Source organism: Urocampus carinirostris, chromosome 9 (genome assembly GCF_059441175.1).
Source record: "Urocampus carinirostris isolate Australia breed hairy pipefish chromosome 9, RoL_Ucar_1.0, whole genome shotgun sequence".
Lineage (NCBI taxonomy): Eukaryota > Metazoa > Chordata > Actinopteri > Syngnathiformes > Syngnathidae > Urocampus > Urocampus carinirostris.
The window spans coordinates 6,375,156-6,519,334 of NC_142357.1; the positions used below are offsets into that span (position 1 = coordinate 6,375,156).

A 144,179-nucleotide genomic window follows, 5' to 3' on the forward strand; every position below is an offset into this window, starting at 1 on the left:
TTCAAATTTTTTTTGTCTATGTGTCGTCCAAAACACATGTTCAGGCAATTTCAGAAAATCACACTGGTGTGTTTCCCAAATTTTTACGATTCAAAATAAGTAAATGAGTAGATGAAAGTTACCCTTCCCTAAACAAAAATAAAGTCATAATCTGACGGTAGATTATTCAGCACATTTTAAGTACAATCATCTTATTTTTCAGTTTTTTTTTTAATGTACCTTATATAAAACACTTTTGTCAATTTTTACGAGACACTCTTTCATGCAAGTAGCAAAATTATTATTGAAAAAAATAGCAAACAGAACATAAACATATAGCATGGAAAATTAATTATTAATTTAATTTGTCTTTAAAGGGCAGTCTCTATTATTTAGCACCTCTTAGTGGTAATAAAAAGTAATTTTAAAAAATCTTGATGTAGCAAAAATACATAAACTATGATATAAACAAAAACATGCATTCCACAAATTGTCCCTAGGTATGAATGAGCGAGCGTGTTGTCTGTCCCTGTGTGCCCTGCGATTGGCTGGCAACCAGTTCAGGGTGTCCCTGCCCACTGCCCGAAGATGGCTGGGATGGGCTCCAGCGCCCCCGTGACCCTACTGAGGATAAGCGGTGCAGATAATGGATGGAGAAAAAAAAAATGGATGGATGGATGATATAAGCAATCATTTCTTTGGAAATACTCGTATGTCCAGAAATTCGTATTTATCTTACATACCATGAGGCTCACCTAATTAGGGGGGCTGCCTGGATTGTCTGCAATCTTTCTTTTACGTGTACCCCTAAGAACCAAAAACCTCATAAAAGGCTGGGCAAAAAAAAGAGCAGAAAAATTGTGATTTTTGGTTACTTTAAGTCTCTGTAGTTGGTATTTTTTCTTGTGCTTTTTAACACTTGGTTTTTTTTTTGTAGCATGACACAATACAGCGACATCTGGTGGTGAACTAAGACACACTGCCCTTTTAATTCTTCGATTTAAGTTGATTTGCCTCACACACTATAATGTGTTTTATTGGCTTTTCATTACTTGCTTGTTCTACTCTTTGTTTATTGTTGTGTCCTACTCATATGTACAGCGACCTTGGGTGTCCCAAAACACGCTTCAAATACAATGTATCATCATTGTTATTATTGTTATTATTATTATTATTATTTTTATTATTATTACTTTTATTATAACTATTATTACTATTATTTGACTTATTTTACTATTTTTATGACACCCCAGTCATCGGCAAATTCACTGAGTTTTACTGTGATATTGAATACTTTTAAAAAATATTTCAGAATCTTCTAATTGACGACTACCTTGAAAACACTTCCACTCAGTAGAATACCCAACCCGTCAAAAAAATAAAAGAGCGGCATTAGAAATGATTTAGCACAGAAAAACATTACCATCTAGCGATACAATTAAAGTAGTACCACAGGCTCTTTAAAGTGCCTTTTTCCAAGTATTTTATTTTCGATACTTTAAACCTTCGTCTGTATTTTGCATTCTTGAGCAATTAAATATTAACATTCAGACATAAAATACTGGGATTGTAAAATGTGTTGATTGAACACAATTTAAACAAAAAGACAGGGTGGGCAGAAAAATATTGCATTGTTTGCATGCAGGAGGGCCTGCTTTTTAAGCAATGGCAATAGATAAGACATAAAAAACACCAATATATATTTTTTGTTGTTGAAACTTTTAGGCTATCCATATGAGTGGGGAAAAAAACAGATTCCCAATTTCACTGTTAATGTAATAGGGCAGGGGTCTGCAACATGGTGCCCACTGAGTACCAAGGAACCCCTAAGGACTACTAAGGTGCCCGCAACCCTGTTCTGAACATAGCTCACCAATCAGGGGCGTTAGCAAAGGGGGGCAAGGGTGGGCGGTGCCTACCCACAGATATCCTCTGCCCACCCACAGAAAAGTGGATGTAGGAAAAATAAAACTGTCACGAGGTGGAAGGGGTGACCGGACCAGAACGGAGGCAGGAGGCAGGAAGGGAGAACTTAATTGCGTACGATCAAAGCTTTTATTTACCAGAATAAAAGTTGTCCAAAAACTCCGAAACAAAACAGAACAAAAAACATTCTAACACTCGGAATGGTCAGGTACAGGTTTCCTCCAACTTAAACTAAACAGGACAAGGTATAACAGAACAGAAAAGGTATAATGAGCCAACCCCCGCAATACCCACAACCCAACCTTAAGTAGCAGCCATGCAATTAGCTGATCTGCTTCAGCTGGTGACCAGGGGGCGGGGCAGACCAGTCGCCACGGCGACCATGACAAAAACAAAAGAATAAAAAAAGACGAATGAATAACGAAAGAAGAAAAAAGCAGATACAAATAAGTAAAAAGCTGGGGAAAAGGGGAACAAAAAAGAAAGAAGAAATAAAAAAATTAAAAAGCAGTAGAAAAAGAAAAAAACAGATTTCTGGGGGTCCCTTGATTACTTTATTACCAACAATGATGTAATATTATGTACAAATTGAAATAATTATGTTTTTGTTTAAATAATATAATTCCATTGTTCTACTAGATTATAATAGCATTTGTTTTTTTACTCTCCATTGAAATTTTAAACAATTTAAACTTTGAACTTTTTTAACTAAGCAACTTTAAATTCACACAACTGAAATCATTGCGTGAAACTTCCACATGTAAATTTAAATAAGGATTAACTTTCAGTGCAGCAACAAATAAACTACAAAATAAAAGAAAAAAACTAGAGTTTTTTTTAAGCTAATCGTAAAACACATCCCAGAAACACACTTGAAACATTAAAAAATTGAAAAATTGCTCATTGACCAATCACAAGGGGGAAAAGCTTATTGAATGGACCTGCTTGTCTCATATTTTAAATAATGAAATCTGATGTAAGCTGCTGCTGAATGTGCTGTTGGATATGTTTATTCTGCATTAGTGCTGTGTAATGTCTTTGAGGGGGTAATAATAAATGAGAAATACAATGTTCCTGTGTTACCTAATGACTTTGCATAAGTCTTTGGAGCAATCTCGCCCTTGCATTTGCATTTTTTTAAAAATATCAGATTGGTGAGATAGCTCGACACATTTGTAGTACATCTGTGAATAGCACTATGATTAGGAAAATCTTTATCAAAGCAGAGGTCTTATCAGTTCTGTGATTAAAAAGGAAACAGTGACAGTTCCATTTTTGATGTCTTTCTAGGATAAATGTGTTCATTCAATTGAACGGAAAAAAATCTGGTTAGCTAACTATTGATTAATAATTCAAAGATATATCCCTCCAGTGTGCATAATGAAAAAAAGTTTCATAAATTCAATTTCAATTTTTTTATTCAATTTCTCTCTCAACATTGACAGCTCCTTAGTGTCCCCCTCCCCCCAGGTCAAGAGTCTGGGTGTCATCCTGGATAGCATGCCTACCTTCCACACACATATCAACACCATCACCCGCACTGCTTATTTCCACCTCCGCAATATTACTATACTCCTCCCTTCCCTCACCCCCCGCACCACTGCTATTCTCGTCCACAGTCTTGTCACATCCCGCCTTGACTACTGCAATGCTCTCCTCTCCGGCCTTCCTCAAAAGTCCCTCCATAAAATTTAGCTGGTTCAAAACGCCTCTGCTCGCATCATCACAAAAACATCTTCCCAGCAGCACATCACCCCTGTTCTCCAACAGCTACACTGGCTTCCTGTTCAACATCGCATCAGCTACAAACTGATCCTATATACATATATGGCCATTCACAACCTGGCCCCTCCTTACCTGTCCGACCTTCTCCAGGTGCACGTCCCCACTCGCTCCCTCAGATCCTCGTCCTCCCTCCGACTGTCAGTGCCCCCTGCCCACCTGAGCACCATGAGAGCCAGAGCCTTCAGTCGCACTGCTCCAAAGCTTTGGAACAATCTACCTCCGGACCTCCAAAACTGCACACCTCTCTCCACTTTTAAGTCCCGTCTAAAAACACACCTGTTCAGGACTGCCTACAACACATAGCTTCTCCATTTCCTATGTTTTTTATGATTTTATGTCTTGTTTTTATTTAATATTTCGCTTACAATTTTTTACATTGTATTTTCTAATTGTCTGTACAGTGTCCTTGGGTGGCTTGAAAGGCGCTTTTAAATAATAATAATAATAATAATAATAATTTCCTTGTATTGTCATTCTGTGTAACAATGTACACAGAACGAAATGTCGATTGCACCTGACCCGTTGTAGCGAGCCGATGCAGCCGCAGCCAACAGAGGGCGCCGCCGACCACTTTTTAAGTCTTAGGAATGACTCGGCCGGGGCGCGAACCACCGACCTCCCAGTCTCAAAGCGGGCGCCTTACCAAAAATGCATTATTATTATTATTATTAAATATATTATTGTCACATGTGCATTTTGTTCTCCTGATGTTGAAACTGGAACACAATTATTTTGGCACTATCCCTTGGTGAAAAAAAGTTGGTCTGAAATGTGTAAATTTTTTTGTTGGTAAGATTGAAAATGGTTTTGAATTATTTTGAAAGAAATATTATGTTTGGAATATATAATCCTAAAAAATCAATCCAATCCAAAATAAACTTTTGTTGTAAATCTCATCATTTTATCTAAATTTTACATCCATTAATTTCACATAAGTGCAAATTCACGGACAGATTTTTTTTAACCACTTTTCAGTGCAAAATAAAACAATACATTTTGTCCATCAAGCTCCTCCACCAAAAAATGTCATTAGAACTACAGTAATAATATTTGTAAACATGTTGGTTTTTTTTTGTAACTTATGTTCAACCCTGATACGTTTATTTATTTTTCTCTGTATTTGGCTTGTTCTTGGTTATAATGTTACACAACATGTCATTTTTTTTGCAATGCAATTTTTTTGTATGTGTGATGCCTTAAATATTTATTTATGGTTCCAAGTTTGAATGTATTATTTTTTTGTTGCAAACCTGACCACTAGAAGAAGCGGGGCGCCTATGAGTGATATGCTGTGTAACGACTTCTTCAGACAATTATAAGATGCTATCGAATTAACAAGACAGGACTCTTGTCTTTTCTTCACCCTAAAATAGAAACAGGTTCGTAAAATGTTTAACACTACTACAATTTAATCACAAAGACTGTGGGACATTTTTGGCATGTGTAAATTGGGTTTTTGTTTGGAAAATCGCGAGGCGAACTGTTCGAGGGGTAAAACAAGGGTACAGTGTTTACGGCTTTTTTTGCGAAAACCTTAAAATGGCGGTCTGGTGACCATTTCGTGACGTTTTGTGTGGCTTCTCGGCATTTATTTTGATTTTTTTTAAAAAAGCGAATTTAGCTTAAAGTGTAATATAAGTTCTGCTTATGTGTTTTGACCTATGTTTATGCCGTTTACTGAAGGTACAAGAATATTTGACACGGTTTTTGTCAATTGATTTTGTGCGTAAAATCTGTAATGATTTCTTGAGAATATAATAAGATGCCATCACACAAGCAAGGCACGACTCTTGTCTTTTCCTCACCCTACAATAAAAACAGATGAAACTATCTTCTGGATACCGGCTATTCCGTGTGAGGCCTGTAACTAACATATGTATGCGTATTGTTCAATCAAGCATTAAAGTTGGAGACGTCAACCCAGTATAAGAGAATACTGTATACCGTAGTAAATTAAGCCATACAGTTCTGTTCAAAATAATAGCAGTGCAATGTGACCAACCAGAATATCTTTCCACCAGAGAACTTGTGGGATGAAATAAAAAATGCTGTTTGTGAGGCAAAACCAAGAAATGTAAATGAATTGTGGAATGTAGTTGAGCAATCGTGGGGTGAAATAACTGATAATAATAACTGAAAGGTGCCACAGGTTGGTTTGCCTCTATGCCACTCAGGTGTGAAGCAGTTATAAAAAACCGTGGTCATGCAACTAACTATTATGATTGCTAAATCCTACCTTTTTTAGGGAAATACAAAATAGTTTTGAGTTCGTACAGTTCACAGCAAACACTGCTATTTTTTTAATCCACTCCTTTGAACTATTTGCCCGATTGCACAGTCTCTGGAGCGTGCCTATTATAATTGCCTGGTCTGTTTTATGAGAATCTACTGCACCTACTAGTAACTTGTTTGTCATGTAACAATAAAAGATCAAGTTACATTGCACCGTTATTATTTTGAACAGCCCTGTATGTGGTGCACACTATTGGCCAGCAGATAGCAGCAATAAGCCCTTACCGATCCAAGAAACCCAAGGGAGGAAACCTAAATTCCCTAAGTTTTGTCCTACTTTTTCTTCCCTCTTACTCTCAAGAAGGGATGAAGTTTAAAAGCTGAAGAGTGCAGCTGCAGTCTGCAAAGTACAGGGAAACCGCCTAAATTTACCTCAAATCCGCCCCTGAAGCACCCCCCTGAGAAGTCTGTTGCTTTGCACATCTTTTGGGACCCAAAACACGAACAACATGAAGTTTTACGTTCTGTTTTGCCTGGCGCTTTTTTGGATGACGCTCCAAAACGGTAAGTCTGTTGCAACTGTTGCCCTTACCGTATATGCGTTTGACTTTTCCTAATGTGGAAAAACGGCTGGATTCTTTTTGGGATTGCCATGTGTGCGCACAGTTTACAGTAAGTTTTAAGTTTCAGTCACACACAAACTTAAGTTTGTAGATTTAGTTACATGATTCTAATAAGCTATTGATTGTATTACACGATCTCAAGATTGTTTTTTACTCTCGGTGCTAATACAATTTCAGTAACACACAAAATTAAGTCTGTAGATTTAGTTACATGATTATAATAAGCTATTGATTGTATTACACGATCTCAAGATTGTTTTTTTTTCTCGGTGCTGAAGGAAAATACCAATGTTGATTTTAAAAAAAGGTTGAAAAATTAGTATTTCTTTTATAGGTTTGTCTGACGCCTTGCTTCTTGTTGTGGCACTGGTTTTCGTTTGCATTAAACAACAGTGCCATCTAGTGATCTATTATTACACATGCTCAGACCCTCTTTGTATAGAAAAAAAATCAGACTATGTTTAGCTGAATCGACTTTAAATATTTTCAACGTTTTAAAATGATTATTCCAAATAACAAACACAGTTAATATGGTTTCCATCGTTATCTTGTGCTCCGGCCAGTGACCCCTCCCATCTCGCGCACAGCCCTGCGCACCCTTTACCCTAAGTATATTTAGTCAGGAATGCACGCAGTTTTTGGATATTTTTTGCGTTTATTAAGTGAAGTTCATTTGAAAAATACAGCTTTTAAAAGGAAACTAATATTTGTACACTAGATGTAACTTTAGTATGTAGTGCGACTGAATAAAAAGCCATTGCCATTTGGACTGTATTTTCACCATTGCCCTGCTATAATTAATGAAAACAACCAGCGCGTGCATGAAATCACTATAAAAAATTGTCTAATATTAGCAATTGATTGTTCTACTTGAAAGTTTCCATGCTTTGATTTAAATACTCATAATCATCTGAGGGGAGAGAATGTTACTATAACCGGAAACAAATTCAGAGTTACCCAAAATCCCTAATTAGTGGTCCATAAATCTAGTGAAGTTTTACAAGTTTGTGATTGACTTGTTTCGTAAATCATGTTCTCCTCAGGCCCTTGTAGCCTGCTTATTTGGTTCAATCACATCTGAACCCGTTTCAGTGTTTTTTAATAGAAAATGCCTATTTGTCCAAAGTTTTACACATTGTGTTGTTGTCAGAGTGTAAGTGGGAGAAGGGTCGGTTAAAAATCCCCCAGAAACTGAAAAATGCTTGTTGTAATTCAAGCGTTTACTCGCATAGAAACTGATTTCCTAAATCAATTTTAAAATAGCCACAAAATAAATTAAATAGAAGAAAATGTGTGCACCAACCTGTGGAAGCAGTGAACCCTTAATATTTTTTGGCTTGTTTAATTTTGACAGCAGGCGGACACTACATACATTTTATCTCTGGGCTTCAAAAGCCCTTGCAGATCTCTTTATCCATTTCTGGGTACCGTCCAAGAAGTTATATTTCCTTCTCCAAGCATGGTGTATCTTAAAAAAATATATATATAATTATAAAACCAAAATGCAGAACACTTTTACCATAAATTCTGTGCTCATGTTTGCCCCATTGATTTCCAGTTGGTTTGTTGTTCCTGTATAAGCAACGCCGCCCTTCCACACTGCCTATCATTTGCTACTGTAGACACACAACCATAAATGCACATATAAGCTGACCCCCTTATTTCAGTACTTCATTTTATAGTGGCAAGTTTGGCTGAGATGTGAGTATACATGGTTGGAAGAACATCTCTGAGACGGTGCAGCCATAACTCTATTTAGTTGTACTTTGTAGGTAAAAAAACATGCCCACCTATTAAGTAATACGGGTGGCTGATCTTAAGTTGTATGTGACAACAAGAGTGACAGAGGAGTACCCTACATCATGATCTCAGGGTTCCCGCAGATCATTGAAACGTCTTAAAAGGCATTTAATTCATTATTCTAAAAATAAGGCCTTAATTGGCATTAAAATGTCTTAGAACCAAATTTCGAAAGTCTTAAATATGTGAACGCATTGATAAGATTTAGATATAAATGAACTGAAAAGATTTTGTAACATTTAACAATTGTCTTATTTGGCGATTTACCAATTTACTTTTGTGGCAACATTGTGTGACCACAATAACGGAACTATCAAAACAGTGATGTGGTTTCGGTCGGCCTTGCAGAGCATACACATGTCTTAGGTCTACCCCAAATACACATAGCACCTTCGGACTAAGACCTTTACTTTAAAGACCATTGGAAAGTATCAATTTAATTAAAAGGGGCTGACTGACGAACATTATTTACCTTGGCTTAAAGCTGTGACATGTAATGCGTACAAGGCTCGATGTATTGTGTGGAAGACATATTTGTGTTTTTTTTTTAAGTTTGGTTTGGTTTGATTGTGTTTTTTGTCAACTTGGTCTCAAATTTGATTTCAAAAGGCATAAAAAAGACTTAAAAAGTCTTCAACTGAACTTGCTTTAACCTGTTGGAACCCAGGATCTAATAGGTTGCAAAATAATGCAGTAACACAACATATCGTATCAACAGTGAAGTTACAAAATGTTATTATTAATGAGGTACTAAGAAAAGTAATTGTGTTCCAGAAACGCGTTCCTTTGTAATGCCTTAGTCCTAACGCTGCTTACAAGCCTTTGACTTTTGACGTTTTTTTCTTTTCAGGTTTTATATTCATTTTGTAATGTTATTTGATATTTGTCATAACATGATTGAAAATAATGAATAAAAATGAAAAGTACCAATACAAAATTCATAATAATAATATCAGTTGTTTGAAACAAACAAAAGTGATACCCCTTAGAAGAGTCTTCTGACCACTATTTCCCCTTTTAAGGCTCTTGCCAGCAAGCCAAGAGAAGAAAAGAACCTGGGGAAAACCGCATCAGAGCAGGAGGGAAACGGGGAAAGATGCGCCACCCCAAACTGAAGGAGGGAGGTGGCAGGGGCCACAGTCTGCTGACACAAGTATTGGAAAAGGGTCGTTTCTTGCGCCTGGGCCCTAGCACCATTTTGGCCCCTGGCAATAATCTGGAACTTCGCTGCAAGGGCAACAACATAGGATGGTCCTACCCTACCTACCTTGACACCTTCAATGACTCTCGTCTCAGGTGATTGCCAGCATCTTTGACTCTGGGGTGATCTTTTTCAATTACTTTCTTTAATAAAGCTAATAATACAATAACACACATGTGTCAAACTCCTGGCCCGCGGGCCACGTCCGGCCCGCCGTGTAATTATATCCGGCACGCAAGACCATTTTCCATTATTGTTATTAATGGCCCGTCAATATGAACAACAGCGTCTCATCCCTGAACATCATATTCTGACGTTTTAGTCACAGGACCTATTCCTTCATATATGACTTATACTATACAGTGGAACCTCGGTTCTCGACCATAATCCGTTCCAGAACCCTGTTCGAAAACCCATTTGGTCGATCACCGAAAATCGTTTTTTTCCATTAAAAGTAATTTTGTTAATCGGTTCCAACACCCTAAATGCCCTACTCCGTCTGCGCACATCAGGCTCCCTGTTCTCAGAATGTTGACGTTTTTACAAAATAATTTGTGTAGCATTTTCATATTTCTACTTTTGACAGGAGATATATTAAGGAGAGCAAAATCTTTTGGGATATATTTTTTTTAATATATACATTGACATAGGAGCAAAGGAATTTGAATGTTATTTAAATGTTAAGTTGTTTAAGTTAAGTTCTAAGTTGTATAATTTAACAAGATATTTTTATTTAAAGCAAAATAAATACTGTATAAGTGATTTAAGGTTTAAATGTAATATTATTGTCTGTTTTTATTCATATGTATGTTCCAAAAACATTCAGTTTAAGTGTGTTCAATAAATGTTTATCCTGGTTGGCCTGCGACCTTAAGTGTGTTTTGAATTTTGGCCCCTTGTGCAATTGAGTTTGACATCCCTGCAATTACACCTCATTTTTTGCAAGAGTTGTTTTCCAAAAAGGAACCCGATAGTCATAATCCCCAAAGTCAACCTTTACTTATTTATTAATGGAATACACTATTGTACTGTTCATTTGAATAAAAGTGCAAACTTAATTTACAGGCTTAAAAATTTGTTCAAGTATAGAAACTTTTTTTTAACAAATAACTTCTGCATCCTCAAATTACAATTTTAAAAATGATCTTGTTGTTGTATTGCAATATTCAATTCCAATCTGCTTTAAAAAAAATGATTTATTTACTTATTTATTCAGATGAAATGTTGTTGCCATCACATGGAGGTTGTTGGGGAAAAAAAAGTGGCGTCAAATGTTAACATGAAAGAACATTTTAAATAGCAAATAAAAGTACAGTACACAAACATGCCAAAACTGTTAACAAAGATAAGTCATGACACATGCACTTATTGGGGCTTTATTATAAGTTATTATTTTGGAAAAGGAACATTTCCACCTTAACGATGGTAATTTAATTGCTTTAGTTTCAAGAATGTTATTTAACATTTTAACATCTTGAACTAACCAGTGGCCTATTATGAAATAATATTACATTTTAGAATGCAGGTTTTGAAATAAAAAGAGGTCAAGCTTTTTCGAACATTTTTCAAAATAATCGCCAGATTAATCTAAAAATAATCATGTTTTGCTTCCATAAATATCAATAATGTGGTGCACTCACTACTTAGGTCTTTGTCTAAAAACTGTCTGAACACCTGAAGCAGGATATGAATGAATGAATAAATGGCCTTTATAATCATTACACAAGTCTGACAATATTGAAGGGCTTCTTCTTTAGTCGAAAGTAAAACAAATAGAAAAGGTAAACATGTGCAAAAGGATAAAACGTCAAAAACAACATATGATGTATAATAAATATGTGAATGTTCAGAGTGGCAGTTTACAAAACATTATGTTCATGACCGCTGTATATGAGAGTTCAGGGTAGGCTCTGGTAAGGCATCGAGTGGAGTAGATGTCCATCAGGGAGGGGAGAGGAAAGGCAATGATGTGCTTTGCTGCTTTCACTGTGCTACTCATATATTCATGTTATAAAACGAAATACTTAATCATTTATACCTTACAGCATCGTTCAGAGTGACAAGTACAGTCAGCTTATCCTGACGTCGCCCTCAGCTGCAGACACCGGAAAATACAGTTGCTGGGTCATCGTGTGCGACGGTGGAGAGTGCCATAAGGATCACGAACGTGTATACACCTCCCATATCTATTTTGCAGGTGAATGTACTTGCATATTTGAAACGCTGCAGTTCACTAAATCACCACAAACACCTTAATACAGTGGCCCCTCAGGATACGAGATTATTTACCGGATCGAGCCTGTATGTAGAATTTCTAGTATCTCAACCAAATCTAACAAAAAAGTCATTTGTCTATCCCCGGCCTCCCAACATCTTCTAAGTTAACTAAGTAGCGATGAAACACCTGTTCCTGATCACTAGAGAGAAATTCAAATAGTAAAATAACAGAAATACAGTACCAAGTTAAAAAACGTTAACATTAATAAAATAAAATGCGAGTTTATTCCGTGCATTTATCATGGACGAAATTAGCTGTTGCTAACAGAGGTATATTTTTGGTAGTGGATGAGTGAGGAAGTGCGAGAGACTGGTGATCACATGTACAGTATGTAGTTACTGTACACTTACACTCATGTATGTTTATTATTTCCTGCTTTATTTCAATTGACATCATTCTCCTTTTTGTCATAAAATACTCTTGCTTTTACTTTTCCAGAATTGATGGCTAGGGTCACAAAAAGGTGATGCAATGCAAGGTAAAAACAAGTGGGAAGGAACAGGAATGAGCTGGCGGTGGGCGGTCTTGAGCATTTAGTTGAAGCGTCTGGAAAATTCTTGTAACTATTGTCATATGTCCGGCAAGTTTTTTTTTCTCAAAAGACATCTGGTATCTCAAACTTCTTGCAGTTAGAGTAGCTCGTATGTCGGGGGACAACTGTGCAATGATTGTTCCATATCCGACTTGATGGAAGTGTGGGGAAATACCCTTGAAACACGCACTTATTTAATATTTGCATGCAAGAATATTTGCATGCAAGAATAGTTACGAAAAAAACATTTAGATATCCAACTAACTAATCATGTCTTCAACTAAACATTACGTTTTTTTGAATGGAAATGTTTTTTCAAGTTATGTTAAAAAAACAAAATAGAATTCATGGTTAATATTCAGAAATGATTTGAATAAAGAGAAAGCAAATATAACTCTTTTAAAAAAAAAAAAAAAAAAAAAACAGAACTAAGTCAAAGGAACATGTGGAAAAATCAAATTATGGAAACCTTAAAAATTAGAGTCAAACAGCTCATTTAAGAAAATAACCAAATATAAAGAACATAGGTTCCTTATGTCTATTACATTAATCAGCGTTAGTAATACTTAATAAACTTTGATTACAGCCTTGAATAATGCATATTAGTTTACCTAAGTATTCATAGTGGCATTGTTAATAATTGAGACATAGATACAGTAAAAACTTAGTTCTTAGCTTATAGGCTGCTTGTAAAACTTTATTAGCTGTCGGTTAGATGTGCATAAAACTAAAAAAAAAAAATCATTATTTTACAAACCCAAATTTTCATATGTTATTTTGTAGGAATTGGGAGAAGGAGGGGTGATCTGGGCCAACTCTGCCGCCCCTGCCGTATCCCTGCTTCTCTGGGTCTGACAATGCAGCCACTGAGTGTGGCGAAGGGGGCTGCACTGCCCAAGAGGGGGACTGAATCCATCGTGTAGGTCCTCCACCGCATAACACGGAAAAAAAGAAACAAAGTGCAATGATGGGTGGATAATTTAAAAAAAAAAAAAAAAAAAAGAAGAAGCGATGAAAGGGATTAGATATTGTATGCCCGACTGGGCTTGAATTTTTAGTTTTTTCTCGGACTCAGGCTTAAGATCTTACCAAACCCTGCTGACACATCCAACCAGTCTGCCCGCATTGTCCCACTGTCTTAGGTTTGTGATTCTGATGTTTTACTAATGTAAAACCTGTTGTTGTCCCCCAGTACAATCGGTGGAAGTGATGAAGGCCAGTTAATTAAATCCAAATCTAGTTTGAAGCCTTAAGATTTGGAAAGAGTGCCCGAATACTTTTGCAAGACACTGAAAATAAACCTACACACATTTTCATCAGTTCCATACATTTCTTACAGATAAGGACAACCTTTTCGTCCCATCCAACATCCACTTCCAGATTGTTTACCTACGGCCAGACAAGCCGGCGGTGGTGCCGTGTGGTGTGACCACCCCGCAGGCCAAAGTGTCTCTGCACCGAGAAGTCCCGCCTGAGGAGATCGCAGCCAATGAAACCACGGTGAACTATGACCCCACGAAGGGGTTTGTCCTGCAGACACCCGGTATCGAGTACCAGGGTGTGTTCTACTGTAAGGCTGTAACCAAAGGCACACCGCAAATCTCCAATAAATATCAGCTGCTCTACGTAGAGGGTAAAACTTGTTTATTGACTGTCTGTGTGTTGGTTCACATGGACCTAAATATTCTTGCGCATTTTCTGCTGTTCACAGTCCCTACTAGTCCACCATTTGTAAGTCTGAAGGCTTCGTCTGAGCTTGCAAGTGGAGGCGACAACATCAACGTGACCTGCTCTGTGATTGGGGAGCCCGACGAGGACGTGAGCTTCACCTGGTTCTATCCCGGACTGGTGAGATCCTTACCTGAATGAACAAATGAAATGGTCATGTAAGATTTTGCAGGCTGGACCCAAGTGCAAGACACATACGTTTTAACAGTTTGTTGGGGACAACAAGGATGAACCAAAAGCGATCCGCACACGGGAGGAGAGGAAAAACAGTAAAAAAAAAAAAAAAAAAAAAACGCAGTCCGAATAAAACTCTGGGCTGGAAAGCTACAGGAAGTCTGGTTAATTCTGGGGAGCCGTCAGATGGCAGCGACAGGCATGATGTACACATTAAAAGTACAATTCGACGACTGGTGCTGTCAGTGAAGTCCTCAAATACTTTGGTGGTAATGTGTGGGTGATCAAGGCGATTATCCAGTGACTGGCGACTTCTGGAGAACAGTGGCGCACTGGATCTTTGCAAGTTAATTCCCTCTTGAGAATATCTATATTTTTATTCCAAAAATCACTTTGTAGTCTGACAATATTTTAACAAGATATCTTGACTATAACTAAGCAACAATGAAAGCATCAAAAACACATTTGAAGAAAATAAATAAATAATCCTATTTGGGGAAATTCCCCATGCAGCATGAACAAACTGCAATGAATTCCAAGTAATGACATTTAGAGGTTTTCGAGAAAAACTGCTTCTTCCTAGGTGTAGATGGATGTACTCCAGGGGGTATGTGAAAATTCGACCTGTATACATTTTAGTCACTCTGGGTTGACAGGTATGCCTTGTTGATTTGCACCATTTAAGGTTAGACCTTTATTTCTAAAATTATTTAATAAATTCCCCAAATGAATAAAACAGGGTTTTGGAGGGGAAATTAGATATTTTTTTAGCTTTACTTGTCACTCAGGGCTGACAAGAATGTAAGCACCTCAATGAAACACCATTTAAAACGTGGTGCTTCCTTCTGATTTTCAATTTTTTTCCTGGAGTTCAAAGTTGACTCAGGTAATACATAAAAAAAAAGAACCTTAGAATCTTCAGGTCATGTAGGCCAGATTAATTGGGCCATATACTGTCTTTCCCAGTTTTCAATAAGGAATACTGACCTCAACTATTGTCTACAATGCTAGAAGTTCTTGTTCTGGGCTGTTAAAAACTCTGGCTACACACATTTTGTTAATAACTGTTAAATATTCCATAGGATGTGAAAGTCACCCTTGTTTTAGGACATAAAGGTATGATGAGTCTCCAACCACACATTTAAGTCATGACATGATAAAAGACAGAACTATCCAGCCCCACTAAATGTAATGTCTTTCGAACTGTTGTTTGGATTGGGTGTAGAGTACTAGTAGAGGCTTGTTTTTAAACCCTTGAGCTATGGAAATTAGTTTCATCTTTATCTCTATTCCCTGGCCTAATTTGATGTGGAGTTGTGTCAACACCATAGCAATACATGGTGATACAAAACCTATGGATGACGTGGCAAAGGAGGCCGGAGTGCATGATGAACTTAGTGGGTACTGGCATGGATGTAAGGGGTGTGATCATGTGGATCTTTGATATGGAGCTACCTGGCTAAATAAACGATTGAATTGCTGAGATAGGATGCAAGTCATTTGTGTTGAAAGCAGGCGACAAGTAACAGATAGCAAAATAGGACGTTTCAGCATGGTCAGATTGTTGTTGACTGAAAACTTCTCCTTTGGCTTCCGCTTGGTCCACTATGCTGAAGCAGTACAGTACTGGTCAAATAGGTTGATTTGTTTGAGTTTGTCTTAGAGAAAAGCTCTCTGCAACAAAAAGCATGTCTTCTTTGCTCTTACATTCCTTGGAATTATTTTTTTAGATTACTTGACAAACATGTGTTCTTTAGATGATTTCCTGATTGAATTGGTCTAGAGGTTATTGGGTATAGGCATGATCAACTGGAAAATAGACTAAAATGTGAGGCAAGTACTTTTGTGACTTGACATTATAGAATTAATACTTTAAACAATTTTAGAATTACACAGGTTCAGTGACGTGCAGTGAGGTTCGTGTCTGGTGAGGCAGTCAGGTTTACAAATAATTGAACCTAAAGCAATACATAAACTTTAGCCCAAAAGAATGTTTTATTTTCCTAAATTAAATTAACATTGTGGAGTATTTCACCACTACATGGCACTTTATTCTATAATGTGGACTAAAACCAGTGCCAAATGAGGATAGCGAGATTCCAAATAAAACATGGTGGTGACGACTAGGCAGACATGGGGACTTGAGACTTAGTGACTTGGACTCGAGTCGACTCGAGTCGCTGTTTTTATGACTTGTGACTTGACTTGGACTTGGCAATCTAAGACTCGGGACTTGACTTGTGACTTGACTTGCCCAAGAAAAAAATACTTGGGACTTACTTGGGACTTGAAGGTGAAGACTTGAGACTTACTTGAGACTTGCACATGTGTGACTTGGTCCCATGTCTGCGACTAGGTATGGATTCCGCTGTGTAAAAGAAATGAACATTTCTAAAGATTAACATTGGTATCATAGTTCATGTGTATCTGCTTATTATTCAAATCAATGTTTTTTTACCTAATGAAGGTTTTTTGCGCCATTGGAAGGCACTAAATATTACACAATGTCCCTTTAACTCATATACCAAGTCTATGCGTTGCTACTATTTAATAAAAGCATCAATGGATCAGTATTTCTCTATTATGGGTAACAAGTGAGTGCAACAAGAAGCAAATTACTGCATGTTTTGACTTGTTGTTAGCTTGCTAATACTATTCCTAATTCTATTGTTTGGGGCTGAGGTGTGGGACATTAAAGGTCAAAGCCGACTTTACTTCCTCAGTAGGCTGGCCTCCTTCAACATCTGCAAAAAGCTCCTGAAAATATTCTATGAGACAGTTGTGGCAAGCGCCCTCTTCTATGCGGCAGCATGTTGGGGAGGCAGCGTCAAGAAGAAGGATGCCTCTCGTCTCAACAAACTGGTGAGGAAAGCGAGCTCTGTTGTGGGCACAGAGCTCGACAGCCTGACAACAGTAGCAGAGAGACGGGCACTGAAAAAGCTGCGGTCAATCATGGACAATTCATCACATCCACTACACAGCATTATATCAAGACAGAAGAGCAGCTTCAGCGACAGACTGCTGTCACTGACTTGTACCACGGACAGATTGAAGAGATCTTTTCTTCCTCATGCCATGAGGCTCTTTAACTCCACCGGGCGGAGTAAAGGCCCACATTAAACCACACCCTCAACATTGCATATTACCGTACTTTTATTGCAGTGTGTATTTTATGTAGCACTATTTAAATACTCTATACAACACGCTACAGTAGGTATTATCATGTCACACTGGGTATTTGTATATTGTATTCCTTTTGCTTTATTATTGTATTGTTCTCAGCAAAGGGATGCTGCTGGAAAAGTGAATTTCCCTGCGGGGATGAATAAAGTATCTATCTATAATCCTTGGTCAGTATTGCCCTCTGCCATGACAAATACTTGCATCACTTTGCATTTGTAGATGCTTCGCACAGTAGTATGTTACATATTAATTGTATTAATAATGTTCATAATATAGGGTGACTATTCTGAGATTTTGACAAAGGAAATCCCCAAAATTGTCATTTTAAATGAGAAAGAACTTTAACACAGAAAAAATGTCTCAATTCATTTTAAATTTCAAATGTGATATATCCATGACGAAGGCTAAAGCACAGGGTCACCTGCCTCCAATGACTGCCCGTCACCTCACTTGTTATCAAGATTGATCCTAATAATAGTGAATCGAAATGAAGTTATAAATACCTCCATTGTAATGGGATTCATTTGTCGATTTCAGAGCCGACGCCCTGTTCACATTCAAACTTCATGGAGGCTGGTCACTCGAGGGCGAGGTCAAACCACGCGCATTACACAAAGTATCCTCAGTGTTCAGGACATGGAGACCATCGATTTTGGAAAGTACACCTGCAAAGCAAAGAACCAGCATGGTGAGACACTTGTAATGACAAGCATCAAGCCCAAATAGTCTTTACCCCTATTAAGTTTATTGATGACAATCATTAAAGCAAACCATCCAGTATATTTTCTGCAACCCTAATAAAATGGAATATTTGAGTGTACAATGAGTTGACTCAAGACAACGTATTAGTATAAGTATCCACACTGATAGTCCGGCGCAAAATGTCAGTTATTGCCTTTTTGGGGAAAGGTGTGTTTTTTGTGATCGCATTGTACTTCTTGGAGAAAATCTTCTAAAAATTATTGTGGAGAAAAGTTGCTTCAAAAGTAAGGTTGGATCTAATGGCTGCTTTTGATACCGTAGATCAGAGTTCTTATACCAGTGTGCTGCAGGGAATTGCCCATTTTATACACATTCTTCATCTTTTTCTTCCATTGATCAGCCTAGTGAGTTACATTCATCCATATCAGTAGGTGGCAGCAGATAACTAGTTCTTTTTGCATACCACTTACCTGCTTATGAAGAACTACAGGGGAGAAAAAAAAAATTGTGAGGGCTTAAAATTGTCATTTAAGAGATTTGCTAGGATTTTAAAGCTTGTCAGAAGAATCTGGTCGCAAGATGAAAACCATGCCGACGTTCAAATGTTCTCCATATGTGGAATGTGATACACATGCCCAGAAAGTGTTGTGTGCTACTTTCCACGATTTTCTCAACAGTAATGTTGCTCTATTAAGCTTAAAACTTTACTCAAAAAAAAACTTCCTTGACTGTCCTATTTTTCCCTTTAAAGATTCCTCACAGAGCTTAAGTCTCAAATCGCAAAAACAATCTCAAATGAAAGCAAAATCTGATGACATCTTAAAGTCAGAGATTTTTGTAGGCCACTGTGCATTGCAAGTTTGATTTTGCAAATGTATGAATTTGAACCAGAAAATAACCTGTAGTTTATCAGTTAATAGAGCCCTTAACCAAAAGAATCATAGGAACACCACTTCCATTATATCCAGACAGAAGAGCAGCTTTAGCGACAGACTGCTGTCACTGTCTTGTACCACAGACAGACTGAAGAGATCTTTTCTTCTTCATGCCATAAGGCTCTTTTTACTCCACCCGGCAGAGTAAAGGCCCACATTAAACCACACCCCCTACATTGCATTTTACCGAATTTTATTGCAATGCTGTGTAGCACTTTTTACTCTATATAACACGCTACAGTGGGTATTTGTATATTGTATTATTTTTGCTTTATTATTGTATTGTTCTCAGCGCAGGGATGAATAAAGTATCGATCTACCCATCTTCCGCAGCAATATCCATCCCTCTCTAGGATGTTAGTTTGGATGAAATGGTTCCTCCACATGAAACTCATTTCCATGTTTTTTTTTTTTTTTTACCAGTAACAGAAAAAGCCTCGTAATCCAACCAATACAGCACCTTCATCTGGTCACTGTTGTTCAGTGCAAAACAGCATCCAACCTCTTAGATATTAGCCAAACCTCTGCATTGACTGGCGGCGACATGACATTAATATCAAATCCGATATCACTGAGGAAAAACTTGAATATCATATACAATATATTTTGACACTTTATTGGGTGATATAGCAGTTTGGGACCTTCATTGCCAATAAACCACAATCACAAGATTGTTTCACATCCGTGCAGAAGTTCAGAAATGTGAAACGCTTAGGCAGTTTGAATTGTATACACCGCTTATTGTTCTGGCAGTTCATGAACAGCAATGTGGCTAAATAGGCTCAGTGTTAGACGGTTTGTTTACCAAAAATGGACTTAGGGGTTTAAAATACAATACAAATTCTTTCGAAATAAAAAAACGTTTATTAAATACATATTACAACCAGCGTGAAAAAAACATTTAGATCCCAAATTCCCACAATATGTTAAAACATTACCTTACAACAACAAATTTTAAAATTGTTTAACCTGTGAAGATGGACCCCAGTGCACAAACAGTTGTACTTGGTCCTATAGTCAAAAACAAAAAATGAGCTACACATTCAAGCCCACCACAGTATAACACAGAAACATACAAAGGCATTTGGAGGGCTACAGATTCACATTTGGTGACAAAAGGTGCAGGATTCCCAACTTATTACAGTAAGGCTTTACATGTGCATCAACGACCATGTGTTTCGTGAGTGCCGAGCTTCAAAATGGACAAACATCCAGTGGATACAAAAAGAAAGACTCAATCACAAATACAAAACCTGATATTCATCATCTCCTACCTCACCTGAGATCAACATGGTCTAGGTTCTTGGTGCTTGTTTGCATTCTATTCATTTAATCTCAAAGTCTTAATATGATGCAGCCCACACATACATTTTGTTATGCCTAAATGTCACCATGGTGCCCTTTAAGACAGATGGCATGAATACAGTAGTTTGTTAGCTTCCTGGAAGCACAATCCAGTCATCTGTGTGAGATTAGAAAAGCCGGACAAGGTTCAGCGCTTTGATGTGACTGCAATCTCTAGTAAGATGGAGTAATTGAAGTAGGGGACATCTTGGGAGGGCTGACCGGTTCTCCGTTTTGGAGCTTCCACAGTAATTCTTCATTCTCCCTTGACAAACGCTTGTTCAAGATAGACTCCTTCTGGAGAGATTCTTGCAGCGCTGCTTGTTCTGTAGACAGTTGCCTGCAGGCCACAAACACAGCAGGTGAGAACATATCCACACTTCTGAACATCAACGGGTGCATGCTGTTCCAAGATCAGGGGTCGATAACGTACGGCTCTTTTCAGGAGTACAGTACCTGTAAATTGGCTCTGAGCCAAAACAAGACCCACGCTAATCTCCATTTCCCCCCACTCTTAGTAGCTGCACAATTTCCCAGTAGATGCTAGATTCAGTCCAGAATAGATGACACAGGGTCCCAACTAGTTTACAGTCAGTGTTACACCAACAGACCCCATTTTAGCTGTACAGCCCAATAGAAATAAATATATGGAAGCTCATTGGACACATGATCACTTTTGAGATTTAATAACCGCACTGTAAGAGTAAAATAGACAGATCCCAATTACAAACTTGACTACAAGCCAAGTCCCAGACTGTAAATGTTAAAAATGAAAGAAGCTGCATTAGCTAGTTGGAAATTAGACAATACTCAAGCTAACCGCTGAAGCTGATTATATGCAGAGTTCAAGCAAACAACAACCTAATATAAAAAGAAATACTTAAAATGTATTTCTTTGCAGTGCATTCAATTATTGGCTAAAGTTTTAACTGAGCAAGCTATTTGCCAATGTTAGTTGCAAATTCTATTGCAGTAAGTTTCCAATGTCTGCTTCTTAATGGTGTCCGAAACTTCTGGCTAAAATCGTCATTGCAGCCCCTGCCGTGACCTTATTGCAAGAGCAGATACGGTGACTTTCCAAAACATGCTCGAATACACTTGTTTCTAATCTTTATTGGGGTTGGGATTTGGACTGTATTAGAAACGTCATACCTCTAGCATGCAATGTCCAGCAATTTTAAGTTGTATATTTTTTTATATTGGACAAAGGCTCTGGCATCATTTTATAGATTCTATCAGTGTAAAATAAAACACATTGCAAAATTATCTTTTGTCTGGAGATAGTGTGGCAGAATGTTTAACAGTCCGAGAGAGAGAAGGAACAAATGTAGCTAGTTGTATTCACTTACCTTGAAAGAGAAGCATATCGCTCCATGCGCGCTTTGAGGTCCTCATTCTCCTGCTGGATCTTCTTAAGGCTTTCGTCCAGTTTAACATTTTTCTCAAGCTAGCGAAGAGAGGGAAGTGGACAATGAAAGACTTTATAACAGCTCAATTGAAGGTTATTTCAGCTCTTACCAGTTTATCAATTTCAATTAGCTTGGTCTCTTGTTGATGAAGTTGTTTGTTTTTGATGTCCAGGACAACCTTCAAACTTTCCAGCTCTTGCTCCAGGTACACAGTGTGGGAGTCCTTCTAAGAAAAAAAAAATACATTTATAGTATCATAAAAACAAAAACTTTAGAGTACGCAACATTGCCACATCAAAGACTAGTTGAACAAGAATACCCCAAATTTGAAACCAATATTGAATAGATGTCCTTCAAATAGGCCAGCTATTTTTTTTTACATTTTGCTACAGCGTACAAAAACAGTGCTATGGTGTATGGGGTGTTATGAAATCCCTTCAATAACATGGCAGAATGCTGAGTGGGTTCTGAATCAACACACTGACTGGTGTAAATTGGGAATCCATTTAACATGGCACTCAAGACAAGGATGCATTTTGGGAGCATCAGTCTCTCTTTTTGCCACGCAACAGCATCGAACTACTCAAAACAAGTACCGGAATTTGCTCCAATTCTCTCTTGTTCTCCTCTGTCGTTAGCTTTTCGATCAGGTTTGCATTTTCTTTAGTCAGAACTTGAATCTGCGCCTATAGAAAAAAAAGCTGATTTTGTTGAACGCACAACACTGAAGTGTTTAGTGCTGGAGACAAACCACCCAACTTACCGAAAGTGCCTCTTCCGAATCCTTCATACTTGCATCCAAAGACTCCAGTTGCTGAGTGTGGATGATCGCCAGCTCTGAATAGAGCATTATTGTAAAAACAAAGACCACAATTACTTCAATGAAACTAAAATGAATATACGTGGCAGGACAAAAGTTTCATGTAACATGTAAAGTTTGGCACGGCAGTGGGGAGGTTAGCACGCAGCCCCACAGTGCTGAGATTCAGGGTTAAAGTCCAGCTACCGCAGTCTCCCTATGTGGAGTTAGCGTGCTGTCCCCGTGCCTGCATGGGTTTCCTCCCACATTCCAAAAACATGCATGTCAGGTTAATTGGCACTAGGTGTGAATGAGCGAGTGAGTTGTCTGTCTGTGTGCCCTGCAACTGGCTGGCAACCAGTTAAGGGTGTTCCCTGCCCACTGCCTGGAGACAGCTGGGATGGGATCCAGCACCCGCACGACCCTACTGAAGGTAAGCGGTGCAGATAATGGATGGATGCACATTTTGGAGGTCTAAGATGTCAAAAAAAATTGAACTACCGTAAATTCCGGACTATAAGCCGCTACTTTTTTCCTAAACTTTGAACTCTGCGGCTTATTCAGTGATGCGGCCAATTTATGTAATTTTTCTACCGGCCGCCAGCAGCGCTTGAGTACAAAAGGTAGGATTTAGACCGGTGGAATATAAGTGCCGAGGAAGACTGCAACTTCTTGGCTTGTGCATAAATTAAATTAGCGTAAACATACCCTCATCATGCAAAATGCAAAAAGAAAGGCACATCAAAAAATCCACCATCACCAACGGGTTCCGAAAAGCCGGTCTGCTGCGTGACGGAGAGGAGGGCACAGAATCAGGAGTGGATGAGAGTTGCAGCGACAGCGCGAGTGAGGCTGCGGGAGGGTGGGACGACATCTATATGACAAAGTTTCTTTCAGACAATGAGGAAGACGACTTTGATGGCTTCAGTTCTAAGGAGGAAGATGAGGACGGTTTACCGCGATTTTTACAAGTACGGTATGTTTTTTTAACAGACCCGTTTACTGTGTTGCTACCATTAACTGCCCTGTCACAGGCACCGTTTGGGATGAAAGTTATACTATTATTAACGCTTTGAAAACTCTCAGTGTACCATCTTTCTTTGTAAATATGTGTAACCATGTATAATATGTATTTGCAACTATATTTTTGTAATGTATTTATTTAAGATAGATAGATACTTTTTTCATCCCCGCAGGGAAATTCACATTTAGGACACTTTTTCTGATGTTTTGCACGGGCGAATGAGAAAGAAGGGGCGCAACGGGAAGTGGGGTAAATGTGAGAACTGTTTGTAGACGCGGCGGAAAATAGTGGATATAAATTTTTCCCAACCTTACCTTTGGAAATATACACTTTTTTCCTTGGATTACTTTCAACGGGACCCGGACTCTGCATCAAACCTTAAGTACCGGTATCATTTTCTGTTCATCTGTGACTTTTGGACTGTATACTTTAATGAAGGACATTCAGTTTCAATCGCGGGACTTAAAGTCAGGTTTGGGTTAATTTGTGTTTGTTACATTCTCTAAATGTGGGCGCATGCGGCTTATATACAGGTGCAGCTTGTGTAAGTACAAAATCGGGTTTTCCTCTTAAAAATCAGGTGCGCTCTATAGTCCGGAATGTACGGTATTCAACCTGTGAATTACCTTTCAGCGACTGTTCATGCTGTTTTTGAACACATTGCAACTCTTCAGCATGGCTGCGCTCCAATTCCAGCTTCACGTCTCCATGGCTGACTTCAAGTTGTTCAACCTTGTATAGAAACATTACGAGGTCATACAAGTGTTAAGCGGACAGCATAAAAAATTAGAATCTTTGCTAGTAGCTCAAGACTCAAAACCTGTGTTTGGAGCTGAGCTTTGTACTTGTCTGACTCCTCCTGGTAGCCATGTTGGACTTTGTCCCACTCAGCCTGGTAGTAGGCTTGCAGTCTCTGCTCCATCTCCTTCAGGTCATTTTGGTGCTGGTTTTGCAGTTTCTGTACTGCGCACTCCAGAGCTTCCTTCAACTCCTGTTTTTCCTTTTCTAATCTTTCTGATGAATTGACAGAAAACTCTGCAAAATGGTATGCATTATTTTTAGACCAACAAATCTGAATATCTGTGATGCCACAAAGCTGTAAAATGAGTGCTGGTTTTCTTTCCTAAGTTATAAGTATGCTGTTCAAGGACTCAGGAGAGAGCCTTGGAATTTTGTTGCCCATATGACTAAATCAATGGCATTGAAACTAATGGTGTGCAAAAGAGAATATTTTGGATCCAGGCCCGAACTTTCACTCATTAAGTCGGGCTTCTTTCACAGTTTTTTTTCCCTTCTTTGTGGAGGATATGTACAGCATGCACATTTAATCATTTGGATGACTACTTTTTACTTCTGCTTAAATGATATTCTTCTAAAATGACTTTTACTTGAGTGACAACTTCTGCGCTGCACCTAAGCCGCGAAGCGCCCACACTTTGAGGGACCAAGTCCAAAAGTTGCACTTCGGCGCCACACACACTTCAGCAAAAGTGCAGCTCAAGTTATTCGGTCATGTTGGCTTGGTTGCGGCTTTTATTCCCATGGGCCAGGGTCAGGCTGTTTTTTTTAGGCCCGATCCTACCTCTAGCATGCTATGTCCAGACACCAGACTGCCAACTGTTTATGGCTACAAGTTTCAGATTTTAATATTGTTAAAAGCAGATAAAGGTTAAACGCTGTCATATCAGAGATTGCAATGATGGTTTTAGCGCCCAAGACAAATGTTAGATTCCATCCATCAGTCCTTACCGATTCAATGTCTGATTGGCTCCATATTAAGACGATGGGTAACATAAAAAACGTGTCAGCAAAAATGAGAAACACCACCTTTGGCAGAGTGTAGTAACACAGATCCAGCAATCCTAAAATACTGGGACTAGCCATCAGACTCTGGAATGCAAAGAGTGCATTTCGCTGCCATGTGCAACTGTGATCCAAACATGAACCGCAAGTCCAATCCCTCCCCTTGAAACTAACACCATTTAGTTTATATAGAGACTGCGGGTCTTTTTATACCACACCCAAAGTTGAATGCTCTGGCCCACAGTTAGATATGGGCTGGCCCCATTGACTATGTGCAGATTTATTATGAGTCGGTGGGTGGGTTTCTTTAATGACCAACAGTGCTGGCTGAAGACAGCAATGGGTTCTTTTGAAAAGGAACATTAAGCTTGCAATCGGATGCAAACAAACATTCAAAAATGTGTTGTTACTAGAATACATGTAACAAGAGCAGTTGAGTTCAGTGTCAACTGGACCATTCAACAAAATTATGTGTTAGATCAGAGCTGAGTAATAGTCACAAGAAAGTCTCAAGGTCCTTTTAGTAAAAAGGTGCGCGTGTGACTGCATAACAAAATTAATCGTAATAGAAAACGGAGTCAAGTGTATGGAACATTTTGGAAGACTTCAGCTAAATATAATTTCGCCCTTTGTTGTGGTCCGAAGTCTTCGCTCTGAAAATGCTGGTCTACTAGTAATCCCAAGAGCCAAGAAGAGATCCACAGGTTTGAGAGTTCTCCATTCAGACCACAGTGTTGAGGAATGCTCTGCCCTCTGAGAGTCGATTTGCAACCTCAGTGGAACTGTTTAAATCTAGGTTTAAAACGCACTTCTGTTCTATAGCTTATGAATGTTGACAATATCGGTGTACTTGTTATTGCAACATCCATTGCAGCCTGGTAATCCTGGAAGGGGGGTTACCTTATGTGCGGTCTCTTCAAGGTTTCTTAATTTTTCTAACGTTGGGGTTTTTGAGTTTTTCCTTGCGCTTATGAAGGTTTTAAATCAGGAGATGGTGTGTTATAGTCTGTAGTTGGCAATAATCTGGTCTGTGCTGCCCTTTGAGGCTCCTTGTGATTAAGGGCTATACAAATTAACACTACTTGACAAATTCAAACAGCTGATGGCAAATTACTTTTACTGCAATGATAGCACTTTCGGATCACTTGGATTAAATTGTTCCAAACTCTTCATTTAATGCCCAACCCCACAAAATAAATTTTGTATATTAATCCAGTTGCGGTTGCTGTAATTTACTTGTGTTCTGGATTTTGTAGTTTATAGCCAATCAAACTCAATATATAATGTCATTTTTACCAAATTCTCAACATGTTTTACTTTAGTTGGGTATTGCTTTAACGTGCTGTTTGAATGCTTGGTTTCTTTATTAAAAAAATAAATTAAAAAATTTAAAGTGGGTGGCATGCCAATTGACTTCACCCTCGGTAGCTTGCAGAGGTATGAAATGTATTTTTCTAGGCCAAATACGGATGACTGCAAACAAGAGTAAAATTCTTTAAGAAAAACGATCAATTCTGGACAGACTAGTTCAGACATCAGGGAAGACTTAACCACCACTGAAGTTTATGGGTTAAGATAGCAGTCCAATTTAAATGGATTGATATAAGTAAACAATTAGTAATATGCAAATTGTAACCTTGTACGGAAAACACCGGCCAAGTAGTCATCTGCCCCGACTGTCATACATACATCCATACCCAGTGCAGTTGACCTTTTACCAACCTTTGATATGATCTAAGAACCGTTACAAGATCTTATGTCTCTCACTGTCAAACAATTAAGTACAAGAGATTAATTAAAATATTAGTTTAGAAGAATTCAGTGACAATTACTTCAGCAAAGCCTTGTGACATTAAGGAACTTAAAAAGCACCAAATCTGTGACTGATCTGTTCATTTCTAGTAAGTACAATGAAATGGTTTTTAACACAATTTGTAAATAGATATTCCTACTTCTAACATTTTTTTAATGAAGCAGTGTACGTAAAAAAAAAAAATTGTGCTATGATAATCGATGTGCTAAATAACTTTAGTCATCAAACACCTGCTTTTACACAGGACACATGTTATGCCCAGCAAACGGTTTAATTATAAGCGCTTGACTGCTTTTACATTTGACTTTATGACCTCACTACTGCAATGGCCTTGAAGTCATTTTATTAAGCACACAAATGAGCTTTATGATGATAATGGAGTTAACAGTAAAACTTAATATACTATGAAGGAATTGTATTTACAGTCATTACCGGCCTAAGATGTTTCACCTTACCAAGTTCTCTTCGAAGATGGGTTAACTGCTGGGAGAGTTCTCTGCATTGCCCTGTGGCTTCATCACACTGAAGAAAAATAACATTAAAGTTATCAACTACAGCTGAAATTTGAAACAAAAAAATAATTTAAACTATTTTTTTATTATTAAAATAAACAAATTTAGCATTTGATGATAACAATAAATTAGCCAATACAAACCGAAGCTCTAAAGGTTGCTGAAAAATGTAATCAGTGGGGTACAACTCATGTAAACGTTTGTTATTTTTTCGATGTAAATCAAAGGGCTATATAAATGCAGATCATTTACCACTAGTCTTTCATGATGTCACTAATACCAGACACTTTGCTACATGTGATGTCATTAATAGGCATGCATGCCTAGGGAAATAAAGCCAATGGTATTTGTGAGCACATGATGAGAATCATAGCTGGCTGAGTGTTAGGGCAACACTTCACTCTTCAAAATAAAACAAGCACAAAAGCCTTTTTTTCCACCATTTACAACAGTGCCTACCAATTAAGTGTCAATAGACATTACCTGCTTTGTTGAACAGGGGGCAGGCTTAAGGCACATTCTGCTGCCTGAACAGCCCATAATCCTTTAGTACACCAGGCCACACTAGGGTTTTAACAAATAAACTAGGACAAATGCTGGTCCAGGTGGACCTACCACCTCCAATTACATCCTTCCAGATTAGCTGATGCTCCAGCTGAGCCAAATGAAGGCTAAGTGCACGGCTGTATTTTAAAACACACTCAAAAGGGCAAGCCTCCAAATGAAGTACAGGCTCCTCCCTACTGAGATGAGGTAACAAAGACTGCACATGCAAGTCAACAGAATGGAACAACCAGATCATTTGTAGGGACGATTGAGTGGACCTTAAAATGAAAAGTGACCTTCCCAGAGTATACCTTAAGACTGCCATACCACTTTCTCATACATTGCAGGAAACAGTCATCAAAACATCGAGACCCAAGAATTCCAGTGAAGTTTCCAATTGTCCCACCAGTTTGTCTGGGTGTAGCTGCTGATAAAAATTGTAATATTGCCAAATCTCGCTTTTGTTGCTACACAAAAACCTCACATTGTTTATTTGCTGTTAATAGTGTCAATAAAATTTGTTCAAACTAAGTACTTGTATTGAAAAGTCGAATAGTTACCAAGATTTTAAGCAGGTTCAGACACCATTCTACCAGGACCCCTGAATTAAACAGTACTAGAAATTACTCTCTATATTACATTGTTGAACACCTACCACTTTTAAAGTGGTTACCATATATTCCAGACTATAAGGGGCGGCAGTAGTTCAGGAGGTAGAGCGCTCGTCTTGGGATCAAGGGATCCCAGTTCAAATCCCGGCTCAGGTTAGCGCCTTACATGGCTGCAAGGCCGCTATTGGGAAATGTGGAGCACATTGTAAAGTGCTTTGGGAAGTCATTGACTTGAAATGCGCTATATAAATGCAGATCATTTCATTTCATTTGTATTCCCATTTTTCAAAATGAAAGACTCCAGAACAGCAGGATTTCCCATAATGCTTGATGGAACAGTTTTGTTTTTTTTAAATACTGTGTACAGCAACCTTTAGTGTCTTGAAATGCGCTTTGAAGTGAAATATAATATTTTATCCCATCAGTCTCTACTGAAAGATCTTTACCCGGATGAAATTTTGTTCCCTGATAACCAGGTCTGTGGTGGAAACCCTAAAAAGACTCCATTACATAAGACATTTTCTGTTGTTAAATATAATCAGGTTGCTCTTTAGACCATTGAACTCAACATATTGTTCCTTGTAAATGGGAAAAGAGCCACCAATAAGATAGGTGATTCTTTAGATACCGTTACAATTTCTGGGAAATATTTTGAATAACTTACCAAGTGCAGTTAAGTTATTTGTGCAAGTGTGTCTGCTGGCTTAACAGGCAGTTGTCCACTACATTATCACACAACCCAAACACATGATAAGAAACATGGGTGGCTGAAAGGTATGGCCACAAGCTCATTTTACCATATCAAGCCAACAGCTGGGATTCTCACACACTGATGGCAAGAGTCTTCTATTCTTGGGCCTTTGCGTGCATGACTAGTTATTTCCACTGTGCATGACTGGGACACAATGTTTGATAAGCATCCTTGGCTTTAGACTAGTGTGGATGTGATGCCAATTAGTGCCACGTATGGAGCTGATGCAAACAGTAGGAAATTAAAGTGTATGATGCTGAGGGGAAAGCACCATTTTGAATTGAGATTTAGTTAAAAAAAAAAAAAAAAAAAAAAAGTATTTGAGATGTGGTCCATTTTAAAAACATGATAAAAGGTCTATGATACAAGAGGGGGGGGTTTGGGGTTTTTAAGGGTTATTGATCTATCTTCGTTATTCATTATCCATTATCCGTTATCGGTCAGTTCATAATACGCTACAAAGCCTAGGAGCCGGGACACTTAATTTCAGCCAAAAGGCCAAGCTAAGGTCCTAGCCCTAAAGCCTTGCTGCGATCATTGCGAATGCACCGTTCCCGGAGGTACTGCAATACCAGGCCGATGCGTGGAGTGGACAGAGCAAGCTCATATTCCATCTCCGAAATGCAAAAATCAAAGAGGCCAAGCTAAGGACCTAGCATCAAAAGGCCAAGCTAAGGACCTAGCATCAAAAGTCCAAGCAAGGCCAAGAAGGCCAAGCGAAGGACCTAGCATCAAGGCCAAGCTAAGGACTTGGCATCAAAGCCGTAACCCAGAAAAGGCCAAGCCGGGACACTTAATCGCGGCACAGCTTTTATTTAACAGCTACAAGAGACCTTTGTTCTGTAACCAATTCAAATCCCACATGTATCAAACTCAAAAAGTAGAAAGACTTTGATCATTGAAACAATCATTTAAATTCATGTTTGCATGTCTTGAAGTTACTGTGTACATGAGCTTCTGAGTTAACTAAACTGTAGTGGAAATGAATGGATTCTCCTTCAAAAAAATGCAGCGGTGATACACAATTTGTGTATTCCTTAACCATTAGGGTTGTTGGGACACCATTTCCTGTGGTGTGTCTTGGGCAAGTACATCCTGGTGGCACCCATCCCTTTTAAGACCAATAAATGTTTCCATACATGAAATTAATTGAATCTTTGTAAATGGGAACAAAACCTTCCATCCCTGAATCAGTTTAATTGTGAGCCTTCGAAAAGACCCTCTCCCCTCCCTCTAATGCACACCTATTATGCCATTAATTTACTAGTCTACCCCCTGTGAGAACGTTTTACCGCATGGCCCCCAAGCTAAAATGACACACATGGTCTCTGGTGGATATTGCTGCATCACCAAATCATTACCTCCAAAGCTAGAATCACTTAACAATTACAATTAAACCCAACTTCAGAGAGCACCGCAAAAGTTATACCTACATTTAATAAAAATGAAGGAACCTCCATTGATTTCCGTATCTAGGACCTAAAGTCTAGGTGATATAAAACTGCAATGATGCAAAACCCTTTTCTTCACATTCAAATGAAAAGGTACAAGAGCCTAGTTTCCAATTTGAGCAGACATGTGGCGTCATTACAATATACACAAAGGGATAAGCAAAAAGCATTCCACAGTTGCTTCTCATGTATCAGTATTACAGTTTCCAGAACAGTCTAAATCAATAAAGAAGCTTATTTGAATGAAGATTTACGCCTGAATTTCAATTACCTAATCCTTACTCAGCATCAGTCGTAACATGATGCGCTGAACAATATGTCACTCTAGTCTACCCTAATTATATATTTCCCCTTCAGTATGTATGGATCAAGTAGGAATTTGAACAATTCAGATTTATACCACTTCTACAATAGAAAATATTAGGGGAAACTAAAACTGTCCACATGAGATTCTCATTGCATTCAGAATCAGCCAAATGTACTTTTGTAAAATAGTAGGGGGAAAAAATGTTTCCTTTTACCCAGTGTTGCACAATTAAGTACTTTGTTACCTATTGGCTTGTGTTTTTATTTCCAAGAAAAATGAGTCTTTTAAAATCCATTCTTTTGTTCAACAGAAAACCAATAAAGGTTTCAGCTCAGTCCACAGTGCTGAAGCTTGGCCTTCTTAATATTAGATCACTAGCCTCCAAAGCTTTACTTGTTAATGACCTTATTAATGAACACAATCTTAACCTTATTGGCCTTTGTGAGACCTGGTTGAAACCAAATGAGTTTGTAGTGTTAAATGAGGCTTCTCCCCCTAACTTTGTGAGTGCGCACTTGGCACGACCATGCAAAAAAGGTGGAGGTGTTGCTCTTATATCGGAAAATAGGTTGAAATTTACTTCCAATACCCCTACTAGTTTTAAAACGTTTGAAGCACTTGTTATGAGGTCCTTAATGTCAACACCAATTTATGTAGTTGTTGTGTATCGCCCACCTGGACCATACTCATTTTTTGGAAGAATTTTCTGATTTGTTAACAGACTTAGTTACGTATGCGGATAATGTTGTAATTATTGGTGATTTTAATGTTCACATAAACTCCCCATCAAATTCACTTGCAATTGCATTTAAGTCACTGATGGATACATTTGGTTTCAATCAAATAGTTGATGTGCCAACTCATAAAGATGGGAACACTCTAGATCTTGTCCTGACCCGTGGCGTAGTAGCCTCAAATGTTACAGTGTTACCGTATCCTAATGCCATCTCTGATCACCATTTTGTTAAATGTGAGGTGTTGTTTAATGTTTACTGTGATAAGGAAAATATAGGCTTTAGCAGTCGCAATATCCGCCCTAAAACGGTGTTAGCCTTAAAAGAATTATTACCTACGGTAACTGCAGCCTTCCCTTCGTACACTGGGTTTGTTGACTCGCTTACAAACAACTTCAATACTGCTTTGGTAAATGTTCTTGATTCTGTGGCGCCCCTAAAGTATAAATTCCGACCCAAGAAGAATACACCTTGGTTTACTGAAGAAACTAGGTTACTCAAACAAAGTTGCAGAAAAATTGAACGAAAATGGCGCACTACTAAGCTGGAGGTTTTTCAACTGGCCTGGTGTGACAGTTTGCTGAAATATAAAGTAGCTCTTGCCTCAGCTAAAGCTTCGTATTTCTCTAAGATTATTGTTGAACATAAGAATAATCCAAAATTTTTATTTGACACAGTGGCGAAACTTACCAGACAACAACTTAACCCAAATGGTTGCACTCATTCTGCTAATGACATTATGGAATTTTTTAATAAAAAGATTCAACTAATCAGGAATGAAATTTTAAAAGAACGCTCTGTTTCCTCCTCCTATATCAAAGATGTGGAGGTGCTAGGTATGGACTGTGTCAGCGGTTGTTTAGAAACATTCTCCAGTTTCAATGAATTGTCCCTTGATAATCTAACACAGATGGTCAGTAGGGCCAAACAAACTACGTGCCTGCTTGATCCGTTTCCAGCTTCACTGGTGAAGGATCTGTTTGAGATCTTAGGACCATCAGTTTTAAATATTATTAATATATCGCTATCCTCGGGTATTGTTCCTGTAGCCTTCAAGTCTGCCGTCATTAAACCCACGCTTAAGCGACCTAACCTTGACCCAGAAAGCCTAGGTAATTATAGGCCAGTGTCAAATCTGCCATTTCTTGCGAAATTACTTGAAAAGGTTGTTGCACAGCAGCTAAATGACTTCATGTCAGAAAATAACCTTTTTGAAACTGTCCAGTCAGCATTTAGAGCAAATCATTCTACTGAGACAGCCCTTGCAAAAGTAACCAATGATCTCCTTTTAACAATAGATTCTGGTGCCTCATCAATGTTACTGCTGCTGAATCTTAGCGCTGCTTTTGATACGGTCGACCGCAACATATTATTGATTCGTCTAGAACGCATTGGTATCTCAGGAACTGTACTCTCGTGGTTTAGGTCCTACCTGTCAGACAGGATGCAATGTGTTAACTATGGCAATATGACCTCTAAACAATCTAATGTCCCTTGTGGTGTTCCTCAAGGCTCTGTACTTGGCCCCCTTCTTTTTAGTATTTATATGATCCCGCTTGGTGACATTATCCGCAAGTATAATATTAGTTTCCATTGCTATGCAGATGACACTCAACTGTATGTGCCACTGGAAAAAACTGGACATTTAAGTTTTAGAAATCTGGAGGATTGTCTTACTGAGATTCAAAGATGGATGTCAAATAATTTTTTACGCCTTAACCCAGAAAAAACTGAAATGTTGATTATTATTCCAGCTCACTGTCGTCATTTGTTTTCAAACATTACCCTGAACCTAGACAAATGTAATATCACCCATAGTGACTCGGTCAAAAATCTAGGTGTTATATTTGATCCTAATCTGTCGTTTCAGTTACATGTGAAAAATATTACTAGAATAGCTTTCTACCACCTCCGTAATATTGCGAAGATCCGTTCAATGCTGTCCCAATCAGATGCAGAGATTTTAATTCATGCGTTTATTAATTCTCGGCTTGATTACTGTAATGTATTGCTTTCTGGTCTCCCGATGTCTAGCATTAAAAGTTTGCAGCTGGTTCAGAATGCGGCAGCTACACTTTTGACTAAGACTAGAAAGTTTGAGCATATTACACCTGTATTGGCCAACTTGCACTGGCTCCCAGTCCACTTAAGATGTGACTTTAAGGTTCTCTTATTAACATATAAATGTTTGCATGGGCTTGCACCCTCTAATCTCTCTGATTTGATTTCCCCCTATGTTCCTGCACGGAGTCTGCGCTCGGAAAATGCCGGTCTACTTGTGATTTCAAGAGCCAAGAAGTCTGCGGGCTCGAGAGCGTTCTCCATCCGGGCCCCGGTGTTGTGGAATGCCCTGCCTCTGGAGATAAGATCTGCAACCTCAACGGAAGGGGAATTGAGGCTTAAGACACTTCTATTCCAAAGCATATGATTGATGCCCACCTCGTATTCTGTTTTGTCCTGTCTTTTTCTGAGGCCTGCCTGGCTGATACGAAGGAGAAGGATGATTTGGGATGGGTCAGCGGACCGGGGTCTGACCTGCAGCATGTCAACCCCTGCATTTACCAGCTGGCGTCGTCGTTGATGTCATGCTCTTTCCGGACATTTTCAACATCTTACCTAGTGTTTACTATTCTGTGTACAGTAATGGTAATTGTAATTCACCCTGTTCAATCCTGGAAGGGGGATTACCACATGTGAGGTCCTTTCTCAAGGTTTCTCTTTTCTCCTCACACTGAGGTTTTTGAGTTTTTCCTTGCCCGCATGCTGGTTTGCTAGTTTAAGATCAGGTAATTGTGTAATTTTGTAACTGTAATCCTGTGCAGTCCTTTGAGACATTTTTGTGATTAAGGGCTATACAAATAAATTTGACTTGACAATACATTTTAATAAAAACTATAGTGGCGTAATAAGGTACATGGATCCTGGAAACCAATCGATACCAAGGAATAAGGAAAAGTGGTTAATGACATAAATGAAAAAGATATTTGGTTGATGCCGTTTTTGGCATTGACTCATACCACATTTTGGTTGCAACACCAACATTTTACTATAGATGCTAATAATCGATTACTTAACGTTTACTACCGTGTAGATTTTATTGGTATTCTCAACATAACAGTGAATATAATTATTTCCAAAAAGCACAAGATAGCTTACCTCAGCCAGCACATTCTGCAAGACAATAGTCACAGCTTCAAATCTGCAGTTTGACAATGCAAGAAGTCTCCCATGGTGCTGGATCTTCTGGACATCTCCGTCAGCTTTTGAGAGAGAAGGTAGCACCACATGTGAAGGACCGATATTAGGTTTTGCTTTAGAGGTGGATGCTTGTTGCCCGGAGAAAGTCTTCTGCTTGTTGTTTACTGTAACAGAAAATAATAGTTGTAACAACGTTCATCATCAATTTCCCTTCCACATTGGTGCCTAGCACTTTAAAGTGCAACAATACCACCCATAACACAATGCAGCCTTAAAGATGCTACGTTCTGTCCAATCAAATGCCCTGACATATCCCAGCAGTGATTCACAGATTGCGAGGCAATAAGCATACAAACGGATGCTGTAAATGCATTTAGTTTTCCATTTGCCAATTCAATCCAGAGCTCTATAGAACTTGTGACCTAAGGCAGAGTATTTTGATCATATAATTTAGATTTATATATATTAAAAAAAAAAATCATTACCCACAAAACAAGCACACGCAAATTGACTATACAACTCATTTGTTCAATATTAGTGAGAATGGAAGCAAAAAGCTTATATAAGCCCATTAAAAAATAAATGGTTATAAAAATAGCAAGAAGTTTACACGTCATACATAAAGCACAGGGGAAAAAAACTAAAAAGGTGTCAATACTGAAACCAGACCAAAAAAAACTGCTAAAATATTTAAAAATAAAAACAATGAAAATGCAACGGTCAACTAGAAAACTTTGTAACAGAGTAATTCTGCTACTTTAAAATAAAAGTTTGTAATATTAAAGTGTTCAGTCATTTTTAAAACATTTCAAATCTATTACTGACAGTATTTAAAAAAAAATCTGATTAAAGATGGATGGAATGACATGGCCCCCTGCTGTCTAGATAAGGAACCACCACTTTCAAAACAAACAATTCCCTGTTCTTATGTGACAGTCATTGAAAACATGTTTTTTTTTAAAAACAATTGCAAAACAAGAAGATTTCTTTTAAAATACTAAAAAGATGTGCAACATCGGTGTCAAGTCTGCTGCTCCATTCAGCCCATCTATTGTCCTTGTTTCCAAGATAATGGATCGGTGAAAGGGTTGCTATTTAGCACTCATCCATTCAACCCTAAAGTTGTGTTAGAAATAGGCACCGGTTAACTGTTAGTAGGTCAATTTTGACCAAAGATCCAACTCAGTTCTGACCACCAAAAATAAGTATTGGTCAATATGGTAATAAAACATCGCAACATACATATTTATCAGTAACCATCTATACCTATAGTGATTTGATTGCATGGCCTTTGAGACACATCAGTTGTTACATTTTGTAACCTTGAAACCGGTCACTGGAGACCACCACCACATAAAAGTATACGGGAAATTTCTGGGTGGATGAATACAGATTTACTGTAAATGGTACCCTTTCATACTAAATTGAATCTTATTTTATTTTATTTTTTTTAAAACATTAATATATGTTTTGTAAGGACATTATGAAAGTAGTTTGTGAAATCTCACAGGTGGGGTACATTCTTGTGTCAAGAATTGTTTTCAGTGTAGTGTGGCCTCGAGAGGGCTGGGCGCCAACAGGCTGTAATTGTCCAAGACGCACCACAGGAAATGGTGCTCCCATGACCCCGGTGGTTAAGGGATCCAACAAACCAACGGATCTTGAATGCAAATAGTTGCCACAAGAGAGTAACTTTATGGAATTACAGCTAGTTTGTACTTTATCAAATGATAATGGACCAAAATGATTTCGTAGTCGTTTTACAAGAGTTACTTTTTCCGGTGGCATATTTAGAGCGATTATATCAAGTCAGTTTTGAAGTGTTGTGTCAGACATAAAAAAAATGTGTTCGCTAATTTGTTAGCTCAATGGAAGAAACTTCAGTTCAACCTTAGTCCAATACATTCCAAGGGAAACTGCATTTGTTAGAAATCCAACAACTCTCAGGGTCAGGCATAATATAGTTGTATTACAAATTTGTAATACAGTCGTGACCAAAATTCCTTAAGAATTTTAGAAAATACAAATAGCATTATCTGAAACCAACATTGTCTACAGTAATGGTTTTAATTTACTGCGAGTTAACCATAGAGTCCAAACAACCTTGGTTCAACTCAGGCTGACACAAGTGAGTGTCTGGCTGACTGGCCGGTGAAAAAACACACACTTATTTCGTAAAATGATGCATCTGTAAGCAAGTTAAACACGCAACCAGATATTTTTGTATCTATAATTACATTGCCCTGCAAGAAATTGCAGTGACTCCTGTAGATAATTGAAAGATTACAGCCCTTAATAGGAGGCAGAGTTTAATTGCAAGAAAACGTAATTTGATGACTGTTGATCTTAGCAGTTACTACAAAACAATGAGGACTCCCTAAAATAAGTTAACATAGCAAAATATATCCTAATTCAAAAGGGTAACACATCACTGAACACACTGGGTCAAACAAGAAGCTTGGAAACCTGGTTGTAATAAGTTATTGCACAGATCATCATCAAAGACAAAACACTCACCCAATTGACTTGGTGTTAAACTAACTGTTCGAGAGGCTTGAGTGCTTTTTGATGGACCAAGAGTAAGAGTAGAAGCTCCTTTGTTGATTCTTGTAGGTGTGTTTGTTGGGGATTCAACTGTTATGGAGAGAGAAACTGGTTTAAGATACAAAGATGTTTGATTACATGACCATAACTTTGATGTTGATCATGTAACAAATTCCTGACTACTGCACTGTGAAATTTTGAAATGTATATTTTATGCGGGGAGCAAACCCCAAACCAAAAACAGCTTGGAAAGGGATGGGCATCACCAAGCTGTACTTGCCTAAAACACAACACAAGGAGTGGTGCCCTGACGGGCCAGGTGGTGAAGGGGTCCGCGAACAATGATGTTAACAAATTGGGTATAAAAGTCAAGCATTTGTGAGTGATTGCGCAATGGTACCATTAAACAAATTGGAATGTTAATTTTACTATCAAATGCCATGATCTTACTTTTTCCAGGAGTTGGTATGACTCTTGCCTTTGTTTTGACCATGGTCTGTTTATGGGAAAGAGCGGATACTGTGAAGAAAGCATAGGTCAGAGAATTCAGAACTGTAACTGAACAATTGACAAAAAAAATCTTCAAATAGTACAGCAAATTCACCAACTGACAGTGAATGAATTGCAAGGTTGTTTAAATTATTTAAGATGTGCTCATGCAATGTCATCCATACTTTAGTATAAGCTCAAAAAGACTGTAAATTACTGTATTTTGATCATTACCTGCTTGTGTAAAACAAAGAATTGAAAACAATTTGAAAAAGTGACCCTTTATCACTCAGACCCAAACATCAATTTAACGCTTCAGTAGGTTCACCTTGTGTTCTTAAAGCCGCATCACCATCACCCAGTTCTCTTTTGAGGCTCCTGGATGGCAGTGGGATCTTGTGAGGTAGTCGAGAGATAGGAGTAGAAGGATGAAATCTACAAGTTGAAGGTGGTCGGGATAAATTGGGCTGAGACTTTGTGCGTGCCGCTGACGTTTGTGAAGAGGATTCACTCGTTGCCAAATTCCTCTGATTTCCTATTAAATAGAATTAGGGAAATTCTAGTTAGGATAGACACCAACTGCTCAATGGTGCCTTTCTCAGGACTGAAACATCATCATCGAACAGTTAATTGAGATTTTTAAGAATAGAATCAAATTTAATAAGCTCCTTAGGGATCATGGAAGACAATTACAAAAATAGAAAATATACATACAAAAACTAACAGAACATGTCAATTATGGTCACTAAACTAAGTTTCTACATGATAAATGTGAAATTTTAAGACCCCCATTTCTTCAAAATGACTTAAATAAAGCCAAAAAATGATTTCCTCATTCATTGTCAAATCACAAATCAGCAGGAAAGTGGGTATACTGGAGCCCATCCCAATTCATTTAAGACCTAAAGGCATGATTGTTGCAGAATCAAAATAATTTTCATTGATAAACGTTACCCTCTAGTGGAGAAGCTGCAATGGAATGGCCATGACATTGAGTTTTAGCAACATAACCAATCGCTTACCCACGATCCTATTTTGCCTGGCGTGTGGAGTGGCAGGCCTGGGACTGGCAACATGTGGTTGCAAAAGATTTTTTCTTTGGCCTTGGGTTCTGCACCTTTCAAGAGAGGCAGGTCTTGCACTGTCTGGTTCTTTCTTCAAAAGAGGTTATTAGAGGATTTATATTAAAAACTTAAAACATGTAAAAATCAAATAAATACCTTTGTTAACCAATACATGAACTATATAATAATATTCATAGATCTACTTACGAGGCTGCTCTTATTAAGCATTCTAGCACTAGATATTCCAGCATTTTTAATAGAGGCATTGGCTTGTAAGACCGTCTTCTTCAGAGGTTGGTAGAGGGGCACAGATTTACTTTGCATTTCAGGTCTCAATATGTTTGATGAGGACTTTGAGGTCGTTTTCCTTTCCATCGGTGACCGAAGAGAGGAGCGCGATGTCTCTGATGAACAACGGGGCCTCATTTTAACATGTCGCACAGCTTGGCTTGACTTGATCCAGATTCGATCCGATGAGTTTTTCTGACTTTTCTGAAAAGTTGTGTCAGGGGATATCAAACAGAAAGTTTTGTTGCCAGCGGACCTAACTGGTAAGTGTTCTACCTGTCCGGTTACAGTTTTGATGGCCTTAGTGCACTGGACTCCTGGAGCAGGGTTGATTGTGGGTATGCTATAATCGGATGTTGCATTTTTCAGAGTCTTCTTGGACGGCTGGTTGTTCATTATTTGCAAGTGAGCATTCCTTGGAATTACTTTAGATGGAAGAAGAGAAATTGCATTGCCATTCCCTCCTTTCGATAATCTGTTCCAAATAGTACAGGGATGTTCAGTGCATTTCCTGAGCACAATTTTACATAGTGGCGATGACCCTGAGACATTTTTTTCACTCACATGATTTGTCGCAAATTTAGTGTTTGTAATAACCAAATCCGACATTAGGTTATTTATTTTGGGGGTAGATGAAGATAGTCCTGGAGCACAATGCTCGATAAACTCTGGTGGCTGTCTGGTTGGGAATTCACTTGGAGTGCATTCCACGCTAGGTGATTCTAAAAGAGAAGCAAGGTTTTGCTTTCCAAGATTAGACACAGGTGTAGATGTTTGATTAGCCTGATCTATATCCTGTAGTGATGATACAGATGGCACAGAAGCAATACATTTATGATCGGGAGATTCTTCGCACAAAATTGTCTTCTGAAGACACCCGCCGTTTTCATTAGGCATAACCATTGGATATTCAGGCAAACTATGATCATCTTCCTCAAAAGTAAGATCACAACTTTTAGACAGTGTGAAAGTCCTGCCAAGATATGGATTCCCTGAATTTACACATTTTTTCTCACACACATTTGGCAGGGCTGATGTGGTCAGTACGTTGGATTTATTATGCAAACCTCCATCCCCAGCAGATAGTGAGGTGGATGATTCGTCAAAGGAAGACAATACCAAAAGAGACTCTTCTACCAGACAAACACTGTTGCTTCTTAACACCATTTCACCAGAGCTCATAGAGAAGCTATCATTTTCAGTTGATCCAGTTTGAAGTGTATCACATGGACTCCGTTTACTTTGTTTAGGAGAGTTAAGATTTGTGATAATGTAACTTCCATTGCTTTCGGTGTCATTAAGTGCATGGGATTCCTTTGGTTCTTGAAAACCTTGTGTCCTCAATTTTATATTACAGGAATCAGTATGGTCATTGAAATTGATGGGGGAGCAGGATTGCCACAGGGTCGTTGTGGTAGAGAACATCTCGACCCCTACTGAAGGAGTGCTTTGAAACTTAATTACAGACGAGCTTTCATTTTGGAATTGATCTAGCATTTTTCCGTCAGGTGAAGCGCTGGCTTTTCTGTCATTGTGACTAGATATACTCAAGTCTGGTGAAGAACTTAATAGGATGTTCTTGTATGGAGTTTCAGCAGGACGACACAGATGCAGGTCATGTGGTACAACAAATTCCGAGTAGGACAAGTTAATCGTTGAACTAGACATGGAGGGGCTGTGGCAAGGTTGTCATATCACGTTTGAAAAAGACATCCTTTCATAGCAGGATTATTCAAATGTGCTGGTCTTCCATGAACATCTGTAGATGAGGGAGAAAACAATATTAGGCCAAGAAGTAAAAGTGGTAAAACAAAAACATTTTCCCCTTGTTCCATTTAGATGGATACTTTATTAACTATACTTTATTTGAGTGCTTATGTGCATTTGTCCCCGCAACCCTACTGAGGAAAGCGGTGCAGCAAATGGATGGATGGATGGATAGATGTGTATTTGTACTAATAAAAGGAAGCCAGTCCATTCGCAGGCCAACAACGAAGCAGCTACACCACATTGTTGGAAGCTGTGTAAGGTCAAAGAGTGCCATCTTTTGGATTGTGGCTGCAATCAAAACAAAACCAGAAAGTATTCTGACTTTGCAGATGATGTTTGTTTGATTTAACTGCAAACCCAGGAGGGGGACAAAGAAAACTGAGTAAGGGATTTAACCACATGTGGAGATTCCACCATTAGGATTCATGTAAACGTATGAACAGATTAGGCTACTACCCTACAACTGTTTAATAACAGATAACTATAGTCAAACTTGGCAAGCATACTTCATCATTTGTGATCGGGTCAAAGGTTCAGCAACTTCTTTTGGGGATGAAAAGGCAGCAAAGTGCTGGAATGACTATCCAGTAGGAGTAGCCAAACATTTTACTCAAGTAAAACTACTGTTACTTCAGAATAATATTACTCAAGTAGAAGTAAAAGTAGTCATCCAAATTCTCGAGTAAAAATAAAAGTTTTTGTGGAAAAAAAACTACTCACGTACTGAGGAACTGTAGCAATGTCGTATTTATTGATTTTTCTAAAACAATCAGATCAAATGATCAAAGTCGATCCAGCGAAAAAAAAAAACATTTAATTAAAAAATTTGTTAAAATAATCGCCAAATCAAGTCTTTTAATATAGTAAAAGATGCAAGTAACGAAGTAATGACTTCACTGTTTCCTAATGTAGCGGTGTAAAAGTACCGTTATTTCTTTATAAATTTACTCAAGTGAAAGCAAAAGTATAGGGATTTAAAAATACTGGAAGTATAAAATTTCCCAAAAGAATTCAAGTAAATGTAACAGTAAATGTACTCTGTGGCTACCCACCTGATTTCAGATGCCCCTACTATTATAAATGACATATTTTTAACGCGTTCCAGCATGTTTCATTCAAGTTTCAATTGAAACACTTGCCATCTTTTGTAATTTTAAATTTCTGTAACAGTTCTGAAATAGTTTATGATACGCAGCAACGTAGATAATAAAGGGAAAAGCTATGGGTTTCTCACTCATTGGTAATTTTGAAGCACAAAGTAGGATTCAATCTTCTACACTGTGTTACAACTCTAGCTCAAATTTGAATGTAAAAGGTCAAGACTGTTTAGCAACTTTATGGTGGAAATTAAAACATTTCAGTTATTCATCTGAGTTCATAAACATCCATTTGGAAAATAAAATGTTGCTTTAAAAAAAAAAAAGCCATCAATCTCAGCTTTCAACAATTAGGAAGATTTGAAATATGCCGAAAATTCTTGAACAACTTATGACCTTTATTATGGGTGGACAATTAATCCAATTGATGCATTTGCAAAATTAAAAAGAAAATTAAATGGACCTAACAGATGAGGGAATTGTTTAATTCACTCCAAACTGGTGCTGATAAGTCTAGTCCTCAAATCTCAAAGGGCATAATTATTAAACACTCCCCGATGTAAAACCTACAAGGAAAACCATGTGGCAGAATAATGGATGGTTTAGAATTAGTATTTAAAGTACAATATTGTGGTTAGGCAGAAGCTATGAGTAGCAATTTTGCACTAGCGGTGAATAAGTTTGAATTAAGATAGATTTTAAAAATCATTTTTGTCTGAACCTTTTGCAATAATAAAAATGCTTTTATTGATTTGTTAACCCTATCGCTTTGTTCAAATGTTTGTTTGTTTATTAAAGTTAGTTGCCGAATTTGACAACTAAAAAAGTAGATAAGGATTTGTGGCAATATAGCCCAGCCCTAACCCAATTTATGATCGGGAATAGTTTGGCCGAATAAACATGTAAACATCTTACGACCAACTCTCACCAACTGAGCAAGCAGTGATATTGTCCAAATGGCCCCTCATCGAAAAACCATCCAGGGTGATGCTTAAGAGCCAGGTTTGAACTAGGAAGTTCACACATTATCTTTAACCCTGAAGGAATCTGTGCGAGGAGGGAGAGTGGTTGCCGAATTTCAGACTCAGATGGTATTCTCTGTTGCTAAGCAGCCAAAGTATTAAAGGGGAAAGGATCAGGCAGGTTTTAAGAAATTCAAGTAAATGGAACTCTGTACTTCAATACTATACAAGAGTAGAAACGAAGACTGCATTGCACCCCCCGAAAAAAAATAGATGCAATGCTACAGGAAACTAAGCATCAGAGGCGTGTTCAGGAGAGTGAGTGATTGCTATCGCGAGCTATCGCTAGCTTCTGAACGGCCAGTGATTATTGAGCGCTCGCGTGCCCGAGTAATCACGGGAGAAAGACCGCTTACTTAGATTTCCAACATGGCGTCGACAGTGCAGAAGATTGAGGATCTCACCCTGACGAGTGCTGTTGGCGATGTAATATATCGTCTTACATTGCCTGGTAATGTTTGTGAACAATGCAAGACAGGTATGACCCTTCCACTGCGTTTAGGATAACCTTAACTGCGTCAATATGCGAACTGTCGCTCATATCAGCCAACTCGCTCAAAGCAAGCTGTAGAACGAAATCCAATGTACTGTCGTCGGCCATTTTGGATCAGTAAGGCAATCACAGTGAGCGATTACAACCGTTCAGCAGTGCGCGGCAAGCGATTTACAAGAGACTACATGTCTGATCACTCTCCTGAACACGCCTCAGGTAATTAATTAACCCATGTGACAAAACAGTGCGCAACACCATCAGAGGAACTTGTCAACTGTGCACAGACTGAAACTTCAGTGGCATGGTCATGTAACAAGATCATCAGGACTGACCAGAAAAATCCTCCAGCGCACAGTCAAAGGGGGCAGGAGGAGAGGAACGCCGAAAAGGAACTGGGCCGACAAAATTAAGGAACAGACTGGTGCCAACTTTGCCACGACCCTAGAACAGGCCAGGGACCGTCAACAGTGGAGAAGGCAGTCCAGGGTTTCATCCTCATTGGTGCCCCGACAACCCATGTGGTTAAGCGATCAGTGATCAATTGAAATACAATAAAAGAATGGACAAAAACAAACCACCAATACATATTGTGTATGATACAATAGTAAAACAAGATCATTTCATGGGCCATAGAAAACCGTGCCAGCTGGATAAGGCCTACAGGCCTTGACTTTAACATATTAGTTAAAAAAAAAATAATAATTTAGCAACCCTAGTGGTCAAACTCCACAAATAGAATATTGATTCAGATAAAAAGCAGAAATACATTAAGTTTCATATAAAAAGTTTTTAAAACTTGGAGGCCGAGCCATTTGCTTTTGTTTTACATAAAGAGCCTCACCAAGAGGTAACAGACAACTGTCGGCATTCTTAAGGGTACGGGTACCTAAAAAAAAAAAAAAAAAAAAAAAAAAAAAAAAAAAAAACTTGGCAAAGGGCTGGGCAAATAGAATAGAAAATGCGGTTTTGTCACAGATTCTCCGCAGTTTTTATTCTTTATATTTTGTAGCGATCGTTTTGTGTTGCACTACACGATAGGCTATAGAGACTTTCAAAAAGTTAAATATTACAGTGTCCCTTAAGGGTCTGATTTACCAAAGAATTGCATGTGCAAAAATCGGCATATTTAAAATTTAGAACATAATGATCAGACGCACAAAAGAGTCGTTGAGAATGACAAAAAAGCATTTCTTGTTTACGGTTTTTATGGCTTGTATTCTTTGAGCTTTTTATCACTTGCACTCATCGTACAGGGAACTCGAAACCATCTACTTGCCTGGTTTTGGGCAGTTCATTCGAGTTGAATGTAGTGCTGTGTTGCTCTCTGCTGGTTTCCCGCAATAATCCAATGAATTATGCTTAAATCTTTGGGATTGTCACAATAAATGAGCGGAGTATATCACCTCGGTTTGCGTTATTCGCAGATACTCTAGTTTAAATTACCTGTTTACACACAAGACCAATGCCAAACATAAATGACGGCTGGATTATCCTCCAACAAATTGTCTCAATGTATAGATGAGGATTTAAGTGGTGACAAATCTCGCAAAAGCTCTTCCTCGAGTTATGCCTTAACGCACAAACGTCTATTACTGCCAACCGGTGAATTTAAATATGACGAAAAGCCCTATTGCTAAACATTAAGTGGTAATATAGTTTTAAATTGACCACATATACTATTTTAATAACTGTACTTTGACGGGACAAACACTGCACTTAACGGTTAAAACTATCGACACCTATGAAATAAGAGTAAAGCAAACTAGTGGTAACATCGATCACTAAACAATTGCGAGAATTTTCTGTTCTTCACATTTGAACGACGGACACCTGTCGAATGAGCGCACTCTTTCGACTGAGTGACGATTAAAGGAGTAAAATATAATTGAGGAGTTTGTACAAAACGTCTTGAAAGAAAGCGTGTATAAGTGTGTACCTGTCATCGGGAGAAGGCCGTGTCGCTGATGGTGTGTAAGGGGTTCCCCTCAGTTTTTCAACGAGCTTCTTTTAGAACAGGAATGACAAGTGCGTGAGTAAATTTAACTCAAATTTCGGTCCTGAAGGTAATGGAGCTCACGGTTTTATAGCACACGTGCAACTCTTGTTTTTAATTGCGTGAACTTTGACCCTCCTTCACGACAATTATATTACAGCTAAACAAATGCTTATCTCCCAATTATTAACTGTATTGTTGCAATGACAGGGGCGTTGTGAATTATTTAGTGCCTAGCAGTGTTTAAAAATCTCGATTAATAAAAAAATGACAACATTGATTTGAATCATGGGCGTAAGTGAACCTTTTTTTCGGGGTGTTTACCCCTTAATTCAACCCGAACACCCCTCAAAATCAAAGAATTTAACAAAACGTTTTCCATAATAAAGCACAGGTTACGCTTAAATATGATGAAAAATGCTAGATTAAAAACTAAAACATAAAAATGTGGACAATGGAGCGTGAGAAGTACAGTACTCCAATACCTTGAAATGATTCAGTCAATTTAATTCAGAGCACTGCTCTTGTCCCCCTCCTCGCTCGGAGTGTCCGGTGTATTAAGGTGAGAGTATGTTGAACAGTCTCATCTCATCTCATTAGCTACACCGCTTATTCTCAGTAGGGTCGCGAGGGTGCTGGAGCCCATCCCAGCAATCATCGGGCAGTGGGCAGGGGACATCCCGAACTGGTTGCCAGCCAATCGCAGGGCACACAGGGACAGAACACTCACTCGCTCAGTCACACCTAGGGACAATTTGGACTGGCCAATTCACCTGAAATGCATGTCTTTGGAATGTGGGAGGAAACCGGAGTGCCCGGAGGAAATCCACGCAAGCACGGGGAGAACATACAAACTCATGTTGAACAGTGCTTATGTTAAAAAACTATTTTACTACTAAATATAATGACTTTATCATCATCAGTTTTGTTCTGTGAAAATTTACCATGTTCAGCTGAGAGTCTATTACCCTCAATAAATATAAAGGAAATACACAATACCAGCTAATTTTTATATATATATATATCTATATATATATATATATACACTTGCTGGTTATATGTATATTTCTTAATTGTATTCACATTTTGAAAACAAATTCCATAATCATATTCAGCAAATTTATACCAAACTACTTTATTAATGCAAATCTGAAAGTGTACTATTGCAGAAATGAATATCTTAAGAGCATGTATCATGTTTTATTTATTTGAAATACGGGTGTACTGTTACTATTTGTTTACAAATAATACAAACACACAAAGACTATTTGTTACAAGTGAAACAAAAATGTGCACGGTTATGAAAGACCTTCATACATATGTAGACATCAGAACTGTGTCAGAAGGAAAAACTTTTCAAATCACATTTTAAATTAGTGGACAATGTTCATCAATCATACATAACATGCTGGATATTTACATAATGAATCATTCTGATTAACAGATATTTATATATATTTCTGTATGTTATAGTAATTTACACTTACTGAATACACTATATTTACATTTCTTTGATATTCCCCGATTACTACAGACGGTTTTTTTGGGCTAGTTTTTTTTTTTTTTTCGTCTGTTTACTGGGTGAAGTGTCTCACCCAAGGTAGCGTGTGGTAGACTGTGTTGTTTTCATATCTCAAGACGCATCCTAGCACATTAACAAACAAGCATGTATATAACAGAGTTATCTTTCAGCACAATTTTTCATTTTGAATTGAAGGAATACATAGATGCAGTGAAAGTGCTACAAATCAGACAAAATAATTTAAGCACTACTGTGCCACATCAGTTGTAGGCTAGTTGCTAGCTGCTGATCATTTTGTCTGTATGGGGGACAACTCTGCTGAAGGCAAGTGGACACTATTAATGCAGCATTGGGAGAAAGTGTCTTTCAGGCAAACTGAGGCTAAAGTCAAGCAAGGACATAGTATCCTTTTTCCTTTCCATTGGCAACATCAGAACAGGCGCTTTGATCCTTTTCCAAATCAGCCCTCTTCTTATTTGACACAAGATGGCCAAGAAAGGCCTCCACAAGAAGCAGAGACAATAATGTAAATGACCACCTGAAAGAAGCAGAAATAACGTTTAAAAAGTAGATTCCCTATGTTATATAACATTATTGCAAGTCAATCCTTTAAGTAAATTAAATCAAGGTTTGTAATTCCGTGGGCTCGGATAAATTAAGTGACTTTGTTTTCCTTTTTTATGTTAAATTAATCAGCACTCCTTGTATTCCACTTGGGAGTCTGCTGCATGCTTACAACGAGGAGAGTGTGGTTGGCTGCAGTGACACCAAAGCACTCATTAAAGCAATAGCACAAGTCTAAGAAAAGCATTCTGGACAATGTAATTAATCAATACATAGTGAGACGAAGAAGAGCTGAAAAGGACCCGGAGAAAGAGGTGAATTAAAATTGCTTTTAATCATCTTTGTGTGTGATTATGAATTACACGATGGATCAGATAAACTGATGAGAAATTACAATCAGTACATTTATGCTCATATTTCATATAAAGCTTTGCGTTTGATTTTTTTTTTTAATCTTTTATACGCTGTCATGTGACTGTTAAGGTAAATCCAATATGAGTAAAGTTAACAAGAATTATATGACATGATTCATTTAATACTTTGTTATTATAATTTTGTTTTCTAAATACGTATATTATTTTGAATAGTGCTTAGACAGTCAAGGGGACGGGACTAAGATAAGCTGTGCCTTTTGCCCCAATCGCCCCTTTTTTCTTTCAATTTTTTTAATTGTATTACAAATTGGCTGATTTTGAATTCATTGAAACTTTGTACTTGGATGGAGAACATAAAATGTCAATCAATCATCAAATAATATTCAGTGTATGGACTTAAAAACCACTTGCACAATATAGGGGGTTTTCAGAATTATTTTTTTGCTTTCAATTAATACGCTTTCTCACTTTGTGCTTTAAAATATTTTCCATAATTTTGCATGTATTTAGTGGAAATTAATTATTACATTGGTTTCCGGTTTTTAATTGTCAAACGGCCACCTAACAATAATCTATACAGGTATTGGCCACCATCATGGGCACCAATACCTTAAAAAGGGTTGGTATCAGAACTATAAACTAAAATACCAGAAAGTATCAGTGTTAAATATATGAATGGCTTTTAACCTGATCTGTTTTATTAGTAGAATCACTAAAAAGGATTCCATTTTTTCAATGTGTACTTTTTTATAGTGCCACTGATGTAATATTCAAACGTTTTTGCATGGAGTGGTCATATATCGAATTGTGAATTTTCAATGCACATTTATTTTGGATTATTACCCAGCTTTATTGGTTTCAATAAAAAAATGAAGTAAAACACAAAGATAACCACATGAGCTACAATTACTTACCAGGCACACCAGCACAACAACAAACGTCAACTTGAGGTTTTTCATACACATGGCTCTAGCCAAATTACGACTTGTGGTCTTGAACGTGACAGACTACATCGAGAAAAGAAAAAAAAGAGTTTCCATCACTTTCCATGCAAAGACAATCATTACAAACTACAATACACCAGGACAAAATACTTACAGAATCAACCAGATTTTCTGTCTTGTCAATCAAAAGCTCCAGTTTCTCCCCTCTCTGTGCAACCAAGTCTGTAAAGTGTATGCAGATATACTTGTATTAAATTAGCAAACTAAAATTGCATATCCAATTGTTTGCATTACATTGGGTTAAACCTTTGAACTTTGTTCGAGAAAAGTAAGGAGATATTCATTTCTCTCGATTCAGGTCATTTTTTTAGGGTTCAGCATATTTCCCAGCTGATCAGTGCTAAATTCAACAAACAGATTCTGAATTCTTCTGACAAAATGTTTTCAATACTTTGGACCACATACTTTGATCAGAACTAATGTACTAATATAAAATATGTAAGCCAATAAAAAATTTCTTCTAACTTTAATATGATATGAAAAGTCTCATAGTCATATCAACAGATGAAGACTGACATTTTCAAAGCAAACAGGAGAGAAATGAGCTTGCTGGGTCATTCTATTTTATAAGAGATTGGCAGATGAATTAGATGACCAATATATCTGTACAAACCTATAATTCACAAAAAAAACACCCAATAATGTATTGGGTTTTTTTAACATCTAAAGTGGAATAGTACATATTGTGAAAATGTCAAAACAAGACCCTCTACAAAAATAAAACACAGACCTATGTTGCGGACCATTATGCCCTTCAGGTCATCGACTTGTGTCTGTGTTTCAGTAAGTCGATCTGATCCCCGAGGATCTGAGTGGTGTTTCTGCAGAAGAAAAGCGCAAAAAAACGAGACTTACAGTGAGGCTGGACAACAAATATAATTTTTAATTGGTCATATTAAAATTGACGATTTAGAAACTTGCTACATTGTGAAATTGTGCAATGGAATTGTGTAGTTTAGTTTGAATCACTCAAAAATAGAGGTGAATATTTAAATATGTTAGTATGTTAAATCCAAATAACTACTCGCATAATGTTTAAATTGTCAGACCTTCATCATTACATATCCAGGAGTGTTCAATGTTTTTTGTGGAACTTTGTTCTCCGGTTTTAGATCCCATTCTATTCAGCCTTTAGATTAATAGGCTGCCCATCATCTGCTTTGGTGTTGATTATATTATGCATGCTAATTTAAGCAAAGTTGTGTGTCAATATATGGTTTCAACAGTGTTGTCTGCAACTAGATGTATCACAAACCAATACTATAATTGTGTAATACCTGATGACTTTAATACTTTCAAACTATTTGATCTGTTGTTTTTATTGCTGTGGAATGTTGTTTAGTTTATCTTACATCATGGCAAAGTGACTACAGATGAATGACAATCTTCTGGATAATTCCAGCTTTATTGAACCATTATTTGTGTTGTCCACATTTATAAAGAAAAGCACCAAATCAAATCATGCAAAAAGAGGCAAAAAAAGAAGCTCCGACAATGGCTCATCACATATCATCAAGCTAAAACTTCAACAAAAAAGTGTGAGTCTGAAGACAAAAGTATAGCTATTAAAATAAAATGTAGGTCCAACTCAATGCATCAGTGTGGATCCCAGGAAATTAGAGTCTATAGGGTTCATGCACCTATTTAACAGCCAAATTCTGGCACTTTTTAAAGACCTTTAAGGTCCATTTTTCACATACCATTAAAAGAACAAATCCAGTGTGAATCATGTATTTTACAGATGCACAAATATACCTGCGATTTACATATGTGATTTTAATGTTGCGTGTGCATTTATCAAGTCATGTAATTTGTTAGATTTGGAGTAAATTGCAAAAATATTTGTGGATCTGTAAATATTTTGGAGACAAATCCCTAGCCATATAGGTGTGAAATTACGGTAACATGTAGCCCACATTTTCAGTTGAAGGAAGTTCTTCCCAATACATTTTACCACTAGGAAACACTACTTTAATATTTTGAATGGTCCATAATAAATGTCCATAATTGATACGTAATGCTTGCATTAATACATATTTCATAGAACCTTGTTTTGATGCAACATGCAACTGTCCTCTTGGACGAGACTGGTAGGGGAGGTGAAGCTCCATTGGACAATGTCATACAAACTATTGTCAGCTGCTGTTAATCGAGAGGGAGGAAATGCGATGGCAAAGCGAAGCCACTACAGAGCAGTGTTGGCGTCATTTTTATGCAGATTCATTGAGAAACATGGCAAGCATTTACAGGAACTTCACCCAAAATGCAAGCACTTTTCAATCCTTGAAAACAATAGTATTCAAGTTTCTTCGAGGATGTCAAGCACTTGTACGAGTCCTGAACATTGCAATAACTTTAGGAAAGTGGTTTCTTACAACAGAAGCAAAATATGATTATACTAATAAAATAGATATGTTAATAATTACCATCTGAGCAGCAAGTGTAGATGAAAACTCGCTGTTCATTGCGTAGGGCAGGGCTGTTTGTGCTCGTGATCCATATGTTGTCTGGAAGCGCCTCTTAACCTCGCTGAGAAAGTTGAACGCACGGGACCTTTCAAAGTCCTTTAGCACACACACGCGCACACAAACATGTGATGAAACAACAAATAAAATGTTATATGAAAGGAGAAACATACACATGTGTTTGGCTGCATTTTTGACAAGTTGGCAGGAGTGGCAAAAAAGCTAAGTATAACAGTGCCGACAAACATTGAAAATCATATTTCAGAACGGTAAAAGAGAATTTTTGAATTTAACAATTACAGGGAGTGCAGAATTATTAGGCAAGTTGTATTTTTGAGGATTAATTTTATTATTGAACAACAACCATGTTCTTAATGAACCCAAAAGTCTCATTAATATCAAAGCTGAATATTTTGGAAGTTGGAGTGGGGCTTTTTTAGTTTTAGCTATTTTAGGAGGATATCTGTGTGTGCAGGTGACTATTACTGTGCATAATTATTAGGCAACTTAACAAAAAACAAATGTATACCCATTTCAATTATTTATTTTTATCAGGGAAACCAATATAACAGCTCAACATTCACAAATATACATTTCTGACATTCAAAAACAAATCAGTGACCAATATAGCCACCTTTCTTTGCAAGGACACTCAAAAGCCTGCCATCCATGGATTCTGTCAGTGCTTTGATCTGTTCACGATCAACATTGCGTGAAGCAGCAACCACAGCCTCCCAGACACTGTTCAGAGAGGTGTACTGTTTTCCCTCCTTGTAAATCTCACATTTGATGAGGGACCACAGGTTCTCTATGGGGTTCAGATCAGGTGAACAAGGAGGCCATGTCATTAGTTTTTCTTCTTTTAGACCCTTTCTTGCCAGCCACGCTGTGGAGTACTTGGATGCATGTGATGGAGCGTTGTCCTGCATGAAAATCATGTTTTTCTTGAAGGATGCGGACTTCTTCCTGTACCACTGCTTGAAGAAGGTGTCTTCCAGAAACTGGCAGTAGGACTGGGAGTTGAGCTTGAGTCCATCCTCAACCCGAAAAGGCCCCACAAGCTCATCTTTGATGATACCAGCCCATACCAGTACCCCACCTCCACCTTGCTGGCGTCTGAGGCGGACTGGAGCTCTCTGCCCTTTACCGATCCAGCCACGGGCCCATCCATCAAGACTCACTCTCATTTCATCAGTCCATAAAACCTTAGAAAAATCCGTCTTGAGATTTTTCTTGGCCCAGTCTTGACGTTTCAGCTTGTGTGTCTTGTTCAGTGGTGGTCGTTTTTCAGCCTTTCTTACCTTGGCCATGTCTCTGAGTATTGCACACCTTGTGCTTTTGGGCACTCCAGTGATGTTGCAGCTCTGAAATATGGCAAAACTGGTGGCAAGTGGCATCTTGGCAGCTGTACGCTTGACTTTTCTCAGTTCACGGGCAGTTATTTTGCGCCTTGGTTTTTCTACACGCTTCTTGCGACCCTGTTGACTATTTTGAATGTAACGCTTGATTGTTCGATGATCACGCTTCAGAAGCTTGGCAATTTTAAGAGTGCTGCATCCCTCTGCAAGATATCTCACTATTTTTGACTTTTCAGAGCCTGTCAAGTCCCTCTTCTGACCCATTTTGCCAAAGGAAAGGAAGTTGCCTAATAATTATGCACACCTGATATAGGGTGTTGATGTCATTAGACCACACCCCTTCTCATTACAGAGATGCACATCACCTGATATGCTTAACTGGTAGTAGGCTTTCGAGCCTATACAGCTTGGAGTAAGACAACATGCATAAAGAGGATGATGTGGTCAAAATACTCATTTGCCTAATAATTCTGCACTCCCTGTACATTTTTAGGTTTTTAGTGAGGTGCTTAACTTGTTTAGGTGTTTGGGCATTTCGGTTGACCATGGTCAAATCTCTTTATGTTTTTTGTTGGTTTTTCCTTTTTTCTTTTCTTTGTTTTTGTATATGTGTTTGTCTTGCTGTCGGCCACCCCTCTCGAGGAATATGACTAAGGTAGATAGATACATAGGTGGGTTCTTATGGAAAACAAATAAAAAGGATGTTTACAGAACTTCATGGATCCTTAGTCAAAACTGTCATAACTACTAATACCAAAGAACTCGTCTGTTACATTCATAAAACATTTTTATCATGATGCCTGAAAAATTACTATAGTGTAAAACTTTTTCAAAAAACAAAACACTATCTTCACTATAGTGTTTAGTGAGTGTAAGGATCGAAAAATTACATGCTTGGAAAAAAAAAACTAACAACTGTGTACTCCCTGGATGTGGACAATTGATACATGTCACTAAATCCCTTAACCCTAAATAATTGCGTTCACCTTTTTAAGACTTTTGAAAATTGCATTAAAGAAATTGTAACGTTAATTAAGGCCTTTTTTTTAGAATAATGAATTCATTGCGTTTCAAAACTTTTCAAAGATCCGCGGGAAATCCTAAAATAACTGCAAACAACAAAGTAGTGATCATTCATACCTTTGCTGTGGAAATTTGGTATGAATAAAGTGTTTAATATTTTAACAATCAACACATTTGTAAAATTTAACATTTTCAATACAAAAATTTGACGTTGCTTGATTTGTTTTCGATTATCGTACTTCTTATGTAAAATTCGTACAGGGATCCCTCTGGTTGTGCGGTTAATTGGACGGACGGACAAACGAAAGAGCGACAGACAGAGCGTACAAATTGAAGTAAGTATTTTATTTAATCGATGTTTTTTTTTTCCGCAGCTTGATCAAAGCTCTGCTGACTGAGAGAGACAGAGACAGAGACGCAGAGCAGTTGTCTCATCACAGTGGGCAAACAGTATGAAAGACGCTATGCTAGGAATTGGCCAATCAGCATTGGAGATCTCGAGTCAAGAGGTGCTAAGCAATTGGTCTGAATTTGGCTGTTAGAAACGTTTCTCCTTGCTGCTGGAAGATCTAGTTTTTTTTGTCTTAGTTGAATGGCAAATGTTCCTAAATGGTGCGGCAAGCTTTCTTTTACAGTGGAACCTCGGTTTTCGAACGCCTCTCAGTTCGAACAAATCGGTTCTCGACCAAAATTTCAAGAAATTCTTGCTTCGCTTTTTGTTCAAAAAAATCGGATTTCGCACGCCGGTACGCTAGGGTGCGATGCTGAGCAGCGTACGGGTGTAGATCGTGTAGATTGCCCCCACCCCCCATGACCAACTGTTATCACGTGCGCACTTGCTTCTTTTCGCTTTCGCTTTTAATATCGGTGAACGGAGTGTTTTAGCCCCTTATTATGCCTCCGAAGAAAGTCGGTGCAAGCAGCAAAGTTGCTACAGGTGAAAAAAGAAGAGTAGTGCGTACAACTATTGCATTTAAGAAAGAAATAATAGCAAAATATGAAGAAGGTGTGCGAGTTTCCTTCTTTCGAGGGAATAGAGCATGGCTTCTGCAGACCACCACAAAGGTAAGAAATCCTATTAATAATTATTTTATTTATCCTTTAACCGCTCACCACTTTTTGTGGAGACTTGGGTGCTAAATGACGTGTAAACGACCTGATTTTTGTATTTTTACACGTTCGTGTTAGCGTAATCTTTCGTACGGAAGATTACGCTAACGCGAACGTACGATTAGCCTGGGTTAGCTACATGTTTACGTTCATGGTAAACATTCAGGGTGTTGGAACGGATTAAAACGATTTTACATTACTTTTAATGGAAAAAACGATTTTGGTGATTGAACAAATCGGTTTTCGAACAGGGTTCTAGAATGGATTATGGTCGAGAACAGAGGTTCCACTGAATTTCAATTTTAATTATTTATTTATTTTTTACATGTTTTTTCTTTCGAAGGAGTGAACCAGCAATACCTGAAGCAGGTAGTAGCAAGGGGTCTCTGTATTCCATAATTTATAAACTGGCGTAGTAGACTTCGGATGATCCTTAGTATTTGAGAGCTCATAATTATATATATTTTGGTATTTATTTTACTCTCAAAATGTTGGACACCATATTTAGTTACAATCAGACATGAGTGTAAGATAAAATCTTGTACTTACATCATCAGTGATACACAGGTATATGATGCGGTCATGGCAGATGTAATGAAAGAGATAACTGAAAAAGAAGATTCATATTGAATTAACCAGACCAATTTGGCTGATTTGGTTTGGAACAATACAAACATTTATAACAAAACATAGACATACTATATTTGGTACAATTCGAGTTATATGCTGGGTGCTGAAAACACACACCCAAAAAATTAATAAAAGTTAAACCTAAAAAAGGGTGACGTTTTTTTTTCTTCTTTCAATTCCCATTGGAAATAAATTAAAATCCCACTTTTCATATAATATTTTATTTGCTTGAGGGAAAATGTGAGGTTAAAATAGTCAATACATGTTTATTTAATCACAAGGAGTCTCACATCATTTAAATACCTTCCAAAGTGCTTTTACAACAAAAGTGAGTAAAATTGTGACGTTATGTGCTTAACATAAGAACATTACCCATAATGCTGTATTGCATTCCTAATCATATCGTTTAGCTCCTCAGTGGCTTTGCTTTGCCATTGCATTTTTGCTTGCATTAGTTTGGTCTAGATCAGGGGATGGTGTCATAAGAGACGGCTCAGCTAAAAAGTCTCTGTAGTGCGAAGTGGAAGGAGAAGAGGACGACGAGGTGAGCGGAGAAGATGAGGTAAAATTTTGGACTATTTGATAAAGTTTCAGGAGCGAGCAGAGAGAGTGGGAAAGGTGAGATGGCACAACATTCATTTGGACAGGTAACTTAAAATTAGTTTTACCTGGTTATATCAGTATCAGAAATTATTTTCCCCCCATTTTATTAACACTCCACTTATTGAAACATAAATATTTTGTTTGTTTGTTGTACATGATTCAATTGTTTGTTTGTTTGTACATGATTCAGATTGAATCGTTTCTTGTACATGATTCAATTGTTTGTTTGTTTGTACATGATTCAAATTGAATCGTTTCTCCGGCGCCGTCACGAATGGCAGCCACTCCAGCAGCTCCCGTGTTATTTTCGATTGTTCTCAGTTATTTTCGATTGTTCTCAGCTTAGGGATGCTGCTGGAAAAGTGAATTTCCCTTCGGGGATGAATAAAGTATCTATCTATCTATCTATTATTCTGACTACAAATTGGTTTATGGTGAAATAATCATATATCATCAATCAGTTAACAGTTAAGGACCACATGAATCCTGTCAATTATTGGATGGACTTAACTATACTGAAAAAAATGTTAATGTCCATCCCATTAGTAAAAAATGACATATTGATGACTTATTTTATGGATGTGACTTAAAATGTTTTATAATTGGATTGAAAAAGTAACTTTGATAGATTTTTCAAAAATTGCTTTTTCTTTTGTTAAAATGTTGAGTGCATACAATGAACTGACCAGAGTATAGTGTGGATTGTGTTTGAACTCTTTTGGTGTTGTTTCAACAATGGACAGAGTAAAAGAGAACACAGTAACCTTTAGTGTTAGAACTTCCTGTATCCAACGAATTAGTTTGTGTAGGCAACCCGAAATGGCGAGTAGTCTTAGTGAAATAGTGTGGTAGGATTAGCAAGATTTGGGGAAATAGGAATGGGCAGTAAACCCTTCAAAAGAGATGACGAAGTCTAATCGTCATTGTCTGCCCAGAGAGGGAATGCGATCGCCATGGTGACCGAACTTGTGTGAAAGTTCTTGCTAAGTGCATGAATAGTTCATGCGTCAGTCCAGTGTTCTAGCAATAAAAAGTTTTTTGCAAGAATAGTGCCCTTGTATTTATGGAAAGCATTGGAGGTATCACAAATGCAAAATAATAACACCGACGTGAAAGTTCTGCTTGAAATGCATCCCTTCACGCAAAGCTGTTTTCCTCAAAACTTTTATTGAAAACGAGTATTTTCGAGAAACTTAGCAATGTTTAACTGTTGATCACTAATCAATGATAAAAGCAGGAAACATACTTTTTTAATGAAAGATGAGTGTTCAAGCTCTCTGATATGTTTAATGTCTATATAGCTTGGCTGGATCTCTTAACCTCTAGGGTAGTAGGGGCACCATTTACTGTGGTGTGTCATGGGCAAGTGCAGCCTGTGGCATCCATCCTTCTCCAGGCCACAATATGTTTACACTCAGTCTCAAACCGGGGACCTTTCGCGTGTCAGGTGAACGCGCCAACCACCGCATTACGGAAACACGGTATCTTCAGATCTAGAATTTTTTAAGGCCTTCAAAAATGAGTCAAAATTGGAAAAAAAAATGGCAAGCATCAGCTCTCCCCATTTGAGAAAAACGTCTGGCAGTTAAACAAGGTCTCTAAACAACGAACATGATCAAATAATGGAATTAGCTCAGGAGGTAGAGGGCTCGTCTTGGGAACAAGCGATTGCAGGTTCACCTATATGTCGAAGTGTCCTTGGGCAAGACACTGAATCCCTAATGTCCCTAATAAGCAGGTAGGCGCCTTGCATGGCTGCTACTGGTGTGTGGGTGTACGAGTGTGTGTGTGAATGGGTAAGTGTGTAGCACATTGTGAAGCTCTTTGACTTGGAAAGCGCTATATAAATGCAGACCATTTACCAATATTGAACTTCTTGTTTGGCTAATGATACTTTGCTTGCATGTGGTAAATAAAAATAATTGCAAGATGACGTTTTTCCCCGCTCTGTTTCAAAGATTGTTGACACTGCTCTTTCTAAACATCTAAGGCTAGTGCACACGCGCATCTGCGCGAAACCGAAAATGCGGTTTACACAACTTAAATGTTCACTTACCTCCCATGACTATATGTCAATTTATTATTCTCGGATGGAATTTTGGCCAAGATCTGTTCAGTCACCTCGAGGAAGTTGCCACCGCACCATGCATGCTTAGCAAGAATGGTAGTTCCTCGAGCCACCACGGCAAAGAGAATTGCCATGGTTGCAGTAGGCTACTGATCTGTCAACACAAATAGAGGCAAATCTCTTTATCAATAAAAACTGCAAAGTAAATAAATGTCAGCGTCAACGTTAAAACACGACGTTACACCACGATGACGCACTCGATAGACAAGGTTCCTTGCATTGGCTAATGTTGACTAAAAGTTGATCCAAAGATTCAATGATAGCACATAAAAATAACAATTTCAACACTTACTGGAAAACCTTACTTATAAACGGGGCTTACAGAAGCACATTTCCACAAAAACCCGTCATCTCACAAGTCTTCCGCAACAAGCAAATCCATTTCGTATGACTTCTTCTTTGTACACAACCACCCCTTCAGTCTGTGCTGAAATGTATTCACTACGTTTCTGGGTAATGTAGTCGGTATTACATTTTATCAAATGACGTTTCAACCAAAATGTAAAACTGCTTGACTACATCAAATCTTTTCCTGTATGGCGTTGTAACCACGTGACTTAACCGCGACAATTGAAAGTAAATTTACCCTTTTATTGGTCTTACAGGTTGTTTGGGTTATTTATTAGTTTTTACTCAATCGTTATCGTGACATAGTATTCACGAAATCATACTTTTATACAATTTAGTTTAATTTAAGTATTTTTTTTGCATTTTTCCTATAAAAATAATTTTTGAGTGAAGCCTGTCAGACAAAATATGTAACTGGAGGGTGTTTTGGCGTTGTGATAAGACAGCATGGCTGAAGAAGGCGAGAAGAAACGAGTTCTTGAAATGGTAAGCGGATTTAAGATCCCAAAAGCAGATACAAATGCCACCGTGTGAACGTGGTACTCAATATGTCCTTACTGCTCTTTTGGAAACTGATTACGTTCAACAATAAAGTACACGGCAAGATACTATACATATTAGCTAGGGACTTGTGATGCGGCTAGCAAAACAACTTGTAACGCATCACGTGGAACCATCGTGAAAATACTTTTTTAACCACTCAAGTGGATTCTTATAAATGCCTGCCTATTTTCATGTTACCTAAACTATTTGAACATCTGTGCTTTTTTATATACATTTCACTGCATTCACATTTTAGTTCAACATGATATGTGCTTTTCTGTTTCCACAAGGTAGCGCCATTTAGAAGCCTTTAATAAGTTCAACCGTATTCTTTTCTGGAATGTGTTTTAGGTCCAAGCTGATGGCGCAGATGAGGGCAGTGTGACATTCGTGATGCATGATGAAGACCACACTTTAGGGAACTCTCTACGATATATGATCATGAAAGAGTTAGTATTTTTGACCTATATGAGCAGTATGTCACACTTTTTAAATGAAAAAATATATATTAATTTTCGTTATCACAGCGAGTCTGTCGAATTCTGCGGCTACACCATCACCCACCCATCAGAAAGCAAGATTAACTTTCGTATTCAGACACGAGGTAAAGAACAGTAAAGAATTTCATGAAGTGATTCTGTTCTTAAACAAGATATGTATCTTATTTGTGTTTTGTTCTTTTTATCTGAGCCTACAGCAAGAGCATTGCCATTCTCTTTGGCTTGTTTAACTAGTGTCATGTATTCACTTATGCCACAAGGACCTATTCCAATTCGTCTACAAAACATGGGTTACCTAACTGCGCATAGCACTCAGTAAGCATATACAGTAACTACCAGGTTAGTCCTTTTCTGTACCAGAGACCTGATCTAATGTGTGACAATATTCGTGCGTCCCGGCCTAATAATATCAGTAATAATAATTATAATAACCCTAAGTCCACTGTGTAATAGACAACTAGGAATGTAGATGACATAGGAAAGGGCATTTGGGTTTTATCTTATTATCACGCTATTTTTAGTCACTGTACCGTCCTGAAAGATATCAATTAATGCATAAAAGCACAAGGAGGGGAAAATTCAGTTTATCTGGGAAGGACTTTAAATGGATATATTCCAAATTTTATTTTGGTATTGTGTTCATTGTTACTGTCAATATATTATTTTAATCACAGCCCCAAATATTCAACAATGTGTTACTTAGAGTAAAAATTGTGTGTTGATGAGATCCAATCTAAAGACTTCCTGTGTCATCTACATCCCTTGTGGTCACGTGGCAAAATTTGGCGCTCCCACCAGCACAATTTTGGTCAGCTTCCCGTTGCATCCAATGTTGTGTAAATGTTGTCAGCGAAATTTTTTGACTGTATTATCATTGCTCAAATACGGTAACATTAAAATCTTGTGTATTACAAACATCCAAACGAAAAGATCTTTTTGGGAATTTAAACAAAAATTAACCAGCTTGGTAGGGGCGCCTGCCCCGATTCTGGAAGGTCACTGGTTCGAGGCTCAGTCGAGTCCACACTTAAAACATTGCGTCCTGGGTTGGCATTAGGCATTGGAATTGGGGGTTTTAGTCACCTAATGACTACCAACAACAGGTGTTGTGAAACTTCGGTTGGGCTAAGTGAGGGGGCTTGGAATCCCCTCCTCTATATCAATCTCCCAAAAAGAGTTAAGAACGCAAGTGAGCGTGTTCTTGACTCTAGCTACACCCCAGTAGTAGGATACGGCTCCGGTATAAACATACACATAAAATACCCATTGTAAGGCCTAGTACAAAATGACCCACGGCTTGCTCATTGCAGACAACTGGATAAAGACATAAATAGGTAGGTCTAAAGAAAACAGTTGAACATACATTTGCGTTAATGAAAGCAATCAACGGTATCTCATCCAAACACAAATATCTGTCAAATATGTGTCTAGAGAAAGCTTCTTCCCCAAGGCCATCACCACCCTAAAAACACAACATTGTAAAACATATCTTGTGGCAGTTTTGGGTGTTTTCTCTTTTTGTTGTTGCTAAAAGAAACAAACAAAATATACTATGGCACGAAACTGTAAGATATATATATATAATCTATTACACATACATACATAGAGTGGTACCTCTGTTTACAAATTGAATTTGTTATGGAATTAGCTTTTTAACCTGAAAACTTCGTAACAAGAGACGCATTTTGAATGTAAATGCGCTAATATTTTCCAAGCCCTGCAAAAGTACAGAATGAAAATGTTTAAATAACTCATAAAAAAACCATCAGAAGATGAAACAAATACATGTTAAGATTACATTGCCGCACAATAAGCAAAAAACAAGATGAACATACTGTATTGTGTAAAAAAAAAAAAAAAACAATAAATGAAATTATAAAAATATTAATTTACCTTTTTGCCTTCCGTTTCTTGAAAAAAGTGATCCAATGACGTCTGCTTTTGGCAATCCGTTGAAAATGTGCAAGGTAGACAACATAATGAGCGGTAGTCCGACTTGTCAACACTTTTTCCGGGTGATTCATTTTCACAAATTTCAAAATTTCTTGGAATTTTGCTGAAATGTCTTTTATTTGAGCTGATTGATAGCCGGGTCCTCCCCCCACCAACTTGTTGGAACCCCTCCTCGTCGTTTCTGAACTGTGCCGATGTCATGAAGAGCACACAACCAGTTTGTTTATGTCCGGGAAATTCTGGCAGCAACTAATAGCAGCGCGGACTTTACTGTATTATTGACTTCGTATCCTGAAACGCCTTTGTAATTAGAGGCAATACTTTCCTGTTCAGGTACTTCGTACCCTGAAACTTTCGTATACAGAGACATTCGTATGTACATGTTATCACTATGTGTGTGTATAATATATCTCTCTCGCTCTCCCTATCTCTCTATCTCACCTACCTACCGACCGACCGTGAAGAAAATAAGTATTAGAACACCCTGCTAATTTGCTATTTTTCCCACTTCATCGAGGGGTCTCAAATTTTCATCGTAGGTGCATGTCCACTGTGAGAGAAACTAAAAAGAAAAATCCAGAAATCGCAATGCAAGATTTTCAACAAATTATTTGTGTGTTACAGCTTCAAATACATATTTGAACACCTAAGAAAATTAATGTTAATATTTGCTACAGTACCCTTTGTGTGCTATTACAGAGGTCAATTGTTTCCTGTAGTTTTTCACCAGGTTTGCAGACACTGCAGGAGGGATCTTGGACCCTCTCCTCCACACAGATCAGTCAGGTTTCTGGGCTGTCACTGAGAAACACTGAGTCAGAGCTCCCTCTAAACATTTTCGATTAGGTTCAGGTTTGGAGACTGACTGGGCCATGCTAGAACGTTGATATGCTTCTTACAGAGCCACTCCTTGGTTTTCCAGGCTGTGTGCTTTGGGTCGTTGTCGTATTGGAAGACCCAGCCACAACCCATCTTCAATGCTCTGACTGAGGGAAGGAGGTTGTTCCCCAAAATCTCACAATACACAGCCCCCAGTCATCCTCTCTTTAATGCAATGCACTCATCCTGTCCCATGTGCAGAAAAACACGCCCAAAGAACCCCCATGCTTTATAGTAGAGATGGTGTTCTTCGGATTTTACTCTTCATTGTTCTTGCTCCAAACATGCATAATGGAATTATGACCAAAAAGTTCTATTTTTGTCTCATCCGACCACAAAACCTTCTTACATGACTCCTCCTTATCATCCAAATGGTCATATGCAAACTTAAGACAGGCCTTCACATGTGCTGATTTAAGCAGGGGAACCTTTTGTGCCATACATGATTTCAAACCATGACGTCTTAGTGTATTACTTACAGTAACCTTGGAAACGGTGGTCCCAGCTATTTTCAGGTCATTTACCAACTCCTGTCGTGTAGCCCCTGGCTGATACCTCACCTTTCTTAGAATCATTGAGACCCCATGAGGCGATACCTTGCATGGGGCTCCACTTCGATTGAGATTGACAGTCATGTTTAGCTTTTTCCAATTTCTTATGATTGCTCCAACAGTGGACCCTTTTTCACCAAGCTGCTTGGCAATTGCTCCGTAGCCCTTTCCAGCCTTGTGGAGGTGTACAATTTTGTCTATGGTGTCTTTGGACAGCTCTTAGGTCTTCGCCATGTTACAAGTTAAAGTCTAACTGATTCTGTGGTGTGGACAGGTGTCTTTATGCCGCTTACGACCCAAACAGGTGTATCTGATTCAGGATGATGCATGTGCAGGTGGGGTTCTAATTGGTGGACTAACAGGTCTTTCAGAATTTTAAATGATACACATGTGTTCAAATACTTATTTGCAGCTATATCACATAAATAAATGGTTAAAAAATCATGCATTGTGTTTTCTGGATTTTTCTTTTTAGTTTTATCTTTCCCACAGTGGTCATGCACCTAGGATGAAAATTTCAGACCCCTCCATGATTTCTTAGTAGAAGTAGAAGAAAGTAGAAAATACAATAAAAAAGAGGTCCCAGAGCAACAGTTTGTTTCCTTCATCAAATATAAGACGAGTACCTTATCTTCTTTTGAATAAAGAAGAACACATTTTTGCTTCCTGTCTTGGAGAAAAGGTGCAGCTGCTCCTGAAATCTTTCTGAGTTTGCTGTTGAACAGCCAAGGTTAAGGCACACAATTGTCCAATAATTTGCTGGTTTTGTCAGACAGGCTGCAGGCTTGACATTTTCATGAGCTTCTGGCGACTGGTCATCCAGTTAGGGAAATAGCAAAATAGCAGGGTGTTCAAATACTTATTTTCCTCACTGAGATTATATACATATATCAACTTTGAATTATATATATATTTTTTTAATTGCTGCTGCTAAATGATCTTGCGCTTATTTTCATTGCACCAATATTACAAAGTACTATTCTTTTTCATTGCATCATTAGAACTTGGGCAAGGTTTTCAAAACACCACGTTACAAATACTTTTTTTATGCCCATTTATCCTGATAGTCTTTTATCTTTTTTTCTCTTCAAAGTCTTTGTTTCATGTTTTACCCTCGAGTGCAATGTCAATATCAATGACGTTATTAAGACAATTTATTTATTATTCTAATCTAAATCTTGTTTCATCACATGAATCATCTTCTCAGAACTCAGACTGTTTTGTCTTTGGTCTAAGGAAGTGATTTTTGAAGAATCCTAGGCCTGGAGCTTGTGACTTTATAAACAATGACCTCTCCAGGAGCAGGAAACATGTGCCTTGTTTCGTGCGCATGACTTTTGTCCACTTGTGTGACTGAAAGTAGGTCACTCTGTGAATATTTTTTCCAATTGTTTATTTAATACACAAATTGTGTTTCCGATCAAATAAATGCTTTTTATATTTTGATATCCACAATGTTGACATTTCCTTTAGTTTGCTGTGTGTATTTTTTTGCCGGAGCAAAATTTTTTAACAAAGGTGTTAGAAGGTTTCAAACAACTGTTCTGCGATATTGCTGATGTCATTGGTAAAATTGATCTTAACTCTTACCTCATGTTGGGCAACTGATTACCACGCATGCCCAACTGTGCCTGTTTAGTTTTTTTTCCCCCGATTACTCTTTATTTATTTATTTGTTTTTTCTTCAGATGCTCCAAACATGTTTGGTAGGTAAATTTACCACACATAAATTCCTTGTGTGTGAGTACAGTATAAACATTTGTCAACCAGTTCCCTGTGAAATGCTGGCTTACCATTTCAGTGTGCAAATTTAAATCATTCAATCTCTTGCTGCTAATTGCACTTTTGATTGCAGGCTTAGAATTTATATTTTAGCGTTCAAACAATAGCCTGCTATAAATGGTCGTCGTTTCTTTTTTTTGCTTTAGTAAGACATATCCTCACCATTATTTTGATACTTATTATTTTTATCATTTAATTATGTCTTTTTCTTCTTTTTTCTTTGTTTTTTTTCTTTGTTTTTTTTACAGACGGAACTCCAGCCGTAGAGCCTCTTAGAAGAGGCCTAACTCAACTTCGGGATGTTTGTCAACATGTTCTCAACACTTTTGAGGTAAGCCGGCACATATCAAAACAAAATTAAGGCAACATTGGCTGAACAAATTAGATCAGGAAACTGGAGACAGCAGGGATGGTGGTGGATGGGAGTCATTGATTTTTTTTTTCCGTCTTGAACTTTATCTAACTTGTCATCTATTCCAGCAGTGTGTTTTAAATTATTTTTATCAAAGTGTGGATCTAATATAAAAAATACATTTTTTAGTCCATGCTAGGGATGTGATGATCATTTTTGCAAGTAACGCCGTTATAAACAATGCAGTTACGTCCACGGTGTTGTTATTTTATTAGCGGTGTAATATAATTATTTTTTCAGCTGTTACAACGCCATTACCGTTACTGAGGGTCAAACTTTGGCCGTAAAACGCCGACAGCAGCGTGCTCCCGCAAACCTGACGCTAGTTTTAGCGGCACGGTTTTCTGCTATCCTTCCGAGTTGTTTACGTGACGTCTTTTTGAAACATTTAACCATTCTAAATAGTGAATATGAGCCAGTGTTGTTTTTAAAGTAACGAAAATCGTTCATTTCTCTGGTAACTAGTTACTTTTACTATTAGTATTTCAGTTTCTAAGTTAAGTTTTGGATGAAATAATAACTATAACCAATTCCTTTTTTTTAAAGTAACATGCCCAAAACTAGTGATGATATTGCAATGTTGAAATTGCTTTAATACAGCGTGTTTCAATATTTGAAGCACCACGTTAGTTAAATTGGCAAAATTGTAATCTTTGTGGGGAGTTATAAGACCCTCTGCTAATTACTTTTCTGGTGCAATTTTAATTCTCTTTGCTTCCTAACAAATTGGAGCGCTCTGTCATCACAGAATTCAGCAGTTTTTTGGCACTGTTGGTTCAATATTTCAAAAGTATTTTTACCCCTGGATTTTTTTAACAGAATATTATGCCTTCAATTTTTTTTGCCCCAGGAAAAAAATGCAACAGTTGTATCCATCCATATATAGTGTAAGCCCCTGCTTTTATTACGCCACATACGAGCACAACATGTAAACAGACTGAACATGTAGCTCACTTTTGGAGCACAAAGAAAACAAGCATGTAATTTTTTGAATTTTGATGAGTGACATGAACGAAACCTTCATTTGTTTTATTGAATGTTAACAAACAAACTCTATTTTTGTAATGACAGCTAGTGTTTTGTCACATATTTTGAGGTTTGTTCAATTATCAAGGTAAAACCCCAACTAAAAGGTGGCACGATAAAAAAACTATTGTTTTCATCATTTTGTCAGTTACCCCAATAAATGGCTTCGAGTTTGATCCTTTTGTTCCAAAACAAAATATTTCAAAATGACACCAAATGTTTTTTGTGTCAAAAATGTGCAAAATTTAAAAATATTTTCCAAAGTTCAAGAATCTTACTGGCATCAGGCTGGAAATGGCTTTTGAGACACTCAAAATGGCATGTCGATTCAATCATTAACATGTTATTTTCACACAATAGGCCAATAATGTATGAAAATAAGTCTGCTGTGATCAGTATTATATCTATATACCAAAGCCACACTTGCCTCTAGTGGGAGGTGGCAAGTGACACCTGTCAAGAACACACTCACATTCACCAAACATGAATTTCGTTTTGTTCTACCCAACCTGACATCGTACATTTGGCCCCACAGCACAACAAGGGGGTAAGTTGCTGAGCCATGCAACCCTTCAAAAGCAAAGAGGCTCGAAAGCAGCCACTGGTTTACCCCTTTTGCATCATATGCGTCAATGTCATTCTTAACTATCCTTTGCCATTCATATCTATCCCTTGCACACACACTTGCATCCATTGAATTGACCAAACTCACATTGAGAAAACGTTTCACCCCATCCATTCAACCATATTTAATCTTTCCTCTCATTCTATTTCCCATCACTTCTCCACTGCATGCTGTTTTATTCAAACTGCCTTCATCCATTTATTCCATATGTCAAAACCGTCTCAGAACATTTTAACCAACCCTCTCATTTAGTGCTCTTACTACACCAGTTCTTCTCCTTACTTTTTGATTCCTTAACTTATCCAGTCGTGTCACTCCACACATACTTAGCAAACATCTCATTTCACAGACATTTAACCTATTACGCTCATAATCTTCAACACCCACACCTCTGAGCTATACATCCGTTTTGGTACCACCAGACGTTTATACAATCCTTGCTTTCCATCTATTTGCAGATCTTTTCATTTGAGCAATCCGTTCAGTGCACCCATTGCCTTGCACCCTTCACAGACCCTCTTCTTCACATCCTTCAGACCCACCACCACCTGCTGCCATATACAAACCCAAATACTTAAAACCATCTACCCCCTGCAACTTTAAACCGTTCAATGAAATCTATAGTCCAGCTACTTCTCCACCTCTTGAACACCTCATTACCTTACTCTCATCTGCATTCACCTTAAGCCCCCTTCTCTTACAAACTCGATCAAACTCCACTACCAAAGCACTCAGTTCTGCTGCAGTCAGAAACCAAAGCAGTGAAATTGCTACAGTATTTTAAAGAATGGGACCATTGAGCTTTTTTTTCCCAATGTCAAAATTTTTTTTGTTTCAATTCCTTAGAAATAAAATTTGTGACCGGATAAACAAATGCTCTATCCAATCCGCAGCTGGCCAGATGACACGCTCTTTCTTTTGAAACATTGTGAGTCTGAACCAAAAATATGAGGGAATCGTCAGATCTGAGAGGGATTCGAGGCAGCTTGGTGGAAATGTCTCCTCATATATTTGATGTATGCAAAGACCTGCTTTGATGTTGTCCAGTTTATCATAGGAGCACTTTGATGAAGTTCGGATTTTCACAAAATTCTATTATCTTTCTTAGTGACCACAGATATCAACCATTGTTCTTGGGAAAATTGTTCTTAGTTCAATTTAGCCCAGCTATGCTAGACTGTGGAGGAATTTTCATAGAAAAACAAACAAATATGTTTTGAAATTAAACCAAATCGAAAACCGTAGTTACTGTATATACCGTATTTTTACGCCCATATGGCGGACCGTGTGAAAGGGGCGGAGTCTCCGTAGTTCTATTTCAGAATTTAACACTACTGGATGTGCACACTCCCGATAGGGCGGGAGTGCCCTCGGCTTGGATGAAAGGTCCTCTCTCACTTATACAAGGTGCAAATGCTTCGTACTTTACTGTTCTATTACATTCCCCTCAAAAGTAGATATTAAGACATTTTAGTAAAGTTTGTGCCGCAAAGGAGGACATTTACTTGCAGAGGGCATGATTGGGTAATTTTTTTGATTACTAAGTAAAAGACAGATAAAAACTTCGTTGTCAGCTTCCTCCAATTTGAGAACCATCGATTTATTAATCTTCAATTCTCTCGCAGCTGCTCTGTTTCCATGTTCTTGTGCGTAGCGTAGAAATCACCACATCACGGCGGATGAAATCACGGAAGGTATTCGATGGAGGGAAAGTGAGGTTTTGTATTCTATTCATATTTTGGGGCTCAACCCTCTTCATCCTCCGGTAGCACAATATCTTTCAAATTGCTAGATATGCTACGAAGTAAGCATCCATGATCACTTCCACCAACAATGCATTGTGTGTGACGTCACACTTCCTCTTCCGCGCGAGCGGGATATTATGGCAACAGACGTTTCAAAGCCTCAGGAGACTCATAGAAGTTACATTTAGTTTGAAATGTGAACTCCGCAACATGGGATTTCACTCAAAAATTGTAAGTCTAAGTATAATATATACAATATTATAAAATAGTCATAACGACTTCAAAGAACTAAAATGACATACAAAATGTTAGGATAAATGGGCAAAAATATTTTCCAGGTCGTGTTTGGAGACTAACCTAACTTGTAAGTGCATCAGAACATTTGTGTAATGGAAAATGGTTAACTTTGTTACTGTCAGAGACACGTTAAATCCGTTCCTAATAGCCCACAGTTACGCATAGACAGAAAAAGACCACTTTTTAGTTCAGCCATATGTATGAAGTAGATAAAACTACAGTATTTTTTTTTCCTGTGAATAAGTACCTTACATTTGCTATCTGTTACTTTTCGGGAATTTTGTTTCTATTCAACTTAAAAATGGTTTGTTTTTCTCATTTACATTTGTAACCTTTAAAATCTGCACCTTGCCACTCGTATTTTTTTAGTAGAAAATATTCAGATGATACTGTATGTTGATTTGTGTTTAAAACTACAAATGCACTTCAGCCTGCATTGAACTTACATGTAGGTACAATATTATTGTCATAATGTCCAGCAGATGCTATAACACACCTGAAAGAAACATATATTCTTAACAATTTGAGATAAGACTACAAACATTTTATTGTATTAACCCGTCAATCATTTTCTCCTTGGAACAATCGCTGAAAAAAACATTTTATACTTTTGGGAGGTTGCAAAAGCTATGCATACTACTTAATATGGCAATCTGATTAATCCTGCCTTTGAGGTATATCAATTATCCACCAATATATACCTAGTATGTTCCATCTCAGTAAGATGATATTTTGCACATTGTTGTCAACCAGAACATTATCGTTGGTGTTTCTGCTCATTTTATTATCAATGATTGCCCAGCTTGTTAATGTCATGTGGCCCAACTGTAAAACCTGTTAGCTGTGAGTAGTCGGCCACCTGGGGAGAATGACTCATGTAGCTGATTTCATAGATTCATGTTTGAACAAAAGCAGTATTAGTCAAAGCTCCAGTTTAAAAAAATGAAGGAAAATATTTATGGTATAAAGATGTTTTGTTTGGTTTGACTTGCCCTAGCTGCACTGAACAATTGGTTAACATTGTCGACAAAAATCGATAACAGAACTGTTTGACAACGGAATTCATTGTCATCTATTGTCGAATTAATACCTGTAGTCGCTCCTGCACACTAGCCAATAGCATAGCTGTTTTTAGCGGTAACATGAACATACAGAAATGGCAGTTTCATTATCAACCAAAACATTCTAAGTTTTGGAGTAATTTAGCCTGGATATCACAACCAAAAAGACTACTCTGCGTATCATGGTGGTAAATCAGTGACGCAGGAACTTTAAAAGAGCATGTCAGACAGTTGAACAAAACGTAGTCTGACTCGTAAGATTTAGGTAAGATGCAATCCAATACGATTTTGATGAAATGCATTGTACATTTTATATGCATATATTCCACTATAAAAGAAATCTTGAGCGTTATACCAGAATGTGCCTGACAAAGTATTTTAAATTAAATGCATACAGTCCGAAGAAAAAAACATCAGTTGATAGTATGTTAAAAACGCCAAACGTAAGTTTTTAAAACCATTGAGAATTGTTAAGTACTTTTGGTACAGACTTTGCGGTTGAGCACTGAATGTTCGTCACAAATTGGACATCATATTTGTTTTATCTACTGTTCTACTTCTGCTTATGTGTCTCTTCTTGGTTTACAATGATAAAATATGTTAACTTGATTTTAATTTATTATTTGTCTGTCCCTAAAACATGGACAGGTGTTTATTTATGTCTCTACTGACCAGGACCGTCCTTGCCTTCTTGGTTTTAGCATTTTTATTTAATATTTGCATCACTACGGAGTATTTTTACTAAAAGATGTATTTTTCTTCAACTTCTGGCTAAATTTATGAAAAAAATATTAATCAATTATTTGACTAATCGTTTCAATAGTCAGTGCCTAGTTTGCTATTAAAATAGTCATGAGTCGCAGCCCTAATAGTCATTTTAGATGTGTTTTACTGTAATGATAACAAATTGAAAGTGTTACAAATGAAAGCCTTAGGCTATTGTCAAATTATGACTGATGACTATCCGTAACTTCAATTATATTTGATCCACGCTTGTGTCCGTCGCTAAGACTTTGTGTTGTGAGTACAAAAGTCAGTAAGTCCCTGTATTGTTTGAGGGTCAATGAAGTTTGCCCAGCTTACCCTGTTTGAACTTAAGGCATGGCAAACAAGAGCTTCTTGTGTCCGTTATGAAGATTTTTTCTCTTCTACTGTTTCAGACGAGCGTCAAAGAGTTAAAGGAGAAAGAGGAGCAACCAATGGAATAAAGACCATCAAACAAGAGTATATATTGTACCATTCTTTGTTTACAGTATATTTTTATTTATCTCGCAAGTATGCTTTTATAAATGACAAGTTGGTTTTGGATAACCAGTCCCCCCCCCTGTACCATATTTTGTGTGAACAGTACAGACAACTGTTTGGTGTCAAGAAATATTTAATCCTGTTAATTTTTTTTTTTTTTTATAAAGTTTATCATCATAACTGTTCAGCTTTTATCCTTTTTAGGATTTTCTAAAGCTTTGATGTACGTAACCCTCAAAAGCAAAAATTGTATCTGTCCATTTGACGAGGTGTTTGACATTTGAAGAAAAGTTTAGACCTAAAGCTCTTCTAGTTTGCTCAAGAAGGTGGTCTGAGTTGTTTTGAATTTGCTGTCAAGACAGATTTAGAAAAAAGGGGGTATCAAAGGGTAAATAACAGCTCGTAAAGGTTTTTGAGGTTAATTAATATCCGTCGTCTGATAGCCACAAGTAAAAATACACAGCTGCAAGTGTGGCTAGGAGCCTTGGGAACAATATTCACGTTTTACAAAAAAGAATGTTCAACAACTTTTTTGTGTTTCCTCTTTGCCTTCTTCTAGACACATTAAATGCTTGTTACACCATCAATGCTCATGAAATAGGGCTGGGTCTCAATCTTGATGAGTAAAATAATAGGGACAAACTAATTTTAACTGAATCAGTTAAATTTTGCTAGAGTTACTATTAAACAAAGTACAAGCCTAGGTTATAACTTTTCAACAGCTGTTAAATGGCTATCACTTAAAGTCAAACATCAAGTAGTAATTTCTTGATAGTAGTTATGACGATATTATAACCAACAATATATTATTAACTAATTGTTATATTGGGTTCTAATAAATGATTCTTTTGTCTGACAATTTTTTTGTCAATGTTGATGATATACTTACCTTGGGTAAATATTAACAGAAGTTCAGAGTAGTACCAAATGCATGGGCCATTTTAAGTATACTTTACAACAGCAGTCTCCAACCTTTTTCAAGATAATTTTTCCAACTAATTTGCACAAAAAGCAGCCAGCATGTTTAATTTCCGGGATTTGGGCTAAATATTTGGATGAAGAAAACAAAAGCTAAAGAGGATTTATATTACAGAAAAAAATACAAATGGGCCTATGATCAGGACAATGTCATCTCTAAAACAAGCATCGAGTAAATGACTCATCACTCACTGCCTTATAAGAAATAGGCGTGGATTGACAAAAGCAAAACTTAGCTAGAAAATGAAGCTGTCAAAGTAAGGAAGTCACATCCTTGCAAGAGATTTTTGTTTTATCTGCACCCAGCTGGATTTGTAAGGTTGTATGATACAAATTCGGGCATAACACCACTTAGAAACATTGCTGGAAAAGTATTGAATGAAATGATATATTGAAACACCAAATGGATACAAGAAGTAAATGCTACCTTTATATATGTGGATGAACATAAATGGAATATCTTAGAACTCAATTAATAATGTGATTATCATAGTAATCATGTGATGATTAAAATCAAAACTAATCCAGCTGGAAAACTGCATTAGTGACAATATTTAATAAGACATTTTAATAATTCAAAAATATAAATTTCTAAAATAACAACAGGTAATGACTATTGTAACTATGTTATTACCAGGTTAATTTTGGAAGTAAGCGTAAATAGTCTTAGTCAACCACTAGTGACAACATATTCAGTGAGTGACAAAGTTTAATAATTTAACGATATGAATTTCTAAAATAACATGTTATTACTATTTTGTAAATATCTTATTACCGGGTTCATTTTTGGAAGATCCTTTTACGAAAAAGATCATGTTACTAAAAAAATCACCATGACTAAGCACTGTTGAGCTTTTTTCAGGATAGGTTTGCGGGCACCTTTGCTGTCCTTAGTCCATTGGAGACCCCTGCTATACAGTCAGTCTTGCATCAAATGTTACAATATCACATAATTCAAAATTAATTAAATAGCAAGTAATTTAAAACAAAATCTAACAATGAATGATGGAATAAAAACACTTTTACCAAAAAGTTGTGGAAACATTAAATTATAAACTAAAAGTAAACAATTCCAACAAAGGGAAACAGTTTATTGACAGCAGAAGATCAGCAGATCGCTTTGAATTATTTGTTATTTTGCAGCTACAATGCTGTAGTGTACTAAGTTCAGTAAATGAGTATTATAGGCATGTCACATATTTTTATATGCATGGCCTGCTATTGAACTACGCAGGAGTTGGAAAACAATAGAAACAGCTGTCAGTATAATACATGGCAGTTGTATCACCACTATGGGCAACCTTAATCTTTTAGATTTTAATACCCATCCCACTGTGGTAATTAAACTCAAACACCTTTTATATTCTGCTAAGTGAAAACTTGTACCTTGTCTCTTAAAGCCTCCAACAACATATCGGATTTGTCTCATTTGATCCCAAAGTACAAATTCGGTTTGACATAAAATACTATTCCCAAAATGTTGCTTCCTGCCAAAAGCTCTCATTTCAAGTCAAGCTTACATTCTGCAGACATAAATCTTCCTGAACAGCCAAACCACTATCCTCCCCTGGCCTGAAAGTTAAAACTGAATAAGTGCCATGCAATACATATGTTGGTTGTAAAAAAAGAAGGGAAAAATAGTGTGACTTTTCACTTACCTGATGCAAAGTTATTTAAAGGCTTAAAAGCGATCTTTTTAAATACTTCCTTTTAAGAAAGACAAATCAACAGCCATTGTTTCCTCCGTAATCAATCACTTATATTTTAAAAATTTGGAAGGCTACAATACTGAGGTACTGTATTTTCTGCACGATAAGGTGCACTGGATTGTGAGGCGCACCCTCAAAAAAGTCTTATGTCATATATTTTTCATACGTAAGGCGGACTGGTCAATAATGCGTGTGAAATTGAGACTACAGTAAGAGCTACAGTGTTGATTCATGTATAACCATTTGGTTTTGTTTCAGATATAATATCTTACTCAATGTTTCTATTGTTTGCCAAAGGACAGTTTAAAGATTCCATCGTTATAAATGGAAGAGGACAGACAAAAGAATAACATAAGAATAAAATGGTTATTTTGGAAATAAATGTTTTCATTAGATAAGCTGTTGTCCTCCCATTTCACCTTTATTCAACCGCTTCTGATGTTGCTAATTAATTTGTGCCCCTACTTAGCATAATCAGAATGCTGATCAATAACGTGTTGAAAATGAATTGAGCAGAAAATCAATTAGCTGCCATGCTGCCACGAGGGAAAATTACTTCATAGTTGTATGGGGCATTTGAAAATTATTTAACTCATTCAACAGCAGAGGTTTCTTTCAAATGAAAAGAGGATGTCGGAACAATGTTTGCCATTTTGACACATTTTTAAAGGCCTACAGCAAATTTAGTTCTTTAGCTATAGAGGCATAGGACTTATCAACAAAAAGTTTGAACCCTCATCTTTCTTCAGAAAACAAGTATGTTTATAGCATTTAACCCTTGTTTAGTAAAGTACAATTGAACATTGCTAAGTTTCTTGAAAATAGCCGTTTCCAAAAATTTCTGAGAAAAACAGCATTTTGTGAAATGACTTATATCAAACAGAACTTTCACTTCGGTGCTTTTTTGTTGTTGCATATGTGATACCTCTAATATCTAAGCAATGCTTTCCATTAACACAAGGACTCTTTGCTTTCAATGTAGCATTCTATTGCAAGAGCACTGAACTTGTGCATGAATGGTGCATGAAGTTGGCAAAAAGTTTTCAGTGCCCGATGCTTCCGGTTACAAGATCACACGATTTAGGTCACCACAGTAATCATTTTCCTGCACGAATCAACATCTCTCTCTGCTCCTACAATATTTAAGGGACTTAATCATCTTTTTTCTTGAACAATAAAGGCTAGAAGCATTAACTTATCCATACATTAGCTCTTCTGGCCACACTGCTTTTTTTTCCTGTGTAGATCCCGTCCATGTATTGTGTTGTCCAAATGACCAGAGCAGGACAACAGGAAAGTTCAATGTGAATCTCACTTTTTTTTTTTTTTTTTTTTTCTTCAAGATCAAAATTGGGCCACATAACACATTCAGTTTAGGTTGAGGTCCACATTTATTAATACTATTAAATCAAGACGTGTACTTAAATGACACTGTGATTTATACACCTTTGCTGCAAAGTGTAGATCAGGGGTCGCCCACCTAGTCCTCGAGAACAGCGTTTCTTGCATGTTTTGAAGGTTTCCCTTCTCTAATTCCAATGATGCAAATTTTGAGCTTGTCAGCAAGCTGAGTGGGAGCTTGATAATGATCCAGGTGATTGCAATCGCCTGTATTTGATAAAAGAAACTCCAAAAACATGCAGGACATGCGGCTCTCGACACCTGGGTTGGCCACCCCTGGTATAGATCAAAATTGTCCTTCCTTTTTCTTCTGAGAGACATATACAGAAAAATGGAAGGATGCTATGGCTTCTTTGACTAATTGAATTCCATCCAAGCACACACAAATCTGTAAAAACTATTTTAAAAAGTTGTCAAAACCATCAATACTAGAAAGATAACTGTACATTTTACGTTTTGGAATATAATTAATTTTATTAAAAAGTATGTATATTGCAAGCCTCTTAAAAGTACCTAAGTAAACTGTTGAAATACTTTGATGAAAACCCACAGAAAACACTCAAACACCCAAAACACCAACAAACCACTCAGAGCGATTTGATTGGTTAAGCGATAGAGGTGGGTGGATCTCTACACCTAGTGCAAAGCACTCTTTTTGCTCTCTTGCTCAGTGCAGTCCCCCCCAAAGGTAAATACGACTATATCCTGATCGTTTGTATTTTGTGACATTTTTACAAGAGAACTTTTCTTAAACCTTGTTTTGAAACTATTATTTAGGACACGTTTAAGTAATTGAGGTAGGGAGGCAAATTGAAGTGGTATATACAGGACTGTCTCAGAAAATTAGAATATTGTGATAAAGTTCTTTATTTTCTGTAATGCAATTAAAAAAACAAAAATGTCATACATTCTGGATTCATTACACATCAACTGAACTATTTCAAGCCTTTTATTATTTGAATATTGCTGAATTTGGCTTACAGCTTAAGAAAACTCAAAAATCCTATCTCAAAATATTAGAATATCATGAAAAAGTATACAAGTAGGCTATTCAACTAATCACCTGAATCATCTAATTAACTCGAAACACCTTGCGAGGGTTTCCTGAGCCTTAAAAACACTCAGCTTGGTTCAGTAAACTAAATCACAAGTATGGGGAAGACTGCTGATCTGACTGCTGTCCAGAGGACCATCATTGATACCCTCCATCAGGAGGGTAAGACACAAAAAGAAATTTCTCAAAGAGCAGGCTGTTCACAGAGTGCAGTTTCAAAGCATATCCACAAAAAGTCTGTTGGAAGGGAAAAATGTGGCCGGAAACGCTGCACAACCAAGAGAGATGACCGCAGCCTTAACAAAATTGTGAAGAAGAGCCGCTTCCAGAATTTGGGGGAGCTTCAAAGACAGTGGGCTGAAGCTGGAGTCCAGGTATCAAAAGCCACAGTTCACAGACATGTCCGGGAAATGGGCTACAATAGCCGTATTCCCATGGTCAAGCCACTTCTGAACTCAAGACAACGGAAGAAGCGTCTGACTTGGGCTATGGAGAAGAAGCACTGGACAGTTGCAGAGTGGTCCAAAGTCCTCTTTTCAGACGAAAGCAAGTTTTGCATTTCATTTGGAAGTCAAGGCGCCAGAGTCTGGAGAACGGCTGGAGAGGAGCAAAATCCAAGTTGCTTGAAATCCACAGTCAGCAATGGTTTGGGGAGCCATGTCAGCTGCTGGTGTTGGTCCACTGTGTTTCATCAAGTCCAAGAGATTTTAGAGCACTACATGCTTCCATCTGCTGAAAAGCTCTTCGGAGATGAGGATTTCATTTTCCAGCATGATCTGGCACCTGCCCACAGTGCCAAAACCACCAGTAACTGGTGCACTGACCATGGCATCACTGTCCTTGATTGGCCTGCTAATTCCCCTGACCTGAACCCCATCGAGAATTTGTGGGGTATAGTTAAGAAGAAGATGAAAGACACCAGACCTACAAATGCAAATGAGCTGAAGGCCGCTATCGAAGCATCCTGGGCATCAATAACACCTCAGCAATGCCACAGGCTGATTGCCTCCATGCCACGCCGGATTGATGCAGTAATCCGTGCAAAAGGATTCCCAACCAAGTACTGAGTGCATCAATGGACATTTTCAAATGTTTGATTTAGTTTTGCTGTTATAAAATTATTTTTTTACTTGGTCTGAGGAAGTATTCTAATATTTTGAGATAGGATTTTTGAGTTTTTTTCAGCTGTAAGCCAAAATCAGCAATATTCAAATAATAAAAGGCTTGAAATAGTTCAGTTGATGTGTAATGAATCCAGAATGTATGACATTTTTGTTTTTTTAATCGCATTACAGAAAATAAAGAACTTTATCACAATATTCTAATTTTCTGAGACAGTCCTGTATATCATATATATATATATATATATGAGATAAATAATATATTTGTGTGTGTGTGTGTAGTTTGCATGTTCTCCCCGCGGGTTTCCTCCGGGCACTCCGGTTTCCTACCACATTCCAAAAACATGCAGGTCAGGTTAATTGGACGGTCTAAATTGTCCCTGGATGTGAATGAGCGAGTGAGTTGTCTGTCTCTGTGTGCCTTGCGGCTGGCTGGCAACCAGTTCAGGCTATCCCCTGCCCACTGCCCGAAGATAGCTGGGATGGGCTCCAGCACCCCCGCGACCCAACTGAGGATAAGCGGTGCAGATAATGGATGGATGGATGGATGGATATATTAATAGACTTGATCAAATGACACACAGTAGAATATAATGTGTGGAAGAATTTTTATCTGGATAGTGGGTTTGGCAGTTTTGTGGAATTTTGTCTTAAAATGTATGGTTTTATTTTATGGCTCTAGGGGTCAATAGGGTTCCAGACTCGTGCTTCAGGGTCGATATACTGCTCTTATGGAAAAGCAGTACAATGATTAGGATAAAAAAAAAAACTGTGACCTAAACCTCAGTTATGATCCTAACATCAGCGTGCAGAGATGACGACAGACTTAAAAAAAAAAGCCATGACATTGTAGACAATAATTGTAATTTTTATTCCATTTACAGTTGCTGTAAGGTTCCAGACATTTGTAGCTATACAATGTACTGTACAATGTAACAAAAGGTCGATTTATAATTGTTGAACGCTAGCTGTATAGTTTTGATGCATTTACTTATAAAGATTCTGATGTTCACATTGTAATATCTCAACTTCACAAATGCACAACATTGTTAAAGTTGACATCCAGTCCAAGCTATGTATTTCATAGAATGACAATGTATAAAAATAGGCTTCATAAAAGAATATAAACATGCGCAAAAAAAGTGCTTTTATAAAAAACAGCACAGTTACAACTATTCGAGCAGGTTTTAAATCAGTTCTAGAATGATTTCCTCTTCTGACTGACATTTGACATCAACCCCACAGTGACAAAGGTGTACATATTAAATGTTAACTTGTGGACAATATTTACTGACTGCAATAGAAGCTGTCACAGGACAAGATATTATACACACAAGCAACAAGAAACAGGAATAAAGAAATAATAGCAGCCAATATGACCGTGGTGTCACAAACTATTAATAATCTGGTACATCGCAGATATTCAAAGCATCTGCCCTTCACTTGACATTCGGCAACGTGACATTGCGACAAATTGTCTGGTATGTTGTTTAAGGCAGGGCATTGTACACTGCTCTGTTTTATATACTAATTCTTTTCATATGCAGATGAAATATTTACTGTTATAAGCGATGTCCTAGGGTCTTCTTCTACAACATTGCCTTCTATTTATGTACTAAAGCTGTCTGTCTAGACAGAAATATATACCGCACTTATGTACATGTACTCTATGTAGTAGATGTATAGTATATATGGCAATATACATATAGATAGATGTAGATCTAAAAATTAATATTGGAATTGGCAAGGAATTATTCATATTAACTAGATGAATGCATTTAAATTGCACCCAGGTACCTTCAGCCAAGAATCCATGGTCCAGTTTGTGCTGATCCTTTCATAGCTTTCAGTCGACTTCAAATTTCAAGACTAGAAGACATCTACCTAGTGCTGTTATCACGCGTAACGCTGTAGCCAACAGTAACCAAGTTTTGCAAAAAAGAGGCGTTTTTTTAAGTTAATATGATTATGAGGAGCTTGTGTATTTTTGACTGGAGCGGGAACTGGAGCGATCGAGTCCATTGCCGTTGTAAGAACCCTTCCACCCTGGGACAGAACCTCGTTCCAATATGGACGTTCTGTAGCACCAGCAGCACAGGCAAGACTGCAATGACAAAACAGTTATCAATCACATTTCATGCAGACGTCTTATCTGCAGGGAGCCAATTAGATGTCACTCAGGGGACTTTCCCATGGATGAAGGCACACAATGGCAATGTCTTGTATAATTAATGTGTTAATTTCCCATGTCAGTTATCAGTGATCACTTCTACCTAGCACAGCTCAATTAGAGATAACGAAAAATTACTGGAAATACTTTTTCTTATTTTTGGGTGAGGGCTTGGATTAGGCGCTAGATCTATATCATGGTTCACAGATCCCTTAGCCGCCTGGGTCGTCGGGGCACCACTTCCTGTGGTGCCTCCTGGGTAAGTAGAGCTTGGTGAAGCCCATTCCTGGGTCTGAACTCTGTTAAACCAGTAAGGCAAGTGCAGTGTTAGGACTAACGTGTTAAAAACAAACGCGTTCCAGGAACGCAAATACTTTTCCTGGTAACAGGTACTGTAACGCATTACTAGTAAAATATTGTTACTTAACTGCCATTTGCTATGTGGTGTGTTGCTCTGCTTACTTGCATAGGGGGGGATCATTTTTCACAATGTCTTCTCATCGCTGACTCACTCCTTCTGGTTTAGCTACACATAAGTCACCAGCAAGTTTATATATACTTATAAAGTACACCTCTTTAGTTGCGGTGGCGCTGTCTTAAGCACAGAATATGAGGACACATTTAAAACTATAAAACAAACATTGTTCCTGTATAAGCCGCGCCGCTTAACTTAATTAATCTTTAAATGGAGTAATTAGTGGCTGTAACTAATTACTTTCTTTCAGTAACGCACCCAACAATAGGTAAGATCTTCATTCTCATCAAGATCCTACTGTGGAAATTAACAGATTGAAAAACATCTTCACTGATCGCTCGTGAAGAAAGTTTTGCAAAGATAAAGCAAACATCAACGGAATTCAATGGTATTTCGGATAATACGTTTTACGGGCCCCTCTTCGTTCAAACCCGATAATTTGAGAAGCTATATTTCTCTGTTTTTATCTATCTCACGTGGTGGCCATTTTACTCTTGGCTGTCAACTGAAAATCACAGCAGTTGCACAGATTTCCAGTCATGAGCAATCACAGTTCACATGTTTTTCCAAATCGTAAATGTGATTGGAAATTTACCCAAAGTGGTGATGTCAGGAAAATGACCCCCTCCTGAGATAAATTCTAAGGGTGGATTTCCCAACCTAGGTTATGTTACACAAACACATAAATGAACCAAATACTCTGTTCCGACAGGTGCTGAAGCATAAAACTTGCAGTTTGAAAGAACATTGGGGGGACTTCCACTTCAAGGTGAAAATATTTTCCTTTCCAAATCCAAGCAAACTTGGCCCAGCCATGAGATTTGATCTTGAACTATTATGTGTAGAACTGTAAAGTCTTCAGAGTTTACTCAAAGTTATAATTGGATCTACGGACTACAAAATATATTTTTACAGTCTGTAACAATAAATTAATACAACCAAAATGCAAGATTATACCCAGACTATCTAGTTTAGTGCATTAGCTTAATGGTTTACCACACAACTGACAAGGCTCTCTGTTCAAATTTAAGGTGGTCCACCAACGTTAAAGGATTAACAAGGCAATGCCCTAAGTTTCAAAAAGTGTTTATTTCATGTATAAGCTATATCTTGTAATATTTCAGACAGATGGAAAGTGTATTGACTTTATTTTTGCTAACCTATGGGTACATGGTCTCAACACATTAGATTGTATTATTGCAGTTTTCACCATCTGGAGTATAAAATTAAAGCTTCAATACCACTTCACCAGTGGTCTCGGTCCTTCTTTGGTAGTTCAGCTCTTTGTCATTTCGATGACATTATAGTTTTTATTTTAGAAAAAGTACAAACATGTTTAATGATACCCTTTGTAATCAGGCAATGAACCGGTTTCTATTCTGCATGTTTTGACTACTGCAGCACTTTTTTGGAACACAACTTTAGCAAAAAACTACTGATTACTGTACTTGCTAAACAAGGACCAAGAACATTCATTTTAATTTTGTGTTGAGAATCTCACCTGGAAACAGTTTTTGAACTTCTGACTGACAAAGTAGAGGGCGATCGGGTTAATGCAGGAGTTCAGGGAAGCCATGTTGATGCCAATATAATCCATCACGAGGAGGAAGCTGAATGGGAGGGGGAAATTGCGACACGGGTTTATGGTGAATACAACAGGAAGGGGCAAAACGGAGAACAATGGGCTCTCAATACATGTGCTGCTTATTTGCTTCTGTGCACGCCCACCTCAGGAGTTCACAGCGGTTGGGGTCATTTTGGTTGTAGACTGTTTTCTTCAGAATGCGGCTGAGGTGAAGTGGAAGCCAGCAGAGAGCGAAAATCAACACCAGGCAGAAAACCGTCTTGGCCACTTCCCTCCTCTAGACAAAAGACAAAATGATGCTTAACTTGGGGGCTACTGTAGCTTGGCGACTACCGCTATGCCGCGCTTCATTTGTCGAAGCATCGTAATGCGTTTAAATTGATCCATCTTGAAGCCATTATTTTTTTCATCATGTGTTGTTTTCCCCGCTGTGACTACTTAAGCCGTTGACTGCCATGTGTTATGAGCCATATTCCTATAGTTGCATTTTATTAGACACAGCATACATTTTTTGTATTTGAATGCAATGACAGTTGGAGAATAAATCAATTTGATATTTGCCATTATTTTGGCATTACCGCAGATTTCACTTCAGTTATCAGAGCAAAACAATCAAAAAACTACAAAAACAATGTAACATTGTAAATGAGTTAATTCAAGTACCACATTGCATTGAGACGTTTAGACAAGGAACTGTCAACTCTTCTTGCTCTCTCTCTCTTTTACTTCTCCAAATAAAGTTCACATTTCTTTACTCACAGTGGTGTGGACGGATCCACACTTGGTCAGGCATGCCAAACAAACAGCCCGCGGGCCAGATCCATCCGTTGGATGATTACACCCAGCCTGCCATCAATTTCTTGGTAATTTCTAACAAAAGTTGGTTTATCTCAAATAAAAGCCAACTCTTTCCGGCTGCTGGAGGGAAGTGTTGACTTTGTATATCCTGGTGAGTTGGTTCAGGTGTAAATCTTTATGCACTCAACTGTTTAAATAAACCACTTAAAACAGTCAATGCCAAACATTGAAATCTTTTTTCCCATTGTTTCTAAATAAATGTGTTTAGAAAAGATTGTTTGTCATCCCCAATTGTAATACGGAGAGTAGGTTACTAATGAACGCTAAATTATAAAGCATCATACTGAAAAACAAAGCGAAAAATTTAGAGTTGAAATTCTTTTACTGATCCGACCCGCCTCAGAACAGAAAGTCTTAATCTGGCCCCGGAGCCAGACTAATTTGCACATGTGGTGTTGGTGGCATTGAGACATTTAGACAAGGATCTGTCAGCTAATCTTGCTATATTTGTACCTGTCCAAATAAATTGGACATTTATTTACTCACAGTGGTGTGCACATATACACACTCGGTCAGGCATGTCAAAACACTGCCTGGACCTTCCTCTGAGCCATTGAGCCAAAATTTCTTTGCATGCCACCCCACTGTCCACTTACATGGTTTGTTTTGTTTTCTTTGGAATATTGGCTGACAACAAGTTATTTTCTTATTTTATATATTATTATGTGGTCCCCCCCTCAAGTTCAAAGACCCAGTAGTGGTTATAAAGTTATGTAAAGTGTGAGGTTTTTGGTCTTATTTTGTGGCTTCACATAAGCAATATTGGCAAAAGGCTGAAACTATTGTTAATAATCATTTGATGTTGAAAAATAACGAAACTTTCAGACCGTCTTTGTTGCACTACAATGCTCGGTTTTGTGCACAGCACGTTTTACCTTTTCTTTCCACCTGTCACATTTGTGCGCTCAGCTAACTGTTTCTCTGTAGGTTCCCTTTCAAGTTCTCTCTCCTCTCTCTCTCCTCTCTTGACCACATTTATTTGGTCACCCCCTTTTGGGTTAAATTTTTCCTCTCACAACCGCAAGCACTTATCTTGATTTCCTTCCTATAACGACTCTCCTTTGTCACCATTTAAACACTCTGTCCCCTTGGCTCTCTGCTAGTTTGTTGTATTCCATGTCACATCCTAAGCACTTTTTAAGCCTTTTGTTTTTCCATTGTACCAGTGTAACCGTCGCCTGCCCTTTTTGAACATGAGTACTGCCCAGTCAACTCATGGACGGTCGCATCTGCTGCTTGGGTTTACAGAATACTTTAGTTGCCTCAAGGATCAAAATTGTTGCCTTGCTACCTGACTTCCCGTTTACCAAACCCTGCCTCTTCTGTACTACTCTGTGTTGCTGCTCCAGCACCAACCCAAGTGGGTCCTTGACACTCTTAGCCTGTACTGTTTGATAATAGTTATTCGGATAAAACAACTTTTTTTCCGTCTGCCTACCCTATTAACCACAGTTCCCCAGGTCAGTTATACCTGTTTCATGTGGTCATTGAGTGCAATCCGCATGCCTTTCTTGCGCCTTAGCATCTCGCACGACATGAGTGTGTAGAAAACTCCTGTGCAAGCGAGTGGGAGGCAGAAGTAAAATCCAAAAAGCCACCAGTCTTTTGCATCCCGGTAAATCTGGAAAAACAAAAAAAACACAGAAAATTTGTCAATTTACTAACATATCTAACTCTTATAGGTTTTATTATTTTGGGGGTTCCATTTTTTTCCTCAATCATAGTTCTGTGTTACGCAAGAGACCATATTCTGTGAGATTAAATTTACATACCTCATGCTGAAAAAAATCAACAAAAATAAGAAGCTGTTTTAGGCCTATTATTAAGAAAAAACAAGCTAAACATATGGTAATATAAGATAAAAAAAACCTGAACAGTGTTATGACTGCTTAGCACATCCACCTTTGAGTTCAAAGGTCCCAGGTTCGATTTCAGATACCGGCCTCCCTGTGCAGAGTTTGTATGTTTTCCCCGCCTGTGTGGGTTTACTCCGGGCATTCATTTTTCTCCCAGGTACCAAAGACATGCATGCAATTTGATTTGTGAGTCAAAATTATCCCTAGGTATGAATGGGTGTAAGGATCTCTGACACTGTGCCCTGTGATTGGCTTGCAACCAGTCCAGAATGTCCCCTACCCACTCCCCAATATCAGATGGTATTGGCTGCATTGTTTCCTCAATTCGAGTGGGTGGTGAGGACAGCAAAGAAAATCATCTGCACTTCTCTCCATTTAGGACATTGGCCAGAAGTGCTGCCTATTCTGAGCCATAAACAATATTATTGACTTTTCACCCTGCTGACCCCTGGGAAGAGGTACTGCAGTGTGCGGTGCAGGACCACCAGGTTCTACAACAGCTTTGTCGCACTGGCCAATAACTGTTAGCGGTCAATCCCACATATAGCAAGGCTTCCCAGCTGTTTTCACACATCTGTTTTTGAATATTTTGTATTAAAAATATTTCAATTTTTCAAAAACGTTTTTGGTTACTCTTTAAATTCTATTGTTACTGTATAGTGAACATTTTTACCTGACTGCCCATTTTAAACATCTGTTCAGCTGCTCTTCTTGCATTCTTGCACAACTGTACAGTACTCATGACTATGATTATTTACCTACTACTGCACATTCATTCGTACATTATATGATCTTCACAATTCTTCGGCACTATTGTACAGTATCCTTTTTTAGAGTCATCCAACTTTTACTAAATACTTATATAATAATACATATGAAGTAAAATATTATGGAAACTGCGGGTCAGATGTATCGACATTTTGTTCAGTAAAATGTGCACAACAATGACAAATAAAGTACATCTATTTATCTCTATCTATCTTAAGTGGTTCAAAATATAAATAATGAAATATTTAAAAAAATAATAATCTGTTATCAGTCTTTATTTGCATTATCTCTTCTTTTATTGTAAATCTTATAGAGGAAGTAAACAAAGCAAATGATTTACAAACAATACAATGTACTTAGGACCCATTTATCCGAAAATGTAAAAAATGGGTACTATTATACTATGTTTGTGTAGTATGACTTGAATGTGGATTGTACTATTTGAGCTGCTTTTTTTCACAATGCATACGCTCTAAATACAAACCACAGCAGTGACTTGTGGGACCAGTCATGACGACTTTGGAGATTAAGTAATCCATGTTTTTGCCAACATTATTCATGTAATACATAACAAGACCAAAACGGAAGGTTCGACAGTACTTTATTCTAAGTTCTAAACTTCTCTTTCAGTATCATCAGCGTCAATGTCAAGTCGCTGAAGTATTTTCTTATACTCTGGGAATTATTTTTTTCTCCACAGGATGGTTGCCCTGGCGCTGTTATATAAAAATGTAGGACCTTCATTTTACGTGACGCAGCCCTAATTCCCGTTTTCTTTCGGCACAGTAGGGAGTATGTGCTTGTCTTGTAATCTCCATATTGAATGGTCACATGATCTGAAAACATGTGACATGAACTGCTTGGAGCAGAACTGAAAACAACGCAGCTGATAACGGCTTGAGGTGTGTGGGGCCACGGTATTGTTGGGGTTATGTTGCTAAAGGTCATCAACACCAAATTCCCCATGCAGTTGGCAAAAGGTGTGCCCCAGGCCTAAAAGAGTTTTGTTCTTAAATTTGAGCATGAGGCATTTAATCAGGTGCACTACGTAGTTCAGAATATACAGAATTTTCCTAAACTTTCCACAACTCTTTGAGACTGTTTCGGTTAGCGCAGGGTAGAACACAGGCAACTTCCTACCTTGAAAAATGTGGAGCTCTGCTCTGGATGCAGCAGACACACCCGCAGCTTGCTTCCTCTGTACGGCATCTCCAGCATGTCAAAGGCAAGCGCTTCAGGAACCGCCAGCAGCAAAGCGATCACCCAAATGAGTGTCACCTCGGCTGCTTTCCACACAGGGATTCCTATGCCCTTCACCCTGCTCCACGATGTTACAGCGTGGTAGCTGGACACACCATTCACAAAAATTATTCTAACCTCTTCAGTTCTACATCAGAGTTAGGCAATTTTTTGGAGTGCATTGTATTCAAAATTTGGGCAGGACTAGGAGGAAAAATAGATTTATAGATTGATTTGATAATACATAGTCTGAAATCAATACCATGGTAATACATGGGGAAAAGGACCTATCATTATGCATTTATGAAAAAGTATCCCTGCAGATATCTGTCTACACGACGTGCTGTATTGCATCTTGCATTTAATTGTGAATAGATAATTTCATCAGATTATGAAATATGTTATTCCTTTTTCAAGCATTGCATTAAAGTTTTTTTTAAAACTCAACAGTAAAAAAAATAAAATTGTGTACAACGTATAAAAAAATTTGTACAGGAATTTAAGAATTGTTAATAAGAAGATAAATCGTCTAAGATTGACAGGTATGCTTTTGTCACACAAATTCAACCCTTAAACTTATGCAGAGATGAGGGTAGTGCATGCAATGTTTCTTTTTTTTTTAGAGCTGGTACTTGTATTGCTGTTTTTCGCTGTTACGGTACTTGTCTTTCTGCGTCACAGTCACTTTTACCAGCATGTGTTTTTGTAACCAGCCTTATTAGCCTAAAATTACTTGTGTTTGTGCTGTGCTTTTTGCCGTGTTACATGTGTTGCCGTGTCTCTGTGCATTTTCCTTGTGTGTGTTTGGTATTAAAATTTTGAAAATTCTATTTACAGTCTTTCTATTTATACATCTCATGTTTCTAGTGGGCACATGAGGCTTACAGTAAGTTGCAGTTTATGTATTTACAAAATGTTTTTTCCTCTAAAAAAGTATCATAATAAGGTGTGGTTTATATTGCGGAGATTTTATTTTTCAATAAATCTCATAAATAAATATATGATGGAAAATAGCAAATGTGGAAAATGCTTCATTAAAAAATATTTTAATAAAGATGAACCCACATGAAGGGACACTAAGGACAAGATTGGCAATAAAACAGATTTATTTCTGTTCATAGTACATACCTTTTTACCATACATTGGTACCTCTAAATACAAGCCTAATCCGTCTCAGGATCGTGCTTGTGGCTGCTGATAGCAGATTTTCTCAATATTAAATTATTAAAAACTATTTGGCCTGTTTCAAGATAAAAAAGGATCAAAGTGAAACTTAAATAGCAATAAAAAACATCTACCTAAACACCTAAAACACATTCAATTAGTAATCAAACATTGAAAAGAAAAGGAAAAACTGTACTAGGATGAATAAGATGATAATAACAAAATAAAATGCGAGTCTATTATAAGTCCCCGCAACGAAGGCGTGCGAGTGCTGCCAAGTTGCGGGGAGTTGGGAATGGGTGCAGGAGCAGTAATGGCGCACGGCTTTTGATGATATGTAAACACTTTTTGTACAGTACACTGAAAATTAAAGTTACTGTAACTTAAAATAAATGTGAACACAAAATTCTTTTACAGCAGATTTTTTTTTTTAATATTTGAGTTTTGATTTAACACTTTCATTTGCCCTTTTGGCCGGACTCACTTTTACCAGGTCTTTAAAAAAAAATAAAATAAAAATAAAGCATATCCAAAGAGATTTGTCCCTGTCTCCCCTTCAAAGTGTTATGGAAATATATAGGCCGATTGTCATCAAAGAGAGCTGTCGGACCACCAGTTGCCACTTTTTCTGGATGTTCTTTTTTCCGAATGAAAGCGTCACCTCTTTCTCATTCTTATTTCTTTTATTGCCAACAGCTTCTCTTGTTCGTCTTCCTCCTCACTGATATTTCAACAGGAATATGCACCCTCTCATTATTGCAGCAAAGCGCTGCATACATTTTTCTACGGCTATGTTATCGGCACTCGCTGCCTCCTGATTGGTCACTCACCCGAACACCACACTCGTGGTTTTCTATTTTTTTTCTTTGTTTCAATTGTCATAATTCTCCTTTTTTCTCAGACTTCCTTACAAAATCTCCACAAAAAGTGGGATGCGATCAAAACGAACTTGGTGTGTTATACAGTCACTGTACATGGAAAACCAAGGGAGCGGAATCAGGTGCCTGTCAGCAGGAGGCACATGTGCAAACTGATCCGCGGTCACGAGCAATGAGCGGTCTAAGTGGTCTCTAGTGGTAGCCTCTGAGCCTGGATTTTCCTTCGTAAAGCGAGGTAGATTTTTGATAAATGTGGATCGCAATTCTCGTGTGTAAGGGTGCTCATATAAAGAGATACCAATGTTTATTATGTTTTTTTAACATTTACATTTGTATGCTGGATTAAAAAGGCTGACAAGCCGTATTCGGCCCACTGGACGCAGTTTGCCCACACCTGATGTACATGTTATTTTGTGAATTACAAGTATTCTCACCGGTCCACGCTGAGAGCACACAGGCTGAGAACGGTGATCCCCACTGAAGCTTTTTGGATGAATGGTATCATCTTGCAGACATACACACCGAAAGGCCAATCTTCTGCAATTAGCTATAGACGATAGAAACAACAGACAAATGTGAGGTTAGTAAGTCAATTCATTGCATCAGGGTTCAAATGTAATCCTCTGTTTTTCCTCCATTATATGGTAGTCAAAACCAAAAATAATAGTCAAGTGTGTCTCCTTTCAGATAATTGAGCCCTCCCAGGGGCTGATTTAATCAGTTCAGCATCAGGGCAGTGTCTCAAGTTATTGTGTGTTGTGAAAAAAGACCCAATCTTTCAAGCCTCCATGGCCTTTTTAACGCATGCAGGTAGTTTTTGTAGAACTGTCACATTAATGTACATTTACATTTACAAACAAAAACATTTACAAAACAAAAAAAGGGACACGCTTTCATCTCAATCACCACCACCCAGAAAATTAAGAATACTGAAATATTTGGTGGTCCAATCTTTTAGAGGAGTGGTCGGGCAACCACTGGCCCACACTTTCGTCCTTTGGTACATGGCCGTAGAGAAATAAAGAAAATGGCCCTACTTCTTGCTAATATCATATTTATTTATGTATATACACACTTATTTTTCTTACCAAAAAGACATCAAAGTTTGGGTGTGCATCAATCTGAAGTTTTACAACAGTATATAACTAGAATTGAGAAATGATTGATCAGTTGACAAATATCGCTGGCTTCGTTTGTTTAGCACTGGATGTAACAGGAATTAAACCTGAATTGCAGGTGTGAGAGCACTGAATCCCAAATACTTGGCCACTAGTAATGTAGATTACAAAGGAAAAGGCATCAGACTTTATTTTATCATCACACTATTTTAACTCACGCTGCCACGTTGGACAACGTTGTAATGGAGCATTATAAGAAAGAGTTCAGCCAATACAACATGACATCATGAGTAAAAATAGTGTGATGATGAGATAATATCTAATGCCTTTTCTGATGTCATCTAGATCCTTAGAGGTCTAGTGATTGCACACTGAGTATTGGCTTAAAATTATTATATTTATTTGTAATACTATTGTAATTATTAACATTATCATTGGGCCATGCCATAAAAATATAGTCCAACTTTAAATTGGTCCTGGTACAGAAAAGGTTGCCGACCAGAGTATTAGAGGGTGCATTTTGATATCGCGTTGAGTCAACACACTTTTTTTGAGATCCTAAAAAGAAGTGGTCATCTGATAAGTGTTGCAAGATTTAAATACAATAATCCTTCGCGACAACACAGTTTACTTTTAACGGTTTCAGGACTTTATGGATTTGCAGTGTGTTCTGCATTCTGATTGACAAAGCAGTCTCCCACCTATTACAATTTGAAGTACAGTACACTACTTATTTTCTTGTGTATAATGCACTTTTTTAACATAAAAAATAATGTAATATTTGAGTGCACGTTATACACAAAGTTATGAGGTATTTGTGCTATGATTCATAAATCCAAAAATATTGCTGACCACGGGAATCACACCCAGATCAGCAGTGAATTGAATTGAATTTGAACAATTTGTATTGACACTTTTAACAGCAAATAAACAATGTGAGGTTTGAACAATTTTTATCAACACTTTTAACAGCAATTAAGCATATTCGCAGTGAAAGCGATAATTCCTGACCACTAGACCGGGAGGCGTGTATAGGCTGTGGGAAAAAGCATTAGATCTAATCTCATCATCACACTATTTTTACTCACAGTACCAGAGATGAATGTTAGAGAATGTATAAAACTGAAAGTTGTCCTGAAAGATTTTTATTTTAAAAATATAGTCGAGGGAAACAACTCTTTGGTATATCTGATGATGAGTGGGCCTTTGATAGACATTGAATAAATTCAATGTAAATCTAATGTTGGTCATGTGATTATAGTTTATGTAGTCAATAGGTGATAATCATTGACATATTCTACAACGTTTGTCACTTACCAATTCTTAGTTTGAGCTGAGAATAAGTGAAAGAACATTTTGTACTGATTTTTAATCAAAAACAAGATAGGGGTGCACGTTATACACGAAAAAAAACGGTAGTTATTTGTAAAATAATAAACAAAAGAACATTTATGCAGTATTTTTCTTTGTTAAACAAATGCTTAAAATCATAAAAAAAGGGTTTCTTTTTTGGTTTCAGTTTATAATAAAATATTGAATTGTATGATTAAATGTAAATGTTTCCATCTCATGGATCTCACCCATTATGGGTTCTTTTTGAAATCCAACCCCCCCCTGCAATAAACAAGGAGTTACTTTTTTTGTGGCAAAATATACAGTAAAAAAGGTTGCCTATTATTTTGTGTGTGTGACTGCTTGTTATCATGAATTTAATTTTTAGTATGCATTTTTATGTCATCTACCAGTAAAACATAATGTTTGTACAAATAAATATAGAAATAACCCATCATTGAGGGGAAACACACCACCCTGGAGGAGTGGGAATATTTTCATCTTTCAAAGACTAAATTGTTCATGCCATAATCCTTGACACAATTTAGATAAGATCTTAGTATAACAATATAATTCTCAACCGCAGACACCAAGATTTCCATTTTGTTTTGCCCAGAAGCTGTGATGGAAATTCTGGAAATGTTAACATGGTTTATGACCAAGGCTTGACCTCAGATCGTATCCAATAAAAGTATATATTTTACTTAATATCTCAAAATATTACAGCAATCCCCTGATTTTCGCAGGGGTTGCATTCCAAATACGGTCCAGGGAGAGTCAAAACCCGCAAAGTAGAAACCGTTATTTATTTATTTATTTACTTACTAAATACGCTGTTATACAATGAAAGGATGGGAAAAAAACAATTTACAGGCTCAAACATTTGTCGAACATATAAAAGTTCTGTACAGTACTTCTTCAAACGTTTTTTTTTTTTAATTACAAATGATCTCTGGAATGTCGAATGATAATTTGCTACTATATTTCACTATGAATTGGTTATATGAAATATAATTGGTCGACCGGCTTGGCCACTTGCACAGATAAAAAGCAGATTTCTATCGTAATCTTATTTGGATACAAATCTACCCGATGAAAATCCGCAAAATAGTGAAACCTCGAAAAGTAAACTGCGATACAGTGTGCATTCTTTAAATGCATTTTGGACTAGAAATTCTCCAAAGCCATCAAGTCAATAATGACCAATTTTTTTGTGTTCAACTAAAGAAGAGGCTAATTAGTATATAACAAATTATTATCTGCTGCCCCCTATTGATATGGATGAATGTAACAGTTACTTGTCTGATCACTGGAAGTAAGCGCAAAAATACTGAAAGAAGGCATGCTTTTTTACAAAGAAAAAAATGGGCAATTTTCCTTGACATACTAGACTAAGTCTCACAGCACACTGGTTGAAAAACACTGGGTGAGTTCATATTTGGCGTTCTTCATTTACGACAATGTCCTCCAAACTACGTCCCCGTGAACAATACCGGAGAATTTTGATGCACGTTTTTCTTTATCTAAAAATTCACTTGAGTCCGGGTTTTTAGTTGTAACAGGATTTGAACCTGGGGCCGAAATATTACCATTGTAAGTCGGTAAATCTTTGGTCCCAGTCCAGAGACAAATGTTATTTTTCGTTGTGCGTTTCACACGTCACATTGTCATGTCATGATAATATAACGTAGGTTCCCTAATGCCCAATGACACTGTCATTGTAACATGTGAAACGCACAACAAAATGACTAAAAATTGTGTGGTGATGATGAGATGAAATCAAAAGCCTTTTTCCATGTCTCCTATACCACTGGGTTTCCTGTGCTCTGACATAAGCTGAACTTGGACCTGTTTATACTGAACACGGCACAACAGAAATACTATTTTTCTGTGAAAAACTCTTAATGCTATTTGGTCATTCAATTCATAAATAGTGTTATTTATTTTCTGCCTGAATCCAGAGAGGATTATTTGGTTTTATTTATTTCATAAATTGTGTTATTATTTAGTCTTTGTTCTGTGAAGAATGTAGAAGGCTTATTTGATTGTGGCCTTCTGGAAAACTATACATTTTTGATTTAGGCACTCCTGCAATTGTCACACTACTTCTGTTGCAAACTAATTCCTGTTTTGGCTGGTCTAGTTAACATTTTTGTCATTGCAGCCGACCACGATACAGGAAGTGATTACTATACTTTGATATCCAAATGAACACATTTTACCTTGTATACATTAATGGGGATTGCAATGATGATATAAAGTAGATCCCCTAATGCCAGGCTGCCGATCAGGATGTTAGGTCCATTCCTCATGCACTTGTTCTTGTATATGATTCTCAGCAGCGTGGAGTTGCCGATGATCCCAACCACAAAGATCAGGCAGGACACAATTGTGTTGACATACTTGAACGTATACTTAATCTCCGTGGGCTTGATACACATGGGGGGGAAGGGGCCCCTCGGCCGGGCCGGCTGTGGGGGTTGCCGCGAGATGAACGAATCATTCTTGAAGTATTCCGGAGTGTCAGTCACAGTTGGGGAGTCCCGGATGAAACGGTAGGCCTCCACCTCCGCGGCCATCAAAAAAAATAGCAAAGCGATGGCCTTCATTGTGAAAAAAAAACCCCAGAAGTTCTCTCACAGGGAGGCGCTTCCTCACTGCAGTCTTCAAGTACACCACTTCACATACCCCTTTTCCACACTTGTTTGCTTTGGGTCTGTTTTTTTCCCCCCAAGATGTTTGTTCTGTGGAGAAAATTAAAAAAATATATCATGTAGGACAGTCATCCGCAACCTTTTCTGCACCACTGACAATGTCTGACTGTATTCTCGTGACCCGGCCCAATGATAACTTTAGTAATAATAACAATATTAATAATAAACCAAATTCTACTGCATTATCAATGGATCACTAAGGATCTGGATGACATAGGAAAGATCATTTGATTTTGTTTCATCATCACAGTTTTTATGCTGATGGTACCGCATTGTACAACGTTGTTTTGGCTGAACAATGCCTTTTCCTTCACCATGGTGGCCTAATGGTACGATTTCGGTTGCAATCTAGGATGGTTTCCTGTTGAATTGAATGCTGTGCATATGAGGCCAGCAATATTTGTCCTACGGTGACATACGACCGTGAACTTCTCATAAAATATGCATCCAAACTTTACGTTTATTTGGGCTATAAAACATGCGTGTAAACATAAAAAAATATAGTTTAAGACAAAATAAGGCGAAGTTCTTGCTTTCTGTCCGGCCTGGTAACAAACAACCTACCCAGACCTGACCACTGATGTAGGACACATGTATTAAACTATTGGCCTGCCACATCATTTTTATGTGGCCCACAAAAGCTTAAAATGCCTGAGCATCTAAAACTAAATGGGTCTGAAGAGTGCTTGACCAAAAACTAATTTTCCAACAATGTCTGTTGACTATGATATCCTTGATGTGACGGCTTGGTGCTACTTTACACCAATATTTCCATATCAATGCCAATGATTTGAATTGAGCAATAAATTATCCTAAACATGTCCAGAAGATCTTTGCTATACAGTATAGTGATACCTCTACAAGCAGGATTATTTTTTTTCCCAGATCATGCTAGTACTTAGAATTGCTCGTATCCCATGGACATTTTTCCCAATACGCAATAAAGATAAAAACCAATTACTGGAAAACCGCAATATAAGGCGCACCCCTAATAAATTGTCTTTTGTCATATATTTTTCATACACAAGGCGCAACAAATTTAAACTACAGTAAGAGCAAACATTTTCATTTGTGTAAAATCGCAGAGCATGGTTTGCAAAGCGAATCGAACCCAAGTTGCGGCATTAGAGCGCCAACTCTTTACCACTGGACCATGTAATATATCTTAAGACAAATATATGAAATATATAAAATGTAGATGTATGTATAGTAGTTCATCAATACAAATGGTAAACAATTAAATGGGTCCCAAGGCCAAGGCCTCTGTCCAAAGTATTTAACCCAATGTGGCCCATGATTCCAAAACGGTTGCGCACTTCTGTCCTATATTTTTGCCAGCCAGAACATTTGACAAATTGTCAATATTAAACAAAAGTTCAATTACCCAATTTTCCAGGCTCACTAAAAAAGGTGTGTGGAAACCCGAAAATGTCAACTGTCTTAAAGGCGATCCTCACATCTATGACAGTTGAGTAAGGTGAAAAGGACCACTTTTTATATACATACTTTTTAGGTAAAAAAAGATAAAAGGTAACTTTTAAAACTAAAAGTAATTTGAGTTCACATTATTCCATTTGCACCATGTGTGGAACCGCGCCTGTCTCTTGAGTTTTTCATATGAAACCCTTCCAAAACCATATGACATCTTTAATGACACATATTTAGAAATCAAGCGTATTGTAAACACACAGTTATTATTTGCTGTAGGCCCTTAGCTAATGCCAAAAGAGAATAATAACAGCTTGTATAAAAGTAAGAAACCAGGCGAGAAACTGCAATGTCTTCTACACTTCCACCAAGACACGTGATGCGTTCACTTGAAAAGTAACAGTAAACAAAGCACACACTGAAAAGTTTGCAAAGTGCGACCGGCTTGGCCACTTGCTCAGATAAAGGAAGTAAAAAAAAAAGAAAAGTATATCTGCAGCTGCCAATGTCTTTGAGTGTCTGTTGTGTTGAATAAATATTCATGTAATTCAGGAATGTCAAATATACTGCACACAAGCAGATTAAATCAAGTGTGTAGCTCCATCCATCCATCCATTTTCTGCACCGCTTATCCCCAGTAGGGTCATGGGGGTCCTGGAGCCCATCGCAGCTATCTTTGGGCAGTGGGCAGGGGACACCCTGAACAGCCAGTTGCAGGGCACACAGGGACAGACAATTCGCTCACTCATTCACACCTAGGGACAATTTGGACCGGCGAATTAACGTCACACACATGTTTTTGGAATGTGGGAGGTAACCGGAGTGCACGGAGGAAACCCACGCAAGCACGGGGAGAACATGCAAACTCCACACAGGAGGTTCGATCTCAAGACCTCAGAACTGTGTCGCACACAGGCTAACCACTGCGCCGCCGCGAGTGTGTAGCTCATTTTTATCAAAAGTTCAGATTTTTATTTTTAAATGAAAACAAACCAAAAGCTTCTTCTCGCGGCTTGAGGCCAATAAAGATGTAAAATAGCAGGAAAGCTTCTATCACGTTTAGGATTACTTATCGTGTAACAAGGTATTATCTGTAATGAACAGCAATAAAACAAGGCACCTCTCAAGGTTAACGAACAAACACTTACATGGCATTGTTAACTCAGGATTTGACTCCTGATATTAATGCACTTCTAAAGGCAAAAATATCTCAAGTTTCAGGAGCCAGCAGCAGCAAGTAAACTGCAGGAGTGCAATGACAGAGAGGGAAAAAAATGAATGATGGCAAGACATTTGTTTCCACAGATCATTAAAAATAAAATGTATCTGGTATCATGTTAAAGGCAATATTGTGCAGTATTTTCTCAGCCCCAGTTGGCCCAGCTCGGTACTGCAGTTGTATTTGATGTTACTGCCCATTTTCTGTTAAAACTGTTATTTCTATTTTTTTCATTTTTTGATTTAATTCAAAGCAGTATGATAATGTAGGCAAGCATATTTTTATTCATAGCTTCCATTTACAGTAAGTTTTTTTTTTTCAAACATAGAACTGAAAAAAAGCTAAATATTTGACAGATTTGGCCCACCTGAAAACAAAAAGTCTGAATCCAAGCGAAACTGAGTTTGACATGTCTGGCATAACTAATTGTAAGGAATGAAATGATTAAGCAACAGATAAAATGAGACAAAGTGCTCCCAAAACATTGTTTTTCAACCATTTTTTGTGGATGTACTTCCATTCTCCTGTGGAATATTTCATTTTTTTATCATTTGGTTTTATGAACAAATACACATGCAGATATCTACATTGTAATACTGTATATGTTTTGTATTTAAATAGATTACATTCATCCCATTGGTTTTGAATCGCTAAATAGAGCTTCACTAAGGATGTTTTTACAAATCCATAAAACATAGATACAAGTAAAATATTAAAAAAAAACATGAAAACGAGCTCAAATAAACATGACAGATAGTTTTGGTTATATTTTTCGAAATTTTGTGCAGCTCTTCTTGGATTTCTTTTTACTATACTGGATACCATTTTTTCTCAAGTATAATGTTCCTAATTTACTCTGTTTCAAAAGTTAAAATACAAAACTAGTTTGAAGGACTTGGTTTAACAAAAATAATCCTAAAGTAAATCAATAAGAAACATTTGCCTTAAAACGGGGAAAAACATTTCAGTTCTGACCATGTTAAGTGTTTTATTTCATATTTATCATCAATATATCTTAAGCTATTTTCCAGTGAAAAGACTCATTTAAGTAGTTTCTAGTAAAATAAATAGTTATTAATAGTAAAGTAATACTTAAAATGAGTGTTATATTTTACTATTATAAAAAGTTTTCAAATAAGGTTAAAGTAACAAAACAATTAAGTATGAACTCATTTCTTTCTGTGTAAGAAAAAGGATGAAAGAATTGATGTGCGCTTCGTATTCTGTCATAATAGAAATTTAAAACAAAAACATATATAAAATGGTCAACTTTATTCAGTGTTTAAGTTCTTTCTCATTTACCTTCACAGTTTTTGGAATTTCCTTTTCGAAATCGCAAAAAATCGCATTGTATTATGAATATTATTCATACAATAAGTATGTAACGTATTACTGTGCTGAGTGTTTGCAGATGCAGTGTGTGGCAACAAATGCCTCATGGCATCTATTGATAATTGTATTAACAAGGAGCAGTGCATAGATTTTATTTAGAACTAAAGGGAAAAAAAAAAAAATCTTCACCCTATGCTACATTTTATATTCGTATGGCTTTCTTTCTCCGCCCATCAAATGACGAATAAGATGTACTGTAGGTTCATTTACCAGTAATTGTAAATGTGACTGTGCCTCTTCAGACACGAACCTCAACACACATCACTGGAAGAGAATTATGTGATTTTTCATTGACTCTGCATTTTAAGATATACTGTATGTTACAATCTCAAGTACCATGAAATACCTCCAAGTAAGAACCACTGGGCTGGAAATTGCTACAACAGCTCACAGATAACAGAAAAAGTTTTGTATGTTGATGAAAATTCAAGCGAATAAAAACTGTTTAAAAGGGAATCAAAGACTTTGTTATTTCAGTATCTGTATGTGCTTGGATTAATAAGAATTGAGTCCCAGTTTTCAAAGTGTTCGGTAGAACCAAAATTAGAAGGGAACTGACATTTCTGCGTTGTGGAGACACTCTGTTACTAGGCCACTGAGCTGATTAACGAGTTTTGGAAATAGATTAAGAGCCTATTGTGTCTGCAAAAGGTACTAAACTACTTTTATGGACTATTTGCATATTGGCTGTTTTCTTTATAGACCTTTGGTTTTCTCTCTTTTTTTTTAAAACAAAAGACCATCAAAACCAAAATTATTTTAAGGGTTAATATTCCCTTTAAAAGGACACTGTGTATTGTTTAGCAATCCTGATATGTAAATATTTTCTTCTGTTTTTACTATTGGCCAGTTTGCTCAGCATTCCAGGACTGTTCGATATTTTGTCTAATATTTTTGTGCAGTTTTTTTTGTTTTGTATCATTTTGGCTCAATGTTTGTTATTTTGAGAGTTATTTTGCACTGTTATCCTTTATTTTTATCATATTGCTCCATTTACATTAGTGTCTCTATTGGCCAATCATGTTGCTATTCTTTGATTCCCACAGCCCTTAGGGCAGATCTACTTTTTGTAACCTTAAAGATATATTAAAAAGAAAGGGAATTATTGGACTGCTTATCATAACGTATAAAAAATTCATTAAAAAATACAATATGCTGATTTCAACAATAGGCAAAAAAATCATGTAATACATGGAAACATGTTTTTTAAATACTCATAGCTTGAGATATTGGCATTTATTTGACATGGGATGAGCTTTACCATAATTGTCAATCATCTTGCTGCTAAGGAAAACTGAAAAAAAGGAAAAGCTTGAGAAAGGCTTGGCAAAAACGGTGCATTTTAATGACTTAAATTTCTTTAATTTATGTTCTTCCTTCCTCTATAGTACTTGTTTGGGTTGTACTTCACAATACAGCAATATCTAGAGCTCAAGTATTGTCCCTTTAATGCTCAATTGGCTGCATTTTTAATTACCGTATTTTCCGCACTATAGGGCGCACCGGGTTATAGGGCACACCCCCAAAAAATAGTTTTTGGTCCTATATCTTCCATACATAAGGCGCACCGGGTTATAAGGTGCTACAATGGGAACGTCGACAAAACAGTCAGATAGTTCAGTCAAACTTATTACCCCCTTAACATTCCGAAAGCTTGCAAAGAAGCAAATACGTGTCGTAGACATGTGCGGATGCGGTGTCCGTATGATGTCACTTAAATGCATCGTTCCAAATATCATTCTGAAGGTTAAAGTCTTGGGATTCAATGAAATGCCAATACCTTAGTTTCTATTTTCTTTTTCGCTCGCAACTTTACTGTGCATATGACAATAAACACTTGGAATTGAGTTTAATTTAAAAAAAGACCCATCAAAGAAACATCGATATCACTCTGAAACAAGATACTGGGAAAATATATAGCCAGAGTAGCTCACCGAAGTCGTTGTGTTCAATAATAATGTGCAACCATGGTCCTCTTATATCCGTGAGTTTAGTAAATCCAGGAGAGTAAAATATTTACAAATACAGTACAGAATAGTAAAATACTGCTTTCTCTATGCCGTCAACCCAACATGCTATTCACATTCATCTTTTTCGGCCAATTGCAGGCTTTGTTTTGCCCCTTTGGCCTATGCCAGCCTGTAAATGATAAAAAGGATTCGCCCTCTTTACCTCGGAATAACTTTAGCCAATAGTGATCGATTCAACTGATGATTGACACATCTTTTTCGGACAATTGCAGGCTTTGTTTTGCCCCTTTAGCCTAAGCCAACCTGTAAATGATAAAAAGGATCCGCCCCCTTTACCTCCGAATAACTTTAGCCAATAGTGATCGATTCAACTAATGATTGACACATCTTTTTCGGCCAATTGCAGGCTTTGTTTTGCCCCTTTAGCCTATGCCAGCCTGTAAACGATAAAAAGGATCCACCCTCTTTACCTCCGAATAACTTTAGCCAATAGTGATCGATTCAACTGATGATTGACACATTGGTTAGCCAATGAAACGCCGGTATATAAATCCCAGCATACACCCAGGACTACTTCGCGTTCGGGGGAAAATGTAGTCGGCGGCTGCTTTATTGGTTGCAAGACTTTGCGACTTAATATTGATCCATATATTAGGCACACTGTATTATAAGGCGCATGGTCAGCTTTTGAAAAAAAATAAGACTTTTAGGTGCGCCTTATAGTGTGGAAAATACGGTAATAAAAAATGATTCAAAGCAGGACCTTTGTCATAAATATAATGAAATCCGTTCTGATATATATTTTCCTCAGTATCTGCTTTTGGCCATGCTCAAGACGTGTAAACAAACCTCACCAATTTTTTTCTTTGGTGCATTATAGGCATCTACTGTTGAGGAGTATAACTGAACCGCAGTGGATTTTGTCTGTTCTCAGCTTTTTATCACCAATAAAATGCCCCACGATCCACTGAAAATAGGCCCTTAAGCCACTTTTGATCTGTGACCCACCAGTTGAGAAACATTGCTCAAACATGCACACTTTTTCCCCTCAAATCGTGCTGAGCCAGTTATTATTTACCGCTATATGATTTAAGTATCTGTAAAAAATTGAAGGTAAGTTTCTGACTATAAGGGTGAAATTTAATATTTTCGTATGCAAATGATTATCGTCATATTGATTACTTGGACAAATTTATGTCAGACAACCACCCAACCCCTAATACAAACATTTGTTTATAATGATTATGAAGCAGAGCGTCTGCCATGTGTTAAGCAAAGCCAAAATGTCAAACAATTGGAATGGTGATAATGGATATTATACCGATTTACGAGTTGGATGGGGAACAGGTCTGGAAGGGAGTGCATGTGTTTGTCAAGCGTAACCCTTAGAAGGCTTTGCCAAGGGCATCCTTCAAGGTAGGAAAGTAAATCTGTTTGCAATCACTTATATATGTGGAGCATCTTACTCTCAAGCTCCATGCACAGACACTGTCGAAAATAATCTTTGTGGAGCAAAAGCAGGCGATCATAAGTTGATTATATATGATTTAATTGATGTGTTTTTTTTTATAGAGTTGTTGGATATTTATAGGGTACACACAGAGAAGGCAAATTGCAAAAAGCACAGACACCAGTTCTGAACACAGAGGCTTGTTGTATTTGTACTAAGACAATATCACATGGATGAACTCACACACGTCACAACAACTGAGGCCAAACCTCTGATTTGTGCTGGCCTGTTTGACCATGCATGAGGAAATAGAAAGTAAAAAATGAGTTGACATTTAGTTTTGATTGGAAAGACTTTTACAATCCATTTTTTTCATTTGACCTTTAGCTATGATGGCTCTCAAAAATGTAAGGCAATGTAAAAATGGATATCAAATGAGGACACCTAGAAGACAAAGGAGCAGTGTATTCATGTTCAAATAAATGTTTTTTCAAACCAGAGAGTTAGGAAATCACTAGTAATGACTTTTAAAGAATGAAAAAACTGTGTCAAAAGAGAGTTTTGCGAGGAATGGTAAATTCGGACCACAAGATAGCTATAGATTAGCAGAGGATATGTTGTGGCCCGGTGCGTCTCCCTCCTCTAGAGGGTGTCTACTGGGCTTGGAACTCTGCACAGGTAGGTCCAATCACCACACATCTGTCCTTAATTTTCCTGATACTTCAGATTGACATTTTGGACAGCTCATGGGTGGGGGTCATTTTTATTCCACTGTCATGCCTTGTTTTGTTTCTTTTATTTTTGGTGTTTATTTTGAACATTTTGTTAGAAGTTTACTGCCCACTTGTTAGTTTGCTACTTCGCTCCTTGCATTTACCATTTTCGGTTTCAGTCTCTGTTGCTGGTTTGGACTTTGTCAGGTTTAGTTTTGCTTGGACATTTCATTGTTTTGTGAACCTTTGTTACTTTTTTCGTGATTTTTGTTAATAAAAAAACTTCCTTATTTTGAACACCGTTGCCCAAGTTCCTGGTTCCTCCCATATAGGTCCATCCTCAAAAAGCATAACAGAATATTATTTAAATCGCAGTTATTATAAGCAGGTTATAAAATCCACCCAAGCATAGATATATGAAATCACCACATTTGCACTAGCTTAACTCGTTGGCTATAAAATGGAAAAACACATACCTGTTTCTGGATCAGACCCCCTTTCCCTAAATTACACAATTAATGACAATAAACTGAGAACGACAGCCCAGCTATGACTCAATGCATGTGTTTTTGTGATAATTATGTGATTTATTTTTGAAACTGTGTTTTGGACATTGGGCTCTTAATTTAATTTATGAATGTACTTTGCACAGGAACTGTGCATAGGAACTTAAAAGGCGAACACACATTCCATCATTCCGTCAAAAATGAAAAATATATAAAAAATAGACAGCTGTGAAGTGTGTCATTTAATTTCAATACATACCCATAAATCAGTTTTATGGACGAAACTTGTAATAAGATTTATGAACTAGTGAAATGAAATGATCTGCATTTATATAGCACTTTTCAAGTCAAGACTTCCCAAAGCGCTTTACATTGTGTTTCACATTTCCCAATAGCTGCCATGCAGCCATGTAAGGCGCTAAACTGCTTATTGGGGGCATTAGGGGTTCAGTGTCTTACCCAAGGACACTTCGACATGTAACACAGAGGAGCCGGGATTCGAACTGCGATCTCTTGATCCCAAGACGAGCGCTCTACCTCCTGAGCCACTGCCGCCCCGGTGCTTTATCAACTAGGTGCTTTATTTTAACGATAAAACCATAGAATTCCCAATGTGTGTTTTTGTAGCTGCACATGTGATCCGTGTATCATTTAGGTGAAAGGTGTGAAAAGTGTTCTCAGGTGGTAAATTTGTCTTAGATAGGTGTTGTCTTTGATGCACAGCGGTCAAAACAACAACAAAAAGCCTTTGATTTTGATGAGCATTATAGAGACAGACACAAACATTATAATCTAATTTGTGGCTGATGGGACACAAGAAGTCCTATAAACAACCCAGTTTGCCTGATTTACATTGAATTGAAACGATTCCCTAGTTTTTCAAAATCTCTACTGGGTTTTGCCAAAGTGGATGCAACACTCCTTCGAATGTTAAATCCAGGAATGTTAAATTCAGTTGGGCTCGGTGACCAGTTCCAGACATGATGTTCTGAGGTGGGCTGAAGCAGTTAAAATAATTATAATTATATATTTATAATTATCTAATTTCATAATATAGCTTCGTTTTTCAGTACTATGCTTTATAATTCAGCCAACATTTGTAGGCTACCCTACGAATCATAATCACGGATGATAAGGGATATTTTCTAAGCACAACACATGCATTCACAAACAATTAAAACAACATTTTTCATGCTTGACATTGAATATGTTAACAATTTGTTTATTTTAACAGTTGAGTAAATTCAGCCTTGCATCTGAACCAAATCACTTTACACGTCACAAACACAGACTAAGTGGGAGCTGTGAATAAAAATGTGCTTCCCTCAATCTTCAAACAAGTTTGAAACAAATAAAAAGAAATAGAAAATAATATCATTAGCAGTGAACCCGAAATAACCTCGGAAAAAACAACTATACTGGGCTTACTGGAGCTAATAAAAGACTGCACAATATTGTCTTTAACATGAAACCAGACTGGACGCCAGTTCCATTACACCTTTACAGCCTTCCAGGGAAGGAACATTTGGTTTTTATTTGTTTAAAAATATTACAACTTTTAATAGAAATGAGCTAGAGACTGGCTTTACCACTGGCCGGATTAAAAAAATCCAATGAGAGCTGTATGTTTGACATGCTTGCTTTAATCTATAAGAGTGTGATTCAGAATCTGATTCTAAAAAAAAAGACTGAAAAAAATATTAGTCCTGTAGGCGTAGAATGTGAGGTACGCATGAATGATCCCACTGCTGCCATTAATATAGCGTGCGTTTTGTGTGGGTAATGGATTGCTGCTCCATTACCCACACAAAACGATACGCTACAGTCCTATTTCTATTTACAATTTGTTATGCCTGGATGATTTGTGAACAATTTATTATATAATATTATTATATTTCAAGATTTACTGCATTGTTTACTGTTTAATGTCATCTTTGTTTTTGCTTTTGTATCCAATTTGATCTGAATTGCAATGTTAAAAAAAATCAAAAAAGGAGTACAAATTACTATTCGTCAATACTGAAGGATTTGCACATTTTCACTTTTATTACTGGCCTTCTAATTCTTCTGGATAAGCTACATTTTTTTAACTCAAACATTATCCCAAATCAACTCTCTTAATGACTAAATAACCTTGGCATTGAGTTAATCATTTATCACTATATTCTGCAAAACTTAAATGTGTAGTTTCAAATAATATACAACATGGTTTGATATTTATATTACACATAAAGCAAGGTAAAACTTAAATTATCGTTTGGATTTCATTGTCTATCCATGTAAATCATTTAAGACATGAAAAGGAGTATTTACCAAATGAATGTAGACTATCTCAATTATTTGAAACAGAGGCCATCTGTTTTGAACTAAATTCAGTTTCAGTGAGCTTAACGTTTTTGACGATACTAAGACATTTCTAAATCAAAAACATTATTCCATTGTTGCATTTTGGTCATTTCAACTGGGGTCTGTTACGAATGAATCAGGCACATAAACGAAACTATCATATTATAATAAGATTGAATCATCAAGGCAGCGTATAATATTCATTGCCTTGCAGTGGTACAAAAAAACCTTCATTCAGTGAAAAAAAAAGAAATCTTGCTGCTGAGCTGTTCTCATTAAGTTTGCATTAGACAATACAGTGCCATCTAGCGCTCAAACATTACACACTGTACCTTTAATAATGTGCTTTACTATTTTTTTTCATTGATGTTAAGCAATTAAGTTGAACAAATTCAGCATAATACTAAAAAAACAACCGTACCTTCATTATTTTGGTATATCAAAACACCATGAATAAGTAAGTTAGCAAGATACCTAGTAAGCAAATAAGCAATTACACAAGTATGCAAGTAAAATATTTGTCAACGTAAACATTTTTGACATATTTTATAAGTTTTTTGATCATTTGAAATTGTGTACGCCGTATAACATTTTTGTTGGCAGGAATTTACTTTTGTAAAACGCTCTACTACGTATAACGAGCAACACCAAATTGACCCAAAATGTGTCAAGAACTAATAAATATACTGAAAGAATTATTTTTGTTACTTATGCGGTAAATGTTCAGAACAGTTTTTTTAGAAAATTAAAGGCTGAAGACATACATTAGAATCTGAATTACAATAATTCTGTTTTTCAACTCACATATGTAGTCTTTCCCGATAGAATGATTGATTGATATTCTTACAAATTCTCAATATACATTTTTTTTATTTTTGGAACTCTGTATAGATTCTTTTTTTCTAAAAGATATTTGTGAGTGGAATATTTTTATCAAACCTGATGCGGCTCCAGCTAACCTAGACCCGAGGTTTGGTGGGCTCCTAGGAAAATCAAGTTGGAGACCCCTGTTCTACATAGTAAGTCTTACTGTGACTAAATAGTTGTTACATTGTGTTTGTTATTATCGGAGTTGCAATCATTAATAAGGGGAGACATTGGCTGAGGTTGACAAGTATGAAGTTAGTAAGCAACCAAGCAATCAAATACTTAAGTAAATAAACAAAGTTGACATCAAGTTGCCAAACATTCCACTTCCACTGCAACCTTTAAAGTAGAAACATGTTGCGTTTTACTTAACTTTGCACGTTACTTTTCCTGGCTAAAAAATGCACACTCTTGAGTGAATAAAGTAAATCCCCATTAGTTGTTATTCATTCAATTTATCATCAATCAAAACGACGAGTTATTCGTCAAATCCGTTTTGACTTACCAAAGGACTAAAATACAGTCACTCGTCCACTTGGTTAAAGTGTTTTTCTCAGCATCGCAACGGATTTCCAGTAATGGTCTTGATAGATGAAAAAAGGTGGTAGAGTCTGTTTTGTTGCGTCCAATACGTCCGGGTGCTTTTGGGCTTTACCCCCCCACTCCTCTTTGCACGAGTTCCACTGATCCACCGTTGCACAATGCGCGCGTTTATATGTGCAGAATCTTTGGCCAATCACGGGACAGTACAGCTGCCTCAAGTGTGTCTTCACGCCGCTTCACTTCAAGTAACGTTCTTATTTTCTCATTTAGCCAATAGAGCCTTTTGCAAGCCTACGTCATCACTGGATCATCTCAAGATGCGTGCGCGCACCAGGACCATGAATTCTCTGTCTGACCTAGTAGCCTATGAAGACAAAATAATAATTATGGGGGACTTTAAAATTCATACAAACTCCCCACTCAGTTCACTTACTGTTGCCTTTCGGTCTCGAATTGACACATTTGGTTTTAATCAACTGATTGATTTGCCAACTTATAAAGGTGGAAACACACTAGATTTGGTAATGACTCGAGGAGTTTCAAGCACAAATGTGAATGTGTTACTACCGTTATTGCTGATCATTATTTAGTTACATTTAAGGTGCTGGCTAAATGTTGTATTAAAGAAACTAAAGGATTCAGAGGCCGCAATATTTGACTTTCTTTCAGGAGTAGTTGCGTCGTTTCCTTCATATACAGGCTCTATTAACTCACTCATTAATGAATTTAATGCTACCGTGGAAAGTGTCCTGGATTCTGTAGCGCCCCTGCATCTTAAATCACGACCTAAAAGACGCACACTTTGGTTTACTGATGAAACAAGATCGCTTAAACAAGACTGCATGAAATCTGAAAGAAAATGGCTCGCTACCAACGCTTGAGGTTTTCCGTCAAACCTGGTGTGACAGCTTGTTAAAGTATAAAGCAGCCCTTGCCACTGCAAAATCATCCTATTTTTCGAAGGTGATTGCGGCCCAAAAGAATATCCCCCTTGGACCTTCTGTTCTAAATATTATAAATATATAACTCTCCTCAGGTGATAGATAGAAAGATAGATAGATAGATAGATAGATAGATAGATAGATAGATAGATAGATAGATAGATAGATAGATAGATAGATAGATAGATAGATAGATAGATAGATAGATAGATAGATAGATAGATAGATAGATAGATAGATAGATAGATAGATAGATAGATAGATAGATAGATAGATAGATAGATAGATAGATAGATAGATAGATAGATAGATAGATAGATAGATAGATAGATAGATAGATAGATAGATAGATAGATAGATAGATAGATAGATAGATAGATAGATAGATAGATAGATAGATAGATAGATAGATAGATAGATAGATAGATAGATAGATAGATAGATAGATACTTTATTCATCCCCGAAGGGAAATTCACATTTCCAGTAGCATCCCTGAGCTGAGAACAATACAATAATAAAGCAAAAATAATACAATATACAAATACCCAGTGTGACGTGCAAATGCCCACTGTAGCGTGTTATATAGAATAACTAAATAGTGCTACACAGAATACATATTGCAGTAAGATTCGGCAATATGCAATGTAGGTGGTGTGGTTTACTGTGGGCTTTTACTCTGCCGGGTAGAGTTAAAGAGCCTCATGGCATGAGGAAGAAAAGATCTCTTCAGTCTGTCCGTAGTACAAGACAGTGACAGCAGTCTGTCGCTGAAACTGCTCGTAGTTCCAAAGGCCTTTAAGTCTATCTATCTACCTTGGTCATATCCCTCAAGAGGGGTGACCGACAGCAAGACACACACATACAATAACAAAGAAAATAAAAGGGAAATAACAAAAAAAACCCACATAACATTTTTTGGCCCATGGCCAACCCAATTGCCCAAACACCCGAACAAGTTAGGCACCTCGGCACCAAAGTTGGTCATGCTTTCGTCCCTCCAGATGAAACGGGACACCAGAAAGCGGCCATGTCACTCGGGTCAGGGTGACACAACACACTCTTTTGTTCAACAGCAGAGACCGGCAGCTTTCACTGGTTTACCCCTGCCGCATCATACGGGTGCCCAGCCCATCCTTAAGAATGCGTCCACAATCCCACTATCCCATTATCCCACTATCCCACTATCCCACTATCCCACTATCCCACTTTTAAGTCTGCTGTTATTAAACCTACACTGAAACGACCCAACCTTTATCCAGAAAGCTTATGTAATTAAAGACCTGTGTCAAACATACCGTTTCTTTCTAAAGTATTTGAAAAAGTTGTGGCACAGCAGCTGAATGATTTTATATCCGATAACAATCTTTTTGAATTTATGCAATCAGGATTCAGGGCTAACCACTCTACTGAGACAGCCCTATTTAAAGGTAACCAATGATCTTCTACTGGTAATGGACTCCAACGCTTCATCATTCTTGCTGCTGCTGGACCGTAGTGCTGCCTTTGACACTGTGTACCATAATATCTAACCAGACCGGCTGGAAAAACGGAATGGTCTCAGAGGGAACCGTCCTCTTATGGTTCAGATCCTACCTCTCAGATAGTACACGTTGTGTTAAATAGGGTGAAATGACATCTGAGCCCTTAAGTGTTACCTGTGGGGTTCCGCAGGCTTCATTACTTGGCCCCCTTCTTTTCAGCATTTAGATGCTTCCATCAGGTGCTATTATTCGCAAGTATAATATAAGTTTCCATTGCCACGCAGATGACAGTCCACTATATCTTCCGATGGAGGAATCTGCCACACTAAACTATGGAAATTTGAAAGCCTGCCTCACTGATATAAAAGAATGGATGTCACTCAACTTCTTGCGCCTTAACTCTGAAAAGACCGAAATGTTAGTTATTGGTCCATCTAGATGCCGTGACTTGTTCTCAAAAACTGCCCTGAACATTGCCAAATTTACAATAGTCACATTTACATTTCATATTTGTTACGTTTATCACCCAGAGTGACTCAGTCAAAAATTTAAGTTTCATATTTGACCCCAATCTGTCCTTTCAAACACACATTAAGAATATTACTAGAACAGTTTTTTTCCATCTTCGCAACATTGCGAAAATTTGCTGTCTTAGTGGGATGCAGAGATCATAATCCATGCGTTTGTTACCTCCAAAATCCAGTCAGTCCAAAATCAAGAGCCTTCAGCTGGTACAAAATGCTGCAGCAAGGCTTTAAACTAAGACAAGAAAGTTTGATCACATTTCCACGATTTTAGCTAACCTGCATTGGCTCCCTGTTAGCTTAGGATGTGATTTTAAGATTCTGTTGGTAGTATACAAAATCATGCATGGACTTGCTCTCTCATATCTTTCAGATTTAATTTCCCCCTATGTTCTGGTCCGGAGCCTTCGCTCTGAAAATGCTGGTCTAGCAGTGATGCCAAGAGCCAGAGATCCTCAGGTTCGAGAGCGTTCTCCCTTCGGGCCCTGTTGCTTTTGAATGCTCTTCCCCCTGAGATTCGATCTGCAACCTCAGTGGAAATGTTTAAATCTAAGCCTAAAACGCACTTCTATTCTAGAGCATATAAATAACCTATATTTCATATTGAAAAGATCTGTGTATGATTTGTTATTGCAACATCCATTGCAGCCTGGTCATCCTGGGAGGGAGATTACCTCACGTGCAGTCCCTTCTCAAGGTTTCATTTTCCTCATGTTGAGGTTTTTGAGTTTTTTCTTGCCCTCATATAGGTTTTAAATCAGGGGATGGTGTAATAACAGTCTGTCGTTAACAAAAATCTGTTGTCTGTGCAGCCCTTTGAGACTCTTTGTGATTAAGAGCTATGCAAATAAACATGACTCGAATTGACTTGAGCCAAAATGGAGGGAATAGCAGTACAAGTTTGAATTAGGGGTGGGCAACACCAATACGTTTTGCTTTTCGTGAATGTTGAATTATTGAACCCCGGAGCTTATATTTTCTATTACACAGAAGATTTATTATGAAATAACTATATTGTAATCTTTGAAAGTATTTTTTAAAAATAACGTAATTTCCTAACTCTAGGGCGCACCTAAAAGCCTTCATTTTTTTCAAAAGCTGAGCATGCGCCTTCTAATACGATGCACCTAACAAATAGATCAATATTGAATCGCAATGGGTCTTGAAACTAAGGTAAGCAGAAGCCGACTCGATTTTCTGTCAGTGGATCATAAATAATTGGGCTTATATATCAGTCACAACTGTGGTCCAACCTTTCAAGACGGCAGGAATTGTCAAGGAACTGCCAGACAACAACAGCAACACCGAATCGATGTCCATTTTGAAGTGATGGAGCCGGGCGTTTTTGGATGCCGCATTCGCCCAGCTGTTCGATTCAGACACGGAAGAAAAATATTTCAAGGGATTCCAAATGAAGAACTAAAAAAGTGAGCTTTACGTGTTTCTTTTGAGTGTTCATAGCTTACAGTTTACAGTTACGCTATTGCTCTAGAGTTGTTGTTGTTCTTGTTATTGCTTTTTACGATTACAAGGGTTACTATATTGTGATTGCACTAATGTTTAATTTATTGTAACCGTTTCAGACTGGTTTTAATTGTGATCTGAGTGGAGGGAAAGTTAAGGCGTTCTTGCCATAGTGACGACTGATTTACAATACCCGAGAGCATTATGTTTTTTTTTTTTCATTTATCGTAAGGTGTATTTTTTTAATCGAAAAATGATTCAAAATCTGGGTGCATGTTTTTGGTTGTAATGAGATTCAAACCCTGGGTTGTGGTGGTGAGACCGCTAATCTCTTACAACTGGACTACCAGTAATATAGGGGACACATGAAAAGGCATAGGTTTTTATCTAATTTCTCATTACCACAATCTTTAGTCATGGCATCAGGGGCGAATGTTCATTCCGTCAAGAATTTCACATGTTAAAATGACAATAAATTTGTAATTTACAATGCTTAGAATAGCATAGAAGAATAGGAAAAAGTTTATAGTGATTGTATCATGTGAAGTGCACAACAAAGTAAACATTTGTCTCTGGTACCATGACCAAAATTAGTGTGATAATGAGATAAATGTACTAAAAGTCATTGAATTGACAACTAAGTGAAACTTGGAAATTTCAATGTCAAAGAACAACAGATAGTTTACATTCGATCGACCTATTTTCTGTTAACCAATAAGAGTAGTTTCATTGATATTTATTTTATTTAGTTATTTTGACTCCTCCTTGATCTGCTACCTTATCGTGGTGGAGTAGTTTGTGTGTCCCAATGATCCTAGGAGCTATGTTGTCAGGGGCTTTAAGCCCCTGGTAGGGTCACCCATGGCAAACAGGTTCTAGGTGAGTGGCCAGACAAAACGCACATCAGAAGACCCCTTATGACAAGCAAAAACATTGGTCCTCAATTTCCCTCGCCCGGCCGCAGGTTACCGGGGGCCAGGCCTGGAGGCCGCGGCGGCAACCCTCATGCCGTCAAGCTGAAGAAAGAGTCTTATCGGGCCTTCCTGGCCTGTGGGACTCTGGAAGCGGCTGGCAGGTATCGGCTGGCCAAGGGGAATGCGGCTTCGGCTGTTGCCGAGGCAAAAACACGGGCATGGGAGGAGTTTGGCGAGGCCATGGAAGCCGACTTCCGAACGGCTTCGAGGAAATTCTGGTCCACAATGCGACATCTTTGGGGGGGAAAGTGGTGTGCCATCGACACTGTGTATAGTGCCGATGGGGCGCTGCTGACCTCGACCCGGGACGTTATGAATCGGTGGGTGGAGGACTTCGAAGACCTCCTCAATCCCACCGACACGTCTTCCTCTGGGGAAGCAGACCCGGAGGACTCTGAGTTGGGCTCTCGCATCTTTGGGGTTGAAGTCACCGAGGTGGTCAAAAAGCTCCTCGGTGGCAGGGCCCTCATGGTTGACACGCCTCTGCAACATCGCGTGGACATCGGGGACAGTGCCTCTGGACTGGCAGACTGGGGTGGTGGTTCCCCTCTTTAAGAAGGTGGACCGGAGAGTATGTTCCAACTACAGGGGAATCACACTTCTCAGCCTCCCTGGTAAGGTCTATTCAGGGGTACTGGAGAGGAGGGTCCGCCAGGAGGTCGAATCTCGGATTCAGGAGGAACAGTGTGGTTTTCATCCTGGCCGTGGAACAGTGGACCAGCTGTACACACTCTGCAGGGTCTTTGAGCCTGCATGGGAGTTTGCCTGTCCGGTCTACATGTGTTTTGTGGACTTGGAGAAGGCATTCGACTGTGTTCCTCGGGAGGCCCTGTGGGGGGTGTTACGGGAGTATGGGGTACCGCACAGTCTTATCTGGGCTGTGCGGTCCCTTTATGCCAGAGTCTGGCCCGCATTGCCGGCAGTAAGTCAGATTCGTTCCCGGTGAGGGTTGGACTCCGCCAGGGCTGCCCTTTGTCACAGATTCTGTTCATAACTTTTATGGACAGAATTTCTAGGCGCAGCCTTGGTGCGGATGGAGTCCGGTTTGGGGGCTTCAGCATTGCGTCACTGCTTTTTGCAGACGACGTGGCGCTGTTGGCTTCCTCAGGCTGTGATCTTCAGCTCTCGCTGGAGTGATTCGCAGCTGAGTGTGAAGCGGCCAGGATGAGGATCAGCACCTCAAAGTCCGAGACCATGGTACTCAGTAGGAAAAGGGTGGCATGCTCCCTCCGGGTTGGGGAAGACATCTTGCCCCAAGTGGAGGAGTTCAAGTATCTTGGGGTCCTGTTCATGAGTGAGGGTAGGATGGAACGGGAGATCGACAGACGGGTCGGTGCAGCGTCTGCCGTCATTCGGACACTGCACCGGTCCGTCGTGGTGAAGAGGGAGCTGAGCCGAAAGGCAAAGCTCTCGATCTACGTTCCTACACTCACCTATGGTCATGAACTTTGGGTCATAACCGAAAGAACACGATCCCGGATACAAGTGGCCGAAATGAGTTTCCTCCGCAGGGTGTCTGGGTTCTCCCTTAGAGATAAGGTGAGAAGCTCAGTCAGCCGGGAGGACTCTGTGTAGAGCCACTGCTCCTCCGCATTGAGAGGAGCCAGTTGAGGTGGCTCGGGCATCTGATAAGGATGCCTCCGGGACGCTTCCCTCAGGAGGTGTTCCGGGCATGTCCCACCGGCAGGAGGCCCCGGGGGCAACCCAGGACACGCTGGAGAGACTATGTCTCTCGGCTGGCTCGGGAACGCCTCGGGATCCCGTCGGATGAGCTGGAGGAGGTGGCTGGGGATAGGGACGTCTGGGCTTCCCTTTTAAGGCTGCTGCCCCCGCGACCTGGCCTCGGATAAGCAGAAGATCATGGATGGATGGATGGATAGATAGTTATTTTGAATTTATTTTAGAATTTATTTTCTGCAAAGAAGCAATAAGGGTTAGTTGACATTTAGGCACTCCTGCAATCATCACACTTCGGAACCCGGGTCCTCATCGGGGAAGGGAAAAGTTATGTGTCCCTCGCAGGGAAAGGTTGGGGGACTTTAGCGGAAAGCACTCAATTCATCATCTGATTGGCAGAGCAAGAAAGCAATATATAAACTTTGGCAGAAAAAAAAGGTTTAATTTTCTTACATTAACGTATAAATGAAGTCTATGCGCTGCTCCTTTTGGAATAAAGCATCAAAAGAAAGGTAATCCTCCATTATGAAAAAAGTCCATGCAACGTTAAAAAATTATTGATGGGCTGACTTGCTGTTAGTTTGCTAATATTATCACAAATTATTTTGGCTGGGGCTGAGGTAAATCAGAATCCTTGCTATCACTATTGCCCTCTGCCATGACGCAAGAGAATTGCGTGCCTCACTTTGCAGAAGCTCAGCACAGTAATATGTTACATACTAAGGACATTAATAATATTCATAGTATATCATAAAAAGTCAAGGATTTTCAAAAGAAAATCCAAAAATTTTGAAGATATGTGAGAAAAAAGTTTAAGACTGAATAAACATACCACCACTTAATACATTTTTATTTTACATTTCCATGATTTTTCAAGACCAAAACAGAAACAGGACCCAATTGCATAACGTTTACCACAAGTTTTATTGAAAGAAAGAGGAAGGGCTGTGCCCACGATCCGGTGTTCGCTGGACGCAGGAAGCAAGTCGCTCTCACACTCGGACTGTGATCTGAACACGGAAGTGGATCTTCCGTAGCAAGCGATGGCGGTGTCAGGGGTGTAAAAACTGGTCGGTAGCCGGGACTGGGAGAGCAAAGCTTGGTCGGGGTCAAAAATGAGTCGTAAGCCAGGACGGGAGAGGACGTAGTCGGGATCAAAACAGGTCGGAGCCGGAGACAAACGGGAGCAAATACGGGACAGGCGGGAGTCAGGGTCAAAAAAGGCTTGCCTTGTATAAAAAGAGGTTTGCAGACGGACTGACAACAGGGGATTGACAGGACTGGGTTTGAATAAGGACAGGGAGCCAATCAGAGCAGGCACAGGGATCTAGTCCAGGGTGCGCAAACTCTTTGAGTTGCGAGCCACATTGGTTTAAAATTTTTGGCGGAAGCACCGGGAGTATTGATTTGATTATTTGTATCTACCAGAACATTATAACACCCAATACCTAAGCAATACTAAAATGTAGGCCATTTCGATTTTTCTCATATCGTCCCTGCTATTTCAAAAAGACGTATTTCTATTTTTTGGCTCGTTTTAGGTTTTTTTTGCACATTTCATTCAGACAGAAATCCAAAAAAACAATGAAGATAGAAGTGACAATATTCATTTATGAAAATAGAAACATGCAGAAATTACAAGTAATTTTATGATTCTTTCTGTGTCTACAAATAAAATATGTAATTTACCCAGATCCGTTTTAAAAGATTCTGAATTAAAGCAAAGTAATAAATCATGTCCCTTTTCTAAGCACTAATTTTGATAATATGCATTTAAAAACTCAAAATGCAATTTGGCTAATTTAGATTTTTTCTTTAAATTTGATAAATATTTTGATGAATAGCGGCACCGCGGATGAGTGGTTAGTGCGTCCACGGCAAAGTTCTGAGGTCGTGGGATCGAATCCTCCTGTGCAGAGTTTTATTGCCTTTAACATGATACCAGATACATTTTATTTTTAATGATATGTGCAAACAAATGTCTTGCCATCATTCATTTTTTTCCCTCTCTGTCATTGCACTCCTGCAGTTTACTTGCTGCTGCTGGCTCCTGAAAATTGAGATCTTTTTGCCTTTAGAAGTGCATCAATATCAGGAGTCAAATCCTGAGTTAACAATGCCATGTAAGTGTTTGTTCGTTAACCTTGAGAGGTGCCTTGTTTTATTGCTGTTCATTACAGATAATACCTTGTTACACGATAAGTAATCCTAAACGTGATAGAAGCTTTCCTGCTCTTTTATATCTTCATTGGCCTCAAGCCGCGAGAAGAAGCTTTTGGTTTGTTTTCATTTAAAAATAAAAAACTGAACTTTTGATAAAAATGAGCTACACACTCACGGCGCCGCAGTGGTTAGCCCGTGTGCGACACAGTTCTCAGGTCTTGAGATCGAACCTCCTGTGTGGAGTTTGCATGTTCTCCCCGTGCTTGCATGGGCTTCTTCCGAGCACTCTGGTTTCCTCCCACATTCAAAAAACATACATGTTAGGTTAATTGGCCCATCCAAATTGTCCCTAGGTGTGAATGAGCGAGGGAGTTGTCTGTCTATGTGTGCCCTGCGACTGGCTGGCAACCAGTTCAGGGTGTGAATAAAATAAATACATGATAAAAATAGCAAGTAAAAAAAAATGGCTGCTATTTAAATGTTGGAAACAATGGGTACAAGATTTGTTGTTAGTGTAGCATGGAAATTGTGAAAGTACGAAGAGGCCTGTTTCAAGTACTGTCCAAACGCCAACCCAAACCCCAAGAAATTTGGAAAAACAAGAGTTTATTCAAGCATGTCTGAAATTGCTTGCACATCACGAAGGAGCTGGACAGAGGCTTAAAAGATGACACAAGCCAGAGGTGGCTGGCGCAAGTAAATAAGTTCAGAATTCCATCCAGCTCCTTTAAATAAGGCCATATAAAATCCTCTAAAACATAAAATCTAAATCAAAGCTAAAGGTTGTAAAAAAATCGTCACATCCTTGCATGTTCATAAATATAATTGATATGATTTACCTTCATTTTCCGCACTGTTTTTCCTGAATTGCACGCTCTTACAGGATCATCGCTTGTTGGTTTCTTGTGTGTCTCCGTAGCGAAATTGCCACTGCTTTGGGAAAGGATGTTAACTCCTGGTTGGGCGAGTCAGAAAACTTCTGTCATGGGACCAGCTCATCGAACGTTATTTGCCCGAACAGTTATTTGATCCAAAACCATTGCTATGCCATTTAAGAATGAACATGACTCCTGTACTTGGAAAAGGAGGACTTTTTCTTGTTAAACATAGTGTGTTTTGAGATCAAACAAAAAGTAATGAGTCACTTTTGAGTCATAAAAAAAGACCCAAAGAACCAGAGTCTGAAATAACGTTTTCCTGGACGCCCGGGGCGTGCATCTTTTACGTTGGGCGTACAACTTACAAAACGTCTGCGCCCGGGTGGCCGAAAACTTTTTCAAGAAAAAAAAAAAAGCAAAAGATTTTTTTTTAATCGAATATTTGCTTTATTCCGATTTCGAAATCTTCATTTGGTTTGGAAATTTCGGAAATTCGGTTCGTTTAGCAATTTGCATACTCGGCAGCCGATCAGAAGACTGCATCGAATAACTTTGTGCTCCCGGACTTTCCAGAGCATTATTACGTTGTGCATTTGCATATCATTTTCCAAAGTAGACGTGCAGAGAACACAAGAAAAATGGAGAAGTGGTTAGGAATCAAGCCAAAACCTCAGCCCCGGAAGAAATATTCAAAATAAGCTAAAAAAATGTACAAAACGTAAACGGACATCATGGAAAGAGGAGTTCACGTGGCTTGTAGCAGACGACGCAACGCAAACATTGCATGAATGAGGATGAGTAAATAAAGGTACATACTGATGGCAGATGGAAAACAGCAATGTAATATACACGCAATAAATGTAGATTTACAATAAACTTAATTGTTCTGTTATATATTCTGATTATCAATCCTTAATTCTTTGCAACAATGGGGGTTTTTTTGCGATTAGTCGTCTTATTGTGTTTCAAGTTGTGAAAAATGGGGCAGGCAACTTTATGGCTGGGCAGGCATCTTTTCAGAGTTGTCTGCCCTGGTGTCCGGTAACTTTTTGTCATGCGTTTCAGACACTGAAAGAACCCATTCTTGACAGATAGCTTGGGGTATTCAGATGTTTGAGAAAGTGTTTTCAAATGAAAATTTAAAAAACATAATTTTTTTATGGCCTTATATCTGATCTCCTTAGGTCACCAATCCACAAAAAAAGGACCGTCGTCAACAACCTCATCAAACAGACCACATAATGCTCATGATACTCACTGCCTATCAGTAGTGGGCACGGACATAAAATGTCACATGAAAAGTCCATTTTTGGTTAACAATTTTATAATTTTAGGAAGCAAAAGATCTTACTGAAGTATTTTTGCCTTCAGCACATATTTGTGCTTCTATAAATACACACAATCATCATTTGTAAAAATTCCCTGGTTGTGTGTGTGTGATTGTTTGTTTGTGTGTGGACTCTCACGTTACTATCCTTCTTTGGACCTCAACCAGTAGAAACCAGTGTCGGGACGAACGCGTGACGAAAGAACGTGCTCTTGGAACGCAATCACTTGTTTCAATAACAAGTACTCTCACGCATTATGAATAAATTGTAGTAACTCTACTGTCACTACTATTACATTGTGCTTCACTAAATTATTCTGCAACTTATTAATTGCTGATCATGAACTATAGTGTCCTCTGATTGCTCAGAACTCCTGCATCACTCACATTGCATCATACACCACAATATTTTTCAATTGTGGTCAAGTTTACACTTTTCTACAAAGTACAACTGAAAACAGTTATAGCAGTGCTGTCTCAAGCATAGAATACTAGCATGCTGAGTTTCTCCTCATGGAGATATTCTCATTACCTTGTATATATACACGCACATAAGCTGAATTTAGAAAAAAAAAGGAAAAAAACGAAATCAGGTGGTCAGCTTATATGGGCCTATTTGGTTGTGTGTCATCAGTAGCGAACCATAGGCAGCATGTGGAAGGGGGCATGGCTTACAATAAACAAAAGAAAAACAACAGAAACCAAAGGGGCAAACGTGAGCATGCAGACACAGAAATTATGCTTAAAGTATGCTGAATTATGATAATTTTACTGATAAAAATATATTTGCATAACACCATGTCTGGAGAAAAACAGAGAACTGCACAGAGCCCTAAATAGGCAAATCCAAATTTAAAACAGATTTTGGGTCCCTCCTCTCTTGAGCAAATCCATCCACCCATTTATCCATCCGTCCGTCCGTCCGTCCATCCATCGATTCATCTTCTGACCTGCTTATTCTCACCAGGGTCATGGAGATGCTGGATCCCATCCCAACTGTCTCCGGGCTGTGGTAAGGGGGCACTCTGAACTGGTTGCCAGCCAGTTGCAGGGCACACAAAGACAGATAGGTATTTACCCGCTCACTCATACTTAGGGACGATCTTGGAACCGCCAATCAACATGTCATGCATGTTTTCAGAATGTGGGAGGAATCGAGAGTGCTCAGAGGAGGAGAACATGCAAACTCTGCACAATGAGGAATGGAGTTTAACCCAGCACTTCAGAACTGTGAGGCAGATGTGCTAAACACTTATCTGCCGCGCCGCCCCTTGTTGTATTCCAGTACAACACAATTGCATAATTGTTGCCGTTGATGGCTATGTACGTCAATCCTCCATTCTCCACCTAAGGAACTGGCCTGGTCCTAAGAAAAATGGTATTTTCCGGTTGTCCTAATTAGATAGATCTAGTAACACTGCAATAGAAATAAAATGTAATTTTTTTCAAGTTGTGTATTGCAAATTACTTATTGATGTGATATCTATAAAAGGTGCTCCTGTAGAAGTATGACATTTAGGTGGTCTTAAAAAGATGGATCCTGGAATAATATGATTTTTTTTTCTGGATTCAGTTACAACTACCATTTATTGCTATGATAATGTCTAAAATGGCCGGGCCTAAAAAGTATGCATTTTCTGGTAGACTCAAAGAAGGTCATAATTCGAGAATGTATGTGTCTGTGATTGTGTGTTTGTGGAGGAGGGTGTGATAGACAACTTCAGTAGTAGAGGACATGCTGTTGTTGTTCCAGTTGGTCATAAGACACTGAAAGGAACTCGCTCTTGTACAGGAAACTGGCTTGCTCTGAACATGACGTTGGGCACATTTTGTTTTTCCAAATACAATTCCTTTTTTTCTAGGAGTTCAGTGTATCTGCTCCTTGATCATTCCTCACGGCGTCATTGCTCCCTTTTTGAATCCATTGATATATTTGATTTTGTTTGTATGTTTGTGGCATTCGGTATATATCGCCAGGGCCTGACGGGATGACACCCCTCCCATGCCTAAGAAATGCACATACTCATGCGTGCATCATAAAAACCCTGACTGTGGCTGCAAAAATGACACAAGTAGCTGGATTTTATTGTAATTATTTTACCCATCTTTTCTTGCAGGTCTGGTCTCTCCTGCTCAGGCCTCTGCCCCTATTACCTCACCCCAGATAAGCCGAAGAAAATGGATGGAGGGAAATAAATAAACAAAAAGGACCTCAGTCTCAAAAGTTGTAAACTGCAAAAGCCTTTATTCAACTGTTCAACATTAGCCTAAAGGGTGTATTTTGTTCTTGTTTAAATAATAATCTAAAACAATAGTAATTTTTTACTTTTGTTCTGGTAAATTAAGAAATGTAATCATTTAAATGACCGTAATGTGTGATTTAGCAGGAGGCCAGTAATTGGACTAGGTTTAAGAGGATTTCCTTATATTTTAGTACACATTTAATTCATTAAATGAGCTGCCACGTCAGACATTTTGGTTCATTTAAAATATGGATGCATGGTAACTTTTTTCCCCCTATCAATACTGATAAATGACAAAATCCTGCTTTTAAAAAAATGATATTTAAACTTGATACCTTATAAAAGATGGATTACTATAAGCCAACATTTGAACATTAAAAGCGGTAGATTTTTATCACGCACTCTATATTTATGTGCAAAAGACAATATGTCTTTCTTTTATCTCTTTTCAGGACTGAGTTTGATGATGTGCATTAAAAAAAACTTTTTTTCATCACATTTGATAAATATTTCGACTAATAAATAAAACATGAAAAAAATAAGGAAACAATTGTGTCACCAAAACAATGTTTGTATAGGTAGAACTTTTTTACCACCTTACATATTGTCACTTTATTTTTCTCAATTTTGTTGGGCAGGCTGGATTAAAAACCTTGGCAAGCTATATGTGGCCCTCAGGCCTAAGTCTGGCCACTGGTTTACAGACTTTGCGCAATGTTCAACTTTACGTTCAAGCACAAACACACATTGAGAAGTGCAACACAACAAAAATCTCTCTATAAACAATACAAAACTAACTGTATTCACTAGAACCCGTACAATCACAACAGCACTGTATATGTTCGGTTCAGGGTTCACGGATCCCTTAACCACATGGGTCGTTGGGGCACCAATGAGGACGTAACTCTGGACAGCTTTCCCCATGATCTTGGTCAGTCCTGATGATCTTGTGACGTGACCATACCACCAAGTTTCTGTCTTTGCACAGTTGAAAACCGTTCTTTGTCGGGACCAATGTGCCCTCTGATGGTGTTTCCTAGAAGTTTCCTGTAGCATTGCATCTCCGTGGCCTGGATTTTCTTTATAAATTTTGCTGTGAGTGTCCATGTCTCGCAAACATAGAGGAAGATGGAAGTAACCAGCGCTTGCATGAGTCTGTTTTTACTCCTATGATCTTGTCCCTTCAGATGAGTTTTCTCTGGCAAGTGCCTCTGTGGTTTGAGCTGTCCTGGTCATGATTTCTGGTTCCGACCCTTATTTTGATATGACAGCCCTAAGATATTTAAATAGGGTGACAGGTTCTATTTCTCTGTGGTTGATAGTGATACGTGTAGTAATACCTTGTGGATTGTTGGTCATTATTTTTGTTTTTCTGTGCTGATTTCCATCTCATCCTGGCTTAATGCTTTGTTTGGGCAATTGACCAGATCTCTGAGTTCCTGTTTGTCTCCTGTCAATTCGGCAATATCATCAGCAAAACGGAAGTTCGTGATATTGTGTCCCTCCATACTGACTGTATCTCCATGTTGCTCCAGGGTTTCGGACATGATCATCAACAGGAAGATGTTGAATAAAGTTGGAGAGAGAATAGAGCCTTGACCGACTGTGGTTTGAAACCACGCTCCAATGATACCATTGATTAGTACCACGCTGTTGACATTGGCATGCAACTGTTCAACGGTCTGGTCGAATTTCTGTTGTACACGACAATGTTATGCTACTACTTCTATGGAAAATAAAACTATTATGATAAGGAACGTAAAGGCTTGGAATTTTTCTTACAAATAATGTCAGCTGATTGAATATTGTATCATTGCTCTAAGCATCTGATAAACGGGTATATTTCTTGCTAACGGGATAAGTGAGAAAATATTTTGCCGTTATACAATTATTGTGAATCACCTAATTCAAGGATTCCCTTGATTTTTTTTGTGGCAGTTGAGTTCCAGAAAAGTCTTCCAATAGTCAAAACTCGCAAAATAGAAATCTTTTTTCATTGCGTCATTAAATACTCTATTAAACATTGAAACAAAAGAAGAAACCCAATTTACAGGCTCAAGTATTTGTTTAACAAATAAATGTATTGTACTTAATCAACTTTTTTTAAACAAATAACTTCTGTAGCCTTCTGTCAAATTATGATTTTTAAAATAATCTTGATGCAATATTGCATAATGCATATTGTATTGATTAAGGAGACAATCCACTTAATTTAACATTTCACAATAATGTGGACGTTATAGAAAACTGCATTTACTTTCCGGTCGGCAACCCAAGCCATATTGGACCTAAAACATATACAGACGCTGCCCTACTTACAAATGGCTCTATGAAATGTGTATCAGTATTATGTATCAATTATGGACATTTATTATAGGCCATCCAAAAAATTAAATTAGCGTTTCCTAGTGGTAAAATGTATTGGTAAGAACTTCCTTCAGCTGAAAATGTAGGCTACATGTTACCGTCATTTTACACCTATATGGGGAAGGATTTTGTCTCCAAAATATTTACAGATCCACAAATATATTTGCAATTTCCTCAAAATCTAAAAATCACATGACTTGATAAATGTGCACGCAATAATAAAATCACACATATAAATTGCAGGTAAATTGGGCATTTGTAAAATAGATGATTCACACTGGATTCGCTCTTTTAATGGTACTTGAAAAATTGGCTTTGAAGTTCTGTAAAAATGCGCCAGAATCTGGCCGTTAAATAGGTGTATGAACCCTATACAGATGCTGCTGTCATGGTGACTGACAAAGATCACCCATGCCCGCTCGTTTGGCACCAGCCGCTGAGGCCTACCTAATTGGTTTCCTGTCCTTTTTTAAGCATATTGAATGGATGCATGAAATATTAAACAATAAAAATAACAAAGTTTTTAGCGAGCCGGAGGTACAATATAAGATGTTTACACACGAATTAGGAAGAGAAAGCGTATTTCTTCTTCCAGGTGGATGCTGTGTGACCTCTCACAGCGCCACACGGCGGAAAAAAGCACTACTGTACTGTCCTCTGCTCGGAAAAAGATGCACACAATACAGAATCTAACTTACAGCAATGTCAGGATATTTTTCGACATCCTGAAAAATATGTTCTTATCTAACGTTTTCGTAAGTCGAATGGTCGTAAGTAGGGGAGCGTCTGTATACTGTATGTCTGAAATTGTAAAAAAGTAAAATCCCCTAAATAGGTCCCATAAGGAAGGAAAAACAGACTGAATTTATGTATATTTATAACAAAATATTAAAAAAGTGTCCTGTTTCTATTTCACAGAACCTATATATTTTTCCATTATCAAACACTTTTGGAAAGCACCAGTGATCCACTAGAGAGTGTCCATGCTTTTAGTATAGAGTTTATATTTCTTTTACAATTTTTTAAATGTCCAAACAGCCTTGGCACCTCTAATTTGTCCGACCTGCTTTTTTTGTAAAAACCCCAGTGCGCTTCAGGGTCCTCTGGCAGCACTTTGTTAAACGTTCCTAGTCTGAGGATCAAAACACATGGTGAGGTGGCATTTAGTCACTTTGGTTAAGGATATATGTGTTTAGTATGGCTTTTAATTGATCAGTTTTATTCAATTTGGTTATTTTTTCACTGTATTTCTATTTTAATATTTGTTTCCCCAACCCTTTTGTCTTTCTCTTCCGTAGTTTTTTTTAAACTACTGCAACTTTCTTTCAAAGTTATTTTACAATTCAGTATTTCCTGCGCACTGGTAAGATGTGGTTAGTTGCCTGATGAAAGCAGGGCTTTAAACTCTTTCCTGAGACGCTCTGCTGCGATCTGTATCAGAACCTCATTTGTATGCGCCTTTGTGTTGAAAGCTATTGTCAGTTCCACAGTGATCTCACCACTCTGATGTCAACGAGTTCTGATCAACATCTGACTTGCAGGGTCTGTTTGTATTGAAATATACATACGCAAGAACAAAACATAACATTCTATATTGTAGAAGGGCAAACACAATAATGCCCCTTTGTGCGTGGAATAAAGCGTTCTATATCTGTGTGCTCAGCAACAATGTGGTTACTGATGAGGTGGTGAGAGTTGATTGAGTGAATGGAGATTGACACAGTCAAAATCTGTGGAAAAACACCTGTTTTACTATTTCATAACAGGTAATGGGTGTTTGCGTATCAGGGCTTCTCATGTATAAATATTATACTGACTTTGGCGTCATACTCCTCTACCGCGCTTTACATGGAAAAACTCATAAAGCCACTGATGCCTTTGCCAAACACACCATGCCTCTCCCCCTCTTTTGATGTTGACTTGTCCCAATCCAGAGTTGTGTGTGTTAGGGGATTTTATCCCAGTTTTCATTGGTCGACAAAGGCTTCATCCTTGTGACTACTTTTGCCGTCGTCCTAAACGTGGAACGTGATTATGACACGGGGAACAGAGAGCTCCTGACCATTGTCTTGTCATTGCAGTAGTGGATGCACTGGCTGGTATAGTATAACCTTATCAGATCTTCACTCATCCAAGAACCTGGAATACATCAGAACTGCCAAGAGACTCAATTCTCAGCAGGTGCATTGGGCCATATTGTCTACACAATTTCCTTCTATTATTACTTATGCAATTCTTGCAGCACGAATCCTAAAGTCTTGTCACTGTACTTTCTCATGGCAGCTCAGGTGTCTTCTGTGTAGTGGAGTGCTTCTCAAAAATATTCAATTTTAATTTCCCTTCAATGACTGCCAACAGCATTGCAGACCGGAGTCATCTAGACTGGGATGCTTTTTGACCCCATCGATTTTCTTCCAAATTGGTGTCCGACTGCGGTCCACAATTTGTGTCCAGGTTGTGCAAGGCATTGTGCACGGTTCTTTCATCGGGCTATTATCCAAAGTCCAAAAGCCAGACAGAAAAGGCCAACCAGGACCTGAAGGTTGCCCTTCGGTGTGTCTTCCGGCAGGAAACCTCTTCCTTGATGAAATATGCCCGCAACACCCTGGTCTGCTCTGCAAGAGGTCTATCTCTGTTCCATGCGGCTTACAGCTGTCCACCCTCTTTTTTCCTTACCCAGGAGGGCGAAATTGCCATGCGTTCCGTCCACATCAACCTTGGACAGGCTTGCAGGGTGTGGTGGGATAAACGTGCTGCCTAATGTTGTACGGCGGATCGCGACAAACGTCTTGTGGACAGATGCTGTCCCATGGTGCCGCACTACCAAACCAGCTGCTAGCTGTGGTTTTAGAAAACTGGGATCTTATTACATTGGCCTTTCTCTTGTTAATTATTGTTATGTTGAGGTCAGGCTCCGGGCCCCTACCTCCACTCTTGGTCTATCTGATATTCCAAAACTCCTTCCTCAAGCAGGCCCCCTTAAGCCTTTTGTGCACTCCAGACATGCCTCCACCTCTTCCTCGAGGGGTCGGGGCCGTTGGGTGCAGTATCTGATAAACTTGAATGGTTAGAGTCCTGAGGAGCGTCAGTAGATCCCTGGTTCCTGGATCTGTCGCTGAGCAAGGGATTATGTTTGTTCATCCCTTTAGCTCAGGTGGGCTGCCGGGGGAAATCTGTTGGCAGGGGTGCTCTGGCATAGTTTTTTTGCCTTTCAGTTGATGTGGCAACCACTGGGGGGTGGATCCTGCAAGTGCACCTGATCCCAATTGTAGTAAAAAAGGGATTCAACCCTGGCAGAGAGGAGCGACGGGTTACTGTAGTTTGTATAGTGATCACCTGTTGACTAAGTACCAGAAAAACTCAAAGTTTCATGCTGTGGTCTGTAGTATATGTTCTTTGTTTCAGATTTTGCTCCTCTATGTTGATTTGCTTTCAGTGTTTTCATTTCTGTTTTTGATTTTAGGACTCACAACTTGCCCTCTCTGACGTCATCACTTATGTTACCTCACCTTGTTTTTGAACTTGTTCCACATCAAAGTGAAATTCATCGAAATGGGTATACAATTTATGGGGTCAGAACGAAGTGTTCTCTACCAATTGTGACAACTGTGTTCAATTTGGTGAACACAATAAAAAATTCAGTTGAAAAAGGAGGCAGGCAGGCAACATTTTCCCTTTTCCCAGAACATTGCCTAAAATCACATTCAAATAACAAAAAATATTTTACAAGACAAATTACAGTAGTTATTAACTAATAAAAATGTCCTCAAAACTAAAACAGAAGTAAACAAGGGTACAAAGCCCGTGTTTTGCGTAAACCTGTTGTTTATCGATACATTTTATGTTTTCTGTGTTTGTTTATGATTTATATTTCGAAGATCCAACTAATCCTTTATATTGTTTTTCATGATTTTGGTTCATCATGGCAACCGTTCCAAAGTCAACTCCTATTACTGAGAACTGTGACGTTACCTATTTTTTCCAACTGGTAGTTTTTAAACATACATTTTCCAATATTTGGTTTTCACTGTGTTAAAAAAACACAAACGTGTTTTCAGGATGAATGGAACCTCGCACTATTTATTTTTCACGAAGCATTGACTAGTGTATCTTGGCAGATCTCTCATATGTCTCCTTTTGAGTTTAAATTGATTTAGACAGAATGCTGTAGTTGTTAGGGAAGGCGGAAATGTGGATTGTGATTTATGGCCCCTTTCACACTTCTCAAATTCCAGTTTGACACAATTTCGGAATGGTGATTTTTTTTTAAATTATGGAATTTTAAAATGTTTTTCCATTTTGTTCTTAAATCTTTTGGTATTTTGGGGCCAAAACCTTTGATGAAAGAATGGAAAATAAGCATTGTTATGTAAATGTAGCTGCAACATACCGTTTTAGCATGCCAATGTCACGAATGATAGCTTTTTTTGAACGCATGCTGCTTTCAAAGCTTATACTTTGCAGCTGGGCTGGCTGGAAGTTGGCGTGCCTCTTAGAACCCACCGATTACAGTGTTCTGTTGTTTGAGCACAAGAGCAGGATGTCCAATTATTCAGCATCCTGCTGCGCAAACTTCTAACGACCTTACAAAATCATAAATACGGACGTTTTTGACGTGCATTCCGGGATTAAGTTCTTCTGATTTAGACACTGGTTTATGATGACAGATGTACAGCATGGCACTATTTAGAAAACAAAAAAGATTTGCAATTGGCATTTCAAGCTTGGTGGCTACACGCATGACATAAGCTGGTTTCAATTGATGATTCTTATGTTACAAACCACAAATCTACTGCACACACACTGTAAATGTCAAATAAAAACTATTTACTTTGCTGCTGGCCCATTACTTTCCCCGGACACTATGACATTTGCAGGTTTTAATAAAGGCATCAAAATGTTTTCTTTAAGGGATAGGTATTATGTTACATATCAGTCCTCTGATGTGTACAGAGTACACTACAGAGTAGGTACATACCATCTCATGCATGCGTTAAAGAATAAAACCAAATACTCATGGCTTGGGGCCTCTCTTTTTAGCTCTTTCAAGATGCAACTGGAATATTTCATGACAAGAATAGTTTGTTTGACGTTCATATAGCAGCCAAAGAGATCCGATATAGATTTTTGAAAAACAAGCTTCTCTCTGGAAACATTTTTTTAATGAGGAGCATAACATCTAAGATAAAGACTAGCCTGCATATGTAAATAATAGTGGGGTCATTTATGTATTTGGATACATAACTGAGTGATTATTGAAACTCACGAGACACATTCAAAATATGTATTAAGATTGTACCGCCAAAAATGGGGCACCAACTATTACAGTTTATTTAGTGAATATTGGGATTAGTTAATTCTCTGCATAATGCATTGATTAATAAATTAATCAGAACAAACCAGTTAATTTTTTCTTTAAAGTTTACCGTGAGAATTGTACTAGAAATGGTTGGGCAAACCTTTTGAGTTGGGGGCAGCATCGAGTTTAAAAAAATTAGCAGATAGGCTGGGTTGGAAAAAATATATTTAAAATGATTGATTGATTCTGTTTCTTGGAAAAGCTAATACAGAGTCTCAAACAGATAACTCGGCCATACTTATAGGGAAAAAAAACGATCCAATCTTTCTTATATACATTGAAGAATGTCACCTACAAGTTATAGTTTATTACAATGTTATCTATAAATTGACCAATGCAAAGTGATATAATCCATCCCCTTTTAAGCATTAAATCAGATAAATTGCATTCAAAAAACTGAAGAGTGCTTTTTTTGTTGCATGGAATTTGATAAATATCTTAATAAATAAAACTAGTACATGATCAAGTAATACCAGGTACAAAAAAATGCTTTATGATTTTTTTTGTCGGGGTTAATACACATGAAAGGACATGGAAACAAGAATGCAACTTCATAATAATTTCTTTATCAGTTGAACATTTTTTTACCAAATACTATGATTATATTCTTTCCATTGTTTGTCGTACCTGATTCGAGTTTGCCCACTCCTGTACTAGAGTATAACTTGTTTATTTATTCACTGAAGAAGAATAAGGAAGTGGAGCTAGTAATAAAGTTATAGTGAAGTGGACTACGCTACTTTTACGCTTATTTTAACGGCTTTACTTTTCGGTGCGCTTGGATCACAACCTAGCATGACACAAGGCAACACACAAAGTTTAAGCTAAAGTAAAAACTCTTTTCTCGAAAATCAGTATTTTTACAGTACAACAGCAATTGAATTCTATTGTCCCATCATTGTTAATGTGACATGATCCATACTTTTGGTTCCATTATTCACGTCAATAATTCTTACAAGGGCCTGCCAACCACTTGTCACGCTTCTCGTCTTTTTAATGACTTCTTCACGCCTTTGTACTCATCGTTCGATTTCTCAAGATACTTTGTGGTTTTGTAAAATGTATATCTCTTAATTGACTTTCTTTCTTTCTTGATTCTTTCTTGATGATTCTGCCTGATGTTCAAATTCAGCACATGTAATCACGTAAACTAGACATTGTGTAGGTATGTTTGTCATGATTGCTGATTCGGGGCACCTGCGACTGCCCCGTTGGCGGCAACAGCCCTGGTCGCTGACTCCTTTTAAACCCCCGGCTTCCAAGAGGAAGCTGTCAGTCCGTCCTGAGAACCTATGCTTTCAGCTAGGCAAGCTTCGTACCTTCCGACATTCTCTTGCCCTGTTTTCTCCTGCCTGATACCTGTTTCTGGACCTGTTTCTGCCCTGCTCTTACGTCCCAGCCATCGACCTGTTTTGCCCTGTTTCCTGCCTGATACCTGTTGCCGACCTCTTTTCTGGACTCGTTACCGCCCTTGCTCTCCCCATCTCGGCTATCGACCAGTTTTCCCGCTGCCTACGACTATCCTGGCTCGACACGGAAGTGCCACTTCCGCGTTCCTGCCATCAGCTATCCATGTCCGAGGATCATCGGATCGTGGAAGCAAGCACTGCTCTTTCTTTATCAATAGAACTGAGTAAAACGAACGCTATTGGGTCCTGTCTCCGTTTCTGGCTTGTGACAACATTAGAAATTCTGCAAACAATATTCAAAGAATATGATGTTTAATCACTCATTGTAGGCAAAAATGTGTGTGTTTATTTCAGAATATGATTAAATTGAGATTTTTTAGTAACAGAAAAAGTTTAAAAGTATAAAATCTCATAAATATTAAAGGTTGACAGGTACGCTGAGTACAAGTGCCAATATAAATGATTAAGCTCTTAAATTGAAAGCCATCGATTTGTCCTACCAGCAAGTAAGCCTACAGAACAAAAGCCTGGTATCAAGAGGAATGTAAACAAAAATTAAAACCGACCAGTCCAAAATATATCTAGTATCTGAAAGTATCTGATGTATTTTTCTATCTACATATGTGAAAATATCTTTCAAACTAAATATCTAATTACTGTAGCGCATCTGACTCCAAAAAGCTTCATTTAAATTTTGAAAACCCTGCACATCACAAACTCACCTGGTACGTGAACACTGCATCACTGGTGAAGAGGGCACAGCAGAGCCTGTACTTCCTGCGGAGGATGAGGAGAGCCCACCTGCCCCCACCCTCCCTCATCACATTCTACAGGGGCACCATAGAGAGTGTCCTGACCAGCTGTATCTCTGTGTGGTGTGGAGGCTGCAGCGCTTCTGACTGGGGTGGTGTGAGGAGGGTGACGAGGACAGCAGAGAAAATCATCGGGACTTCTCTCCCCTCCATTCAGGACATTGGCCAGAAGCGCTGCCTATCCCAAGCCAAGAACATTATCAGGGACCCCTTTCACCCCCATCATGGACTGTTCACTCTGCTAGCCTCTGGGAAGACGTACTGCAATGTGCGGTGCAGGACCACCAGGTTCCACAATAGTCTTGTCCCCCTGGCCATTAGACTGTTAAATGGTCAATCAAACACATAAATCTAAACTGCTGCTAATCTGTACATCTGTTGGTTTTGTTTGACTTTTTTGCACTACTGGCAGTTCTTTATAGCTAGCCACCCCTTGCACATCTGTTCTCCTCTGCACTATTGTACTACAGTGTTATTGTTACTGTTTACCTGACTTGTTTACCTGACTGCCCATTTTGCACATCTGGTTAGCTGCTCCTCTTGCACTCTTTGCACTACTGTAAAATACTATACATAATTATTTAGTATACTATTAGTACTCAATACTCTAACTCAATACAACATTTTATTTACATCTGTACATTCAAGGAAACTGTGCGGGTCAGATGTATCGACATTTCGTTCTGTATACACGTGTACTAGAATGACAATAAAGTAGATCTGAATCTGAATCTGAATTATATTAAATCTATGAAATGCGAACCAATTCAAATTGCTTTCATTGTTTAGGTAACCGATAAGGTTAGGCCAAAATGCATTTTACCATTCAGACTAAAAATACCAATATAATCACAACTTAAGACAATGATACCAGAGTGCCTTATCCAAATTGAATCTTCATTTATCTTTTATCAATAAATAAAAACATACCTATATAGGACAAATCCTGCCATATATAGAAATAAATCTACCGTATTCATAAATAAATACCTGCTAATATATGCTATATAAATAAATGAACACATACATCACGCACTACTGAAATGTAAAACATAAATGCAAATTATTCACATATTTATGCATTTCATAACTTATTCTGTCATTTGTCATTAATTCATTATTTATTCTATTTATGCTGTTGTGTATTTTGTCAGAACAAAATGTTATTCAAGTGAAAGGGTGGGTCAAATTGGCTGAGCTTTTCACCTATTGGTTAATCGCTGCAGTAGATGATTCTGTCATTGTTGCCATGGCGCCCAATTGGCCGCGCCCGTGTGTCACGGTTGCCATGGTGCCCAATTGGCCCCGCCCGTGTGGTGCCAGCTGTGGCTCGTTGAGGGATTGGATTTCTGTCTAGATTAAGCTCAGCACTCCCTTGCTTCCTTTGTCAGTCCGTCAAACGAACTTCTGCCCCACAAGAGGTGGGTTCTAACTCAGTCCTGTTTTCCTGTTGGTATTTCCTGTCTGGTACTGTTCCCGTTTATTTTTGTCCTGTTTAATTTCGTGTTCCAGTTTTGTTTCCGTCTGTTTTCGTCCTGTTTGTTATTTTCTCCAGTTTTGTTCCCGTCTAGTCTCTCCTGTTTATTTTCGATATCCTGATTCGTTAGCTATCTTGTCTGTCTCGTCCTGTCCGGTATCGACCCCATCTGTCTGGTATCAACTCGGGCTATTGGAATTGTTCTCGTCAGTCTCTGGCTTCCTGTCTTTCCACGCCAGACCGGCTGCCTAACTTGCATGACTCCCCATTTCCCGTAAAATAAAGGCTTGTGAGAGAATGTCACGCTATCGGGTCCTGGATCCTGTTCTGGTTCTTGACAGATTCTTTCATCACTAATCAACAAATAGGTTAAAAGCTTAGCCAGTTCGACCCGCCCACTTACTTGAGGAACATTTTGTCGAGACAAAATACAAAACAGCATATATGACAAAATGTATAAATACCTAAATGAATAAATTGCATTTCTAACATACATTACGGTATTAGGTGACGTATTTATACTTGACCCGCCCACACATTTGAATAACATTTTGTCGTGACAAAATACACTAAAAAAATACAAGACAAAATATATGAAAAAAATGCAAATGAGTAAATTGCATATAAAGTCATATATTTAGGTATTACTTGCTTTATTTATGTGTTAATTTATTTGTTTCGCATATATTTTTAAATATTTATTTATCTATATATTTATTTCTACATATGTCAGGATCGGTTCTCCATAAATACCATCTGGTTGATGTTTTCTGAAGATGACAAACCAAATCTGGCACGATACGCATCACACGCAAGCGTTCCACCCCTAAAAAGAACGTATTTAAAAAGGCCATGTACAATATATTTTTCATTTTTATAAGATGCTTACAAGCAGTGATACGGAGTGTCTTCGCACCATTTTGTCCTTTAACTTTTTAAATGAGCTGTCCCTCTGAATTCCGAGCATGTGTCAAATGTATGATTTATTTGTCAGTCAGATTTTCCCTTTATGTCTAAAGCTCATTTGCAGTTTGTCAAAAAAATGCTAGTTGTTTTTTACTTTCTCTATGTCTCTTTTTCTCTCAACTAAACTAGAAGAAGAGCAACCTTTTCTTTGTGACGTGATATAAATCTTGAGGTAATAGAACACAATAACGGCGACCCAACCTCGTTTCTAACACATATGTAAAATGTGAATTACTCTAGATCCGTGGTTCTCAACTGTCCTGACTTAGGGATCCATCATTCCTACCTAATGACAAGCTATGACCCAGATATAGAAAACCAAATTTCACTTTTTAATTTATCGAGTGAAAGGATTGCACACTTAAAAGTAGAGATAGTAAAATGTATTCACGTTTGTTAAGGAGTGTAATTAAATGGTAAATTATTTACATTTATAGAGCGCTTTTCAAGTCACTGAGGACCTCTCAAAGCACGTCACACTTACCCATTCACACAAACACTCACGCACCGAATGCGGCAACATCGATGCAAGAAACCTATCTGCTTATAAGAGTTCAGTGTCCTGCCCAAGGACACTTCAACATTTAACCCGGAGGAGCCAGGAACGAGCGCTCCACCTCCTGACCTTCTGTTCTTTCTCTTATTCTTAGCATTACTTTGGCATGGCAAAGGTCGGCAAAATAATCAGTCCACGACTCACCTTTGGTCCAGACCCACCATTTGAGAAACAGAATAAAAACCTAGATAACAGAAACCAGAAATAGCTAACGTATAAAAACGTGTTGCTTGTAGTAGTTCGGAAAATACAAACATCTTTACAGAAGAATGTAATTGAATTTAGGGAATATGAATATATATAAATATATATATATTTAATTTTAAACATCTTCTTGGTCCCAGCTTGGTAATTATGTGACCTGAATGTTCACGATAGCGTCTTATAATGAACCCTTCTGTTAATACACCCAACTCCAGAACTGCAACGGTTGCAATCATTTCAGTTTAAGGGGTTATCAAATCATATATTGTAGTTGTTTGTTATTTTAACAAGCGTTTCTCCATAGTTTTCGAATACTGAAGCTAAAGAAAAGCAGATCCATTCTTGTCTGAAAGAAAAATCCCAAGATAAAGAACTTCGATATGTAATCTTGAGATCTAAAACAATCTTGAGTTGAACTACACTCATAAAAGCTAATCACTGAATAACCACCGTGACTGTGTTGTCGGTAGAACATGAATTGTGACTTCCGAATGAAGATATCAACAAATAAGAGTTCAATGCCTCTGGTTTATTCTTGCGAAACAGGGTTTGGAACAACACAATTGAACAGTTTCTGTCAAGGTCCTTGTGCCGTTTATTCAGGGTATTTAGGTACTTCCTCCTGAGTCGGTCAGGAGGAAACTGCTGAGACGCAACGATAGCTGAGGAGATAAACTCACGTCTAAAAGTTTTTTTGTGGTTCACATTCAAATCCCTGCTCCCTCCTCCCGTTACAAAAAAATAATCATTTGAACATTTCCACAATCACATGCTGAGGCATTTTGAATGTTCCCATTTTCATTATCTTTCTCTTTGAAAGTTTCAAAAATGTTATCTGTTATCTGCAAGCACGGGTTTTCTACTTCTACCCAGAAGGTGAAAGGTTACAGGACCCATGACTTGTCTTGAGACACTGCCGACAAGACTCAAGATATTGTGGGTCAGCTCTGCGTGATACATATTTATGTGTGCTGCTGGTGCGAAGAATGCATGCATTGAAACCCCAAATGTCTAGTTTTAAACGAGGAATGTTCCGTAAAGGCATTCGATATTAACAGAGAGCACCTAATTGAAAGCCCCATGCTCAAATTAAAGGAAGAAACTCAACTTAGTTTTCGTAAAAGCCGGTGGCATTTTAAGCTGCATGCTCGACAGCAAAAAAAAACAAAGTAATTCTTGACCATTTCATACATTTTAAAAAATCAGTGGGGAAATGTCCATCGCAGAAAAGTAACACGATTAAGACACATCTTTGCGGACTGTGTTTGCAGCTGTCAATCTTAATCAACAAGCGCAGCAGTCAATATTCTTGAAATTGGCATTAAAATATACGCAGGCGTGCAACGAAAACATTCTTAAAACAAAACTGAATGTACAGCACTGACTAAAATTCGAAATCCCGTACAATCACAACTGCCTGTACACATGCTGAGCAATGTGACTGATCTCAAACTCTCCTATTCTTTGCATACATGACAAAGTAATAGAAAGGAGACCAAGTGTTTCTACTCCTACATTAAAAAAGTTATACATTGATACTTAGAATCTTTCTAACAAGTAGTGTCAGCTAATAGTGGGAGCAGGTGACAAATTATCGGCTATGTAACACAGGTAGATTTTTCCTATTGGACGGAAAACTCTGACATAGTATTAGGCTGTTATCAGTCCAATAACTGTCAGCCCGATAATTATAGTGTAGTTGTGTACCCCACCTTAGTTATTGTCGGCAATGTAATGATATTTTTTTATGTAGGAGTAGCAACACATGTTTTAATCCCTGTCACTTTGTCATGTGCGCAAATTATGGGAGGGGTTAAGATCTGTTGCTTGGCTCAGCATATCACAGGCTGTTTTGATCAAATGGGCTTCTGAATTTTAGTCAGTACAGTACATAGAGTTTCTTTTGATGTTTTTGTCTCACGTCTGTGTAAATTTTAATACCAGTTTAGTTAGTTTTGTAGTCAGCACGTAAGTCTGCATCTCACAGCCATGAACGTGATTTGAACAGTAAGAGGATGGCCACTAGTTTTTTATGTATTTATCTATAATTTGAATATATTGACACATTATAGGTGTTAAATGTTATCATATCATCATATCGATGTTCATGACTGATCGTCGTGTTTTCTGACACCGTTCACCGGACACACATGAAAACTGAAGATGCTGAAATAGTGTACTCTATCCTTTTGCGAAAAAAGCAATTTTTGACAAGTCAAAAAAAAAAAATAAAAGACCTCAGTAAAGAAAAATGTTGGTGCGATACTGTAATCCCTCTCAACTTCACGCTTCATGTTTTGCAGCCTCAGTACCTCGCTGATTGAAAAATATTCGTAGAAACAAAATCATTACCACGTAAGCGCCTCTCCCTTTCTCTTAATCCCTTTCTCTCGCACACTCTTTTTTGGTTCTTTTTTTATGCACAATATTAAAGCAATACCACTTTTTTTACCAATACTAAGTTTTTAACACTTGACACTTTTTCCACTGATGCAAACACACAAATGCTCCGAGACATTTGGCTTATTTATTTAGTTTTTACGAATGGAAGGGACTGTTTTGCTTTGGGAACTTCACATATGTTGGCGGTGTCTGGTCCCCATTACCCGAAAAAAAAAACAAGACGTTTCAGTGTTTGACAGTTTTTTTAAATATCCTGCACCATTACCATTTTACAAACTGCATTTTGCAGAAAACTGAGGGTAATGGAAACACACCTAATGTTGAGAAACTCTTTGGGTCAACTATTCTTTTAATAACACAAAGCAAAACATTTGACTAACCACTTCTTAAATTTCCCACATGCATTCTAAAAGAGCAGAAGCTAATAAGACAGGCATAAAATCTAGATTATTTATCTATCTTATTATATTTTGTCATTTGACTCGTACAGCACAAAGCAAAGCATAAACATATTACAAATGATTCAGTTACAATTATTACGCCAATTCCTGTAGGTACATAATCTTGTTTGGTGGAGTTCAGATACAATTCTCATCTGATAAGGATAAATACAAGGAAAATGACAGAAACTCAAATGCTCATAAGTTCAGTTCGAGCGAATGCACGAGTGAAATTCCTCTTCCCCCTTTGGAAGGTTAGAGCACGAGATTTGTTATCTGATGAGGGGTTTGTTTGCGTCACGTTACTTTTTCAAGGTCATTCTCAGCACGTACTCTCAAACAGCAATGTTGTCCATCCTCCCCTTTAGAGATAGCATCAAAGAATGGTGGTCTACCACGGTGGGAGTATGTTCCTTTGTGTGTGGCCCCCCGTCAGGAATGCTGAGTATTTGTTTTGAGGGGCTGAATTTGTCAACTTCTGTTTGTGTGCTCTAAATATTTGGGTCATTAGGAAGAGGCTCACCGCAGACTTACTAATCAAATTCTCATGGTCCATGTTATGGGTAGACAGACATCACAATTGAAGACGCAAAGCTGCTTATTGTTTTTCTCTAATGGGTATATATGTTTTACATGTTGCAGCTGTGAGATTTGGCCATAGCTTATGATTTCATTCTTTCATCAAATCACCAGAGATTTAGGCTTTACACCGTTGTAACTCTAAACCTAAATTATGTTTGAACACTTGTAAAATGTCACCCAGGGACAATCATAGCATTTGGGATAAGTCGTGTTTATTTGTACAGATAAGATATTAAGAAAAGATTAGATATTAGGATATTAAGAATAATATAAGATAATTTCTTAAAAAAACAATGTTCACATTTGAGAGTTGGATTTGCAAATGTGAAATCTACACTTGAAATGGAAGCCGTTCATATTTGAGTTTAGCGTCGCCACTGAAGGATGATGCCATCACAAGTGATGTAATGTAGCCTCAAAAGACAAAACTGAAACCACATCTGTTTTGTAAATGTGTGAGCTCATATGATGTATGTAATAACATGTATGTAAAAAATGATTTAAAGCTGGGAGCAAGAAGTGTTGCTTCTTCTATGATCTAGATACGTCAGAATAAACACTGGGTTAGAAGCAAAAATGGAAACACCGGGTATTTAAAAAAAGTTAAAATACACCATGTATTTACCTTTTCCATCAATATGTCATAATGTTACGCCAGAGTTTCTTTTTTAAAGGGACACTGGTATTTTAGTTATCTGATTACTAGATGTGGCTGTATTATGTCGTGCAACTGAAAACAAGTGTTAAAAAGCACAAGGAAGAATACAAACTACGGCCACTCACTGTGACCAAACTGCACTATTTTTCTCTATTTTAGGCCAACCTTTCTCAAGTTTTTGTTATTTGGGTGTACCCGTAGCAGCACAATCTTGATCAATGATGTTAGGTCCCTCTAGGTTAGAGGCTCGTGTTATGTCAAGTCATGTTTAATTATGTCAAAAAATGGCATATTTCTCGACCTAGAAGTATTTTAAAAATGTAAGTTAATATCATAGTTCATGTATTTTGACTTCTTTTTTTGAATTAATATTGTTTCTTTTTTTTTTAACAAACCGAGTAATTTTTTACTGCTATTAGGTGCCAAATAGTGAGCACTGTCCCTTTAAAGAAATCAGTGAACGTATCTCATCTCATCTCATTAGCCGTACCGCTTATCCTCATTAGGGTCGCGGGGGGGCTGGAGCCCATCCCAGCCATCTCCAGGCAGTTGGCAGGGGACACCCTGAACTGGTTGCCAGCCAATCGCAGGGCACACGGGGACAGACAACTCATTCGCTCATTCACACCTAAGGACAATTTGGACCGGCCAATTCACCTGAAATGCATGTTTTTGGAACGTGGAAGGAAACCGGAGTGCCCGGAGGAAACCCACGCAAGCACGGGGAGAACATACAAACTCCGCACAGGAAGTCTGGAGCTGGATTTGAACCCACGACAGGTTCCCATGACATGAACTGTGCCGCACAAGCGCTAACCACTGCGCCGCCGTGCTGCCTTCAGTGAACGTATATTGGTTGCATTTTGTGGAAAAAGTATAAAATTTGCAATTTTTTACATAGGCTTTGATACCTCTGGGACCTCAGCGAGTAGAACCTGTAACTAGGGAATAGTGTTCATTGCTTCTGCAAACAAAACCAACAAAACTATTTGTGTTAATACATATTAATATGTAAATAATATGATGACTCCCGATTCAGTAATTACAATTGAAAAATCTAGACTAATCCAGATAAAAACTTCCACTCGGAATCAATAACCAGGACAGTAATCATTGTGAATTTTCATTTAATAATAAATGGCACAGCTTTTTAAGGAAAACACAATTTTGCTCCAATATACATTTTATGTTGAATATTTTTTATTTTTCATTTAGTGAGCAACTCAATATCTGCACTCGCAGAGTAAGAGTTGAGCTCTCTTTTTGGTAACTGTTCAGCTGAAAATAGCACCCTTGTTTTCTTTTAATTGAACATTATTTCTTGAGCGTTCACTCTTGGTGCGTATGTGTTGTGTATTGATAGTGTTTCTTAGACTGGGTTGATTTATTTCAAGCTTGTTTTTGTCATTCTCGACTCATATCATGATACATTATCTTGTTAGCTAGCTTTCCGAGTGAACACAAAGTTTTATTCCAAAACACAGTACAATTGAATTGCCTTTATTGTCATTGATACCTACATTGTGAAACATTGTATGTAACGATGTTAGACAAGGGACTTCAGGGTAAACGTAATAAGGCTAAAATAAATAATTACATTATAGAGCGATCTTGTCTCATGACAAGTCCTAATAATCGTGCCAGTTTAAACAAGGAAAAAGAACAATACAGAGAAGGTGGCCACAAATAAGAAAACATTGGAGAATACAGAGGCAACCCCATAGTCAGGTTTGTAATACGATCACGTGAAAACCACCAATTTCCTTCAAAGTCACAAAGGTTTGTTTTTTTTGAGGGACAGTGGTTTTCATCATGTCAGTGACTATTGCAATTTATGGGTCCCTCACCACAGCAGCATTACTCAGTATTAAAAGTCAATGTCATTCATTGCTGACCACTAGGTCCAAATGTTTATTTAAATTTACTGTGCTCAGAAACTCCTTCTGGGAATTGGTGGTATATTTTGGGGGGTAGGGTTTCCTCCCCCACTTGAAACAGATAGTACTGCTGTCCAGAAAAACCAGTAGGAGGAGAAGTCTCCTAATATGACACAGATACAACACCTTTATCATCTGATTAATGTTGTTGTGAAGTTTCCTCCTGCTCTTTAGACATGAGCTGGAAATCCTAAATCACTGGAGAAAAACAGTATGGCATGAAATTCTAGTTGGTCATGCTTGGGAGAGGTGAGTCAGAGCGCAATGCAATTTCTGACGCATCCACCCATCCACAGGAGCAGCCATGATGTTATCTTCATACCTATGTACATACAATGGATAAAGTTTCTGAACGTTTTAGAAATTCTCACATTTCTGCATAAAATCACTGTCAAATGTGATCTGATCTTTGTCAAAATCACATAGATGAATGAACTGTCTGCTTTAATTAAAACCACATGTGTTTGTATTGATATTGTAATGAGAACAGCATGCAAAAAAATGGCAAAAGGGTAGGAATAAGTAACTGAACCATAACATTTAAAATTTTGTGACCTAAAATCCCCCGCCTCCTCCTTTGGCAGCAATAACATCAACCAGACACTTCCTGTAGCTGCAGATCAGTCTGGCACAATGATCAGGTTTAGTCTTGGGACATTCTTCTTTCCAAAACTGCCCTAGTACAGTTAGATGCTTTCGATGTCTGGAATGAATCTCTGTCTTGATGTTATTCTACAGCATCTCAATGGGCTTCAAGTCTGGACTTTGACTTACCCACATCAGAAGGTGTATTTTGTTCTTCTGAAACTATTCTGAAATGGATTAACTTCAGTGTTTTAGATAATCGTCAACTTGCATCAACAATTCTCTCACGTACTGCCTCAAGTTTTCGTGCAAAACACTTTGATAAACTTTTAAAAGTTGTCCTGGCCATGAGGCAGCAAAACAGCCTAAAACCACAATGCACTCTCCACCACGCTTTTCATGGTGAGGATGAAGTGTTGATGGTGGTGAGCCGTTCCATTATTCCTCCACTCTGCGGATTCCTCCCATGAACACCATTCTTGATCACTGTTTTACATATTGTAGATGTGTGCACACAGATATTGGACTGTGCCAGTGATGTATGTCGAGATGAGAGAAATTCAAAAAGGCTTAGATACTTTTTCATCCCATTGTATGTTATTTACTGTATTGGTGTGCGATCAGCAAACTGGAGGAAAAAAGGTTTGTCTACTGTGTTATCAAGATTCTCTATGTCCACAAAATAAGTGGCTGTCTATATTGACTCCTTATTCTTGTGTATAAAAGTGATGATATACAGTATATATTGGGGGCTAGTAAGCCCAGGAACGCTAGACTAATGTTGGTGTGGGCTGTAAGGGGACAGAAATGGGGAAACTCAGACTTCAGCGCGGTACAGAAGAAATGGCCCAAGTTTGAGTCCACCCTTAGTAAATCAGTACCTTTCTGTGAAAGCATCAATATACAACACACAGCCCATTGTTAGTATCTGAGTAATACTTTCTGTGTGTGTCTCTTAACGGTAGGCTGTGGTGATTGAAGACAAGACTGATGAGGAGGCTGTGACCAGGTATCATGTGATAGTAGGAACAAACAATGGCTGCTTGAAGAAGAAACAAAACAACTATGTTTTCAACATCAAAGGTCTGTGACCGTTAAACAGAATCATACACTCATAAAAGTGTTGTCACTCAGTGTTGTAGCTCAAAGGTGTTTAAAATCAACCAACTCTTTTGTATAGCGGCTCGTTTTTCATTCTTTCCAGCCATCATCAATATTAGTAAAAGCCTTCAAGCACGATGCTGCTACCACTACGGTAGAAAGTAGGCACAGTGTTTTTGAATGAGAAAGCTTCTTTTAGACATTTCTAAACATTCGTAACTTTATCGCTGTGGAATATCTAAGAGCTTGCTCTGTCCACTCCACGCATCGGCCCGGTATTGCAGTACCTCCGGGAACGGTGCATTCGCAATGATCGCAGCAAGGCTTTAGGGCTAGGACCTTAGCTTGGCCTTTTGGCTGAGAGTAAGTGTCCCAGCTCCTAGGCTTTGTAGCGTATTATGAACTGACCGATAACGGATAATGGATAATGAATAACGAAGATAGATCAATAACCCTTAAAAACCCCCAAAACCCCCAATCTTTGATCTACCCTTTCTTGGCCGCTTTCTGGTGTCCCATTTCATCTGGAGGGACGAAAGCATGACCAGCTTGGGTGCTTGTTTGGTGGGCAGTTGGGTTGGCCATAGTGTTTTTTTTAATTTATTTATTTATTTTTGCTATTTATTTCCCTTTTATTTTCTTTGTTATTGTGTGTGTGTTAGGGTGGTCCTTAATGGGGGTCGAAATTTTTTTTTTGAAATATTGGGCTCTGACCCCCCGCATATGTTCTTATATTGATAAAAACACACTGTGTGCAATTTTGAACAATTTGGATAATATTTAGAGGTAGCTCAACGACTTTGAAATTTCCCAAAATGGTAAAATTTTGGCAATTTTCGAGAAAAAACGGAAATCTTAACCCTATGTGTACGCCGTTTTAGAACATCCAATTTCAGTCCATTGCTTATAATTGTAACACAAGAAAAGTTACAAGTAACTTTGTACACTAGGTCTGATATAATGTGCGAAAAATCCTTATTTTTCATACCAAAATTTCAGAGGCCTTGAGCGACCTCTAAATATCCTTTGATTTTGATGAAACTTTGCCTAATTACGTTTTGTATATATTGGAACATATTCAAGGGGTCAGAGCATGAAATTTTAAAAGTCGAAAAATAAGGACCACCCTAGTGTGTGTGTGTCTTGCTGTCGGTCAACCCTCATGAGGGATATGACCAAGGTAGATTTTCTCCCAAACTGCCTTTGATTTCTGCAAATAAGACCACCATATCCCACATAGTTTGATCTGTTAATGTCACGAACCAGAACGGAATCTCGGACCCAATTGCGTTCGTTTTAAGGGAATCTTTATTGGATTGAGCTGACAGAGCTTGCTTTGGAAGCCGATGGTTGTTGGTCGCTAGCAGCGTTGGACGGAATGGCAGTTCGGTGACAGGAATGTAGAATTGACACACCTTGATACAGAGGGGAGTGCCAGCCAATCAGAGAGCGCGCTCCTTAGTGCCAAACGATTGCCCCAGGTGTCTTGAGTTTGGCAATCATGACAGAACCCCCCCTTCAAGGCACGGCTCCAGAAGTCCCAAAACAAACAAAAATAATCCATGTTATCGTCACAGGTAATCCTCGGGTACGTCACAGATAAACCAATAGGTGCGTCACAGGTAATCCATAGGTGCGTCGCAGGCAATCCTCAGAACTCTTCTGAGTGGACGGAGGCCCATCCTCAGAACTCTTCTGAGTGGACGGAGGCCCCCTCGCCAGCATCCGAAGGGGCGGCAGGGGATGGGGCCGAAGATGGAATAACAGATGAGCTGGAACCTCGGGAATGACCTCGGCGCGGAACTGGTTGGTCCAGATTCAGGCGGTAGGTAGACTGGCAGGCAGGCTTCATGTCAGGCCGGTCTCGAGACACGCCGACGGACGCCCCGGGATGGCTGGCACACAGACGTCGAGACCGGTGGGAAGGCAGGCGGACGGACGGACGTCAATACGGGCGGGTGGACGGACGTCGGGCGGGCGGACGGACGTCAAGACCGGTGGGCTAGTATGCAGGCAGGTGAACCGGGCGGACGGATCAGCGGTCCAGGCGCCCCGACGGACGACGCGTCAGGCAGGCATGCGGAAGGAGGGCCGGGCAGGCAGACAGACTGACGTCCAGACAGGCGAACGGACGGGCCGGGCTGGCGAGCAGGAGAGCCGAACTGGCGAGCAGACAGGCCAGGCTGGCGAGCAGGCGGGCCGAGCTGGCAAGCAGGAGAGCTGGACTGGCGAACCGGCAAGCTGATGGGAACCTCAGCTAGATCAGGCGTTGCGGGAGGAGACCTGGAAAGGATAGGATGAGAGGTTGTGTGAAAACAGGTTCGTTGGCATTCAACCCCCCACTCCAGGACCGCCCCTGTCCGCTAGTCCAAGTGAGGGTTGTGCTTTACCAGCCACGACTGGACCAGGACGAGCGGTTGACCGCGGGAAGGAAGCAGGTAGAAACTTATCCACTCGACACCGGGCATCATGCTGCCCAGTGTCCTTGCCCTCCACAGTACAGACAGAGGCCGGTAGAGAGTCGACGCTGACGCTCCTCGATGGACAGCGACGTGCGATCCACCTCCATAGCCTCTGGTAGGTCTAGAGGAATCGCGGGTGGCTGCTGGAATTGGCGGACTCTTTCACGGCGTCGCCCCTGGACCCGACGATCGATCCGGGCTGTCAACGCGATCGCCTCGTCGAGCGTGGCCGGGGGAGCGTGGGACACCAACTCGTCCCTCAAATAGTCCGCTAGGCTGAAAAGATAGGCGTCCACAAGCGCTTCCGCGTTCCAATTGCTTTGGCTCACGAGTGTCCGGAAATCGATGGAGTAGTTGGCAATTGTGCGCCTCCCCTGGCGAATGTTCATGAGTGAGCGGGAGGCGTCGGCCGAAGAGGAGCCTGTATTGAACACCTTCAGCATTTT

General features: G+C 38.2%; 5 protein-coding genes, 1 long non-coding RNA gene, 1 other non-coding gene and 1 pseudogene across 14 annotated transcripts; 3 read left to right on the forward strand and 5 right to left on the reverse strand.

Moving 5' to 3' along the window:
- Nucleotides 1-4,920: 4,920 nt before the first annotated feature.
- Nucleotides 4,921-19,971, forward strand: pdgfrl (platelet-derived growth factor receptor-like). 2 transcript variants are annotated; one of them, XM_088344380.1, is made up of 7 exons: nucleotides 4,937-5,069; nucleotides 6,287-6,486; nucleotides 9,368-9,641; nucleotides 11,592-11,743; nucleotides 13,696-13,989; nucleotides 14,068-14,204; nucleotides 17,979-19,971. In XM_088344380.1, exons 2-7 carry the CDS (start codon nucleotides 6,432-6,434, stop codon nucleotides 18,165-18,167), a joined length of 1,101 nt encoding a protein of 366 aa, XP_088200506.1. In that variant the 5' UTR covers nucleotides 4,937-5,069; nucleotides 6,287-6,431; the 3' UTR covers nucleotides 18,168-19,971. The 2 variants fall into 2 exon arrangements, with proteins under 2 accessions (XP_088200507.1, XP_088200506.1); XM_088344381.1 differs by lacking the exon at nucleotides 6,287-6,486 and having other exon boundaries at nucleotides 4,921-5,069.
- On the reverse strand, nucleotides 13,984-18,018 carry LOC148359187 (uncharacterized). The gene is made up of 2 exons (XR_015851379.1): nucleotides 17,945-18,018; nucleotides 13,984-14,217 (listed from the first exon to the last, which is right to left on the reverse strand). It is a non-coding gene; the product is annotated as an uncharacterized LOC148359187 (long non-coding RNA).
- On the reverse strand, nucleotides 19,674-45,939 carry LOC148359188 (uncharacterized). The gene is given in 16 exon segments (XM_088344378.1): nucleotides 19,674-20,762; nucleotides 21,772-21,869; nucleotides 21,941-22,057; nucleotides 22,428-22,517; nucleotides 22,595-22,668; nucleotides 24,281-24,386; nucleotides 24,475-24,689; nucleotides 27,726-27,792; nucleotides 35,339-35,544; nucleotides 37,898-38,014; nucleotides 38,375-38,443; nucleotides 38,742-38,948; nucleotides 39,436-39,568; nucleotides 39,685-39,969; nucleotides 40,042-41,524; nucleotides 45,424-45,939. Coding segments are annotated over 15 exon segments (3,447 nt in total). The 5' UTR covers nucleotides 41,479-41,524; nucleotides 45,424-45,939; the 3' UTR covers nucleotides 19,674-20,536.
- LOC148359189 (U2 spliceosomal RNA) lies at nucleotides 30,229-30,415 on the reverse strand. The gene has a single exon (XR_015851445.1). It is a non-coding gene; the product is annotated as a U2 spliceosomal RNA (small nuclear RNA).
- A 177-nt stretch (nucleotides 45,940-46,116) lies between the features above and the next one.
- On the forward strand, nucleotides 46,117-72,747 carry polr1d (RNA polymerase I and III subunit D). 4 transcript variants are annotated; one of them, XM_088344387.1, is made up of 6 exons: nucleotides 46,117-46,172; nucleotides 54,825-54,959; nucleotides 60,164-60,261; nucleotides 60,340-60,416; nucleotides 65,726-65,808; nucleotides 71,804-72,747. In XM_088344387.1, exons 2-6 carry the CDS (start codon nucleotides 54,903-54,905, stop codon nucleotides 71,849-71,851), a joined length of 363 nt encoding a protein of 120 aa, XP_088200513.1. In that variant the 5' UTR covers nucleotides 46,117-46,172; nucleotides 54,825-54,902; the 3' UTR covers nucleotides 71,852-72,747. The 4 variants fall into 4 exon arrangements, with proteins under 4 accessions (XP_088200513.1, XP_088200512.1, XP_088200516.1 ...); XM_088344386.1 differs by lacking the exon at nucleotides 54,825-54,959 and adding an exon at nucleotides 54,712-54,785 and having other exon boundaries at nucleotides 46,141-46,172; XM_088344390.1 differs by lacking the exons at nucleotides 46,117-46,172; nucleotides 54,825-54,959 and adding an exon at nucleotides 56,799-56,837 and having other exon boundaries at nucleotides 71,804-72,475.
- Nucleotides 47,327-59,484, reverse strand: vamp7 (vesicle associated membrane protein 7). Of its 4 annotated transcripts, none has more exons than XM_088344385.1 (8): nucleotides 59,244-59,484; nucleotides 58,850-59,015; nucleotides 56,110-56,167; nucleotides 52,031-52,168; nucleotides 50,335-50,425; nucleotides 49,699-49,766; nucleotides 49,515-49,607; nucleotides 47,327-48,200 (listed from the first exon to the last, which is right to left on the reverse strand). In XM_088344385.1, exons 2-8 carry the CDS (start codon nucleotides 58,993-58,995, stop codon nucleotides 48,135-48,137), a joined length of 660 nt encoding a protein of 219 aa, XP_088200511.1. In that variant the 5' UTR covers nucleotides 58,996-59,015; nucleotides 59,244-59,484; the 3' UTR covers nucleotides 47,327-48,134. The 4 variants fall into 4 exon arrangements, with proteins under 4 accessions (XP_088200511.1, XP_088200509.1, XP_088200510.1 ...); XM_088344383.1 differs by having other exon boundaries at nucleotides 59,227-59,484; XM_088344384.1 differs by having other exon boundaries at nucleotides 59,119-59,484.
- A 6,251-nt stretch (nucleotides 72,748-78,998) lies between the features above and the next one.
- On the reverse strand, nucleotides 78,999-106,966 carry LOC148359192 (endothelin receptor type B-like). Its single transcript, XM_088344391.1, has 8 exons — nucleotides 106,705-106,966; nucleotides 93,817-94,338; nucleotides 89,579-89,691; nucleotides 87,004-87,208; nucleotides 84,711-84,860; nucleotides 82,525-82,658; nucleotides 82,298-82,406; nucleotides 78,999-80,255 (listed from the first exon to the last, which is right to left on the reverse strand). The coding sequence occupies exons 2-8, from the start codon at nucleotides 94,201-94,203 to the stop codon at nucleotides 80,118-80,120; spliced, it is 1,236 nt and encodes a 411-aa protein (XP_088200517.1). The 5' UTR covers nucleotides 94,204-94,338; nucleotides 106,705-106,966; the 3' UTR covers nucleotides 78,999-80,117.
- A 34,490-nt stretch (nucleotides 106,967-141,456) lies between these two features.
- LOC148359193 (U2 spliceosomal RNA) lies at nucleotides 141,457-141,580 on the forward strand (annotated as a pseudogene).
- Nucleotides 141,581-144,179: the final 2,599 nt, after the last annotated feature.

Excerpts from the sequence above, each read along its gene's own strand:
- pdgfrl (XM_088344380.1), top strand. The coding sequence starts at position 6,432 with ATGAAGTTTTACGTTCTGTTTTGCCTGGCGCTTTTTTGGATGACGCTC. Across the intron at positions 6,487-9,367 it reads TTGGATGACGCTCCAAAACG|GCTCTTGCCAGCAAGCCAAG; the intron begins GTAAGTCTGTTG and ends TCCCCTTTTAAG. Across the intron at positions 11,744-13,695 it reads CTCCCATATCTATTTTGCAG|ATAAGGACAACCTTTTCGTC; the intron begins GTGAATGTACTT and ends CATTTCTTACAG.
- polr1d (XM_088344386.1), top strand. Across the intron at positions 54,786-60,163 it reads GACAGAGCGTACAAATTGAA|GTCCAAGCTGATGGCGCAGA; the intron begins GTAAGTATTTTA and ends AATGTGTTTTAG. Across the intron at positions 60,262-60,339 it reads CGATATATGATCATGAAAGA|CGAGTCTGTCGAATTCTGCG; the intron begins GTTAGTATTTTT and ends TCGTTATCACAG.
- vamp7 (XM_088344385.1), bottom strand. The coding sequence starts at position 58,995 with ATGGCAATTCTCTTTGCCGTGGTGGCTCGAGGAACTACCATTCTTGCT. Across the intron at positions 49,767-50,334 it reads CATAATGGTCCGCAACATAG|ACTTGGTTGCACAGAGAGGG; the intron begins GTCTGTGTTTTA and ends TACACTTTACAG. Across the intron at positions 49,608-49,698 it reads CAGAAAATCTGGTTGATTCT|TCTGTCACGTTCAAGACCAC; the intron begins GTAAGTATTTTG and ends TTCTCGATGTAG.
- LOC148359192 (XM_088344391.1), bottom strand. The coding sequence starts at position 94,203 with ATGAAGGCCATCGCTTTGCTATTTTTTTTGATGGCCGCGGAGGTGGAG. Across the intron at positions 87,209-89,578 it reads TGTGCTCTCAGCGTGGACCG|CTACCACGCTGTAACATCGT; the intron begins GTGAGAATACTT and ends TGGTGTGTCCAG. Across the intron at positions 82,407-82,524 it reads AACCGCTGTGAACTCCTGAG|CTTCCTCCTCGTGATGGATT; the intron begins GTGGGCGTGCAC and ends CCTCCCATTCAG.